Source organism: Nelumbo lutea, chromosome 3 (genome assembly GCF_056320005.1).
Source record: "Nelumbo lutea isolate HS-2025 chromosome 3, American lotus-T2T, whole genome shotgun sequence".
NCBI lineage: Eukaryota > Viridiplantae > Streptophyta > Magnoliopsida > Proteales > Nelumbonaceae > Nelumbo > Nelumbo lutea.
This window is the reverse complement of record NC_142686.1, coordinates 5,732,233-5,876,411: the sequence shown is the minus strand read 5'-3', so window position 1 is coordinate 5,876,411 and position 144,179 is coordinate 5,732,233. Positions and strand designations below refer to the sequence as shown.

At 39.7% G+C, this 144,179-nt stretch overlaps 7 protein-coding genes and 2 pseudogenes across 19 annotated transcripts; 4 read left to right on the top strand and 5 right to left on the bottom strand.

Moving 5' to 3' along the window:
* The first annotated feature begins 578 nt into the window (after positions 1–578).
* LOC148862564 (uncharacterized) lies at positions 579–4,729 on the top strand. Its single transcript, XM_088978109.1, has 2 exons — positions 579–1,958; positions 3,090–4,729. Exons 1-2 carry the CDS (start codon positions 1,251–1,253, stop codon positions 4,398–4,400), a joined length of 2,019 nt encoding a protein of 672 aa, XP_088834235.1. The 5' UTR covers positions 579–1,250; the 3' UTR covers positions 4,401–4,729.
* An 18,276-nt stretch (positions 4,730–23,005) lies between these two features.
* On the top strand, positions 23,006–27,388 carry LOC148862563 (lysine histidine transporter 1-like). Its single transcript, XM_088975106.1, has 8 exons — positions 23,006–23,164; positions 25,075–25,217; positions 25,361–25,744; positions 25,848–26,241; positions 26,333–26,438; positions 26,535–26,626; positions 26,756–26,824; positions 26,920–27,388. The coding sequence occupies exons 1-8, from the start codon at positions 23,117–23,119 to the stop codon at positions 27,016–27,018; spliced, it is 1,335 nt and encodes a 444-aa protein (XP_088831232.1). The 5' UTR covers positions 23,006–23,116; the 3' UTR covers positions 27,019–27,388.
* Positions 27,389–30,244: 2,856 nt separating this feature from the next.
* POLA2 (DNA polymerase alpha 2) lies at positions 30,245–37,568 on the top strand. 2 transcript variants are annotated; one of them, XM_088981451.1, is made up of 16 exons: positions 30,245–30,400; positions 30,533–30,608; positions 30,838–30,969; positions 31,498–31,870; positions 31,958–32,053; positions 32,269–32,348; positions 33,241–33,316; positions 33,411–33,584; positions 34,014–34,118; positions 34,215–34,310; positions 34,383–34,475; positions 34,620–34,658; positions 34,782–34,823; positions 36,313–36,443; positions 36,537–36,663; positions 37,046–37,568. In XM_088981451.1, the coding sequence occupies exons 1-16, from the start codon at positions 30,328–30,330 to the stop codon at positions 37,202–37,204; spliced, it is 1,872 nt and encodes a 623-aa protein (XP_088837577.1). In that variant the 5' UTR covers positions 30,245–30,327; the 3' UTR covers positions 37,205–37,568. The 2 variants fall into 2 exon arrangements, with proteins under 2 accessions (XP_088837577.1, XP_088837576.1); XM_088981450.1 differs by having other exon boundaries at positions 33,238–33,316.
* Positions 37,569–39,407: 1,839 nt separating this feature from the next.
* LOC148862561 (TLC domain-containing protein At5g14285 pseudogene) lies at positions 39,408–41,182 on the bottom strand (annotated as a pseudogene). The gene has a single exon (XR_016109168.1). The product of XR_016109168.1 is annotated as a TLC domain-containing protein At5g14285 pseudogene (transcript).
* Positions 41,183–44,445: 3,263 nt separating this feature from the next.
* On the bottom strand, positions 44,446–50,282 carry LOC148862560 (3-oxoacyl-[acyl-carrier-protein] reductase 4-like). Its single transcript, XM_088980367.1, has 11 exons — positions 49,710–50,282; positions 48,815–48,957; positions 48,633–48,686; positions 46,897–46,977; positions 46,750–46,795; positions 46,570–46,664; positions 46,455–46,487; positions 45,583–45,717; positions 45,398–45,491; positions 44,892–44,974; positions 44,446–44,763 (listed from the first exon to the last, which is right to left on the bottom strand). Exons 1-11 carry the CDS (start codon positions 49,909–49,911, stop codon positions 44,731–44,733), a joined length of 999 nt encoding a protein of 332 aa, XP_088836493.1. The 5' UTR covers positions 49,912–50,282; the 3' UTR covers positions 44,446–44,730.
* On the bottom strand, positions 50,004–51,585 carry LOC148862559 (syntaxin-111 pseudogene; annotated as a pseudogene).
* Positions 51,586–55,683: 4,098 nt separating this feature from the next.
* LOC148862558 (transcription factor GTE9-like) lies at positions 55,684–65,966 on the bottom strand. 3 transcript variants are annotated; one of them, XM_088978421.1, is made up of 12 exons: positions 65,837–65,966; positions 65,583–65,740; positions 63,799–65,345; positions 63,639–63,687; positions 63,384–63,539; positions 57,978–58,051; positions 57,712–57,781; positions 57,524–57,601; positions 57,333–57,451; positions 57,183–57,249; positions 56,936–57,066; positions 55,684–56,847 (listed from the first exon to the last, which is right to left on the bottom strand). In XM_088978421.1, exons 3-12 carry the CDS (start codon positions 65,104–65,106, stop codon positions 56,575–56,577), a joined length of 2,325 nt encoding a protein of 774 aa, XP_088834547.1. In that variant the 5' UTR covers positions 65,107–65,345; positions 65,583–65,740; positions 65,837–65,966; the 3' UTR covers positions 55,684–56,574. The 3 variants fall into 3 exon arrangements, with proteins under 3 accessions (XP_088834547.1, XP_088834548.1, XP_088834546.1); XM_088978422.1 differs by having other exon boundaries at positions 63,799–65,124; XM_088978420.1 differs by having other exon boundaries at positions 63,799–65,124; positions 65,583–65,957.
* Positions 65,967–70,791: 4,825 nt separating this feature from the next.
* Positions 70,792–117,005, top strand: ZEU1 (P-loop containing nucleoside triphosphate hydrolases superfamily protein). Of its 9 annotated transcripts, none has more exons than XM_088978613.1 (9): positions 70,802–71,155; positions 83,571–83,732; positions 83,836–83,892; positions 83,997–84,332; positions 89,588–89,699; positions 89,843–89,902; positions 102,036–102,140; positions 102,611–102,723; positions 116,675–117,005. In XM_088978613.1, the coding sequence occupies exons 4-9, from the start codon at positions 84,079–84,081 to the stop codon at positions 116,709–116,711; spliced, it is 681 nt and encodes a 226-aa protein (XP_088834739.1). In that variant the 5' UTR covers positions 70,802–71,155; positions 83,571–83,732; positions 83,836–83,892; positions 83,997–84,078; the 3' UTR covers positions 116,712–117,005. The 9 variants fall into 9 exon arrangements, with proteins under 9 accessions (XP_088834734.1, XP_088834739.1, XP_088834733.1 ...); XM_088978611.1 differs by lacking the exon at positions 83,836–83,892 and adding an exon at positions 82,758–82,892 and having other exon boundaries at positions 70,803–71,155; positions 83,575–83,732; XM_088978610.1 differs by lacking the exon at positions 83,836–83,892 and adding an exon at positions 82,758–82,892 and having other exon boundaries at positions 70,803–71,155.
* An 8,450-nt stretch (positions 117,006–125,455) lies between these two features.
* LOC148862556 (uncharacterized) lies at positions 125,456–126,346 on the bottom strand. The gene has a single exon (XM_088974185.1). The coding sequence runs from the start codon at positions 126,344–126,346 to the stop codon at positions 125,456–125,458; it is 891 nt and encodes a 296-aa protein (XP_088830311.1).
* Positions 126,347–144,179: the final 17,833 nt, after the last annotated feature.

The window sequence follows — 144,179 nt, the reverse complement described above, 5'->3', positions numbered from 1 at the left end:
CAAAAAGACATAATATCAGAAGCGTTTTGACTGTAAATTGATAAATACGTCCTGATTAATTACCATGTTTATGATATCAATTTGGCTGGCTAGAAATTTAATGCAATTCTGGGCCGGTCTGGACTGGCTAGGCCAAAGACTTGCATGGCCCGGTTCAGGCCCGCATTGTGTGTAGGTTTCCCAGAGTGAAAATAGGCTGCCCGGGCCGTTGAAGGGGAGGGTCTAGGTCTAGGCTGTAATAAAACTGTGAACAAAAGAGTCCTCCCAAACGATGAGTCCGAACAACCCGTAAGAAAAGTATCTGAACGCTAGAAGCCAACCTTGGACTCGGAGGCAACAAGTGTTCGATAAAAAATCCAAGAGAATGTACTTGTGCTCGCCACCTCCATAATTACTCCGACACCCAACCCGCAATTCTTAAAACATCTATCACTCTGCCCGCACATCATGCACAGGCATACCACCCAGATACGTCTCTCTCCTGCACTCTCACGGACCAAAGGGAATCTCACCTTTTTCTTTTTCTATTTTACTAATATTTTTGGTTTATAATTCCACGTTTCAGTATTTTTTTTCCTCTACCCTCTACCATAATCCATAAGGCGCCCCAAGTCTCCAACTCATTGGCTTATTCAGTCTTTTGAGTACAGTTAAAGTTAGGCTTTCAAGCTTTAATCTTTCACTCCACTCCTAGGTTCTAACCTCCTCTTATAAAGGGGTTACACACTTACACCTGTTCTCTGGGTTTTGCTCCCTTGCAGTAATAATGGCAGATATTGCTTCGCTGTTTGCTCTTGCTCCTTCTATGCCTCTGTTTTTCCGGCGAGTGTGGTGTTCCTTTGCGTTCTTGACCTGTTCTTGATTTGCCCATGTTGGTATCTGTTTCCTCTTCATTTGCTTTCATTGAGTTCTAAGTTCTAACTGGTTTCCTTGCAGGTTGAAGAGATTTTTTTACTGGATTTCTTTGTTTGGTTAAGTGGTTCTGTGTTTCTTCTCCGTTTTCTCTTTAGCTGAACTCTGTTGTATTTGGGTGTTGGTTCCTTCAACAGCTCAACCTTCCCTTTTTCGCTTCTAAAGCATTACTTTGTCTGCTTATACCCGCACTTGCTTTACGCTTACCGTATTTATTTTCGTCTCTGTAGTTGCATTATTGAATTTTGGGTTTTCTGTATTTTCTTCTTTTAAGCCCGTATTTCCCCTGTAATTTCCTCCACTGAACCAAAAGCTCGATTTTTTTTTTTCTTCTCAAAATGCCTCCGTCCTACTTTCCTCTTCGCTGGGAGAGCACCGGAGACCAGTGGTGGTACGCATCACCTATAGACTGGGCTGCTGCCAATGGCCACTACGACCTTGTCAGGGAGCTCCTGCACCTTGACACCAACCTTCTCATCAAGCTCACCTCCCTCAGGCGAATTCGTCGGCTTGAGACTGTATGGGACGACGAGGCTCAGTTCAAAGACGTCGCCAAATGCCGTTCTCAAGTTGCCTGGAAGCTTTTCCTTGAATGTGAAAATAAAAGGGGTACCAACTCTCTCATACGAGCTGGCTACGGTGGATGGCTTTTATACACCGCTTCTTCGGCCGGGGATGTGGTTTTTGTTCAGGAACTGCTCAAGAGAGATCCTCTCCTTGTTTTCGGGGAAGGAGAATATGGCGTCACCGATATATTTTATGCTGCTGCTAGGAGCAAGAATTCTGAGGTTTTCAGGCTCCTGTTTGATTTCTCAGTCTCACCTAGGTCTCTGATGAGCAATGGTGGAGCTTCGGAAGAGCAAACAGCTGAGCCGTCTCCAGTTTTTAGATCAGAAATGGTGAACAGGGCTGTTCATGCTGCGGCCAGAGGAGGGAATTTGGATATTCTGAGGGAGCTTCTCGCGGGCTGCATTGATATCTTGGCTTACAGGGATGTTCGGGGCTCTACTGTCTTGCATGCAGCAGCTGGCAGGGGACAGGTTGAGGTGAGGCTTCTACTCTAATGTCCATCTGGGAAGTATTGAACTTATTTTCCTTTTTGAGTGTTATGGTTAAGCAATCCATAATCCATAAAATCTGTAAATGTCAGCTCAATTAAGGAACCCTTATTTGATGTTTGTAAGAAATAAGATTCTGGGTTGTTATTCATGTGCTACTGTAACATTTTTTTACAGCAATGGATCTGTAGATCATGACCTTTTATTTTGGATATCTTGTCTATATTATCTGCAATTCTGCATGTGAAACTACAGTGATCATAGCTTAGTCGTTGACTGAATTTAAACTATTGAAGCACTTAAACTGTTTTACAAATCTTGAATTTGTAAAAGGCACCCGCTGCATCATCATAATTGTTTTTCCTGTTGTGCTATTGTATCAGAATGATGGTTCATCCATATTAGGGAAATACTTTGGAATTCATGCTAGCAACAATGTTATTGTGCTCATTTAAGTGATGAGAAATGAGAGCTTTCCAGATAATGGGCTGATTGATTTCTTCACGATCTTGTAATAGATGGAAATCAGGGCTTGATCTTGGCAAGCATTCAGCAAAATATGATACAGCCATAAAGGAAACTCTTTCTGATTCATTGGGCTTTGCCATGCATGTATTGTACCACATGCCTGAGGCTGTTTATTTACAAAGGGACAGGATTTTGTATTAAGTAAGAATTGTAATTGGCATTGGTGAACATTTTGGACCAATTTCATGATATATTCTCATTTTGAAGGCATTTTGAGACACACAGCCATCAGCCTTGGAACAAGACTTCTGAGAGCTGTTTTCCCTGTTAAATCATTCCCAGTAACATGTTTTTAGTTGATAGATGATTTTCTCTGTAACTTAATAAATTCAAGCATTAGTATCTAAGAGGAAGAAAGGAAGAAAAACACAGAAAAACAGAGTTGAAACATGCAGGTCACATGACAGTATGGTGCCAAGATAAAAGATGCTTCTTTGTAGGGACAAATCCAAATGTGCTGATTTATAGGAATTTCATTGCTTACTGATTTAAGGCGCTATTTTAATGATCACAATTCATGTTTTTTGTTCAACATGGTTTTTTATAATCATTTCTGTTGTTAGTGAACTGTTTTTTATTCCTCGAGTGCAGGTAGTGAAGGATCTAGTGGCATCTTTCGATATGATTACCTCCACAGACAATCAAGGGAATACAGCATTGCATGTGGCTGCTTACAGGGGTCACTTGCCTGTGGTAGAGGCTCTAATTATTGCATCCCCTTCTTCCATTTCTTTAACAAACAATGGGGGAGATACTTTCCTCCATATGGCTGTAGCTGGTTTCAGAACCCCTGGTTTCCGAAGATTGGATCGACAGATTAATCTAATGAAGGAATTAATTTGTGGAAAGATTGTAAACATGCAAGATGTCATCAACATCAGAAACAATGATGGAAGAACATCTCTTCATATGGCTGTTCTTGGGAATATCCACTCTAATCTTGTAGAACTACTAATGACAGCACCATGGATTAATCTAAACATCCGCGACGTAGATGGTATGACCCCACTGGATCTACTCAGCCAGAGGCCACGATCTGCTTCATCAGAAATATTAATCAGGCAGTTGATTTCAGCTGGTGGGATCTCCAATTGTCAAGATTGTATGGCGAGAAGTGCCATTGTTTCTCACCTAAAAATGCAAGGTATTGGAAGCAGTCCTGGAACTTCTTTTAGAATCACAGATGCAGAGATATTCTTGTACACAGGTATTGGGAATGCATTGGATGGTGCTGGTGATCAGATCAGTGGGGCATGCTCAAGTGACCTTGATTCAGCTGATGCAAATCGTAGCTCTTTAGATAGTAAAAAGCTAGGCTCAGTAAATTATGCAAAGAACCGTCTCAAGATTCTACTCCGGTGGCGTGGCCGGAAAGAGAAGAAACCCGAAGAGATCAATAAACTGGGAGGTGATGACTCGAACGAATCCTACAAAAAATGGGGCAGTTTGGAGGAAACTCCAACTCCACTCAGGCAGCGATTCTCAAAACCATCTTCACCTTCAAACAACAAGAGGACTCTATCTGTTAGAAGTAACCTTCCTAGTCCATCTACCAAGAAGAAGTTTGCAGCAGGGCTAATGCATGGTGTCATTCAAGCCATGCCACATTTAATCAGATCAGATCGATCACCTTCGAGTTCGTTCTCAGTATCATCAATGTCTTCACCTACTTCATTGGATAGGAAAAGGGGCACTCATTCTAGGAGTGCAAGTGCAGATCCCTCTTGCTCAAACCAATCCTTTGACAATGAAGCACTGAACGTGAACCAAAAGCAAACATCAGCTAATAAGAAGATGAACCACTATTTCTGTTTTGGTGCACATGGTTTGGCAGTGGAAAATCCTTGTAGCGGCCTGAGGTCAAGCCAGGCTCACAAACCTTCAGTGCTATCAGTTGCTTGATGAGATGAAACTTGTACCCACTTCTGCGCTAAAGATAGGCAAAAGTCTAAGTTGTTATCAGTACTTGGATTTTAAGGTAACTTGTGTGCTTGTATAAAATGAGTAGGTTAATTTCTTCTCTTAAATAACTACTCTGGTTCAACAGACATGTCCAAGGGATATGTTGTGGTATGGCAAGTATGTGAAGCTTCTCTAGTTATTGTTAGTCGTCAAGTCTGAACAAAATCCTTTTACCTTTTATTTATGGAGGTTATTCTGTACTTACGAACAGCCAAATGCCTAATCTGCCATTTGTAATAACAAGGAAGCACTCTATATATGTTTCATCATCTATTATATTGCCCAACATCATATTGAGACCTAAAATTGATCACTAGCCTGGCCTTCATCTGATGAATTTGAGTTGGGTTTGGGTGGGCCCTGCCCTGTTCCAGGCAAGCGTGGGATGGATTCGGGTTTAGAGCCTGTTTAACCCACATTGCAATCATGGTTACTACCGTGAACACGGGCCGGGCCGCCTGGGCCCGGGGTGCAAGTCGAGTTCAAATCAGCCCCCACAATGCCCCACAGCACATCCCAGCCGTGTATTAGGGATGATATCTCCTTATGATAATACAAGAAAATAATGAGGCATTATTGGGAGATGTTCCCAATACACGGCTGGAATGTGCTGGGGGGGGGGGGGGGGGGGGGGGCTGATGTGAATTCGTGCAAGTCGGGAGGCCTCAGTCGAGTTTAACTGTTTAAGGTCAACCTGGGCTCAACCCTAAATATTGGGCCTGAGTCTGCAGTGCCCAAGGTAAGTCCAATTGGGTACAAGTGGCCTGTTAAGTCCAATATACTAAAGCGTTACATAATGCTATTTAGTATCACTAATTTAAACCTTTAAATAGGAATTTTGTATATTTTTTATACAAGTATGCATGTATTTATGCATGTGTATAGGCGTTGAGCTCAGGTTGGATTCATGCTACCTAAGGTAGGCAGCCCAGCTTGAAAATAGAAAAGCCCAAGGTTTTGAGCGAAAAGTCCAAGCCCAGCCTGTGCAAAAATTGCAGACTGGGTCCGTCTGGACTTGGGTTGGATCTTGGATTTGCCTAAGTTGCACCCTAGGTGAATAATATTAAGGTGGTGCTTGGTTTTATTGTTGTTTTCTGAGAAAACAGCACCATGTTGGAGCTACGTCAGGATCAGATAATGAGAAAATGGCAAAAAAAAAACGCATTGACATATGCTATTTGGTTAACTGTTTTCTCAGAAAACACCATTTTTTTTTAATATTTTTTATCTTGGGTAAAATACAAAACCTCCCCTAAAGCTTCTGTCAATCATAAAAACATCAGTTATAGTTTCATTTTAATAAATACCTCTCCTAAACTTTTGAGAAACTCAATAAAAACTTTCCTTTGGCCATTTTCTTAGACAGAACGTTAAACTGATCCACCAATTTTTTCTATGAAGATGAACCACAATGAGAAACGTACTTGCCCCATTAGCACGCATATAACGCAGCAACCAGCCCCCTTCAACATCTCTCATAACGTGTTCTAAGCTGTTGAAAGCTAGATCCACATGAGGTGTGTAATGCATAGCTAAAAAAACGCCAGTCACTATCTGAATGACTAAACAAATACCAGCTAATGGACGGAACCGAAACCCCCACCAATAACTAAGATTGCTCGGAGTTGGATAATCTATCAAATGCTGATTTAGTGTGCCCATTCGACTACCCTTTTATGAATGATTTTACATAAAATATTGCTGAAGTAACCCCGTTTTAACTCGACAAAACCTCCTTTCGATAAACGTGCCCCACGCATTTGCACTTCCAGTCTTTTATCTCTCCATTCACACCACGAAGACTTGATAGTCTGGGCCCTCTCTCCTCTAGGTTACAAAGAGTCTGGGTTCATCGCTCTCTTCTATGGTGAGGAAGGGAAAAAACATCTCTTTCCCTGTGATTCAATGAAAGAGAACCAAATAAAAAAGGAAAAGGAAAAGGCCGGTTTTTCTAGTCTTTTCCATCTCTCTATTCCCTAACTACCAGCCGAGTATGAAAACAACCAGCAGTCGACCCTGTTCTACCAAGGTTTTAAAATCATAGATGGCGTTGTTGTATTATGTGTTTTGTATTTAACAGAAAGCTCCCACAATCGCTTTAGTTCAAACTCCAAACTAAGTTGAGATTTCTCAAAATTTACAAGTTTGAACTTTGAAGTTTCTCCCATCTCAGTTAAGTGTCATGGTATATCCATTCCTACAACACCATGGGCATTCCCGCTGGTTTTCTCTTATTTTAAACACCTAAATACAAGTCTATAATCAAGATGAATTCGAATTCATTATCTTATCTTTGATGGTTGAAATATTAATTTTGGGTTGTTGTGACATGAGCTTACTTGAAAACCAGATGAGCTAGAAAACTCAACTATAACTAAACATATTTTCTTGGGTATTGTTTTCGGTGTTAGTCTCCAAATGCTACATGCAGATATGCAGTCTTATTTCTCATGGAAATTAAAACTGAACTCCGTTCCATAATTTTCTCCTTGACCCTTGAACAAGTTACCTTTAGCTTTTCTATTTTTGTTTTCCGGCTGCTCAACCTCATACGTATGTTGTCAATCGTAAGAAGAGTCTAATCACTATTAAAGGGTCCATGGCTATAATAAACACATTATAGGAAACTGAAAATACATATTACTGTATTTGCTCAATATTGGGTCTCTGTCATGGTACGTGATAGGGCAGAACTTTTAGAGAGAGAAGGGTTGAACGAGTGATCGAAAGAAGCAAAGTGATGTCATTAGTTGGGATGGATTGTTAGAAAGAAAGGGAAAGGGTGAAATGGCTGAAATCATTTGTTTTGTCCTTACATGACAAATGGTGTCTGCAATGCAATGTTACTTCATTCAACCGGAGAGAGAGAATTTTGTGTATCTAGATGATGGATGCACAAAATCGGCTTGTTGACGTTGAACCAGATGGAAATCACTGAGTTTTGGCTGGGTGAAGAAACATTAATGAATGATGAAGCATCCCTCTGCAACAGTAGGCTTGGCAACAATCTCCCATCTCTTAGAATTGCTACAACAGACGGTCATTTTGAACACTTATGCTGAAATTTACAATTGTATACACATTTTAGAATTGCTACAACACTGCACTATCTGTCTCGCTATGGGTAGCCAAAGACGCCTTCTCCGCTCCTCTTTTGCATTATTTCCTGCTTTGATTCTATTATTTGTGTTGAACCATACAGATGCAGACGACTTCTCCTCTCTTCTCCTCTTTTCTCAAAGACGCCTTTGAGAGGAGTTTTCAGTTGCAAAACCATGTAGACGCAGGCAAATGCCTTTGGGAGAGAGAGAAAGATAAAAAGGAGAGAAAAGAGGGTAAAGGTTGTGCCGCATTTTAATCAAACGGATATATAGAGGCAGGAACAGAGCTTTCATAATATGTATTGCGAGATAATATAGCACCGTAGGTTGTCAAAAGGGCGTTGTTTACACTGACAATTAGTCAGGGGCAATTTCGTAATATTAACGGCTTTCTGTTCGTGAAAGTGACGGAATGGAGGTTTTTGTTGATTTAATGGTTTTTAAAACTGGATCGGGTCGGACGGTCGGACCAGAAAAACCGAGAATTAGTCACCTAACCGATTTTGTTTTTCTAAAACCGTTGATTTTGGTCAATAAACCATTGAACCGGCGTTTAAATGATTTTGATCATTTTTCAATTTTTTTTGTCAGAATGGAACGATTGTTCGGATCGAACGGTTGGACCCCTGACCGGTTTGGTCACCAGTTCAGTTTTAAAAACCATGATTGATTTTTTTTAAGTTTAAGGGAGGTTTTTGTTAAAATGAAACTATAGGGGAGATCTTTATGATCGTGAAAAAATTTAGGGGAGATTTTTGTATTTTAACCTTTTGTCCTTTCTCAGTGTTTTCCTGTATGGTGGTTAGCGTGGCTCCATGATGGAACCAAACAACCACATGCATAAGCGTTTTCTCAAAAATTGCAAAAAAAGAAGAAAAAAAAAAAAGAAATGGAATGCCATCATTTGATAAAACACAATGGAACAAAACACCTCCTAACATAAACGTTAGATTATGAGAGATGTGATTAACTGAAGGCAATGGCTGTGTAGCAGGGTATGGAATAATGCCCCATGCGGCCATGCCACTCAGCATAAAACCCACACCCATTCAATCTCTCACTTCAACATTTATAGCCGGGAATGGGGCATCACCATTGCCCATTGGTTTCACTTTCACACCCTGCTACGCAGCCATCGCCTTGAATTTACATCTGCGCCCCACAACACTTTCCAACCGTGTATTGAGAACATCTCCCAATGACTAGTGCGGGAGATGTTCCTAATGCACGCTGAGATGTGCTTTATGGGGCGCCCTCTGTGGTGAAATCCATCGTCTTCTGCTAATTCAAATTAAGATTAGGTAGCCAATGCTGACATCTCAGAGACAAGGATAGAACTCTTAAGAACTCCGGGGTTACTCAAATTAAGATTATGAATGAATTGGGCTAGCATGGCTGGAATTTGGGCCAGCTAGAGGGAGAGTGTGGAAACTGGAAAGTGTTTAGAACCCCCCCGGCGCCCCAAGTTCCGGTCCAGATGCTCGTCCAGACTGGGCTGGGCCAATGCAGACTTTTTATCATACTGGATATAGATTTTGTTTTTAAAGTAAGAAAGATTGCATCAGTTCAATTTTCTGTTTTCCTCTTATTTTCTATAAAACCAGACACGGTCCAAAAGAATAAAAAAAATTGAGTGAAATTAATTGTGGTTGAGAAAGCAGTTTCCTGAGTGCTTCCTGTGAGATATTTTCCAGATTTTGATTGAGAGTTGTATGGACAATTCCTTGCAGATATGTCCACAGATATTAAATGATCGTCCAATAGATTCAGTTTTTCTAAACCGCGTTGAGAGTCAATGGTGGGTCTCCGTTGCCGGTCTGCCGCCATGACCATCAACCTGACAGTTACTTCATATTGTCAGCAGGACACAAGTGACTGAATGTCACATTGAAGTTGGAGGAGAGACATAAAATATCAAAGTGTAGAGGAAATGAATGCCACTACACTTTCTTGACTTCTTTCCACTACATTGTATAGGCCCACCGGATGGGTCTGGAATGCTTGCGTTGGTTTGGGCTGGTTATAGCAAAAGGCAGTCTAGAGGTAGGTCCAAATCTTTCAGTCTCTTAGGCTAGAGTGCTACTATGCTAGACTAATTGTAAAGCAATGGGAGAGTTTGTGGGCGACGATTGGGCTTATTCATTGTTACATTTGAATGTAATAAACGCGAAGGCTAGGCCGTGGCCCGTGGGCTATTTCTATTTGAGTAGTCCAGACTAGAGTCGAGGAGTGATCATTGAAAGGGACCGGACATATAATGGAATCAATGGGATTACTATCTGTTATTCTCTGCTTCCCGGTTGCATAGATGGGAGATCTTCACTAATAAAATGCATTGATGAAAGTCATGAATAGAAGAAGCATGTTCCCAAATGCAATTGCCCCTTCCATTTTGCAGTGATATTGTTGATCATTGAAAAAAGGGTAGCTCGTTCTGCATTACTTACGGCCAAGGAGCACCAGCGATTGTATTATTGTGGGATGAAGAAGCCTTCTACGGGAGGGTGATGGGTCTCTGTGTTAGAGATAACTCCACACTGGCCACATCATCAGTCATGTCATCAGTTAGATAACAACAATAATTTGTTATATGTGGACTTATCAATCCTAGATTACAATTATCTTCTTATCGACTTATGATAATCATTATCCTGTTGTATCTATCATCTTATTTGTACATTCAAATTTAAATTTCAAACTCCGTATCTCATTCTATATAAAGTCATGTAACTTCTGCATTTTTGGTTAATAAGAATTTGCCGCTTTCATTCTCTTGCATAGTATTAGAGCCCTAGAAGACTAACATCATGTCTTCTCAAAGTTCTTCGATCAACTCCCAAGGTGAGTCATCTTCCAGAAAAAATGGATTGATTACTCTCTCAAGTTTTATGAATGTCATTACAGTTCGCCTAGATAGACACAACTATCTTTTATGGTCTATGCATATTCTTCCCGCACTCAATGGGTATTGACTCATTGGTTATGTTGATGGATCACTACCATGTCCATCGAAATTTCTTCCTAGGACTAACGATCAACAGATCAACCCCGAATTCATCTCTTGGTATGAACGGGATCAGCTCATAACGAACTGGCTTCTTTCCTCTCTCACGGAGCATGTTTTTGCTCAAGTTGTGGGATGCAAAACTTCTAAAGAAGTATGGGATCGGCCCAGCCACTTATTTTCCTCCACTAATAAATCCAGGATCCATGATTTGAAGCTGGAGTTAGTATATATTAAAAAAGCGATATGTCAGTTGCAAATTATATTCTGAAAATTAAAGGGATTTCTGATGCTCTTGTTGCATCTAACTATTTTACATCAAATTCTGGTCTCATTCACTATCTTCTTGGTGGTTTGTCGCCAGAGTATGGCACTTTTGTTATCACAATTACTACTCCTTTCTAATGTTGCAAACAAGAAAGGCGAGAATACCTCCGGCCACTCACAATAGCATTATTCAAACAAACATCGGCAGTTCAATCATTTGGACAAGAAACATCCCAACAATGGTTCTAAACAACCCAGTGGTAAGGATAATTTTGTTGTTTGTCATATTTGTGGATATGTTGAACACACTACCGCCACTTGCAGGAAATATCTGGAGCTTTTAGGGGTGAAGAAATTTTCAAACAAGAATGCCGATGTGGCTTCTCGCACTACCTCTTCTGCAGGGTCCTCTTGTGACTCCATCTGGTATCCAGATTCTAGCGCCACAAATCACCTTACTGTAGATCTCAATAATTTGTCCTTACATAATCCATACAATGGTTCTGAGGAAATCATTACTGGTAATGGTATGCATTTACCTATTTCTCACATTGGTTCTTCTACTATTCACACCTCCTCTGGATCCTTTGATTTACATAACATCTTGCATGTACCTCAGATCACTATAATTCTGTTATCAGTGAGTCGATTTTGCAAGGATAATGATGCAGTCTTTATATTTGATGCTTGTGGTTTTCTTGTAAAGGATCGGATCACAGGGAAGACTCTCTTCAAAGGACTAATTAAAGATGGTTTATACAAGATGCAATCCATTTCTTCTTTCAGTCCTGCAACTTTGATTGGAGAACGCACCTATAAGGATGTTTGGCACTTGCGTTTGGGGCATCCCAGTCATAGGATTACTTCTCACATTATTTCCAAATATGATTTACCAGTTTCCAATAAATTTTTTTTCTTTTGTACAGCCTGTCCTCAAGGGAAAACTCATTCTCTTCCCTTCTCTTCTAGCACTCCAGTTGTTACGAAACCATTAGAGTTGATTTTTTTTTATGTTTGGGGTCCTTTGCCCACTACTTCGATTGAAAGATTTAAATATTATTTATCTTTTGTGTATGCATTTAGTAAATTTATTTGGATATTTCCTATGACTGTTAAATCTCAGGTGCCATCTTTATTTCTTTCATTCAAAAATCATGTTGAAAATTTATTGGACTGTAAAATTAAGGTTGATTAGACTGATGAAGGAACAAAGTTTAAGCCTCTTACTGTTGTGTTTCATTCTATGGGAATCTTTCATCGGCATTCCTGTCCTCATACACACTAATAGAATGGTGTTGCATAATGTCGACATCGTATTATTGTGGAGACAGGCCTCACTCTCCTGGCTACGGCTTTTGTTCCACAAAACAGGTGTTATGATACTTTTGAGGCTATTGTTTTTCTCATCAACAGATTACCTACTACTATTTCCATGGCTTCCTTGTGGTTTAAACTATTTGGAATTGCTCCTGATTATCCATTACTTAGGGTTTTTAGTTGATCATGTTATCCATATCTCCGACGGTACTAGCGTTTTAAGCTAGAATTTCGTTCGGATGAATTTGTGTTTATGGGCTACAATCTTTCCCACAAAGGCTAATAAGTGCCTTCATCTACAAACTGGTCCTTTATATATCTCTCGCAATGTTGTTTATAATGAAGGGCACTTCCCGTTTGCTGGTTTCTCTACAGATGGGTTTGCGCCTCCTATCTCTGTGCCTCCGGTCCTTGGTCCTCCACCACTTCAGCATGCTTACCCCAGCTCTACTTCTGTGACTAATACAGCTCAACTCTCTTCTACAAGTATTCCACCTCTTGCTCCTGAACCGTCGGATCCTTCTACACCACTGATACCTCTCCTGCAAATGAGCCTCCTGCTATCTCCACTCATCCTATGGAAACTCATTCCAGGCTTGGTATCTTCAAGCCCAACCCTCGATATGCATTACAAGCTAGCACTCTTAATGAGATTGAGCTGAGTTGCTATTTTTAGGTTCACAAAGATCTTCGTTGGGTTCTTGTCATGGTAGATGAATATAAGGCATTAATCTCCAACAATACTTGGCCATTGGTTCCTCCTCCTCCCAACAAAAATACCATTGGCAATCGACGGGTTTATAAGATTAAGCGGCGGTCAGACAATACCATTGAGTGTTTCAAGGCTCGACTCGTTGCTAAGGGGTATGCTCAAGAGTCTAGTGTCAATTATGATGAAACATTCAGTCTAGCTATCAAACCTACCACTATCCATATCGTTCTTTCACTTGCTCTCTCCTACAACTGGGGTGTTCGTCAACTCGATGTAAGTAATGCTTTTTTTACATGGTATTCTGACCGATGAGACGTATATAAAGCAACCCATTGGGTTTGTTGATCCCCGAAACCCTTCCTATGTTTTCCGGCTTAATCGCAGTTTATATGGCCTCGAATAAGCCCCGCGAGCTTGGTTCACTAGGTTGCAAGATTATCTTCTCACCTTGGGCTTCCTTGAATCACAGGTTGATTGATCTCTTTTTATTCAACATATCAAAGAAGAGACACCTATTCTCCTAGTTTATGTCGATGACATTTTGATTACGAGGAGCTCCAACTCTACTTCTATTCATGCATATGAGACTTGTTAATCCGTGCTCAAATGCATGAAGCTAAACCGTCACCTACCCTAATGTTTTCCAACACTTGGCTTGACTCCTCACAGGGTGAATCTCTCTCTGATCTTTCTTTCTAAAGGAGCATTGTTGGTGCACTCCAATATGTAACATTGACACGGCCAGACATTTGTTTTTCAGTGAACAAAGTCTATCAGTTTCTTAAAGCTCCCACCACCGTTCACTGGGTGGCAGTCAAGCACATACTTTGCTATGTGAAGGGTACTACTACACATGGACTATCTCTTCTTCGGTTCAAAACTCTCACTTTCATTGCCTTTGCTGATGTTGATTGGGCAAGCTACCATGTTGATAGGCGATCTCAAAGTGGTTATTCTATATTTTTGGGCCCCAATCTTGTGTGTTGGAGCTCGAAGAAGCAATCTGCTATCTCTAAGTCCAGCACGAAAGCGGAGTATCGGGGCCTTGCCTCCATTGCTGCAGAACTCTCTTGGATTACTATGCTCCTCTCTGAACTTGGCATTCAGCTCTCTCCTGCTACTATTTGGTGTGATAATATGAGTTTCAAATCCTTAGCTTACAATCCGGTCTATCATGGTTGCACTAAACATATCGAACTTGATGTTCATTTCCTTAGGGACTTGGTTGCAAAGAAACTCCTCTCCATCCATTATGTACCTAGCAAGATCAGCTTGCCGACTTGCTCACTAAACCACTTCCTTCCATCCGGTTTATTCTTCTCAAGATCAAGCTAACCATTGGTCCACCCCTGTCCAGCTTGAGAGGGGATGATAGAGATAACTCCACATTGGCCACATCATCAGTTAGATAACAACAATAATTTGTTATACGTGGACTTATCAATCCCAGATAACAATTTTTCTCTTATCAACTTATGATAATCATTGTCCTGTTGTATCTATCATCTTATCTGCACATTCAAATTTGAATTTTAAACTCTGTATCTCCTGTATATAAACTCATTGTAACTTCTGCAATTTTGGTTAATAAAAATTCGCCACTTTTATTGTCTCTTGCACTCTGACTTCTAGAAAGGATCGATCATATGTCTCCTCTATTGTAAGGAAGAGGATATGGACTTGTTGGTGACCTTATCTTATTCCATTGATGCAATTCCCAATAATACTATTGGGAATTCCACTTGCTCTTGTTGTTGTAGAAAACAAGGCACCATCTGGTAGTTTGGTTTGTCGGCACCCTCTGCTTGAGTCGTCTTCTATACTTCAGTCTGGCTTAAATAACCTATACCTACTGAATTGACTATATCTCCAAAGGTTCTATAATCGTATTCTTAGTACCCAAATCTGCTGATCACGATACATTGTTGGACACGTTCATCTAGCCGCACATATAGAATTTCGGTTGTATTATACGATGGCATTATGAATTCAGGCGTGGACTGAATTCAAATTACCCAATTTTTTCTTGCAATTATATTCAGTATGTGCCAGGATTGCTAATAGAGTTGGGATCTGTTGTCGATATAAAAGGAAAAGTGCAGCAAATCCGGACTTGCATTAAGCATTAACCAGTACGATGAATGGGGATCTTAACTTTGCTGCTAACATTATCCCTACCAATAGAACCAAGGGTGACACCTGTACTAAACATTAACATTATGTATGGTATTGGAATCTCTCCGTTACTCGAGAACAGATGACACCCTCTGGTTGTGTTACTACTTACCAGGCAACACTAGAAAGTAGAAACAAAGATCTTTTTGCGCAAAGGCAAAACGACTTTATTTGCGCTAGCGCTCTTTTTCTAACCTCGTTTAGCCCTACATGACAAAGACAAAGCACAATTTGGAAAGTATCCATGAATTTGTTATAGCCGGAGTTGAATTAGGTTGCCAGGTGGCAAGGTAATTGACATTGTTCAAGAAAGAGAATGTATTTTCTTGGCAAGTAATCCCGGGATAGTAACGATGTTTTATGGGGTTGCTTGCTAGATGCAGAAGCTTGCATCATGATGACATTAGCATTTCCGTATACAAAACAGTGTTTGATGCAGCTGATCTATTAGCCAATGAAGGTATTGATGAAAGGTGCATGTTCTCTTATGATTATTGAAAGTAATAATCAAATTTGGAGACATTTATATAAGCTTTTTTTTTTTTTTTTGAGAGAGAGAGAGAGAGAGCGCTTAATTTGTTTTTAATTTTCCTTTTGAAAGTGAGGGCGGCCGCCTCTCCACCTGTATTAAAGTTTGGGGCGCCTTAAGAAAAAATCAAATTGTAATGCCAACTCCATATATTCAAATTCCTCTAGGTATCCGTCATTGTAATGAAGCCAAATAGGACAGTCCAATTACCGATATGATGCAACTGTGTCCAGGAAGTAACCTTATTTTCTTTCCAGGACGACTTTGGTTTTCTTTGAAAAACACTTCACATCATCAAACTAAATAGATTCATGTGGGTAACCATAGATGCCTGGGTTTTGAAATTTTATGTCCTGACAATGGAGCAATGGATAGAGTTGAACGAATTCTACTAGCGGTTTCGATTACAGACTCTTGTTGTTTTGTTTTTCATAGAAATTAATTGAAGTCCCATCCACATCCTGTGTGCAGAAATGAACAAAATAGAGGTCTACATACGGCAAATTAAATACAGGTGGAACCATTGTAAATGGGAAATTGACAATCAATGTGCAACTTAAGACGAAATCTTGCCTCTCAGACTCAGAGTGAGAGAGAGAGAGAGAGAGAGGTGAAAGAGCCAAGTGAGAAGCGTGTATACACAGTTGCAAACTGTGAAGCTTTAAGTTGTTAAGTCCCACACTCATTGATTAGCGTAAAAACCGAGTATAAACGGAATTTTTTAGAGCAAAGCGGCGAAATCTGACCAAGAAAGAATGAACACGTGGCCAGGAATGAAGTCAAACTTCTCGGCTTCAATTTGAGGAGGATGAGCTGTACTACGTAATAAACTATACGTACGGATATGGGACCGTCCAAACTGGAAGATGATTTCAGATTCCTGATTCCTCTGTCGACTCCGGTGTCCGACGACTACGAGAGAGAGAGACATTGAAGATGCAGACTTGCAGAGTGGGTGGGTGCTGGCTGCCTGCTGGGTGCGAAACATCCATAGCGCACTGTCAGCAACTCACAAGTCATATGATATCACAAAACGATATGATACGAGATCTGAATCCGCCATTGACCCGATCGGCCGGCGGCCACTTTTTATCTGAATCTATGGGAGTCTTTTCACGATGCCTATCATTTTTGATTCCTTAATTAAAGTGGCCCTTGAATCTTGGAAAAATAATTTATATATAAAATAATATCCCCAAACCCCACCCACACCCACTATTCTCCTTTCCTTACTTTTCACTCTCCCCTCCGGCCCTCCCACCCTCCCCAAAACCTACCACAACCCGCTTCTATGATTCTATCCATCACATCTGTCAAATACTACATTATTCTATCCCTAATTCTTCGCCATGGGCAACATCTATTATTCTCTCGAATTGCAAATTACTTTTTTTTATATATAAAATAGATTAGAGATCAAAGACCCATCCATCCAATTATTATGGAAAGCAAATGTAGTTTCCTTGGATTCAGGCCCAGTCACATGGCATGGGCCAACTATCACGCTTTACAATTTTACAGCGTATCAGTATCGCATAAGCAGGCCCATTTCAATCTCGTATCTAACTTGCCCATCTCATCTGTTCATTGACCTCTGCCAGTGGCAATTGGCAAACCATTGGAATGGTTGCATTCACCCTTCTATCACTGTTACTCACTGGTTACTACCACTAAATTTTCATGTCGTTTTCTTGGAAGAAATTCCAACCCCTAAAATCCGTCCGGTTCATACGTATAGCGTGTAGTGTACGGGGTTAAGATGGTCACTCGGCATTGACCCCAAAGAATTCCAAGACTCTGGATGCCGATGGATGGGTATGGAAGATGGGTCCCATACGTAAACCATGAGTCCCTATTTACGTCCAATGGACCACCCACCCGTATTACAAGGCCCATGAAAAAAAACAGTGGGTGTATCATGTATGGCCCACATTTATTTCGTCTTAGTTTCCAGGAAGGAGGGCGAATTTGTTTGTATTTTATTTTTTGTCCAATCATCGAGTCAATCACCGGCTCAACTGAAAAGCAAATTTAGGCTATAATGAATTCAAGGAAAGCAAACAAAAAAAAAAAAAAAAAGTTTGATGAGTTCATCCCAATTGTCCCGTTGACCAATGAAAGTACAATTGCAAAAAGTAGCAACCAACTTGCAAAAGAGGTCAAAAAGCGTAGTTCTAGGCTCTGGGTCAAGATCGATAAGCTAGGCTTCTTTTTGATTATGTGGACAAATGAGTTCCCAAAGGCAAAGCAATTGAATCCCAATTGTGTTTTCATATTTGCAACCAAACTTAGGCTTTAGTTTTCGGGGTTATGTTCCAACTACAGACACTTTACAAACGAAAAGATGTTTCGAAAATAAAATATTTGTGCACTCTTTGGTGAATCTCTCCTATTTCTCTTACAAGCAGATCCCATTTATCAAATGGCCAAAACATCAGCTAAAACCTAGAAGGGAGTGGTTAAGGAATCTACGTGTGGTTGTACGCCTTGTTTGGCTTGATCCCTACCTCTGCTTTCAAACCGAACACAGCTTCAAGGGCCATAGCTTTCAAGTACAACAAGCAAGTATATTGAATTTTCAAAAGTTAGCACTTTAAGTCCAGCCATCGGCATCTCATGAGTTATCTATAAGTTTTTTAAAACCGGACAGAACGGATAGCCCATCTTGATAAAAAAATAAAAACAAAAAAAGACCAAAAAAACGTTGTCTGAATCGACAGTTCGAACACCTCGGTCAGCGATTCACTGACCAAATCAGCTGTTTTTTGTCAAAAAACAGTTTTAGGGTGAAATGGAACCGGTCAGACTGGTTCCCAATTTCCGATCCGACCACCTGGTCCAGTTCCTTTTGATATCTACAGTATCTAATGTCATGTGGATGTTAAAGCATTTTCAAAACCCCAAAACCCCCATTTACATATTTAATAAGATAGTTTCATGAGGGGCTTTTTTTGACTTTATCCATTACCAGGACTTGCATAAAAGGAATTTAAAATGGACAATTTGGTAAATTTACCATTCATTGTAATACCAGCTAATAGTGGCGGTGCTGGAATTGAGTGTTGATTCATAGAAGTTTATGGAAAGGTAGGGAAACCCTTACAAACCTGGTATAGGTTTTCCAACCTTTTCCTTCAAACCAAACATAACCTAAAAGTATAGAGTAACTTGAGAAAATGTTTAGGAGGAGGAATACTTTCAAATCAATTACCTAATTAACTGCTGTCATGGTTCTCCTTTCTAAATGACTCCCACTTCTTTCTTTCTTTCTTTCTTTCTTTCTTATTTTGTGAAAAATTCATATTCCAGAAAACCATGACTTAAAAGCATAAATTAGATAGACTTTAAATGTTTAGCTAATCTTCATCTAACATGATATACTCTAGTTCTTACTAAATGATAAGCATGTGGAATAAACTAAGGTCATGTTTGGTTCATTGCATTGAGCCTCATTCTTTCAATTCATACTCATTTTGACCATTACAAAAAATAATAATATTAGAGTGTTTGGTTATACAACTCTTTTCATGGGCCTAATTCTTTTTAAATTGAAAAATCAGCCCATGACACAAAAATTGAGATAACCCGTAACAATAAAAATAACCGTGTCCCATGTTTTTCAAATGAAAGCTCTGCGCCAACAGATGTTGACCACAAACCTAAATCTCCAAAAAAACGACGGTAGAAATGTTTACTATTCCACCAATATACATTTATGATGGCAGTGGAGAGCTAGGCTAGTAGTGTGATCACAGAACTTCTTTACAGATTGAATTGGTAACGTGTGGCACAATTGTATGGTGTTTTGTTATATTTTATGAGTTAGTATTTTATGTTTATTGAATATACTGATTTAATGAAATTTGTATAAAAAATGATAACCATTGTTAGCCATCTTGTATTTCTTCATGTTATTATTTTTATTTTTAATTTTACACAATTTTAAACTCCATTTCTATTTAGAAGTTTATAGATCGTTTACTCACTTGCAAATTGCCTATTCAATTCAATAATTAGTCTTCCTTTAAATTTTCTTTTATATTTTCTCAATGTAACCAAATACGAATTTTCTAGTTTCGTGCCTTTTTTCATATTTTGTGTTATTGGTGTGCCTACATCGTTGATTTATGTGTTCTGTTGATGTGGGTCTTGCATGTTTCCACTATATATCTACCAATGGGTATTGTATATGTACATATATTATTATTATTATTTTAATTGATAAAAAAAAGAATAAAATTGAAATTTACAATTAAATGTGTTCAAAATTTATTCCCACCCTTTTCCATGAAAACAATTTTTTTTTTTTTGGAAAAACAGCATTTACTTAGTAGTAACATTTATTTTCTCATTCTACCTATTTTTGTCCATTCTAGATTTTTTTTTATCAGCAAAATTGAACAAAAACGAGAGCTGAATCAAAGCAGGGCCAAAATAACAATATCTGCATTGTCTTTGACAAATCTATGAAACTCCTTTTCATATCTACCTTTTTTTTATCTAAAGCTGTACTCGGAATTTTTTTTTTTTTTTTTTGGGCATAAACAGGTTTCTGGACTTCGTTAAAATGGATTAAAAAACACATTTTTAGTGGTGGGATAGTCATCAGCTTTTTTATCTGTCTTTTGGTTTCCCCAATAGAGCTGATTTGGTCTTCAAAGAACCACCCTCACAGCCCCTTGCAACTGTGCATTGAGAACATCTGCTTATTTGTATGTTTTTATTTAGGGAAAACTCCTGAACAGAACTTTGAACTTTGGGGGTTGTGTCAAGTAAGTCCCCAAACTTCAAAACATGTCTTTGTATTATCCTAAACTTTCAAATTGTGTTTAATAGTTTTTTACCGTTAGTTGACTATTAGCTAACACTGTCATGTGACATCAGGTGCGAATTAAATAATATTAGAATGCCAAATTACCCTTTATGATAATTTTTTTTTCTAACTATTTAACCCATTTTGTCTTAGTGTTTAAAAGAAGGAAAGGGGAAGAAAGGTTATGAAACTGGACACCAATCAATTGTTGGAGCTCTCGCTCCCCTGTTCGTTCAATGATAAATTGTAACTGGACGTATAGGAATCGATGCAATTTTGTGCTTCACATTGCCAGATATGGATAAAATAGGAATGTAATACTAATGCCCGGATGTGCAAAAAAAAACTGCAGGAACTCCGAACTCAACATAAACGACTGTGATGATTCTCCACCATAGTCACTGCATTTAAAGTGTTACCATTTCAAGTTGCTCGGCTCTTGAATTGATTTATATGAAAGTGGTAGATAAAGAAAATTAAATGACACCTGATAGATATTTCTGTCATTTTATTTATCTGTTAACATCTATTAACGAATAAAAACCTAATAAATACAATTTAAAAATTTAAGATATTACATAATCCATAACTGACTTGACATAACCTCTAAAGTATAAAGTAATGGTCTGAAATTTGGGCTGGTGAAATAGTGTGAGGATAGTTTTGTGTGGATCAAATCCGAAATAAAAAGGAAAAGGCCTGTTAGAAACACTCTCAAAGACTGAAAGTCTCAATTGAGGTCTAAATCATCGATAGATTTCCAAGGGACAAACAAGATAAAGTTGAGCGTTGACAGTAGTGGACAACTTGAAGGGTAGAATAATCAGACTTCGAAAACAGTTAGAAATCAATTTCTTTCTTGTAACAATATTGGGCATTTCTATGTATGGCTGTGATAAAGTTAATTAACCCGAACACATACGCGTTTTAATTACCTTTGTTGTTGCCCGTACACGAATTGTTAGCTCATTAATTCATATTTGTTTGAGCCTTGTGTAATGAACACCTAAACCAGTTTCCACACCTGACATTATTCATCAGCGTTTGACCATGACATTGCGAGTTCCCAAGAAGCTTCCCGACTACCTAAAAGTGGAAACTAGTCAAAGGATACACATTTCTTCGGATTAAATTGTACCGTTAGGGAGTCCTCCGCCGTCCGCCGAGGACCCGAGGTTCAAATTAAATGAAGAAAAAGAGATTAATGGGAATGAGAATTAGAATAATTAGTAATAGAATTTCATTCCCAAAAGGAAAAATAGGGAATAACCATTATTATCTTAAATGGGGGAATGTTATTCCAGCAGGATAGGAATGAGATTCCAATTCCACCCAATCATTGTGATTCCAAATCCAGACCCGTATTCCCGTAAACCAAACGGAAGTGTAATTTTATTTTATTGGATCTGTATCAACAGAAGTTACGCACTAAGCCCTCAGACAATGAAAGCATGTTTTTTGTTCTTGAAATGATTTCTTTGCTGATTTCAGATACAGGGATACCTTCTAAATCACGGTAAAAATGTTTTCACTTTATTCCCAGAGAACAGACGTTCAACGGTGTCATTTTTAATATATATATATACATTACCAAACAGCCCTTACTTGTTAGAATGCATTTGACCATAGCATATTGTGTCAGGAATTCGTTATGTAGCACAGGGTTGTATCCCCTGAATTCAACGGCTATTTTTTTAATTACTATCATTAATTAGACCATGTTATCCATCGTGTCAAACCGTCTAGCGGTGCTTCGTTGGAGCATATTATTGCTTCACAAGCAATAGGTAGCTTCGTCAAATAGCTGACGTGTAGTTTCAAGGATTTACAATAATATTCAACCTCAACCTCCCTATCTTAATCCGGATTTGCTCCTCACATAACGTTCTTCACCTCACATTTGAATTGGCCCAAATTAACATTTTACGATTTACACTGCTTGAGTTACTTGCCGTGAGGATCTTTTCCTCACCGAATGCGCCTCATAGTACGTCTCAGCCGAGATCGGCTTCAGTCAGAGCAAGGCCCGATACTGTTCGAACAGCCTTTACAATCTTTTATCGGGAATATTTTCGTATTTCTGTGTTTTATTTTATGAATATATATTTTCAATGTAAGATATTGATGACTGTTCAAACGAACTTTGTTCTAACTGAATCGGGTCACGTTTCAGCCATGTGTATGGAATATTTTCATAATTATAAATTTTTATTAGAGAAATGTTTTCAATTCGCAGTTATTAGTAGATGAATTCAGATCTGTACCCCACAATGTTCCATTACACCCGATACATTGAAAACATCTCCCGATGATGCCTAAACTCACGGTAGATTTATCAACTCTTCCCATATCTCTAATTCTCTGCCCACAACACGCTACCAGTGTGCATTGAAAGTCAATAGATAATTTGTGGGCACGGAGGAACTCATCCATGGCCCACGTTATATTCACTTATTTCATTTCTCTTTTACTTTTGTAATTATTAGTTCAGTGTAATAAGAAAAAAATAACGTGTTTTATTAAATAAAATAAAAAAACTCTTTTTCAAGTCAAACTAAAGCGTCTCCCTCGGTAATCAACAGTTCACAATCTCTGAACACTTTAGACGGAGCAGCCTCCTCTTAAATACACGCTTCTTTCGATATTTTCCACACCCAGTTGCCAGTACCAATTACACCTCTCTCTGACTCTCTTCTCCATTCTTTTTCTCTGTTTCTGCATACACTCTACACTCGATCATGGGAACTCAGACTTCAAATGATGAGAACTTCACCGTCCCTAACAAGGTAATCTCTCTCTCTCTCTCTCTCTCTCTCTCTCTCTCTCGCTTGTCTGAAGTTACTCCATATGATGACAGTGGTAAGTCGTCAGTTATTTTCCTTTTTTTTGTTCCATCGACGCTTCACTGTTCTTTCTTTACCCCGGCGACAGGGGGATTGGGTGCAGTTCAACGAAAATTTGTTTCTTCTGAAACTAGTTTGCGCAATTAGACACGAGCTTGTCTTTCACCTTCAAACGCCAATTGAATTGATTGTTTTGATTTCTTGTATTATAATCTTCTCTGCTATTCGTAATTTCTCCTCCAACTTGAGTTTCTCTACTAGGAAACAGATACAGGCCAGATACGGGTTCACACTTTCACTGAACTAGTAAATACTAATTTGCTTCTATTTTCTGTTAAGCCAGTTATTCCTACCGTAACTAGGTTATGACCTTATTCAATTTTCGTTAACTTATTAATTAACTTCACCTTTGAAATTCGTTCGACTTAGTTTAGAAGGAGTACAAATACATATATATATATATATATAGACTGCAAAACCTTATATTTTATATATATTTGTACTGTATATATTGTAATTTTACTCTTTTCAAACTGAACCTTCGTGTCAACCAAATTGTCTTGATTCCTGGGTTTGGTTTATTGGATTTTAATTTGATTTATCATAAAGTTTCAACGCAATTGATCATCAAATCAATAGGATAAAACTCTGTATCAAATAGATAATTGGCTCTATTTATCAATTATATTATTTTGTATTAGAGTACAACTTTGTATTAGGGAAAACCTATGATGCAGAAAAGATATGATATGGGAATTAAGAGTTTTGATCAATCAAAACCCACTCATTAATTTTAATAAATAACACCTGATTGGTTATCTGGTTTATGATTCCAATTGACTGATCAGAAATTTTTTAAATATCATATCTCCTCTATATCATAGTTGAACCCTTTGTATTATCTTGTATGTATTTATATTCTTTTCAAACTGAGCCTATAAAAAAACTGGCGTTAACATACTTATGAGGAGTAATGCAATTTTTTTTCTCCAACTTATTTTAATCACATGCACGCATTGATATTTAGATCTCAATGCTTTTTAGTTTTAATAGAAATTTTCAGAGTGTAAGACTGATGGTTTGATGACACCCATACCCATTGGTTTCCTGGCTGTAGTAGACCCATGACGAATCACAGAAACCAAAAGTGGAATAGGGAAATTGTTGACTGAATTGTGAATTTAGCCGTGGCATCCGGCAGAAGTTTGGGGTGAAGACGCCCATCGTTTTTTCATGTACACAAGGATTTATAGAATTATAGTGCTTCAGGAGTTCCGGTTGGATTCAAATCTTTTATGCCGGAGATCGTAGACTCCTAATCCAACGAGTTCACAGTACATCTATTTGGAACATCTCCCGACGATAATAACAGAACCAATGATATCATCATCGGGAGATGTTCTCAATACACGGTGGGGATTTGCTGTGGAGCGAAGATGTGAGCTCTAATCCAACAACTATTACAGCATTTGTTTAAACTTTATTAATCGGTTGCTTGCTTAACCGTCGATTCATACAGCTCATTATAGAACAGGTTTAACTTTGACTTCTATATATATATATATATAAAAAAAAAAGAGATTCACGGTAGACTTGAAAGATTCCAGAATCAATTATAAACGGAAACCCAGGCTCGGGAAGTAATGTAATTTCTAGCCAGCCAACTGTCTCTTTTAATAAGCTTGCCATTTCTGGATTGCACAGCTCATTTCATTGAACGTTCTTCTTATAAATATGAATCTGAACTGCTGGTTCTGTGCAATTGTTTGGTTTTCAATCGTATTTTCTTTTTCATTCCGGTTGCCTGAAGATTAAGAAGAGATTATTTTAACAAAATGGGTCATGATGAACAGCAAAAGGAGAAGCAAATCGATGATTGGCTTCCCATCACTTCTTCTCGGAATGCCAAATGGTGGTACTCAACCTTCCACAATGTCACCGCCATGGTTGGAGCTGGAGTCCTCAGCCTGCCTTATGCAATGTCAGAGCTCGGATGGTATGTTTTCTTTCTTTTTTGTGTAGGCCAAATTCAGTAAGAGCTGGAGTTGCCATTTCTTCCCAGTAGATTAGATAGATAGATAGATATCTTGTTGGTCACTGAACAACTCCAAATGAAATTTCTCTTGGGTGTTTCTTCAGGGGTCCTGGTGTCGCTGTACTTGTTCTATCCTGGATCATCACTCTCTACACATTATGGCAAATGGTTGAGATGCACGAGATGGTTCCAGGGAAGCGATTTGACAGGTACCATGAGTTGGGTCAGCACGCCTTCGGTGAGAAGCTCGGCCTGTGGATCGTCGTACCCCAGCAACTGATTGTCGAAGTTGGTGTCAACATAGTTTACATGGTTACCGGTGGCAAATCGCTCCAGAAGTTTCACAATACTGTGTGCAGCAGCTGCAAAGACATTAAACTCACCTATTTCATCATGATCTTTGCTTCTGTTCACTTTGTGCTCTCTCAACTCCCCAACCTCAACTCCATCTCGGGTGTCTCCTTGGCAGCAGCAGTCATGTCCTTAAGGTACTCTTATCTCTTTCCTTTCCTTTTCCAGTCTGAATACAGATTAAACAAACTTGTTACTTGTACTCCATCTCACTCATCTATGTGATCTGTGCTTGCACAGCTATTCAACCATTGCCTGGGGAGCTTCTGTTGATAAGGGGGTTCAACATGATGTGCAATACGGCTACAAAGCCTCAACCACAGCAGGAACAGTCTTCAACTTCTTTAGCGCCCTGGGTGATGTAGCATTCGCCTATGCTGGGCACAATGTGGTCTTGGAGATCCAAGCAACCATCCCCTCTACCCCAGAGAATCCATCCAAGAAACCCATGTGGAAGGGTGTCATCTTCGCCTATATCATCGTCGCTGCATGTTACTTCCCAGTTGCTCTAATTGGCTACTGGGTATTTGGGAACAGTGTCGACGACAACATTCTCCTCTCACTGGAGAAGCCTGCTTGGTTAATCGGCATGGCTAACATTTTTGTTGTCATCCATGTTATTGGAAGTTATCAGGTGAATTTTGCGTTCTATTACTGATTCATTGATCTTCATCCCGAGTATGGATGGAATGATGAATTGATGACTGTTCTTCTTCTGAATGCAGATTTATGCTATGCCAGTGTTCGACATGATAGAAACCGTGTTGGTAAAGAAACTGCATTTCACACCTGGACTTAGACTTCGCTTGATTTCACGAAGTACATATGTTGGTAAGAGCTTTCTGTTCTAGAATTGCCTGTGAAATTTCAGCAATTGGTGATACCAGTTGAGCTCATTCCCTTTTGATCCTTTATGTGAATCTGCAGCATTAACGATGTTCATTGCTATGACATTCCCCTTCTTTGGTGGCCTTCTTGGATTTTTTGGAGGGTTTGCTTTCGCCCCAACGACATACTTTGTAAGCCAACCAAACACTCTCTCGTACTCTGTTTTTGTCATGCTAGGACAACTGAAGAAAAGACTCACTCTGTATCTGTATCTGCATCTGAGATTCTGAATCATTGAATTGTGGTTGTATCCATTGCAGCTCCCTTGCATCATGTGGCTTGCCATCTACAAGCCAAGAAGATTCAGCCTATCTTGGTTTGCTAACTGGGTATGTTTCTTTTAGTGGTATTATTCATTATCCTCCCTTTTCCCTTCCGTTTGGGATCATGTGCTAACAATCAGCTTTTCGTAATGCATTCACAGATATGCATCATTCTTGGCGTTTTGTTGATGATTATATCCCCTATCGGTGGGCTAAGGCAGATAATCATTCAGGCCAAAACCTACAAGTTTTATTCGTGATCCTCTTCCGCCAACAAAGGGTCTGAATTAGAGAGGGATGAGCTCATGATAATGTAGATAGTGGCAATAATCTGACTGGATGGAGAGAGATTTTCTTTTAGTCAATGGGGACTAATACTCTGGATCCTTTATTAGTTTCACCTTTCAATACTGGTCGAAAGGGCTTATTATAAAGAGCACTGTAGATGGGGATTACCTTGGTCCTTTATATTATTAGTTTCAGTATTATTGGCCAAAAGGGCGGGCTATTATAAAGAGCAATGCAGATGAGGTCTCTTTCCTGGGTTCCTATTGTTTTCTGTTTCTTTGTATTGTATGGATACATCCTTTCTTGTTTATTTCTAAATTGAGTTTATGATTTTGATGATGATGATGAATTCTTCCATTTTATCAAATATATAATGGATATGGACAATATTCTTCCCGTGTTCTGGAGATAATCCCAACAGCCAACTGTATGATTATGATTAGAAGCGGCAATTTTTAACCCAATCCTAACTTTTAATACTGGGTCTTAGCGGGTGGGTCAACCCAAGAAAAAAAAAATTTGAAGGGCTCAAAGATATGGTATCTGAGAAAGGACTAATCTGCCTTCCTCTATGTGGCCCGAACCCAAAGTGGCAAGTGGGCAGGCTGGCTGGTCTATTCCTAGCGTCATATAGGCAGATCTCGGCCATGCCAAGTCTGGGGGCTCAACCTTAATAATGCTATTTCCATTTGGGACATGAATGGGCTTTTCACACGGACTTGGATCTGGTACATACATGTTCCTACATTCCTATCCACTGGACATTACAATTGTGCATTGGCCCATTGGGAATATCTTCTTTTTTTTATTTATGCGAAGATGTTTTCAATAAATTAGATCGGCGCCTCATACACACATCCTATCATATATTGGGAACATCTCCCAAAATTATTTATTATTATTCATGAGAGATGCTCCCGATGTGCATGTGAGATGCCCATTTGTGAGGAGCAGATCCCATCACCCAATACACAGCCGTAGTCGTCGTGTTCTGTGGAAACAGTTTGTGGGTAGCAGATATGGAGTACTTTCATAGAGTGGCTTCTGGCATTGTTGTGTGAAATTCCTAGAAAAATATATCTTCATCACAATCTTTTACCAATATCAACGATAAATAAGCACATTGTTTTAGCAAGCAGATGATGGAGCATGGATAATGTTTAGGGAAAATTCCCGATTAGTACCCCATACTTTGGCTTGAGTGACAATTTGGTTCCTGAACTTTAAAATGCGATAGTCCAATTCCCAATTTTTTAAAATGTGACAATACAGTATATGAACTTTCAAAATGTGGCAATCTAGTATCTACCATTAACTAGTCCGTTAAGCGGTCATTAAGTGACAATTGAAAAGTTAAATTGTTCATTTTATTGCCATTGTTAGGATGGTTGATAAAGAGAATTAGATGGCATTCTTAGGGCATTTTTTGACTTTTCAAGTGTCACTTAATGGTTGATTAACAACATGTACTAGATTGTCACATGTTGAAAGTTTGGATACTGGATTGTCACATCTTAAAAGTTTGGATACTGAATTATCGCATTTTAAATTTAGGGAGCCAAAATACATAGTACTGATCAGGAATTTTTCCTGATGTTTAAGTTTTACCTTTTAACCAATAATACTTGAAAAACAAATAAACAAACACACTCTTGCACATGGGAGGGTAACTTCAAGTGCACTTTAGATTTGCTACCCACAAATTATTCTCACATCCATACCCATGAAACACCACTGCTGTGTATTGGGAACATCTCCCATGAATGATAAGTGAGATATTACCAATATACAATTGTGGGTAGGGATATGGGAGCAGCTTTGTTGGTAGTAGATTTAAGCCCCTTCAGGTGTTGACGTGGAGACCTGTAATTGGTATTAATGTGTACAGTTTAACTATTGGAATTAATTTTAGTAAATTTACTTATTCTATCCCTATTATTTAAAAGTTATTTTAAAGTATTCTCAATTTTTTTGGTAATTGATTAAATTCTCCCCTCACATTAATGTTTATTATCATTTCATCATAATTCATTCACATGTGACATCACATAACATATATATTTTTATAAATCCCAATATTATTTAAATTGTTTCAGCATTTGTTCACATATTCTCAACCTTTTTTTTTCTGTGTTTTCCTCGGTTTGAGCAATTGCGGGGTTTATTTACAATTTAAAACTGCAATTTTGATTTCAAATGACATTTGATGTTTATTCAGCACTATACATACTTAACAATAAAACCGGAAGAGATGACTATCAAGGGTGTGGGCAATGGTGGAGTCAGGAATTTTCTTTTGAGGGCCAAGTTAAACAAGAAAATGAAATTGGGAGAATAAAAGGTAGGAGAAATGAGACCGAAGATTTAGATATATTACAGATTTTTTTTTTTAAAAGAAAGAATAAACAAAATTTTTTAATTTTGGGAATTAGGGGAAATCGGAGAGTGATCCTTAACAGTTATATTTTAAATGATGGTTTTAACAAAAATCTTGGGGGGCCAAGGACCCCACCAATATACTTGGCTGTGCCTGTGGATGTGGGCCCAAAGGTTCTGTGTCTGCATTTCTATTAATACTAAGTTTATTTTGAACAATTTAGAAAGAATGATGGATAAAATAGTCCTTTCATCTTTATTTAATAATTTTTAGAGGATTTAAGTCATTTTTCAACAAATTATTTGTTGATATTCATTTTCCAATAAATTTGAGATACTTTAGGGAAAAATTCCAATTAGTATTATGTACTTTAGGCTTAGTGCCATTTTGGTCTCTCGAACTTTAAAACGCAAAAATTCAATGTTCGAACTTTCAAAATGTGTCAATACAGTAAATGTCGTTAATCAATTGTTAAATGGCATTTGAAAAGAGACAAATGCCCTTTGAATGCCATATAATTTTCTTCATCAACCATCAACATGTTGATAAAAATGAACGGTTTCAAATCATTGTTTATTCTATTCAAAAAAGTTCGAGTTATTAATCAATGGACATTTTGGTGATTTCAACTTTATTGAACATAACTGAAATCTAGAATGACATTCTTTGAAATTTCGGATACTAAATTGTTGCGTAAAGTTACAAACCTAGACCCAAATTAAGGATATTAGAATGTTCCTTTTTAAATATTAAGGATAGGGTAAGTCAATTTTGTAAAACTTAGGGGTAATTTAAGAGATTTGATCTATTTATTGGTAAGAGTAATTTCCCGCCATCCCGCCAATCTTTCTTTTTTCTCTTCTCCATCATCGTCACCGCTCCTGAGTTCAAACCCTAGCTCGTCATGGAAGAAGAGATCAAAGCAGAATTCGAAAGAAGTGGGTTTTCTATCGACGAAGAGGACATATTGAAGAAATGTAAGTAATTCTTATTTTATTCCCCCCCCCTCCCCCGGTTACTTTCCTTTTCGCCATTTCTACTGGCTGCAGATATGCTGAAAACAACTCTCTCTCTCTCTCTCTCTCTCTCTCTCTCTCTCTCCTTGCCAGGTCTCACTTTCTGCATAAATTGCAAACTGACGCCTTCCGATCTTGTTTCCAGCTGGGAGGTTTACTATCTCAACAGGTAGAAAGTTCCCTCTATTTCGCATTTGATTTTGTACATGTATATTTCATCCAGACTATTATAGCTGGTTTCATTTCTCTTAATCGGATTCTAATTGGAAGGATAATTTGTTAAGTTTTAATGTTTTTTGTACCTTCTACATTTTTATTTTTCTAGGATTTCGGTTTGTGTTCGATGCATTAAGTGACGTTTCACAGTCTAGAAATATGCATACTCTTCTCTTTTACAGGCAATTAAGTGGTTCCTTGGTACAAAATGCTCAAATGGACGGATTCTTGTTGCACCTACAAAACGAACAGAAGGACGCGATTATCAAAGAGGAACCGAACTTGCATATCTACTTCAGTAATGACGTTGATATGTAAGTAACGAATTATCCCCAATTTTTTTTTTAAAATTATTTATTCACTGCCATAGGATAATCAGGACAAGGCTTGGACTTGTGATTTGTCGGTGCTTTCTTTTTCATATGCATACTAGTGCGGTAGGACTGGATTGATTAAAAATCAGGTCTCTGATCATAATACTACTGCGCTAGGCTCAGAGTTAAAATAGTTTGAGTGTAAATGAAATCTCTACTTATGTAATTAAATGGGAGTGTGGAAAGGGATCCTTTCTTTTATAATTGCATTACCTTGGGTTCTATCATTTTTTTTTTTGTTCACCGTTGATAGAAGTGAAGATTTATTCAATAGATAATCTGTTCTAGATGCCTTCTTAAACGAGATTGTCAATTGTTTGATAAGGTTGGTTGACCTTTGATAATTAAGGAGGCTTAGCTTCTTTTGATACTTTTGTCAGTTCCATCATTTTGTGATTTTTTTCAAATGTTTATAAACAACAAAAATTAATTGCATGTGAACCAATCACAACAAGTCTCTTTATGCAGGATTCTATGCGGTGAACATGAAGATACAAAAGAGGGTATCCTAGGCACTCCAACAGACCGACCTGAAAACATCTATCCAGAGTCATTTGACATTACGCCTGGAACAACTGGGAATAGACCCAGCTCTGGAAAGCCATCCAGACTCGCAAGTAACAATATGACACCTTTTGGGCAAAGGACAAGCAAGTTTGTCGTACAATCTGCTTTTAATAATCCTTTAGATGAAGGGAACGATTTAAAAGAACAAGAAATTGACAATACCGAAAATGACATCATTAGGAGGGTCCAGCCAATCAAAATGTGCTCTTTGCAAGTTTGTGGGTCACAACCAGAACCGGGTTGCAGATTTATGTATGACAGGGTTGAGGACAGGGTAATTGGCACTTAGGCGGAGAATGCTGTACTTTTAGATTTTTTTTTGTTTACATTGTATAAATATCAATTTTCTTTTTCCATTTAGTTCAATTCTCTTGAAAATCGAATTAGAAGGCATGCAATTGCACTTGTTGCTTCTGGACTTTATGAGGAACCAACGGACCCTACAGTGGCGTCACAGGTGATTTGCTTATCTCATACCTCTTTTCTCTTCTTCCTGAATTGTATAGTGCCCCTAATTTGTGTATACCCCTGGGACAAAAAAAAACTTATCCTTGACCTATATTTTCTTTTGAAGCATGGAATCATTTTTTTTTTGTTGTTTTTTCTACCAGTCATCTAGTAAATTGGTTTATGTCAGAACACTCAAATTTCTGATAGAATCTGTTGTTTCAGAATAAAGTTTTCTCTGTTGGCATGGTCTGTTGCGATGGAGAAGGTCGGCTGAATGAAAAGTCTGTCCTGTTACAAGGCAGGTATGGATTTCGGTTGCTTTTATTCATTACTAGTCAGCTTAAATAGACTGCTGCCATGATAAAGAATCAAGAATGTCCTGTTAAAAGAACTTATCAAAAAAAAAAAGTCCTGTTAAAGGAATACTTGAGATAGATTAAGATGTTTGTTCCATTTTCCATCCTGACAATACATGTAGGGGTTTTGCAATCATTAGCTTAGGAACACTGCCACCATGATAAAGAATAATGAATTTCCTGTTTAAGGAACACTTGAGAGAGATCAAGATGATTGTTCCACTTGCCATTCTTGCAATAACACATGTAGGAGTATGCAATCATCACTTGACCAGTAATACTGATTACCTAATCTTGGCCAAACTGGTCCAGTCAATTAATTATAGCCATGAGATCTATCACATGGTTGCAAGGTTCCAACCAGCTGGTTGGTAAGGTCTCCTGCTGGTTGTAGCAGAGACTTGGGATTGAATCCCGCCTGCACCTCGGTGGGGGGTTATGGGTTGGGCTACCCCCCGTTGTGTAGCCCTTCTAAAGATATCAAAGAAAGAGACTGTATCACATGGTTTTGGATATCAATGAATCCTTATCCCAATATTTAGGATTTGATTATAAAGACAACTGCCAAGAAAGAATTATAAAGATGCCAATTAAAAAGGAATTCTAAAGATCAAATAATTAAGATAATCTGATATTGATAAAAAGTTAAGATAATCTGATTACATGGATTTTGACTTTGAAAATCATTTTAGATGGACCCAGTTAAATGGTGGATTGCAAACAGTCTTTATTTGTTCAACTTGAACAAGACATTTATGCAGGACACATGTTGCAGTCCCCTGCCACATTCCAATTGTTACTGACCTGGATCCTACATATATATACTTTTTTGTAGCAGTGTTGAACATTGTGGGGGACAACGTGTGCGTCTTGACTTACATAAACTGACCCAGTTTTCTTTATTCCCAGGCCAGGTAAATATAATCATATTACAATACCCATGCTTGTGAGTTCAACTCTTGTCAGGTTGATGAAATGAGTAATATTGAAAGCAATGAACTTGTACAGGTGGTGGGTATTGAGGGGCATAATCCTAGTGGACACTGTTTTGTTGCATCAAAAGTAGTTGATTATATGCCCTTCTCAATTTCCCCGAACGCTGGTTTAGCTCCTGCAAAAAAACAACATCTAGATGAAGAATTTAATCCACCTCCTTCAAATATGCTAGAAGAGCTTTCACTGGTATGTGAACATGTTTTAGAGTAACATCTCCCCTGAAGTAATTTCTATACAGAAATTATTAAAAAAATTGGTATATTGAGAAGACCATGTGCAACTTCTCAGTTGTCTGAATGTATATTTCTTGTAACTAAAATGAACAGAAACAACATGCATCAATGTCTATTATTTGATCCTTTTATTTGTTAGTGGAAGTCAAAAAAAATAAGGAAGTGCATGTCAAAGGAAGTGCATGTCCTTTTTTAAACTTTTACCTCATACTAATTTCTGGGCTAATGCATGCTTCAATGCACTACTAAATTAGTAGTCAAACTAATCTTACAATACCTTGCAACTAGATATGTTGACATGAGTGACCACCACATGTTAGTTTTATATGTTCTCTCCTTATCCATGTACTATGTTTAAACATCTGTGTTGAACTTCCAACAGATTATTGCTGCAGGACCTTTCACGACAACTGACAACTTGTTCTTTGAACCTTTAAGTGAATTGCTTGCATATGCAACCAGAAAGCAGCCTCAGTTGCTTATGCTGGTGAGAGGTTGAATATTGTCCTGTTGTAACTTTGGGAATCTTAGCTGTCTTCTGATCGAAAGCTCCATAATTGATGCCTTGAGGAACTTTTGGCAGCTAGGGCCATTTGTTGATTCTGAACATCCTGATATTAAGAAAGCAGCCATTGATAGAAGCTTTGAAGAAGTATTTCATGAGGAAGTACTCAAAAGGGTTAGTATGTCCATAGCTTAATACTTCACAAGAAACGCTTAATTTCTTATTCCGTTGCTGTTGATGACCCAGGTGCAAGATTATGCTGCATTCATGGGTTCTGCTGCACGTGTGGTTCTTGTTCCATCTATACGAGATGCTCACCATGATTTTGTTTTCCCTCAGGTGCTGCTTCTGTTGGATATATTAGATCTTTTTTCTCCATTTATTCATTATATTGACTTGTGATGGAAATAATATCCAAGTAAGTGATGACTACGGTGTCATTTTACATTTTTTCTAATAAAAGATGTCGTTTTGTTTTTGCAGCCTCCACTTGATATACACTTTTCTGATCTAAAACATCAGGTATGTCTTGGATTTGTGAGATCATTTTGTAAACCAAATGGCTCACTGTGTTATGTTCATTTTTCCTGAACTGGTTATCATTGTTTCTTGTTAAAATCTGAATGTGCATTTCTTTTGGCCCAGATAACTAGCTTTGCAAATCCAGGGCTTTTCGATGCAAACAAGGTATGGAGAAAATCCTGCCAGCATCTTTCTCATCATAGGGAATACCTATATGATTTATGCTCATAATGACTCTACCATACATGTAGGGTGTGGTAATGAATCAAGAGCCACTCACTAATAATAACTGTATATAATTGCAGCAAGAACATAACATATTTTGTTGATGGCATCATTCAATAATGACTTTATCATATATGTAAACTTTAAATTTCTACTTGGCTTCTTAAAAGTATGGGAGTTGTATGCAATGTTTTTGAACCGTCGTTGACCCAGACGGTCGGACCATTTGGCCCGGAAACCATCCAAGCAACCAGTTCCGTTTCACCCCTGACCCGTTCTTGGGTCAAAACCATTGACTTTGTCAGAAAACTGTTGACCCAGGTGGTCTAACCATCGATTCGTTTAACCCGGACAGCGGTTTGCGATTTAAGAAATTGCAGAGAGGGGAGAAACTGAGTCTGAGACACGAACTCATCTGATATCCAGATCTGAGTGACTCAACAAAGGCATTGGAAGTTGTATGTGACTCAACAAAGGCATTGGAAATGGAGAATGGTTGGGATCAACTGTGAATGTGCCCAATATGGATTGACTCAGATGATATAGAAATCTCCTTCAAAAGCATGTATCTTTGTCTTGAAATAGCTGATACCTTGTTTAGAAGCATTTCAATCTTGTCCAATGCCATCACCAATACTCATTCAACATCACCGGGTGATCATCAATCAATATAATTCCACTAAAATACAAAATGCCTCATCACATATGTTAGACTTAGTTTTTTAGAACCTTCACAGGATGGGGTATAAACATGAGTTGTAAATACAACTAGCAGCATAAGCAGCATATACTTTTCTCTAGCAACTGGTCTCCACTTTTGTTTCTTATTCTGCTTATATTGATAACAAAACCGTTGAAGATAATCCTGGGGAATAATCAACAAGAACCCTTACAAGCATTTGTGGAACTTAGGCAGGCAAGTCATGTTGCAACTTCATATATAGTTGCTCGTGTGTGGCTGACTCAACTTGCACTGAACAAAGGTGGTTTACCCTCCTTCCCATGCAGACATAAAAAAGAAAAGAATAAACACCAATCCTAATAACTACAACCAAGTAAGGATTTCATCAGAGTAGATGTAGGATAGAGTTAAATTAAAAAAAAAAAAAGATGTGCTTAATTAATGCTGCCTTTTTGCATCCCATTTGTATTCCAAATTCTTTATGACCTCTGCATGTGATTTTCTTTATTATATTTTCAAAATCGGACCAAATGTATTAGTTTTCCTAGCCTACTATACAGAAAGTCACGGCAGAGATCTAGAGAAAGTTATTTGCAACTTAACTGCTGCATATTATTGTATATTAACATCAATAATCATTCTTAAATATTTGAGCATGCCTTGGTCTTAGGGACATTTATACACTTTATGAAATTTGGAATTTGTTAGCCTTCTCCCGTATTTGCAATTCATAGTTGCAAGTTTCAGGTAAAGATAGGTTGTTGCAGCATGGATATCCTGAGACAGCTTAGTGGGGAGGAGATTTCACGAAACCCAGCTAATGGATTATCTGGGGATCGTATGGGCAGACTTGCATGTCATTTAGTCAACCAGCGAAGGCATGCCTTTTAACCATTGATCTTGGATAATACATATTTAGTTACAATGATTATCAGTAATCAGTGGATCTGATTTAACTCTTGTTTCAACAGCTTTTATCCTCTTTATCCACCTGCAGAAGGTGTTCCATTGGATCTTTCACTTGTTCCAGAAGCCTTGCAGATACCCTCTGTTCCAGATATTCTTGTACTGCCTTCAGATCTGGCTCCATTTGTGAAGGTAAAATATAGGCCTCTTTAGAACCAATGTATCATATCTTGACATATCCACCTATTGCTAAATGATCTGGATCCTTGTATGCATGTGCATGAATCTAGCACAAGCCTCTGGTATAAATTCACGTATATTGAGGTGTTGTTTTCAAAGTGACTTCCTATAGATGACTTTGAACATTTACAATATAGGTAATAGATTCAGAATCTGAAATGCCAATGGGGTTCTGTCATTTATGTTTCTATTTTATACCATCCAAGTAAACAAGGATAAAATGTCTTAAAGTTTTGGGAGTCTAAGAATGCAGCAGGTGCAAAACTTGCACCAATTATCACCCATATAGATAACCATGTAATATAGCCTACAACATAATCTGTTTGTTGCACAGGTACTGCCCTTTGGCCAAACAATGAATGAAGAGGAGCAAGTAAAATGCATCTGCATAAATCCTGGTAGACTGGCCAAGGGTGTTGGAGGAGGCACGTTTGTAGAGCTCAACTATCATGGGAATGCTGACAGAACAAGTGCTTCAGTCATTCGAATCTGATTCTTTGACTGAAGGACTAAAACAAGATACTCGTATTAGATGTGTCTCACTGAACCAGGAACCATCCATTTGACAATATTTATAGTAACAGTTAGGTTCCAATTCTCGATGGCTGGCAATCAAGTTCAAGGGGAACAGTCTTTTATCGGATCTGCTTTCTATTTGACAACATGATTTAGGCATTTAGCTTAAATTGAAAGGGAGGGTGTAAAATTGCTGATTGTAGTAGGGCTTGCCCTTTGTAATTTTAATTTGTTCCAGTTTTGTTTATCAAAATTTTCTTTATTTCCTTTTTCTTTGGGTAATAGTTTCGTTTTCCAGAAACATAATCAATAAAAAAAATTGTGCCCAATTAACAACTAAACTCCTATTTGTTGATGGCGTCCCCAAATTTTCTGTTCGGGTATCGACTTCTTCAGTTTGCCTGCTCTCTCTCTCTCTCTCCCCGGAACCTTGCAAATTAACAACTATACCGTACTCTTTTTTCTTTATTTATTCCGTTATATTTAGATGTCTGAAAATCCAAGCTTCTGAAATTGATTTTCATGTTGCTTGCGTTTGGCACGTAGGAAACAGAATCCTCCAACAAATCTTTGAGATCGAATATTTTCTCTTACTGTCAAAAAGTGAGTACTCATTTAAAATCTGAAATTCCTGAGCGCCGACCAGACACGGAGCCTTCTAAGCTAATGTTTCTATCCCCATCTCTGGTCCCTTGCATCTGGAATTCTGGATCAATCATCAGATTTCATCGATATTCTCCATTGGGTGGTGTCAAACTGTCAACGCAAACAATGGAAACGTTTTTTACAAGGTTTCTCAGAAGCCAACAATCTAAAATGATCAAAGTTGCAATAATAGTATGTGATAAGAAACAGTTTTGGTTCTAATGTAATGCGCACCGCGCAGCATGTCCTAAATCCTTATTTTGATTTTTGACATGGACTTTTATTTTCAGTCTTCCGCCAAAACTCCTGGGGTGCTAGAGTTAGCACTCACTAACCACTGGGTTCGATTAGCAATTGAGTTTATATTGGGCTTCAGCTCAACTCGAAGTTTAATTTAAACCGAATTGAATCAAGTTTTTCATGAGCTGAATTTGGATGGATCACAAATGACTTGATTGGTATTCTAATCCCTAACCACCAGCAAACAGTATTTTACAATGTCCCAAGCACCAAACGATTTCCTGTTTAAGAAGCTGCGAGAACAAGAAATAATTGTTTTTTTTTCTACCTGCCTGCCTGCTATGCAGGTCCAAGAATGCTTGAAGGTTAGAATGAGAAATTCTTGCCACGAATAAAATGTCTTCTTTTTCTTTTTCTTTTTTGATAAATGACAGTTTTTTTTTTTCTTCTTTAATTTCCTTTCTTCACTTTTTTCTTTTTGTGAACAAGATATTATGTATTCAAATATTAAACTATTAAACCTTGCAGTTACGTCAAAGAGCCGGAACAGCTCCTAATTTTTGGTAATTTTTGGGGAGAACCTTCTAACCACACATCCCATCAGCGTTCCTGTGGGTATAGCGGATCCGAGCTCATCAGCTGCACCTCTGCTCTTAATGAGTGAGATTTATAAAAGGGTACTTCGAAAATTTGAAATTTAAAGCGGCAAGCGGCATGGTCATCCATTTATATCCAGAAACGGTGCAAATACAATTGTTTTTGTTTTGAAAAACAAAATCATATATTGGATAACACCCCATTAGAGTATTGATATTTTGCATGCTCTGCACATCAATGATAAAGAACAATCAATTTAACAATAATTCCGATTTATGCAAATGCACGCGAGTACAAATTCTAGTTCACTATTGGTCTAGATTATACTTTGTTTTTTTCTTTTTTTTTGTACGAGTAAAATGTAAAGTAGAATGGTGTAACTTGTAGCTTCTGGTGAAAATGTAATAAAGCTGGATTTCTCTCATTCTTTGCTTAGCACTCGAGTTGTCAATCTGCACACGGGCCCGATCAAATTCTTGCAAGATACTGGAGAGAAGGCTGGACGCCCAGCTATCCGCGCCACCTTATCCAAAGAACCAAGCTCTTGCAATCAAAGCCCAATAAATCCACAGAATGCACAAAAAGAATTTAGCTAGGCCTCAGGAACAGAAATTTTCCATACTCTTTTTTTTTTCGTTACAGACAGGAAAGTGGGTGGGGGTGTTGAACGATTCAATCCAACAGCTTAAAACCAGAAAAAGAAAGAAACTAAGTAGACGTTTATTAGAATTTGCAAATTCTTAACAAAATAACCGGTACTTACAGAAATGCAGAGACAAGAGAAGTAGAGAACTAATTATCAACAGAGTTGAAATAAGTAAATGGGATTATTAATACTTCATTACGGCAGAATTTTGTGTCGAGGATATCATACAGAGCCATAGAAAAAATCTATGCCCAAAATGTCACGGACCCCACTGCTTACTGTTTTCATCTGGTCCAAACATGAGTTAGAAACTAGGAAATTGACAGAGACCATTCGAAATCAATCAACGATTGTCGGTGAAGAAAACCAGAAAATCACTTCTCTTATCTCACTTTCTTATCCACTTTAGCAGTTCTTTCTCTGTAAAGCTCCAGCCAAAGATTTGAGACCCATAATATGCTAACAGAGATTGCCACTGCAATTATTATCATCCAGGAAACCAGAATCCATCGTGGGATCACATTATCTGCTGCTCCACTTGAATAGAAGACAACCATCTTGTAGAGAAAGAGAGGTCCAGCAAACCCTCTAACAACAGAATACAAGGTATAGAATGGGGGAGACAGGAATCGGTAGAGTTTGGCAGCACTAGGCACGTCGGCTCTGCGGACATTGGCGAGGGTCCACAGGTTCTGGCAAGCACTGGTGATTTCTGCAAGGATGAGAAGGATGAGCATGGCGAAGGCACCATGGAGAACCATGTATTGACATGTGAATAATACAAAGAGGGTTGCTAAATGATGGCCTATGAAGAGAACATCACTTGGGAAGAAGATGAGATAATGGAGGAGATCAATCAAGAAGTAAGCAATGCTGAAATCAAGTACCAAACTCTGGGAACTGGTGTTTGGAGAAGCGAAGCCGTGAGAAGATTGTTTTAGTATAGCAAAAATGGCCAAGAAAACCGCGGGAGTGCCATGGGCTAAAGAGATGAAGCAGCTGGAGGCTTCGGGGCGGTATTTCGGGCTCCAGCTGCGGAAAACGATGTAGTAGGCAACGAGATAGATCAGGAGAAGCATTGAAAAGAAAATAGGGAGGATTGGGATAGGAGGAGTTAGGGGTTCCATGAAAAGCAACCAAACAAATACCGGGGAGAAGATGATGCTTAGAAATAAGTAGGGGATGAAGTTCTGTGACTATTCAAAACTCAACCTCGAAGAATTTACAGAAGTCGAAAATAGACGATTTTCGGGTTCAGCTTAAAAGTGACAGAGTTGCGAGAAAGTTACAGTTTTTCTCAGACGCTCGAAAAGTTCAGAAAGGAATGCGGAAACAAAATAATCCCGCCCTCGGGAGATTATTTTTTGAGTAACGTAGAGGACGAGAAAGAAGAAAAAAAATTGCAGGAAAAGGTAGAGACAATGAGATATTCCGTCGGTTGCTCGGATGTGGAAGGCTTTGAAAGGTTAGGGTTTCGCAGCGATAGATCACAAGGGGATTAGAGTTGCAGGAGGAGAATGGATACGCAAGAGCGTTTAATGAAATATATGTATAAAATAAAAAAATAAAAAAAAAAGTATGGTCGGAAAGTTGCAGCGGATTTCTGAGACGAATTCGTAAGTCTCGAGAGTCGAGACGTTGAGAGCTTCGAAACCGCGAAACAGAAAGGGAAAAGAAATTATTGAAAATTGGGGAGAGAGAAAGGGAGAGAGAAAGGTTCTATGGCTGGGGTAGTAGCGTGAACAACAACAATCTTGGCTCTAGGCAGAGAGAATGTATATATACCGAATAAATTTGACTCCTGACAAGATTGGAATGGGGAGAGTTCAAATCAGTCCCACTATCATCGGAAGATGTTTATAATACACGGCGATGTGCCGTGGGACGTTGTGGGGCGAAGTCTTTTAACTTGTAAGGTGCTGATTTGATCTCGAATTGACATCTGTTTCTCACACAGCGCTCTTCATATTACATCCCACCGTGTATTGTATTGATAACATCTTTCGGAGATATTCCCAATATACGACTAGAAGATACTGTGAGGTCGGTGTCAAGGAGCAGCAGATTCAGATCCACAAGATTTTATTAAATTGAAAACCACCGAAACGGAGTAGTATATAAGCTGTGTCAAGGTACATCGCATTATAATGCCTCTCAGCTTAAAAGCGGAAAATCGAAACTAAGACGGTTTTTTTTGGGTTCACCAATAAGGGTAGTGGAACGCTTCTGCTTGACCGTCCGATCTAAACCATTTCTAAAGGAATCTGGTCTGGACTTTGGATTAGGGGTGATCATTTCAGTCCGGCCCGGCTGCACAAGCACAGTCTAGAAATTCAGGGCTTCGGCCTGGGTTTTGTATTTAGACCCGCCCGGGCCTACATCAGGCCCACAAATTTTAAGGCTGGGCTTGGGCTTAATAATTCAAGTCCGGCATTATTTTTAAACTTACACATTTTGTGTATAATGTATATATATTTATACATGTTATTTTACATTAGATTATATATTTTTTATATAAATATTATAACATGATATGTATAATTTATATTATATAATATATAAAATAAGTTTATATGAATATTATGTTATTTAACATAAAATATTATAGATATATAATGTTTTATATATGAAAGACATTGGCCCGAAATCAAGCTTGGCCCATCCCATGCCCATGCAAACCTGAACCAGGGCTTATGTTTCAGGCCCAAAACCCCAAGTTGGGCCAAGCTCGGGCCTAAGCTATAGCCCTTATCATAAATGCAAAGCCCAGCCCAGCCCGCCTCGGCCCATGATCACCCCTACTCCTCGATTGGGTTGTATTTCTTTGCCAAAAAAAGAATTATATTAATTTATCAAAAAGATTTATATGTTTCAAACTCTTCACCTCATTCCTATACAACTTCTCTTTCCATGTGCAAATTGTGTTATATACATGAAGTAGTAATATTTACTATTCTTTTGGCATTATATAACACATTTAGTTGCTAGGCATGACACCTACTTCTTGTTGCTTCAACCATCTCTAATTATGACAAAATTTTTGGAAGCTCTTTACATCTTCAACATATATCAACCATTTAAAGACAACACCAATTGATGTTTCACAATTTATCTGGGGTGGGTATTTCGATGCTTAAGTTAACAAGGTGTATTTCGAGAACTAGAAATCAAGAGAGGTAGTATGCTTGAGAGCTAAATCGTGTGTACCTTTTATGTGAAAGGGAATGCCTTTATATAAGTCCTCAGCCGTGAGCTCCACGAAGCACGCCTAAGATCTCCGGTCCATCTGGTTCAGAGGTGGATTCATACCCGGAGATGGACTTCGTGTAAGCGGGTAATGCCTATCCAGTCGCACCCAAAGCGGATAAGGTGATAACCAACTCTTTTGACATGGCATCGTGATTTTGAGAAAGTTATAGGCAATAGCTCACTCGAAGAATAACTCGCTTGTCGCGTCACGTAGGTCACTAATTGAGAAACTACTAGGTCGGTGGAGATAGGCTGCCTCTTATGCCGACTTGATGTTGTTTGGTCTAACTACAAGTTGTCCTGTCGATGTTGTTTTGTGGATGTCATTGGAGGGCCAAATCTGCCCTCATTAACGTTGATAAAGTATAGTCAAGAGTTGATGATTTATTATTTGTTTAACCCTCTGGTTTTCAAGTTGGTGATTTTCACCATGAACTAAGTAATTTTGTACTAATGCAACACCTAGAGGATTTGAGTTTTTATTCTTATGGAGCTTCTTTGTTTCGAGCCTCCCAAATCAATCGGATAACATATATGGAAAAACCGAGAGGACCGGTTAACCGAACCATGAGCACCGCTATTGTGGTCAGCATATCCAAGCTCTTGGGATAGAATCCTACATGGTCTGCGGGGGACTATGGGTTTGAAAATGAAAAAGATACAAATCCATGTGTTAGCACCTAAGACGCATGCAATTGCATAAGCCCACGACTTTTACAGCCACACTATTGCTGAGTGAAAACATCTTCATAAGACAGATCTTCCAAACACTGAAACCCTCTTCGTCTTTTTCATCCTCTGAAGCCTAGAAACGGCAAATACCGGCTCACCATCTATTCCTAACCTCTCTAAGGGTGAAACCAAAATTGTTGAACTCTTTAGCAATAGTGAGCTCCGAAAGATCGGAATTAGATATTGTCAAGTTATGCTCCCGGTTGAGATGACTGATCTCTCTAAGGTATACATATGAAAAAAAAAAGGTTTATTTCATAGAACTCTATCCTTCATTTCAGACAAAAACCTAGTTGCCCCAATCTCCAATTTTGCCTTATAATAAAATACTAAAGAATCTTAGAAATATAGTTTCTTTATTTCTTCACAACTCACAAGTATTTTTTTTTCAAATAAGCTACCAGTCATCTTCTAAGCCTTGTCCCAATAATATGGAATGGGCTACATGAATCCTGTTTGGCCATTCCATCCGGTTAATTGCCAAATGATGGGTGTTTAAATCATTTCTTACTGTTTCCACTAAAGTGAGTAGAACAACTAATCTGATCTTTGTAATTTTTCAAATAGTTTATCTTTTAGATGGGAATAAGACCTGTTTAATGGTGGGTTAAGATCTTCTATACATGGGACTGATTGAAGGGAGGGCACCTCGCTGCAGTTACGAGGGAGCTCTCCTTGTATCCTGGTTCTACAATGTCTTTCCCACAGATTCTAAGATTTATATTTCATTGATGAATGATATTGTTAGGAAATGATAAATTGATAAGCAAAATATCTTATGGTTTCGGCCTTCGGGCCTTTTGGCTATAGAAAACAAAACATAAATACAAGTCACTAAGTTGAACCATGTCACTTGGTTGATGACTCCCCAAAATTTTCCTAGCATGTAGTATGGGTTAAGCCTAAAATCCACTCATGGCTCGATAATCATTCACTTTTCTTTAGCGCCTTTCTCTCACTCTAACTTTCAAGTTTCAATATAAGATAGTAAACGGGCTCAACTAATTGTGAAAAATATTTAGCGTCGGAATCAGACCCTTGCCACCAGAGCAGTAGAAATGTAAAATATAAAAGTGGTTGGGGACAGAAACCAATAAATGACGTGAAAGTTGAACAAATGAAAAGAACGATATAATTACTAATTAGACGGGAAAGAAGTACCAGCTCCATTGAAAGAATCTTTGTCTCCAATATAACGCCAGCTTCAAACTATAAAAATTGCATTGATCGTCTCTAGGAAACAAAAGTCTGTTTCTCTGTGCAATATTACGCTAGATGAATGTAAGGATCCATTTAAACAGAGTGACCCCCTTGTAGAACAAACAATTCTGAGACCTTGACAGGTTTTTTGAAAGGACCTTACTGCGCTGGGACTGATAGGATGTGCAGACTTGCTACATCACCATGCCTCCATCAATCGTGAACACCTGCAAAACAGTAGTAGCAATCTGTTTGAGAAGCTGAAGCTGCCAAACAAGGGAACAAAAGAAGATGGAGAGGAAAAAAATAATTGGTACTTTTATCCCTGCATAAAGTAGATTTACGATGAAATTACCTGTCCAGTAATGTAACTTGCTGCAGGATTCAGGGCTAAAAACTCCACCAGACCAGCAACTTCCTCTGGTTGCCCATACCTCCCTGACATCAGCATTGAGTATGAGATGATCACATAATCACATTTTCCTTCCATGCGCATAGGCAATATGTTCCATATTTCCCTTTAAACTATCAGGTTATATATCATCAATAAACAAGCAACAAATCACCCTTAATAGCTGTGCTTCATTCATAGGTCTGGATTGAAACAATGGTTTAAAATTGAATCGACCACAGAACAAAAACCAGAGCAATCATTTAGATGCCAATTAAGATGAGGAAAAAAGAGCTTCCCCATCCAGGAAACAGTCTGCTGATTAAACATTTAGGAAAAGTGCAGGCATGGGATTTTGAAGGAGACTTGACCCATCATATATGTTCCTAATAATGACTTCATCAATAGACCCTTAAATAATGCTGGTGTTTTGTCCCAAAAGAGCTAACTAGGCCTTAATCTGCTCTTACCCAAGGGAATGGTTTCCAAGATCTTCTTTTCAATGTCCTCTCCAAGCTTGGCCGTCATATCCGATGCAATAAAACCAGGAGCAACAGCATTCACCTATGCAACCAGTACAACAAAACTTACATCCGCTAACACTGCCAGGATGGAGGAGAGGGGATGAATAATTGAACTATTCTTAAACACTCACATTGATATTTCTGCTTGCATACTCCTTTGCAACACTCTTGGTGAAGCCAATGACACCTGCTTTTGCAGCACTATAATTAGCTTGTCCAACATTGCCAACTAGACCAACAACAGATGCTATATTGATTACTCTCCCCTGCAGTATCAATATTGCCAAGTTAGTAAAATAGATGGCAGAACAGGAAAAAAATGTAAAAAAACCAAAATAATGCTTAGCTAAATGAGATATAACTAATGACATTATTTAATGCCTAATAAGTGACACTTAAACAACCCCATGTTTATACATGTCACTAAAATTGTGTTCTGGTCTTTTTGTCCCTATTGAAAAATAGTCCAATACATTTGTTGAAAATAGGTTGACTCAAGCTAAATGGGCTTTGAAGAGGTATCATCAACAGAATCCAACTAGAATATAGTTAGACTAATGGCATGTAGAGATAGGAGCTACATTGAGGAAATTTCAACAGAAGAAGAATCAACCACAAAAAGGGACAGTCTACCACATCCATCAGGGAAATGACCATCTATATGCATCCATATAAGGGTTAAGGCATGACATAGTGGTTCAAGACCCTCAGTTGTATAAGGTACTTTAGGGATCTCTGCAATGTATCTTGCTTCCTATGCCTCTGCTAACTACCAATGACTGCTAGGGCTGATCCACCACAATTAAGAACAAAGTCCTCTCTTTGTGTTGTTAATTCTAGAAGCAGCAGGAAATCAAAATTGAGGAACCAGCTGAATTGGATGATGTACTGAACCATGATGCACAGATCAATCCCAGCCCACACCCCAAGAAAAAAGGAAAAGGGGGAAAAGGAAAAGAAACTGAATATCCCAGAACCTATGATGCCAAAAAATCTGAATTACCTTTTTCTTTTTCATCATAATTTTCGTAGCTGCCTGCAGAAGTAGACAGCCTTGGTTACAAAAGACAGAAATTAAGAAATAAAACCTAAATAGTTAGACATTCCAGCATACATACCTGTGTACACAGAAATACACCTGTAAGATTCAAGTCAATGACCTCCTGCCACTGAGGTCTCTTCATTCTCATCAGCAAACCATCACGAGTAATTCCTAAAGCCATTGTGGAACTGTCAGGGGAAGGAGACAATGAACAAAAATGCTTAATTCTAATGAACCATGTACAAACTCTTGATACCTGCATTATTTATCAATACGTCAACTGTTCCCCATGTATCTACTGACTGAAGACATGATAATACCAGGAATCAGCTTTAAAATATGCAACCACAATAATTTCATGGGCCACCCACTGAATCAATAAGCAGAAGGAACTTCATCTTACAGTTTTTATCATTGATTCCACTTCTTCTTCTTTTGAAACATCTGCCCCAAAAACAAGAGCTTGACCACCAGATGCCTCTATCTATGTCCACCAGCAAAAGTAAAAGTAAAATGAAATGAGAGATCATGATTCAAGAATTTGATAACAATGAATTTATGACCTTGATAAATTAGCATTAATAAGCATAAAAGTGGCAGAGATGAACCATAATAACATAGTTTAAACTAGTCGTTTTTCTTTTAATTGTGTGCAGGAATGAAGGCCTGTATAACTATAGCACCAAAACAAATAGAGCAACCACTATGAACTTGCATACGGAACCAAGAAAAATCAAGGTGATACTCATAGGGTATTTCTGCATGCACTTTCTGTTATGTCTTTGGTGGAATCATCACAATTACCAGAAATTCTAGATGCAGGACATGTATAAAAGTTGCATTAAGATTTTGAACAAATATCTGATGACAATTTGAAAACAACGATCATTTACTTATAAGTTGGCAGTAATACAAGGAGTGGAGATGGCAAAAAACTTGTGGTTTGACAAGTTAGTCATTGAAGGGGATTCTAAGGTAGTAATTGGCAGGCTGGAAAATGAAAAGAGGGTCTTGTGGTCCTTCAAGAATGAATTGAGAAATGGCATGGCTAAGGACGCTCAAGTAAAATTTCAATAAGTGGCAAATGGCATGGTGGATGTACTAGCTAAACAAGGGGTTAATAGGGAAGTATTATATTGGGCTGAATTGTAATTGGTTTATAATACACTTTGGAATTAGTTGTAAAATAGGGACCTTTTTGTGGGAGCGGTAGATCTCCTACCACTCTATGGATCTCTTGTAAATCATTTGCTATCTTTAATAAATCTGAACTACTTACAAATAAATAAATAAACATTTTCCAATAGGTTTTGGTGCTGGAATTGTTTTATATTAAGTGCCCAATTGGGAGGGCTTTCACTTTGCTGCTTCTGGCCTTGCAAGGTAAGGTTCCACTGGAAAGCCTATAAGCAATGTGTGGCGAAAAATCTGGAGAAACAAAACTGACCATTTTTCAAGTCATTTAAATGGCTTCCCAATTCCCCTTGAAGCTTCTTTTAGTTCCTTCTCCAAAGCAGCTCGGCTTAAGAAACTCAACCAAAGCTTAAGCCTTCCCAAATAAAGCCTAACACTCTAAGAATGGTTCTAACTCATTAGGCAAATATTGTGAAAATGGGCATTCTTCTATTTGGGAATATTTCCATTTAACTCATTTTAATGATCTAATTCTCAAAAGATGTTGTGATCATGATGAAAGTCTATTGAAATTGCAGTTTTACATCTTAATCAGGCAACTGGATGAACAAAAAAAGTCAAGACTAACTGCTGCATTTAGCATGCTTTGGGAGAATAAATCTGATAAATTTTCTGATTCAAAGAATCACTTTTATGTTTAGAGTTCTGAAAATTGTTAGAACTAATTATTTTCCTAGGTTCAAAATTCATTTAAGAACCGATTATTTGAAGCTAAGAGATTTAGTTTACTAATTTTTGGGTGTAGAATTTTAACCAAACATGTCTGCAGAGAGAGAGAGAGAGAGAGAGAGAGAGAGTCTTGTCCAATGAAAGAAAAATGAAACATTAAGATAATATATCAACTCAATATAAGCAACACGCCCAGACAAAGGAGGCTCATAAACAACAACATGGTACTAGATGCCAAACTACAACAACGGTTTATGGGGTGATGATAAGTCTTACCTCTTTGGAAACCTCTTCAGCATCCTTAGCAGACCTTGCATAATTCACCAGAACCTATCAAAGACAGATACTTTCACTCAGAAATGGATACCTTTCCAAAGATATGACATAATTAATCAGTAATACTATACAAGTATTTTCCAACTTAATCACACCAGGTATGCAAAATTAAACGGATTGACCTTACAACCAGCTCTACCCATCGCCAAAGCTATTGCTTTTCCAATTCCCCTCGAAGCACCGGTGACAACAACAACAGGAGCTTCCACATTTTGAGCCACTTTAACACTTGGTTGCTCGGCAGCTGCAACCTGAGCTCTTACACCTGCATATTAAAAGAAATTAGTTGATTCTGCATTGTTCCGGACGCCGGGGCAAAAAACAGAGAACAATCCTAAAAGTCAACGTTGTGATACATCTAGAAGGAACAAGGACAATGCTCATCATATCGCTTAATAGCTGGATTTCCAGAAGGAAGTAAATGAAGGGAAGAAGGTATGAGATTAGACTTGTAACCCAAGGTTCAATTGGTATGAAATTAGAGACAAGTTACCTAAGAAAAAAATGGTAATCAGAAAGTAGAGGAAAGATATTACAGAGGTAATAATAAAAGGAATAAAAAAGAGGAGGAGCTAAGGCAACAAAAGTGACCTCTAAAAGAGATACCGCAATGAAGTAGAATTTGATGATTGAACAAATTGACCGTAATCAAAAACTCCAAAGGAAATTATGTCCATCAAAAAGTCGATATAATTTAGAACTTCAAATCACTGAGATCAACCTCAAGTATGCAAATTATATAGAAATAACCGACTTCAACGCAAAAGATTATCACCTCAAAAAAAGACAGTCAATTCCGTTTCACCACTAGATGAATTGAAAAAGGTTTCTTTCAGTACAAATTACGACACAGTCGATTCAGTTTCACCACTAATTAAATTAGAAAAGAAATGTGAAACTCCACCAAGAGCCAAAAGATTAGGAACAATAACAACAAATCAGGCGATGAAACAAGAACAGAACAAAACAGCAAAGAACCACACGAAAAGAACTTCGTAGAGGAACGAAAAGTGTTACCAGACGAAGCAAAGGAACTCCCCGATCTGTACTGGAGGCCAACGCAAGATTGGAGCTGCAAAGATGGACTGCTACCGGAGGTAAGCTGGGATTTCGGGAAATGAGCGATATTCTGAGCGGTTTGTCGGGAGCAAAGTGTGGATTTGGCCGGAATTCCTGCAGAGTTGAAGGCTACGGCAGCGGATCTGGTAGCAGCAGCCATGAAAGTTCTGACGAATGTCCCGACGGCAACGGTTGAAGAATACAGAGAAAAACTAGCTAGGGTCGCCCAGAGGTGAAGAAAGGTCACGCTTTTTAAGTCTTCTTCTCAAGCTTGTTAAGTAGAGAAGAAATGCTATAGGTGGAACTTTGAAATCTCCGAAGGCGTGTACCGACTGTAGTGCGAGTGCGAATGCAGAAGCAGAATGCTGCGAGTCTGCGACGATGAAACCTATGCGGCTGGTCTGGCTTCTTCAACCCGCTATAACTCGCCTTTTCCCGGTTTACTGTTACTGGGTTTATCACTCGGATTCCACTACACCAATCAAATCCGTGTACTGTCGCCAGTATGATACCGTAAGTGCTTTGACCAATGGCCCCGAATTTCTTGTATCATGTATTTCCAATATCATAAGTTTCTGATTAGGGCACAACTCAGTTTTGATAAATTACGCACATCTCCCGTAAAATAACCTTTATCCATCACTCTAGCTGTTCAAGTATATAACCAATAATAACAACTTCACGTCAGGTGATCGGTTCTGTTTTTCATCAAAACTGGATTTTGGCCAAAAAAAAATGTTGAATTGGTTAGCAAACCGCTGATCCGGGCGTTTAAATCGTTCAATGGTTTTGACCTTCTTTTTTTTTGTCATAACAGGCTGATCGTTCGACCCAAAAACTGAACCCCTAACCGGTTCGTTCTCTGGTCAGTTTTAAAAACCTTGATGCATTCGGCTTTAGAGGTGTAATGTGGTTCAAGTTGGGTTGGCATAGTTCATGGGCGTATGATTTTATTTAGAAATTCTGAAAAAATAAAAAATTGAAATAAATTATTATGTAAACAATAAATTGAAAAAAAATATATTAAAATTTTATTTCATATAAGTTTTAATGTATGCAATTGTTTACATATGAAATAACAAAATAAAATTTCAAAAACCGATTTTAATATATATATAACTTCCCTTGGATTTTTAAAGAATTCGACAAAAATCTCCCTTCCGTCAATGACCAAACCACGCCATGCTTGTCTTGTATCTCCAACATCGTCTCAAGAACCTTCCCCTCCCTCCCGTGCTCCTGCATCGCCCTCTATAGTAGCTCCTCCCCTCTAGTTCCTGCCCCACTCGATATAATCTTCTCTATCACCTCTTCCTCCGAGTACTCCCCTGTTACCGTGAAATATCGACAGCCCACCATTTCTTTATACTCCACCATCATCCGCTGCCTCAACTCCTAGAAGTCCATCAGCTCCTTTAGCTTCTTCTGCAACCTGATGGTGATCGAAGTCCTTATGCGGTCCATCGACATCCCTTCTCTGTATCCACTAAGTCTCTTATTGGCAGCGTTGGTGCAGTCCATATCCTCGAGTTGAGACTTTATGCTTCTCACCCCCTAAGCACAGTCACGATATCGGCATTGGTCCGTGTGTGTAGGGCTTTTAGGGCCTCCAACTTGTGGAGGCACTTGCTCTCTTCGTTGGTTTGCTGCAGTCGGCGAAGGATGTCTCTGATGAAACTAATCTCTTTCACCATCTCGGCCTCCTACGGTCTATTTGATTTTGCATCATCGTCACTACCATCTCCAGTTCGACGTTGCCAGCTTCCAGATCTTTCATAGCTTCTTTCTTCATATCCACATAGCTGAGGAAGGGTTTTATTATCAAATCGTTCATCTTGCTCTGTTTTCTCTATCTCAATTGAAACTTGGAATCACAAAACTTTGGAAGATAGAACGCTTCAGCTACGAGAGTAAATTATGGCTATATGAGATGTTCTTCAATTAAAGGACCCAATTTTGGAAATAATTTCCTTCCTAGAAGTGAAATCTATATACAAATGACTTACAGTGATGCATTTATACCGAAGAATGATTTGAAAACCTGTATATAGAAAATTATGGGGCTGAAAATATACAACATATTGTGTGCCTTATGATTTGGAAACCCGTGTACAAAAAACTCATGAGAATGAACCCTCATTCCCATTAGCTTCCTTGACTGGTAATGGTGGATGGTTGGCTTTAGGCCAGGCCAATGAATGGTGAACATTAATTAATTCTGTGTTGAAAACAACATTCCATTAGCACAAACAGCTGCTGGTTTGAAGATTTTTTTATAAGAAAAACACTCTATATCATTCAATAGGTTCATACCTCCAAAGTACATTAAAATTTTATTCTTCAATAAATAGATTTTTTTTCTAAGTCAAGTAGGGCAATAAACAGGAGAACATAACTGAGCACAAAATTACAGATTCTTGGGAGATTGAAAGAGGAGGAAGAAATCGGCAAAGAAAGTTCAGGGAGAAAAGGAAAGAGTTGTGTTCCGTTTGGGTTTGGATGAAAGATTAAAAGAATTGTAGCTTTCCTCCTTTTTAGACGAAAGAATTCAGGGATAGGACAGAGGATAAAAGAGATTGACAGGAGAGTTAAAGAGGATAACAGGTCGGTAGGGGTATTTCAATAAAAATGTATGCAAACTAATTTGCAAAAGGGTAAAATGGGAATTTGGAACAAATTTGATGTACCGGCCTGACATTTTCCATTTGGGTCATTCCTAGAAGGGAGGTTTTTGCCGAATTCTTTAAAAATTCAGGGGGGGTTTACTAAAGTGAAACTATAAGAGAGGTTTTTATGATTATAAAAAACGTTTAAGTGAGGCTTTTGTATTTTACCGTATATATTATTATAATATATATTATGAAATTAAATTTCATTATAATACGCTATATATAATATATTAATATATAAATATATAGCATACTATATATTAAATGTTATATATTGTATATTATATATTACATATTATATAATAAATTTCAGTTAATTTGGTTTTCATGGTTAACCGAATTTTTAACTTTGAAAACTGAAACCGAAAACCAAAAACCGAAATTCATAAAAACTGAATTACCCAAAAACCGAAACCTAAATTTTCAATTCGATATTTCGGTTTTAACCGAATAATGCTCACCCCTATCCAACCCTATAGGGTCAAGTCAATCAGGTTTACTGTTTAATGCAATGATTCTTGCATATCATTCCACGATCAAGTTTGGGATGCTTTAACAATGAGATAATTTGAGGCCTTCAAGGTTCGAAAAGAGCCTTGAGTTTTTGCTTCCACAACTAGACCTAGCAATTGGGTTGGGTGGGTCGAGTTCATGTTGGGTCAAGACAATTCGGGTTGATTTCGAGTTGGGTTGTCAAATGCTAGACCCTAACCTTAAATGTTCAGGTTAGGATTGACCCATGGGGTCAATTCGGGTCATCCAAAAAAAATAATTGAAATTTAAAAACATAAAGAAAAAATACATGAAAATTGCCAAAATTAAAGGAATTAACCTTAAAATTCCAAATACAAAATAAAAAACTTGAACATTTAACAATTCAAAGAGTAAAGGCTAAATAAAAAAATTAAAGAGTAAAAATTTCTAACAATACATAAATAATCCCAATTAGACCTGGCAATCTGATCAATGGGTTGACCCATGACCGAACCCAACCCAACCCTTTTTTTTTTCGGATTGGATCGGATTGAGTCATTCTCCCATCCATATAACTAAATATAAGACCCTAACCCTGTTTTTTTAGTAGGATTGAATCAGTTTTGCAGGTTGGGTAAACTTTTTGCTAGGTACAACCAAGAATTAAGGAGAAAGGTTTGGAGAAAGCAGCGACAAACCGACCACAATCATTTACAACAATAGCACCCAAACCCGATTGATTACTTGAAACAGTCCCATCAAAATTAAGTTTCAACCATCCATTAAAGTGCGTTGGTTAATCCCACTATTCCCAGTTCTACGAAATTCATTGATTTGAATGTTTACCTGCTTATGATAGTAATGTCATATGTGCTCTTATTCTTGTTTTTCAAATTTTAAATCATATGCTCCATATCAAGGTTTTAAAAAGGATAAATTTCTTAAACTAGTTTAGCTAATCGACTAAGTGTGTCTTTAATGTTTGAAAATTCACTATTGCTACTTCTACTGTTTCTGACAAATATTTCCCTTACTGTTAGTACCATTTAATATTTCATTAACAATAAAATAAAAAGACTATTTTACTCTTTTACGGTCAAAAATACCCTTTTCATTTGGAGACAATTCTGCCTTAAAAAATACATTTTTTATGGTTGAGCCAATCACTAGTAATCTCCAGCACCAGCAAGGGTAATTTGAAAAGGAAAGCAGACTTTCAAACAATGATACTGCTTGTACCTTCTCTATTTCTGCTCTAGGGTTTCTCCAAAGCTTCGAAACGGTAGTGGAGAACAAGGTCTCGTAGTTGATCTTTTGGGCACTCATTATGTGGCGGTCTTTTTGGAGATCTGTCTATAGCTTCTCCATTCAACACTTCAACTCCGTCCAACTTCTCCGTTCATCACTCTTTCATTTTTTTTTTCAGATCTCGTTATTGTTGCTACTCTTATGAAATTGCATATAACCTAGATGTGTAAAACTAAGCGCCAAACTCAAGAACCCACTCCCCAAACATCCCAATCATATAGGATGGAGATCTGCATCATGTAATATGTCAGAGGTTTCAGCAAGGGGGGCCTTAGCACAGCAACAACGGGGTTCATCCAAATGCTTCCCAGTCCGCACTAGGAGAATGGAGACGTTGCTTCTCTATAACTTTGATTTGCCATTGCCATTGGTAACACTCGTTTTTTTTCTTACACTAATACTCTTTTTTTCTTTTATTTATTTATTGAGGTTAGAGAGAATGACTGATCAGTCCAGGTCAGAATTTTTTAACCCCACCCTACAAGGGGATGAATCCTGACCATAAATATGTCAAATCCACGAATTGGATGCGATTTATAGGGGGGCTGCTAGTACTAAGACTATGAGGTTATAATTCAGAATTCTGCATTGAGTTGCAGTATAATTAACCATTTTTTTATAATTGGTAGCCAACTAATGCCTCTTAAGTGCTACTTTTTTTTATGAATTTACAATTTTTTTTGTTTTAATTTTTTTATGAACTTACGATTCCACAGATCGATTGGATCTCAACACTTTCAGAATTGGCACGGAAAATATTTTACACCAAAACAAGGCCGATGCAGTAAATCCATGCCTTGCTCAAGAACCATTCTCGTTTTAAGATTGCCACTCTCCACTTAACTTTAGGCTTTAGGCCTTACAGTATTACACTTAACAAATTCCCTTCGGAGTTCAGACACCAGAACTGCGAATCAAAATGGTCATGGAATGGAAGATTTGCCTCCATTGCCCAACTGCAGACGCCACATTGACCCCACTACATGTACGATACGTTGGCAAGGCGCTAAGCCATTGTAACATCGTACAATTTATAAAAGAAAATGAGAGAATAAAACCTGCATGAACCAACCGCTAAATTATTTCGGATGCTCGCTGCTCATTTTCAAAGTGCCCAACCAAAAATGTCCAATGCTTGCATTTGCGAAAAACATATTTGAGCCGAGACCACATCATTAAACATTATGTTTGAGAAATAAGCCGAATTATTTTTATACAATAATCACTTTTCTTTCAAAATTATCTCTAATTGAATTTTATAAAATTATTTACTTTTTTCAAATTTTATATAAATATTTTTATAAAAATACTTTTATGAAAACACTTACGAAAAAAATTTCATAAAAGTGTTCTAATAAAAATGATTTTACAAAAATAATTTTATAAAAATACTTTCAAAAAAATTAAAAGAAAATGAGAGACAAAAATAGTCATAAGCACTTAATTACTTATTAGAGAAAAAAATTACCAAACACCCAATATGAAATAATAAGCACTTGAAAAAATTGGGTGTGAAATACAAATAAATGCTTATTTGAATAAGCACTTATTTTTAACATAAACACTCCCAAATATGACATACATACCGCATCAAGCCTCTCATGACATTTACCGCTCGACGCTCGTTTTCAAGGATGCAGGTGCATACATGCATCCTCATTTCTGGGGAAAAAAAAAGAAGCCAATAACCCCTTTCTATTACATCTCACGCGCTTTAAAGCGCAAAAGAATAAAAATAAATAAAGAAAATAAGACGAAAACCACCCCAAATTTTTTCCTTGCCTTCCTTCCCAGAGTTCCCACTGAATGGAGTTTCGTTTCTTCAAGATCTCATCACTCTCATGCTCATGGATCAAGCACATTGACAGACCAATTTTAAGAACAGGGAATACCAGGTTTCATATCGACAAAACAAACTCCAATGTAATAATATCCCTCTCTTCCTCTTCTCATCATTAAACATGAATGGCAGTTCCCAACTGCAACACTTACCACGATACCTGGTGGAAGTATGATTTTTTTCTTTTATACAAAAAATAGGCACAGGATCGATATTCGTGGCTATCAATACATCCTTTACTCCCCATTATGCACTCCACCAGGTCGTAGAAACCACACCGGTCATCTTGCCACCCAAAAAGCCAAAAATCCATGCCAAAATACTCGAACAGAATTTTGTTTCACCCGTCGTTTCATGTCTGTAAATAATCTCAGTGGCTGGTGTGAAGCTGCTGAAAGCAGAGGAAGGCGAAACCTTGGCATCCCATTGCAGAAAGAGAACTCAATATCCCACTGATAACCAAACAAGTTGTTAGGTCCAAGCCATCTTAGGTGGATCAAAAGAATAGATATTGGCCATCAAAAATACCCAATCAATCTATTTCTCCTTCCTCTACATCATTTCCTGGGTCAGGCACACCAGTCGGCTCAACTTCTTCTTCCTCTTCATCATCCATTTTCATGTATAATCCAAGTTGCTCCAAGGGATTACTTCCCCGAAACTTGAAACTACCTAAGCCATCTTGAGAATGATCTGGGCTTGTTTCATCTACAGAACTTGGTAACGGTTCAGCAGGTGCAGATCTAAGCATTTCCAAGTCCTCCAGAAATTGGCAATTTTCATTTATCTCGACAGTTTTCTCCATCTGCACAATTTCCGCAACAAAATCCATTAAATGCCAAATCCAAGAAAGCTCCAATAGACGATACAATATAAAATATATGACAACCTACCATCTGTAGTGCCTGACGTGCTGCCTCTCTTTCAAGCTCCCTCTTCCGTTTGGCTTCAGCTGCAGCTTCTGCTTCAGCTTGCTTTCGAGCAGCTTCAGCAGCCTTGGCTTCTGCTTGAAGTCGAGCTTTCTCTGAGAAGTAGAAAAACCATAAGATTTTAATGGCTTTTATAATGATCTGTTTTCTGATAGATGCTTATAAATGCATTAGCATCTAAGGGAACATTTTTCAAGTTCAAAGTCCAAACCTTCTCTTTGCTGCCTCTCAAGTTCCTCTCTCTCACGCCGTAGTTTCTCAGGATCCCCTTTCTCACCCTGACCTCAGAAGATTGCTCATACCAGATCACATCCAGAGTAAAATACTGATAAAATTACTAGATACAAGTAAAGAATGTAACCTGATCAAGTGCCTTTTCCCGAGCTTTGAGAATGGTATCAGCAAAACGACTCCTCAGTAAAGCTGCTCGATACAGCTTTTCAGGAGAGACCTGCCTCTCAGATGGCGGAGCACTCTCCCCTAAAAATGAGAGGTAAGAAAATGCACTAGAAAAGGAACAACACACAACCAAGAACAACTGATCATTGTTACCCTCTTGACGCCCTTCCTCGTGAGAAACTGGCTTGGGTAGAGCACTCTGCTCAAGTTGATCCAACCCACTAATAGATTCTGTATCATAAAAAAAAAAAAAAAGTATCTAAATGCCACCTGGACCATTCTTTAACCATATCCATACCCTAGTTCAGGGAATATGCAGAAACAAAAACCCAAACACTCACGGTTTCCATCATGTGAATCAACAGGATCACCTCTCGTTTGTTCTAGCTCCACTTCAGAACCTAAGGTTCCCTGTGGCCAAGAGGGTCAGATGATTGAAGAGAAAATCATGCATACAGAATGATAAGTGGTGTCCAGAAGAATTCAAGTTCCATTTGGTCCCCAAGAGCAGTAAAGCACTTTAATTATCATGGAAGAAGAAACTCAGTACCGTGGCTCAACATTAATAAAAACAAAGCAATTAATAGCACTGCATAACAGGACATACTTTAGCTGTATTAGGCGGAGACATAGCTTTGGCACCATCCGACTCACTGCCTGAAGAACTGGCAGTATCTGAATCTGGAGAAGGAAAACATTCACATATTAAGAACCAGCATATGTTAAGATACAAGATGAACAACTACCACATGATAATCTCAACAGAACATAATGAGAATCCAGAATTAATTGAGCAACTCCCAGAAGATAAAGAACCTTGATGGCAATTCAATAAATTCTGAAACAGAACGGTGATAATTTAGATATAGCTTTCAGTAAAGGCAGACCAAGAACAACAGTGCAAACACCAGATTAAGAAACTTTTGTCCTGGGGTTAGCTAACCAACACGGAATTTACAATGAAACCATGGCTTTTGGAATGATAATAAAAACCAAATACAGGAACGATCTCAGGGATGTTACAATTTCAAGTTGCTTTGAGGATGGGAAGTGTGATGCTGGCTATCCCCCAACCCCTCCAAAGTAGTCATGCTATACAAATAGTTGTGGAAGGAAACAGGCAAAGCTATCAAAATTTCAAAATCAAGGGGACTAGTCTATTCGAAAAACAGGCTAAAGCAGACAAGAGTGTGAAGCAATAAGGTGGCATTTGGCTAGTCAGTAGGTCCATCACAAGCAACTTATTAAAAAGTAACTTAAAAGATTCATGTTAATCGTCATCAGACAAAACGGTTTTTTTAACTTCCTTAACTTGCTTACCAACAGTGCCATATAGATGGAAAACCAATTCTTTATGACTTTTTTTATCAAAAGCAACCTTTGTAAACATTACATAAATGAAGATCTATCATCAAGATTCAAGAATTCCCAGTCAATTTATCCAGACTGTTGGCCAAGGAGTTCGATGGCTATGGTTGTAATTGTAGCAATCATGATGAAAATGTCAGCCTATCACCCTGAGCCCACTAGTGATTAATGTAGGTTGTCGGCCAATGTGTAAGGGTTGCAAAATAATATGGCTTGTATTCCTTTTGGTCAAGATAAGGTAACAAAGTTCCAAGCCTCGATCGTTTTTTTTAAAGATGGTAACTTTATTCAAAGGGAAAGGAGTACATGAGAAGATGTACACAGAAACTACTAATTCAATGAGTTATACAGGGAGAAAACTATCACTAAACATGTAATCCCTGTGAACACCAGCCTTTGCAAGACCATCAGCAACAGAGTTTAGCCCACTAGGGACCCAACCCAACTGTGCGTTCAAGTTGGAAAGGATGTCTCTAGCTTCAGCCAAGAAGTGAGCTAAAGCCCAGGGACCTATGTCAGGATCAGCTAACCACATTAATAGTATTTGCAGAATCTCCTTTGATGGTGATATTAAAACAACCCAGATCTCTTGCAATCCTGATTCCAGTTAAGGCTGCCATGACTTCAGCCTTTGTCGAAGAGACTATCCCAATCAATCTTATCCACCAAAAAGGTTGAAAAAAATTATACAAAATATGATAAAACATTTAAACATAAGATAATGTCCAGGAAAATAATAGGAAAAAGAAAGAATATGAAGAAAACTGGAAAAAAACAAATGCTTATCACACTGGAAATTTAAGAATCCAAATTTTAAAAATAGGTTATAAAGAACTCATCTGATATTTATGCAAATAAATAGTTAAAACTTGAATATGAAGTCCTGTAGATAAGTTAAAGTTGAAGGCATTTCTCAACTAGTTGCCTTTTCCAGTGTTTTAAAAGTGCAAGGCACAAAAAAAGCACAAGAGCCATTTTTGCACCCAAGACACAAGGTGCAAGGCAAGGTACATGCCTTTTTGAAGCAAAGCACAAAAATGCAAAAAAAAAAAAGCTAAAAATTTCAAAACAATGCCAAAAATATTAAACACAATATTAATTAAAAATATAAACTTGAAATTCAAAATAAATGTTTTAAAATAACTATTATTTCAAATTACAATATATAAACATAAGATGTAAAACATATTTAAAATGAAATTTTAAAAATAAAATCAAGCATAACATATAAAACATATTCAAGCATGTGAACTCTTGATCTCTTTTTTTTTTCCCAATTGCATTACTTCAAATAGCTAATATGATATTGAGCATTATGCATTTCTAATTCTACGAGCGCCTTTGTAACAAGCCCCTCGAGGCAAGCACAAACAAGTCTTTTAGAAATACCATTTACTAGGATAAATGAATAACATTTACAATCGTCTATTAAAAATGTCTTCAAAATCAAACATCTCCCTTTCTCTAGTTAGGGTTTCATATCCTTCCCAATGCAGTTAGGGTTACACACTTCACAACGTTTGGTTTGTTCATCAAAGATGGAAAATTACAGGAGCTAAGAAAAAAAAGTAGGGGATGCAGCAGATATTCTTGGAATAGGTGAATAGCTGTAAAAAGAATATCTCAGAGGAGTTATCATGCCTTCTTCAACATAGGCAGATTTGTCGCCCTTGCTGCTGTTTAATAATGAACTATTTGACTGCACTTTGGGTCAATCAGAACAGCAAGAGAGCTCATTGTTTACAACTGGGCAGTCTTCAAGAGCTTAATTGATGTATGACCAACGACGAAAAAACATTGATAAGACAAGGAGCTCAACGTATAGAAAAATGCAAAACAGAGCTCAAAGTTGTTCACTCATCTTCTTCTGCTATTAAATTTTTTGTGTGCATGTCTCTATTAAAGAAATGTATTTTCACTTTTAACTATCTACTCCTAACTGGGTAGAATTGGAGAATTGGTACTAGCTCAGCTAAGATGCAAATCCAATCTGAAGAACTTGAGACAAGAAAGTCCGCCAGAGACATTTTGAACACCTTGCTGTAAATCTAATCTGGATTCCCAGAGAACTAAATACTACAGCTGAAGGTTGACTAAATCGGGTACCTTTAGGGAAAATATGTATAGTGAAAGAAGTCTGCCTTTGTAATTTCTTTTGCTGGTTTTCTTGTAGTCTGTACATCTTCTCATGTAACTCCATTTTATTAATGAAATCAGTTAACTCTTATTTCAAAAAAAAATTTGAGAGAATAAAGTTTTCCAACTATTCTGGATTTTAAACACTGATCGCTCTGGAAAAAAAATGGAAATGGTGTATAGTGTCCAGAATATTAAGCCAGTCCTCTGCAGGCATTATTACATCTAGGACAGGAAAGCCCTGTAAACTAAACAACAACAAATGGACAGGCAATATGGAAGGTGTGGTTTCATGCTAATTGAGTGCAGAAAGGAATTTCAACCACACCAAAGTTGCGTGAGAAAGAAAAACTCTAGAATCACGCACAACACGAGGTTCTTAACTATTCATCAAAAAAATGAGGTTCTTAACTAATTTCCTGATGAATCCACTAATGCAACGCCAACCCCATAAAGATAGTGCTCCTTTAATGTGCTTGAAGTATTAAACTATCAAAAGAAGCCCATTCCCACAATGCTGTTAGTGTTAGAAGGAGAAGTGCTCCACCCAGCTCTTTTTGCCCTTCTTCTTGCCTTTTAAATATTAGAACAAGGGCTTCACCCCAATAACTGGAGGCATCAAAAGCAGCATATTTGCCTAATAACTGATTGCATGCTAGATCAACGATGTGTTCTATACTGTAATAGAATTTATGATGTACATCAATGTTCATCAAATCCTTGTGCCAACCATGTGGGGTCAGCTACATAAATCCTGTTTCATCTTTGTGTTCTATACAGTAGCATAAGCATCATAAAACAGTGCAATAAACATAGTTTTCCTATTAACCGAAGTGGCATTTGCCGATCACATAATAACCTGGATGCCCCCACCCATTTTTCCCATCCTACTGTGATTCTATGGGCAACATCCTCCTGAATCTCTCCTTCGTTATGAATTATTGAACGAAGGTAATGGAAGAGATCACGTTGAGATCAGTTAATGGGCTGGCAGACCTAATAGCTAGCTAAGCAAGGAGTGAACAGGGATCACATATTCTGGGCTCAATTGTAATTTACTTCGTCTTTGAGGCAGCAACTCGTGCCTTTTGGGCGAACTGTGTCGTATCACTTGTCAGCACCCTCGTTTGCTCTCCTATTATTATTAAATCTACATTGCACACATTCTGTTTGAGTCCTTTTTTTATTGTTCCTAATGCAGTTATAAACAAACCTAGGTTTGCATTTAATCCTTCACTAGTTTGATTATCAAACACTATGCCATCAGCAAACATCAGGTACCATGGAACCCCGTCTTGCATGCATGATTATATTTAATTTATTAAGATGAAAACCACTTTTATACCCAAAAAAAAAGTTTATGAATGAGCAACTGTGTTATGGTCCATTTGGGAAGAAAGGAATGCTAGGATATTTATAGACAAACAGCATTCTACGAGGAAAAATCATCCAATCTATAGATGTGAGGATAATGTAGTCAAGAATTCCAATGTACACAAGTGACAACATTCTTAGAAGCTGGGACGTGGGGATATCTTCCCCCATGCAACAGAATAGTTATTCGTTGGACAACTCCACTACAAACAAGATTAAAATGAATTTTGGTGGCTGTAGCCTGTAGCATTGGAAATCCAGGGCAGTCAGGAGTTCAAGGACTGCTTTGGAATATGGTGACATAATGGCTTTTTTTATTTTCATATTGGCCATAGACATTTCAAACAAAAAATCTTCAAGGCTGCTGCTTAGACATATAAGTGGACATCCAAAGAAAAACATCAGGTTTGCAATACACTAAGGATAACAGAATTTTCATTAATTGAAAACTTTATGTACAAATTTACATTGTATTTTACACAGCCCAAAAAGTTGATTCCTCATAGTCCCTTGTTTAGCTAGATTATCAGCCAGAGCTAGCTGATCTCTGAACCCACTGCACTAAGACTGACATAATCTTTGTTCAATTTAATCTTTTTCACATCATTCCTGTACTTCCACAGATCTTCTTCATGGTTTCCAACGCATAGCTATTAGGCCACGTGGAATTTTAACCTTAAAAAATGAATACACCATTGGCAAATTAAGAAGGTAAAAAGGGCGACTTTGATATCATCTTTGTTGAAGCCCAAACTAAACTAAGCAGCCACTTAATGTAAAAAAGATATCAGAGATTAGGTCCACCCTGTCCAAGATCCCAGATAGCAAGGGCCAACCAATAGGTAATGGTATATAGTGACTTCAGATAACTTGTTGTCATTTCTCCCCTTATTACTACCACTATTATTAGAAAACAATATCGTGAATAAAAAGGCCTATTATGTTTAAAACTGCTTCAAATAATGGGCACATATGGGCACAAATATCATCCATTATTGCCTCTCAACCAATAAAGTTCTGATGTAAAATCTATATTTCTTAGCAATGAGGTTAAAAGTTTGACTCCATTTGAGACAATTAATAAGGAAACTAGGGAAAATTGAAGAAAGCAAATAGCAGAAAAAAAGATACAAACCACTTGACGAGGAACCAGAATCACTACTCGAACTACTTGAACTACTACATTTACTGTTCCTATGAACTGCATCTTTCTCTATCTCCACTGGAGGGTAGCTTGAAACAGGCAGATCGTTCCCACCAATATCAACATCCTCCTCTGCAGGTTCATTACCTGTTGGTGTACAAAGGAAGAGAGAAGTAAAGTAGCCATAAATTTTTCATCTTGCCTGACTAAGTATTTTAGAATCCACTAAGAGAAAAGAGAAATAACCTTTGCAAAGTTGCATAGATGAATTGCTTAGTCCAGATTCATTCAAGAGCTGCGACAGAACAAAGGTACAGTGACATGTAGATGCAAGCATTTAACAGAACTGGAAAGAGGAGAAAAAATAAGGAACAGAACTTTCTTCTATAACATAGATAAAGCATACCTCCATTTCACAAGGCTCGGCTTTTGCCTGGTTTGCATGTTTTTCCCGCAAGTAATCGTCCAAAAGCTTCCGTAATGTAAATAAAGTATCATCATTAAGAGCATCAATGTCAACCTCAATCTCATCCTCCCCAGTTTGGGTTGCACCAAAACTGTGTCCTCTAAGGAAATCAACAATGTTTTCAGGCATATCCCCTAGAGATTCCAATTCTCTGCTCAGCTTATGTTTCTCTTCATCAGTCATTATCCTCTTGGCACATTCTGGCTTAACCTTTTGATTGGTTGAAGAAACTTTCCTCTTTTTAGAAGGTGGCATTGGTTTAGCTACTTCCTCTTCTGTGGGAACCACATTGACTTTATGAGGAACCGGCTTTGTATCATTTGCCTGAAGTTTTTTCTCAATTGATTTCCATCTCACTTCAAAATATTTACTGAGAGCATCAGCCATGCCGTGGAAATCATTTCCAGGAGGGTTGTACGTCATTGCGTTGGAGAAAGTAAGCCTCACGTCTGCAACAAAATCCCACGGACTGGAGTACTCACCAGAAGCGATCTTGTTCTTAATTGTCCCCAGATCCATGGGATGTTTGATGATAGTGAAGTAGTCAGGAATTTTCAATTTAACTACGTCAACAGGACTGTTGAATACCCAGCCATAATTGTGTGCCATCAAACGTCTCAACAATGTCTCACACTGTTTCATCAACATTGCATTTGATGTGCTTGATGGTGGAACCTGTTTTGCAGATTCAAACCTTCCTGAAAGACCCCGCTTCAAGTGGGACCCGTTTCGGCCTGGAGGTACCCGTTTCTTGCCCATCCCAGAAGACAGCTCTGAAGATGGAGGTCTCTTTCGTACATCACCGCCACCGCGGATATCACTGGTAGAAGACAGGGCAACAACACCATTAGTGCTCCTCACCGCTATCTTCTTCTGAAGGATCCTAACCTGTTCAAGCTCCGTTCTGAGTCTCCGTTCCAAATCCCTCCTTTCTGAAGGTGACATCTTCGACACTGACAGAACCTGTATGGGGACGCCAAATCCATCACAACTATCAACGTTCAGACTAATGCATTTCCTTTTGGGGGCACAAGAATCCTCCGAAACCGTCACCTCCGTGTCAACCCGACCTGAGCTACCAAACCCTTCGGAGGTCTCGGCAGCATGGCGATAATCCGGAACGAGACCAGAAGAATACCCTTTAGAGGAGGATTTCTGCGTTTTCCCCATTATTGCGACGGAAACTTTCTGCGAGTACTTCGTTGATTCCTTCTGCCCAGTGTATTCTAAAAGTACTGTTGGTGCCATAAGATTAATCCCCTAGATCTGCACATATCAAACGCGGAGTAAGATTCATCCCCGCTTGTCCTAGAAAATCCACGGCGTTCTTCCAGGATAAGACAACAAAGAATTTCTGTATTGGGTCAGTATCTGGTCTTATTGATTCAGTATGAAATTTAATTCCAAGTTTCCAGAGAACAGAGTTCTTTAATTCCTCAATAACCAGATCAAAAAGCAAGTCACCAAGCCGCAACACTCGTTTTCCCCTGAACAAGACCGAAGGTCGAACTTAAGTGCAAACTAAATATTTAGGTTAAAATCTAGTTGTGTTTCTCCTCCAATCATATCAAATCCGACAGTTACATATTCTTACGTGCCCAGGACAACGCCACAGTCAACACCAAAAAACCCTAACCACGACGCGTCATCTGGATCCAAAAGAAAGACCAAACAAAAAAATGAAGGAATAAGAAAGCAATACCCAAAACCTAGAGTATAATTACCATCGAATCCCGCGATTCTTCTATCGCTCAGTAGGCTGGAAGCCCCCTTCCTCGTCACAAATCACGAGTGTAATTGTGTAAATAAGAAGAGAATGAGAGATGTCGCGAAATCTCAGAAAAGCGAATGCTATCCCCCAACAGTAACTCGGGCAAAAACCCTAATCAAAATAAAAAATAACACATCGTAGCTCCAGAGAAGCTTGAAAAGGGGAAAGCAAAAACCCTAGGAAGGATTTATGAATCCAATACAAAACCTGGATCATGAACGAACGCGCTCTGGGCGAAAGAAACCCTTCGTATTTCTCCTCATATAGGGAGAGGGAGAGGAAGAGAGAGGCGCGAGCGTAATGGAGAAAACGAAGTGCGAATCTGCGTTCGCTCGTCTACTGCGCTCCTCTACTTAAAGACCACTGACTCCTTTCCCCACCGTCGCTTAGAAAATCTCAACCGTTCAATCCTATGGTGCTATGATCCGACGGGTGTCTAATACTTTGTGCGGCTGCCCTCGGATCTTGATCTCGCGGCTAGGATGTTTGCCGGTGACTTGTTTTATCAGTCTTCTGGAGGGTTTAATCATTTAACTTGATGATAAAAAACAAGTTACTTCTGAATATTTGACCTTGAGTTGTTGCGTAGCATGCAGGTTGAGTCGCATTTGCTTACACACGTGCTCAATTAGATCGACTCAGTTGACGAAAAGCGATGTGACTCGGGCAAAACGAGTTTTAAACAGAAAGATAATCGACTCTCGCCTCGCGCCATTCCTCCAACCTCCTTACTGGTTTTATGTCGGCCCGACACGCGGGTCGGCGGGTGATGGTTTTCTCCCTAAATAATGCACCGGGTGGAACATGGGAATGTGATCAGTTTTTGGGGTTTTTCAGTCAGTTCCCCTCAGAAATCGAAATCTCGATTAGGAACGTACGGAAATCGAAACCAGCCCCAATCAACAAATTCGAAATTTGTTGGGAGAATAACGGTTCAACCCAGCTTAAAATTTGTAAGCAGTGATATTGGGGTAGGTGTATTTGTAGGTGTTAATTCGGAATTGATATTAATTTACGGGCAGGCATTGGCGTATAAAATGTGAATTATTAACATTTTAAATGTTTATAATTCTACATTGTAAATCAGAAATTTGCATTGAGCATGTTTGTACTTTTCCAAAATTTGTATCAGCCCCGCCCCACATCAATGTAATTTTAGTGTTATACCCATCATACCCCTATACGAAATGTTCATCATCTTCTTCCCCGTTTTGAATCTATAGTGTCTTCCCCATTTCAAAGCTATAATGCCTTTTCCATTTTTCAAAGCCATTAATCACTGGAGTTAATTTCTCAAAGTTGTTTCATCGTCGGAGCTTCATCTCTCTCGTCACTTAAGTTATAGCGTCTTCCCCATTTTGAAGCTACAATGCCTTTCCCATTTTTCAGTCGTTAGCCACCAAAGCTTCATCCCTTATTACCAAAGCTACAACATTTTCCCCATTTCAAAATTTCTCATAGTCGTTTCACCACCAAGCTTCATCTCTTACTCATCACCGGAGCTTCATCTCTACCTGTGTATGTCGTTTCACCAAAGCTTCATCTCTACCTATGTTCGTTGTTTCATCACTGATCTTCCTTATTTTGGACGTTGAAACATTCTCAAATCCCCCTGTGTTCACCGATCACCAGTTGTGAAGGGCACTCGGCATTCACCATTTAGAGGAAGCTGGAGCATCAGTTTACTATTCACCATCCATCGGAGGCACCTTGTGTTAACCATTGAAAGGACGCTCGAATCTAGTTTTAACAGGCGTTGGAAGGTTTCTCAAGCCCTTATGTTCAACTGCCGTGGAGGTGGTTCCCCATTGTTTTTGGCACGCCCCTTGTGTTTCTGATTCATTCTGGTGGTTTAGCATTCCGTTGGCCACTCGTGCATTTGTTGACGCTACTCGACCACATGCAATTTACGTTGTTACATTTTTTTTTCATTGGTTGATTGTCGTAAGGACCTCTATAAATGAATATTTGAATGTTGCTCAGTTCATTGCTAATGAAAATGAAGTGTTTAATGTTCATTAAGATATAGATGTTACCGTGGCTTATTGTTGTTATGTTAGACTTTTAAATATAAATATATAAAAAAATAAATTGCTTAAAAGATATTTTTTGTTGACTAAGAAATATTTATAAATTCATTAAAGATACCTTCCGGTAGGAGGCAGAGAAGCCCAGGCTCACGAGGAAGGCCGATGGAACGACCTCCAGGTGTTTCTACCATTTTTTCGAGAAGTGGTCCTGGAGGGGGACGTGGGAGTAGACGGGTGGCAAAATCACCCCCACGGGGTGGGGGGAGGTATCCTGGATGTCCCTAGAAGAGGCAGTGATGCCCCGGGCCAATGGGGAAAGTCAACGGTGGGAAACAGTGCTTTGTCAAAACCATCGATGAACAAAGGGACCTCCGAGAATCCTTTTAGTATTCAAAGACGGAGAATTGATCTTCCTTATTTTGGACGTTGAAACATTCTCAAATCCCCCTGTGTTCACCGATCACCAGTTGTGGAGGGCACTTGGCATTCACCATTCAGAGGAAGCTGGAACATCGATTTATTGTTCACCATCCGTCGGAGGCACCTTGTGTTAATCGTTGAAAGGACACTCGAATCTAGTTTTAACGGGCGTTGGAAGGTTTCTCAAGCCCCTATTTTCAACCGTCGTGGAGGTGGTTCCCCATTGTTTTTGGCACGCCCCTTGTGTTTCTGATTCATTATGGTGGTTTAGCATTCCGTTGGCCACTCGTGCATTTGTTGACACTACTCGACCACATGCAATTTATGTTGTTACATTTTTTTTTCATTGGTTGATTGTTGTAAGGACCTCTGTAAATTAACATTTGAATGTTGCTCAGTTCATTGCTAATGAAAATGAAGTGCTTAATGTTAATTAAGATATGAATGTTATCGTGGCTTATTATAGTTATGTTGGACTTTTAAATATAAATATATAAAAACATAAATTGCTTAAAATATATTTTTTGTTGATTAAGAAATATTTATAAATTCATTAAAGATACCTTCCGGTAGGAGGCAGAGAAGCCCAAGCTCACGAGGAAGGCCAATGGAACGACCTCTGGGTGTTTCTGCCACTTTTTCGAGAAGTGGTCCTAGAGGGGGACATGGGAGTAGACGGGTGGCAGAATCACCCCCACGGGGGGGGGGAGGTATCTTGGATGTCCTTAGAAGAGGTAGTGATGCCCCGGGCCAATGGGGAAAGTCAACGGTGGGAAACAGTGCTTTGGAAAAACCACCAATGAACAAAGGGACCTCCGATAATCCTTTCAATATTCAAAGACGGAGGAAGAAGGAGATGGAAGAAGAAGCAGACGAGTCGAAATGGGACATCCACCTTCATTCGGCCGATGACAAAACTCGACCTCTAATGGACAATGAACACAAGAAACTTTGACAAATCAAAATGGGGTAGACGGAGGTTTCCAATCGACCAAACACATGTATGGATTGAGCTCCGATGATGAAATGGTAAACAAAGAAAGAGATGAAGCTCTGGTGATAAAACAATGAGCACAAGTAGAGATGAAGCTTTGCTGATAAAACGGCCATGAGAAATTTCTAAATGGGGAAGACGTATCTCCGATGATGAGAGATGAAGCTCTGGTGATTAATGACTCTGAAAAATGGGGAAGACATTGTAGCTTCTGTGATGAGAGACGAAGCTTTGACGATGAAATGGCTCTAAGAAATTAGCTTTTGTGATTAACGGCTCTGGAAAAATGAGGAAGACATTGTAGCTCCGGTGACGAGAGATGAAGCTCCGTTGATTAACAGCTCTGAAAAATTTGGGAAGACACTTTAGCTTCGAAATGGGGAAGATGTTGTAGCTCTAGTTATGAAAGATGAAACTCCAGCAATGAAACGACTATGAGAAATCAGCTCCAATGATTTGGAGATTAATGGCTTTGGGAAATGGAGAAGATGTTGTAGGTTTGAAATGGGGAAGAAGATGATTAATGTTTCGTAGAGGGCTATAACAGGTATAACACTAAAGTTACATTGACGTGGGGGGGGGGGAGCCAAAACAAATTTCGAATTTGTTGGCTAAGGCCGGCATGGGTTTCGATTTTCGTACATCCCCAATCGATTTTTGAAGAAACCGATTTCGATTTCTGAAGGGGAGCTCACTAAAGAAACCATAGGGAAAATTTTCAATTACTTTGGGTCTAGTGTTATTTTGGTTCCTGAATTTTAAAATATGACAAATCAGTACCCAAACTTTCAAAATGTATCAATCTATTACCTACCGTTAATTAGTTGTTAACCAGTTGTTAAGTGACATTTGAAAAAGACACAAATGCCCTTTAAGTGTCATTTAATTTTCTTTATAAACCATCCAAACATTGAAAAAAAAAAAACAATCATAAATCATTGCCTCTTCTATTCAAGAAAGTTGGGGTCATCAAAATGCTCACTTAGACATGACCATAACTTTCTTGAATAGAAGAAGCAAGGATTTGGACTGTTAATTTTTTTTTCAACGATTGGATAGTTTATAAAGGAAACTAGACGACGTTCAAAGGGTATTTGTGTCTTTTTTAAATTTCACTTAACATCTGATTAACAACTAGTTAATGGTAGGTACTGAGTTGATACGTTTTGAAAGTTTGGATATTGAATTTTCACTTTTTAAAGTTCAGAGACCAAAATAACACTATACCCAAAGTAGTAGAGGGTACTAATTGGGATTTTTTAGGCTCCATTTTTTATACCATGGGTTAATTGTAAATTTGATTTACTTTGGATTTGGATTTGAATTTTGCTTTTGGAGTTCGGCAGTGATATCAAAAAGTTGTGACACCGAAAAATAACCAATCAACTCCCATCTATCAAAATTTGAAGGTTGTGATTGATTATAGAACTTGGGCGGATTAGGTTAGGTTGAGGGTCAACTCTAACCCAACCATAATATTTAATCTTGGGCCAGGGCTTCGTCATGACCCAAGGTCAAGCTCAAGTTTATCAATCCAGTACATTTTTTTATGAGTAAACAAAATATTAAAACAAAACCAACGGAAGTACAAGAGTTCATGACCTGGTCATAGGCCAGCCCGGCCCTCGGACGGGTTTGGACAGATATATAGACCCGCGGGTTTAACTTCGCGCCAAAAAAACCCGACCCGCAATAAATCTCTTTGTCTCTTCCCCTTCTTTTTTTTTTACAGACGAACCCTTCTTCTCCGATCTCCACATCCTCCGCACTCCACAGTTTTCATCCTCACACTCTCAGCCACAACCGGCGGCGGCAGTGAATTCTCTCTTTTTTTTGTCAGACGCGAATTGATCATTGTCAAAATCGCATGTTAGGCTCGCAGCTGACAGACCACAATCACCGACTCACCGCGAACTCTCCGGCGAATACAATCACCGGCGGCGGCGGCGAGCTCTTTCTTTCTTTATCTTTGTCAGACGCGAACTAATCATTGTCAAAATCGCAGGTTAGGCTCGCAGCTCACAGACCACAGTCACCGACTCACCGCGAACTCTCCGGCGAATACAATCACCGGCGGCGGCGGTGAGTCCTCTTTACCATTTTATATTACAATGTTTAGTGTTTACTGCCGAATGCTATTATTTGGGCCTTTCTGTCGTTAATTTTCAAATTTTCACGTCTATTGTTTTGCTTCTATGTGTTAAAAATTGAGGAAACTGTAGAAAAGTATAAACAAACTAAACTTGTTCTATTAGTGTTACAGAATCGTCTTGATCATCTTGCTCGAATGCTATTGTTTGTCTGGAATGCAGTTTTTTCTTTGTTGGTAGCTTTACTTTCTTTTATTAGGTCGGGCTTCGGGCTCTTACTCGGGCTTTTTATCAGGGCCAAGCTCGGGCCCAAGTTGTAGGCCCGTTGGTCGGGCCGAGCTCGGGGTCGGGCCTAACATTTTTCCGCTAATGAAGAGTAAAAACCCGGCCCGGCCCATGAACAGGTCAGTCCGACCAATGGGGAATATCATCCCAACATCAAAAGAAACTACAAGTTTTCACCACTTGGGCGATTAAGTGTGCTAAAGAAGGTAGTTCCCTATGTCTAAATAGAATATATACAAACCCAAAATTATTAATGAGGTTTAAGATTCTATCAAGATAATGCAGGAGTTTCCAGTAAAAAAAATTCGACCATCCTGCTCTAGCATCCACATGAGCTTTTGCATCTGAATAGATGGTGAGGCTGGACCAACTATGTTGCTTAGCAAAAAAAAAGGCTTTAGAGAACTGTGATACACAGCTTCCATGGGGCTGGAAACATTGTCAGCTCTGTCACCCAGAGCATATAAAAAGTTTAAATCACTGTTCAAAAGAATTAAGCCACAAAATCCGTTATTGTTCATAAGGGTACCTCCATCACAAATAATACTAAGGGAGCATATATCCCTACACACAGCATCATTGTGTTGATGGGGAGTTGTTAAAGGGGATTGGGAGCTGGGCGTTTGGGTATGCTCTAGGTCATCTAAGGCTTGATAATTCATCAAATTTAGTTGAATTTGATTTAGAATCCAAGCAATATTTATTGTGTCTTTGTTGAAGACCATATTATTCATAGCAATCAATATGATCAAAACAAATGGGTGTAGTCGCCTCAGTTCCCCTTTTACTTAGTATAGGGGTCATTCCATTCAAGCAGGGTTAGGTTGGATCCCTTCTTTTGTTTTTGTTTTTGGTGTACAAAGCTTGGGTTAAAGCTCATGTCACCTGGTATTGCAACCAAGTTAGGTCTGATCTTCTTATACTTCTTCCAAACATAATTAACTAATGCAAAATTAAATCAATTTATATCTAATTCAATGATCCATATTTGCATTGCAAATAAAATGATAGTTACATTTTGGGAGATTTCACCATCCACACACATACACACACAAGGCATGGAGAAACCCTCACTTATATAGCTAAAAAAAGGTTTTTTTATGACAAATTATAGTTTAGTTTTTTTTTTTTGAAGGTTTAAATCATATTTCATTCATTCAAGAGATTGATAAAAAGAGATGCTAACAATGCCAATTAAATATGAGAGACAATATCTCAAGAAGAACAAGATAAAGAGATGTGATGAGGGCGGATTTGGCATTCCAATGACATTGTGACACATGGAACCTCATAACAAGTAGGTGACACCCGAAACGATTCGGGCAACAACTTGCCAAGTTGATGGTGTCCAACCTGGCGGCCTGGCCCAGGCGCGACTTGGCGGCCTGGAACAGGCGCCAACCTGGTGATTTAACTAGTAAGACAACAACTCAGCCCGACGTGCCAAGTCCGCGACGGGTCGAGCTCGGACAACCAGACCACCTCGGGACGAGTCTACCTCGGTGCAAGGTCACATCAATACCACCTCAGTCCCAAGGCACTTTGGCATTCATATCAGGTCGGATATAAAGAGCACGAGCTCAGGCAATGTTGACCGACCATCCCCGAGGATCTCGTCACCATACTCCGCATCTTACAGGATTATACCTTGTAACGGCTAATATTATCTCCCCACTCCCTGATTCAGGCGGAAATGGTCAACCTTAACGGTTGGTAGCGTTATCCTCAATTAACACGGAAACGGATCCAATTGCAGCGAGAATCCTGGAACTACTCCACGGAACCCACAAGGACTCCAGTATATAAAGGCTCCACCCCTCGGGGGTGAGAGGTAGACGTGTAATCTCTGCTCTCTAGCTCTCTTACAATCTAAGATCATTTTTAGCTCGCAACCAAGTGCTAACTTAGGCATCAGAGCGACCTTGCTGGGTAAACTATCCTGGGTTCTCTGGTTCACCTCTTGCAGATTCATCAAGCCCGTCATTGCTGGTAGCCAGATCACCTCCTATAGGGAGTAGCCGGATTGCGTTGCATCATTTGGTGCCGTTTGTGGGAAACGCTACAAAAGGCTAAGTTATCATCCTCTGAAAGGCTAAGTCATCTTCTTCCAGAAAGCTAAGTTCTCACCTTTTAGAAACTAAAAGCTCTCACTTTCTAGTTTCCATTTTTTATGAACTCAAAGACTATGCAGGAAGTTAATGGCCAACAGACTAAGCAGCTCAACCAACTTTATTTCAACTCGGATAAAGCCTCATCAGTCCTCTTCGCGAGGTACCCTCTACAAAGATGAGCTCTTCGTGGCTTCCGCGGGAATAGGCGGCCAACAGATTGCATGGACGCCCTTGCCGGTCGAGCTTTTCAAGGCTCCTGTGTGAGCTAGTGACCTAAAGTCAGTAGTGCTGGCCCCGTAGGTCGAGCTCCTAGTAGCTTCTTGTAGGAGTGAGTAACCGACATCACTAACGAGGTTGATGCAGCGCAGCCGTAGCTCTAAGGCGCAGCCTGGCACGGGCGCGACTTGGTGGCCTGGCACGGCACCGACCTGGCAGCTTGGCCCAGGCGCGAACTGGCGAGCTGATAAAAGACTTCAGCTCCACATAAGACCCAGTCGCCTCTTCGACATGGACAAAATCAAGGAGAGTGGATTACGAGTCGCTCCCAGAGCCTAAGGGCCAAAATACCGAACTAGCAAAGACCTCTTCACCACATAAGACCCAGTCGCCTCTTCGGCGTGGGCAAAATCAAGGAGTAGACTGCGAGTCGCTCCTAGAGCCTAAGGAATTGAATCGACGCGTACGAGCTCATCGTATTATTCATTCCGGGCCAAAAGGAGAAATCTACTCCTTTCGCCGAGTTACTTTCAGCTCGGGAGTGGGGGGCAAATGATGATGGTGGATTTGGCCCTCCAATGACATTGTGACACATGGCACCTCAAAACAACTAGGTGACACCCGGAATCACTCAAGCAACAACTTGCCAAGTTGATGGTGTCCAACCTGGCGGCCTGGCACAGGCACCAACCTGGCGACCTAACTAGCAGGATAACAGCTCAGCCTGACTTGCCAAGTCTGCGACGGGTCGAGCTCAGACAGCCAAACCACCTTGGGAGGAATCCACCTCGGGACGAGTCTACCTCGGTGCAAGGTCACATCAGGACCACCTCTGTCCCAAGGCACTTCGACATTCATATCAAGTCGGATCTAAAGAGCACGAGCTTAGGCAATGCTGACCGACCACTGCATGGCAACCCCGAGGATCTCGTCACCATACTCCGCGTCTTACAGGATCATGCCTTGTAACGGCTAATATTATCTCCCCACTCCCCGATTCAGGCAGAAATGGTCAACCTTACTGGTTGGTAGCGTTATCCCCAATTAACACGGAAACAGATCCTATCGCAGCGAGAATCCCAAAACTACTCCACGGAACCCGCAAGGACTCCAGTATATAAATGCTCCACCCCCCGGGGGTGAGAGGTAGACGCGTAATCTCTGCTCTCTAGCTCTCTTACAATCTAAGATCATTTTCAGCTCGCAACCAAGTGCTAACTTAGGCATCGGAGCGACCTTGCTGGGTAAACTACCCCAGGTTCTCTGGTTCACCTCTTGCAGATTCATCAAGCCCGTCGTTGCTGGTAGCTAGATCATCTCTTGCAGGGAGCAGCCGGATTGCGCCGCATCAAGATGTATGAAGGAGAATCGAAAGAACTTATGCAACCAAAGTAATGTGACTTAAAAAATCACCAACAGAAGTGGATAAGTACATCTCCAAACCACCATAACTGGCGAGCAATCTGACATGAGAGGTTTCTAAAAAAAAAACGATAATTGATAGAGGAGGTTACAATGCCAAAATCCATGATCTGTAACTTCCAACCACTCCAAACCAATCCGCAAAAAATGACATGATCTGTAACTGCCATCCAGCACACCGGAGAACTGTGAACTGCGGGCTGCCACCCAAAAACGTTGGAGAACTGTAACGTCCAACCACATCGCCGGAAAACTGTAACTGCCATCTGAAATGTTGGAGAGCTGTAACTGTCATCCAGGACACTGGGGAACTGTAATTGCCACCCAGGACGCTAGAGAACTGTACTTGCTTTCCAAAATGCTGGAAACAACAATACAAGTGGCAACTTCCACCAGTGATTATCGCATAGAGGATTCTAGAGAAGGAACTCCATATCAAAATGCTTGTAGAAAAAAAAAGGAAGCATAGAAAAATGGAGAAACGAACAAAGAAACGAATAGAGAACATAAAGGAAAACATAACCTCGAGAAATCTTGAGAGTAAGCCTCTCTAGAAACAAATAGAAAACAGGGGGTGACTCCCCTCCTCTACGGAGGATGACAAACAAAAGGAAACGAAACCTCGATTGTGCTCTTCTAACCCACCCTAGCAAAACTCGCTTTACAGTTTAATACTAGTTTAGGTTTTGTAATAAAACAAATGTACTTCATAATGTATATTTAGTATAAAGTTATAGAGTTCGATTATGGTACTGGAAAGACATGATATCCGAAAAACTTATTAGCAATCAAATGGTATAATAAACATGATAACCAATATGTTGTTATTTATCAATATTAATGGGGAGATTTTGATTTATCAAAATTTTAGTTACCATGTGATGTAGGTGCTTAGGACCCAGGCCAATGGCACGTACACATTTGGCAAAAGGCAGCACATAGAGTGGATCCAATAAGGGTGCACACAGAGCAGAAGCCAGCATGCCGCACGGGGCCAATAGTGCAGCCGCACGTGGCGACCTCGGATGGCCGCGCTCCAAAGGCCAGACCACATCCTGGTCGTCCACATCCACTTACCTCTAGCGGTCTCAAGCATAAATAGGGGGTGACCCCCCAAGGTGAGCACCTAGACTCGACACAGCTAAGAACTACCTTGCTTCATTTGTGGCCTCGTTTGAGCACACTAGCTTCAGGCCTCACCCACCTTTGGCCTCACCGATACTAACTTGACCGTCAGAGTCTTCGCCTTGGGTTAGCACCTGGGGCCTTTGAAGTTCTCTCTTCCTTCATAGGTCTGACCTACCAGCCCTCTCCCGCAGTGTACTTTGGACTCATCAATTAGCCCTTGGCTTAGAAATGGATTGACCTTGTTGCCCTCGGCCCATCCTAGGCCGCAACACCATGTATTTCCAACATTGTCAATTTCTTCAAAGTTGGTTTAGCAATCTTGGTCCTGACCCTTTTAACCCATACATCCACCTGCTTTAAAATCAGATGTTTCAGCGGTGGGTTGGGTCGAGATACTCGAGTTGTGAAGGGTTAGGGTCATTGGGTCGAGGAGGCATTAGGATCTACTCCTCACACAAGGTGCCTCACAATGACCTCACAGGCACATCCCATTGTGCATTGAGAATATCTCCTGTAAATAATAACACAAGTACAAGAGATGTTCCCAATACACGGTGGGATGTGCATGTGAGGTCAGTGTGAGGAGCAGACAGTCTCGTCGAGGAGAGGGTGTAAAGTAGGGGTGATCATGGGCTGGGTTTTGCACTTATGATAAGGGCTATAGCTTAGGCTTGAGCCCGACCCAGCCTGGGGTTCCAGGCCTGAAACATAAGCCCTAGCTCAGGTCTACATGGGCTCGGGTTGGACCAAGCCTGATTCAGGGCCAATGTCACTCATATATAAAACATTACATATCTATAATATTTTATATTAAATGACATAATACGAAGGATCAGATGTGGCAGTTGGATGACAATGCAAAACATCATTTTTGCAGCAAGGCTAACTAAGGGCTTAAAACAAGGGTCCAGGATTCAGGTTAAATGGATTTGGCATATCTTATGACTGCTTCTAGCCTGTTGCAACCTCCTCCTTCATCCATGATCATGGCAAGTAATGAAAAAGTAGTGCGGCAGCTCTTTAGCGGACATCAGGATTTGCTAGCTTCAATAAATGCAATAGGCAATTTGGGGGATGGACTTCTAAGTTGACATCTCTTTGCTAGCTTCATTACTACCATTACCAGCCGAATGGGCAATGTCTTCAATATATGCATGGCATATAGGGGTGAACATGCTGTAAGCCTGCAAAAGGTGAATAAACAATGGTAAAACCATTCCTAGAAAACACAAAATCTTGCATTGGGTGCCTGATAGATGAATTCAGCATTTCAACCATGGCTTACTTGAGTAGCCTACTAAGAAGGTAAAGAGCACATTCAGCCCTGTGTAAAGTCCCAGGCATGATGCTCCCAAACTAGTTCAGATCTGTCCACTCCCTCTGTCATTTCACTAAGCACAATCTAGCACCAACTAAAGGAACTAAAATGATGTATATGGTGTGCCCTTAAAATACCCAAAAGTAAGCTAAAGCAAGGGATCCATTGCTCCCACATTTCTTGTGTTTTTTCATTCGACCACACACCACATGATTTATTTAATTCTTTATTTAATTACTAAAATAAACTAATATCTCAAAGCAAAAAGATTGTTACAAAGTGTCTAAAACCCTCAGTTACTTTTTCTTCTTTTATTGTACTGTGGATATTAGTTTAGTTTAGTGGGCTCAATGTTGAGACCTGAGATAATGAGACTGGATGGGGCCCAACTTTGAATATATCACTCATCATCATCCACGTGTGATAGCAGGCCTATGATGCCTCAGCAACTGATCTGATCTAATATGATCATTGATGAGAGTTTTGAGGCAACTGAGCTACTTTTCAAGGCTCAACCAACTATCAAATTAGAATTATCATATAAATTTTTAATAACTTGTATTAAAGAGAAAATTGTAAGTACAACCCCTGAACCATAAAGAACAGAGGTGGTGAGAATACAAAAGAGAGGGGGAAAACCCAAAAGAGTCCTTATACAGAAGGAAATAACAAAGTTGGGTTAAGTAGTGTCCTGCAAACTCTACCCCACTAACCCTAATGGTATAACTCTACAGCACAATAAGCACTGTTAGAACCCATCAAGATGAAAAAGTTAAACCCATCAGATTGTTAGTTTGCTAGCCCTACAATATATACTACTGATTACTGAAACTTAAGTTAAGAATGTCTGAATTAAATCTGCAAAAACCACTCGAAATTTAAACCCTGCACAGGTCATATATCATCTTTCCCTTCATTAGAGCATTCTTTTTCTACAAATATCCATTTTAGATAGATATAAAAACAAGAATGTGTCAACAAGAAATTAGCTGTTTTTGGAGTTGGAGGTTGCTGGATATTTACCAATTTGACAGTAGAGGTTTTGTCTGCGACTCTGTGTCAAAAAGACAGATTGTCATATGTTAGTAGTTAAAATGGAAAAGTCATATGAAGTATTTCAGTGGTAATTATAACAAAGCTGAGTATCAATCATTTAGTATTTCACTAGTTATTGGAGGTTAGTTTATTTTGCTTCTTACTATGTTGTTAAGGCTCAGTTTAGGAAGAGTGCAAATACAAATATGTACAGTGCAGAACCTTGTATATGTCATTTCTAAACCTTGTATTTGTACTTAACATATTTGTATTTGCAACCTTCCCAAACTGAGACTAGTATACAAATCATGTAAATGCATATAATAAATTTGACTAAGGTTTATCCATATAACCAAAGACACTATCATGTCTAACATATATTCATCCACATACCTTGTGGTCAAGCTCCTCAATGCCTCTATTTTGGGTTATCTTTTTAATCAGCTTATGAAATACTGATTCAAGAAATTTGCAGCTTCTGCAGTCAATCTAGAGTTGTGTTCTTTGGATCAATCTTTTGTACACTATGGTCCTTGTTTATCTTCTAACCCAAATAAACAGCTTTTGTTTGAGATCTTGCATTTGCCGTTTTCTTGATGTTTATGTTTACAATTTTTATCTGAGTATCTCCACTTGTTTGGCAGGATTAATTGCTGTTACAGAAGTGAAAATTTTCTTTTAAGAACAATGGGTATCATAGAAAATAAACAGAAGTGAAAAATTTAATATACTCTCTTTTCATAGGTATTTCTAGGAACAATGGGTATCATAGGAAATATTAAAAGACATTGAAGCTGAAATGGCACGGACACAGAAAAACAAAGTAACAGGTTCTTCTCCTGACGCTCCCCGAAAAATTCTCACTGTATACTTGTGATCTTGCTTGAAGTTCTATTCTAGGGCATTTAACATGTCAGATGCATTGGCGCATGGATGGAGAGAGAGAGGGAGAGAGAGAGAGAATCTTACTAGAGATTGACAGCAGGTGGTACTATAGAACAAACTTGCTTCAATGGCAGAACGGATAGAGAGTTGAGAGAGCTGACAAAAAAATTCCAACCCTAAGTGGCGAAACAACGGCGTTGAAACCCTGACAGCTTTCGACCTGCCTTCGATTTGGTGACCGGTGGAATAGAAAACTAAGGGAGGACTTGCGGCTTAATCTTCAATCGTGGAACAGATTTAACAGCTTCAATGGCGTTGAAACCCAAATTTGTTCGACTGTTCTCTTTACTGTACACTACGGGTGATCATTTCAGCCCAGCCCGACCCGAAAATTCGGGCTTGTGCCTGGGTTTTGTGTTCAGGCCCGCAAATTTTAGGGTCGGGCTTGGGCTTAATACTTCAAGCCCAACCCGCATAATTTAAAATTACACATTTTGTGTATAATGTATATGATGAATCAATTTTTGGTGATGTGTGAATTTTTGTACCAAGTACCTCGTCATTTGGTCTGCTTCCAAGTGGTCGATGACTCAGGTCGAAGTGGAGAACTTGGGCTGCTGAGCTGAGTCGAGCTGGGCAGGTTAGGCGCCGAGCTGACTATAGTGCCAAGCTGCCTTGAGGTGCCGAGTTGCCTGTGAGGTGTTGGGCTGACCAGGTGTCGAACTGCCTGGGAAGTGCCGAGCTGCCTGGGAGGTGCCGCGCTGACCAGGTGCCGAGCTGGGTTGATGAACTTCATTGCTCTTTAGAGACCTGCGAGGAACCAAATGTCAGAGGACCTGGGGTGGCTAACCCGGCGAGGTCACTCCGATGCTTAAGTCAGTACTCTCATAGTAGACTGTGAGCTAAAAATCACAAAGTCTGAGAGCTAGAATTTGCTTACTTGCCTCTCCTATTGTTGGGGTTGGTGCCTTTATATAGGCCTTGCTCACGTACCGCCCTCGAGATCTCCGGGAGGTTGTGTCTAACTGGTCCGAGATGCACGTTGACCACCCTCCGGATCGTTCGGCACGTGGGCCAACTTCCAACGATCGTGGGAGTGTTAGGATATGCATGCCGAATTCGTCTGCGAGCACATCTCGCAGGTCGCCAGGTTCGCGCCTGGGCCAGGCTGCCAGCTCGCGCCTGGGCCAGGCCGCCAGCTCGCGCCTGGGCCAGGCCGCCAGCTCGCGCCTGGGCCAGGCCGCCAACTCATGCCTGGGCTAGGCCAGCGCCTGTGCCAGGCTGCCAAGTCGCGCCTGGGCCAGGCCTCCAGCTCGTGCTTGGGGCAGGCCGCCAGGTCGGATTTGGCTCTCCAATGACATAGTGACACATGACACCTTAGAACAACTAGGTGACACTCGGAACCACTTAGGCAACAACTTGCCAAGTTGATGGTGTCCAACCTGGCGACCTGGCGCGGCCTGGCAGCCTGGCACATGCGCCGACCTGGCGGCTTGCCCCAAGCGCGAGCTGGTGGCCTGGCCCAGGATTTGTGCAGCTGACTGCAAATGCTGAGATAAGTCTTTGTTGTTGGTTCATTGATGAATTGTTGCACCACAGGATTTGTGCCGCTAACAACAGATTATGGTACACCCTTGTGAGTCAAAACAGGTCACATAAGTGAGCCAAAAGAAAGAAACAGGACTAATGCAGCTCTTTTGGGCTCTAAAGGAGCAGCATTATAAGGAGTTATTGTCCATGGAAACTGCAATGGATACCTTATCAATCTTGAACCAGAAACAAAGTTTTCTGCATTTTCTGCAAAATTTATGCATTTTTTTGCAAAATTTCTATAATTTCTGCACTTCTCTGCAACTGTCTGGTATTTTAATGCATTTTCTGCACTTTGGTACTTTTCTACAACCTTTTTTTTGAATTTTCTGCAAAATTTCAGCATTTTTTTTCTGATATTTTCATGCATTTTCCTGAATTTTTTATGCCAAATTTCTGTAATTTCTTTATTTTCTGCAAAGTTTCTGCATTTTTTGTACTTTTTCTAGCATTTAATGCATTTTCTGCATTTCTGGTATTTTTCTGCATTTTTTGCATTTCCTGAAATTTCTGGTATTTTCTGCATAATTTCTGTATTTTTCTGAAATTTCTGGTATTTTCATGCATTTCGTAGTATTTTCTGCAAAATTGTTTTCACAATTGTTTTTTCGGCCCGACATGTGTTTGGTTTGCATTTCTAGTATTTTAATGCATTTTTTTTTTGCATTTTCATCCCCGAGTCTATCCTCCTAGTACTTGTTCTTCTCCAATTGTGGCATCTCTCTCATACACAAGCACAGACATGCACACAAACCTGCATATTTTTCCATTTTGTGGGTGGATTTCTGCAAATGTTGCCTAAAATTCATAGTTCGTGTCATTGTGTCCCAATCACCAGCTACCTTGGGTCCATTTGGTTCACAATCGGAATTGGAATCAGAATCCTCTGGAATCGTAATGATCTATTCCCATAGTCTGTTTGGTTCAGAGTCTTCAGACAAGAATCGGAATGGGAACTGGGACAACCTGGAATGGAATTTCATTCCCAAGGGAGGGGAAGGGAATGGCCATCCCCTCAAATGGGGGAATGCCATTCCACCAGGAATGGGACTAGGGTTCCGATTCCGCCCAACCAAACAGTTGGAATCAGAATGGCCCATTCTGATTCCGATTCCAGACCCATTTTCCCGCAAACCAAACTGGCCCTTCGAGTTGATGCACTTCGTGATCATCCCTTATTATTAATTTTTAGTTTTACATTATTAGGTCGTGGGTTACTTGGAGCATACAGAAGTTCCATATAGGGGAAGATACTCTACTAGTTAACCGTTTTCTCATTTTTAATGAATTATCTGAGCCTTTTGTTTTTATTCCACATCTTCTGGAGAATCATCCCACAAACCACAATAAGTACAAATATATTTAAGTAGCTATTTACGTCAGTTTCTTTAAGTTTACATAGGCCAACTTGAGGATAATGAGAAATAAGATCAGAATAGAACAAATTTGATGAGTTAAAGAACAAACAAATAGCATGTTAAGATCGACATTTAAACTATTTGTGGCCATCTACAGATATTAATGTACCACTGCTCTTCTAAACTGTTGTGCCATATCAAGTAAGAATTTTCAAACCTATGTAAATTCTTTTTTGCATCTTGAAGGAAGTTTGATTGATACGGAGCAAGTAATTGATGAAAGAAGCAACCTCAATGTGCTTGCACATTGTTGGCCATTACTTCAAGATTGGGTAATCAAAGTTATATTGATGGACCTTTAGAGCCCCAAGCATTTAAAGCGTGAGTTTAAATTTCACCCGAAATTGGGGAAATTCTTTTATTTTTTTATTTTTTATTTTTGCATTGAGAAGGTATGAATTTGGATTTTGGAGGTATATCTGTTTATTCAGCGGTAAGAGCCATTATGTTTATCTCCATGTAGACATGTATGGTTTTTTTTTTTCCTCCTCCCTCACTCATGGAGGTGAGATCATTTGGTATATTGGGGCCTGGATGAAATAGAGGTTTCTGTTAGAGAAAAGATTTATGGCTTCTGATTTATTCTTTGGGTATTGAGTGGGTCAAGATGGAGTTAAACTCCTAGGTTGGTTGTGTGAAGATCCCTGTGGCCCATGGAAATTGCACAATCACATTGGGGAAGCTAGGTTTTCACATCTATAGTTGACAGCTTGTTCAGGTAGAGATACCAAGGTTAATTAAATTGATGACTGATATCTTTACTATTACCACGGATGGAGTAGCAAAGAGTGAATTATCAATGGGGGAGTCCTCATGTGGGGAGGAATGATATGTCTTGGTCTTTGTATCATGGATACTCTTTGTTTGGTGTGCATTTTAAAAGGAGCTCTCTATCTTTGTATATTTGGTCAACCAATTTTCTCTTAAAAAAAGTTCTCTGTTACTGATTTAAAAAGTTGTTGATTTGTTGCATAATGATGAGGTGGTTGTTTGTTTTAGGCAGCTCAATTTCCCACCCTCCTCAATAGGGATAAAGGAGGCGAGTTAACCTTTGGCGCTTCACATGTAAATCTCAATAGCTGTTTCTTTTAATGCTCCCATTCTTTGCAATCTAGGAAAGGGTATGACACATGTTCTCTCTTTCACAACTTTGAAGCCTTTGTAAGTATTCCTCATCCCATCTCTTAGTTGATTTCTATTTTTAATCTCCAGTTAAATACTTGTATTGAATATTATGACAATCTTATGTCATCATATGTCTTAGATTATGTTTTAAGGGCCTTCCTTGACTCCTCTCCAAATGTTTTGTTACTGAAACAAAGTACTGGCAAGTTTACAATGGATGGTTTACTTGAAAAATGACTGGAAGTCTGAAACTATTCTGAGACTCATGCCTTTCTCTCCAAAATTTTCTTTTGCCTGTAGACATTTTGGAGCAGTAACAACAACCAAGTGCCTGAAGTTCCATTCGGGGTTCTCTAGCAGGAGTTTTTTTAGAAAAATCCAAATGGAAAATGGTAACCGTGATAATTCAAGAGGTGCCTTGATTGTTCTAGAAGGTTTAGACCGCAGTGGGAAGACATCACAGTCTACTAGACTACTCTCATACTTAGAACAACAAGGATTTTCGGTTGAATCATGGCGTTTTCCAGACAGGAGTACTTGTGTTGGTGAAATGATATCTTCTTATCTTGCTAACAAATCACAATTGGATGATCGGACAATCCATCTCCTTTTCAGTGCCAATCGTTGGGAGAAAAGGTAATTGTATCTTTATTGATAAAAGAGTAATCATATCTTCTTATTATTTATGCAGAGTTTTTTTTTTTTTTTTTTTTATTAGATTGTAAAGGAACAATACAAAACAATGCCCAACATTGATTACTTAATCATAAAATAAGAACAATAAAAACAGAAGAGAGGAGTAATACAATCACCTGGCATCTATACCTCACCCAAAAAGATTTTGCTGTACCAATATGTAGAGATACTATTTTCTACATTGTTCAAAATTCATCTATCAGCATGTATGCTTGATCTCACTTATCTTCTTCTCAACATATCTTTCATCTTAGGGTTGCCTCTGTAATTCCTTCAGTAGTTTGTGAGGCAAATATACATTTTCAGGCTACTTAGTAAGCGTGGACGTGCTTTGCATGTGGCAATTCTAGATGATGATAATGATGGTATTAATATATCAAAAAATTTCTATAAATTTTATGTATTTTTTATTTTTTTATTATTATTCAAATGTAGATTGCAAAATCGAAATTTGATTACATAAATACCTCATCCAAATATGTGATAATCGGATTGAGTTGTGAAGTTTCAAATATCATTGACATGCTTACCTGCTTGGCTAGACTCTTCTTTTTGTAGTGTTTTCTCTTTTTGGTGTATCTTTTTTCTTTTGCTCATTTATAAAAAAATGTAAGATTTAAATAGAGGGAATTGAATGAGGTAAAAAGTAGTAGGTCAATTTACAATTTAAACCTTACAATTAAATAGGGGCTAAATTTAAAAAATTGAGTATTTTAGTCAAAAGAAAGTTCCACAATCTTATTCATATTGTTAATAATAGTGTAAATATAGAATTATAGAAGTGTTCACTTTTTTCTATAGTTTTTTATTTTTTTGTGTAAAAATAATTCTAATATATCACACTTACTTTTTATTTAGTATGATAAATATATGATATTATACATGTGACTAAATGTTTTTTTTGCAAAATTTGTGTATTTTTTTCATTTATGTATTTTTATATTTATTAATTTTTATTATTTATTTATAACATTAAAGGTTAACACATTTAACCCAAAATTTGAACTATTTATTATTAATTTTTATATTTCATTTTTGGTTAGTTCTAAATTATATATTTCATTTTCATTATCAATAAAAATAATTGTTATTTATTACACTTATTGTTTAATTTGATTAATAAAAATATCATAAATGTGTTTATTTTTTTCTACATTTTTTGTAATTTTCTATATTAAAAATTTTGTTACCTAACAATGACTTCGTTGGTTGTTTAATGCTTAGCCACCACTTAAATAAAAAATGGTTTTGTTTTTGAGTCAGTTTTAAAATATATGGGTTTATATTGTTAAAAAATATTGACATAGATTGAGTTGGGATCTTCTCCTCACAGAGCGTGCCTCACATTGACCTCACAACCACATCCCACCCTGTATTGGGAACATCTCCCCATGAATAATAAATACAAGTAGGGGAGATGTTCCCAATGTGTGACCAGGACATATTGTGAGATTGGTGTGAGGTGTGCTCTATGAGGAGCAGATCCGGATTCACATAAATCTAATTAGTAGCATTTATTAGTGAAAAGATTTAATACCTGAAGTATAAGACTTAATGAGAGGGGATTAAATGAGATGGAAACTAATAATTGAAAAATTATTAGTGGGGGAAATGTGATTTAATTCCTGAAGTATAAGATATTATACATGTGCCAGAATTTTTTTTTTTTGCAAAATTTATGTTTATTTTTTTATTTTATTAATTTTTATTATTTATTTACAACGTTAAAGGTTAACACATTTAACCCAAAAGTCAAATTATTTATTATTAATTTTTATGTTTCATTTTTGGTCAGTTCTAAATTACGTATTTCATTTTCTTTATCAATAAAAATAATTCTTGTTTATTACACTTATTTTTTAATTTGATTAATAAAAATATCATAAATGTGTCTAATTTTTTTCTACATTTTTGTAAATTTCTATATTTATTTTTATTTTAAAAAAATTATTACCTAACTATGACTTCATAGGTTTATAAATTTGATTCAAATGGTTGAATTGCTTAGCTACCACTTGGATAAAGAATGTGATTTTGTTTTTGAGTCATTTTTAAAAATATATGAGTTTATATTGTTAAAAATATTGATAGAGATCTAATTAGTAGCATTTATTAGTGAAAAATAACTTAAAAAATATAGGATTTAATAAGAGAAAATGGGATTTAATAATTAAGTATAAGACTTTAATGAGAGGGAATTAAATGAGGTGGAAAGTAATAATTGAAGTCAAGGTTCAAAGTATTGACATGTATCAGCCAATACGTAGCGTTCCGGGACCCCATTGGTATACCCCTATAGTGGGTGTATTGGGGGTCTGACTGGTTCAGGGGGTAGAGGAGCCCTAAACCGCCCCCCTGAACTGGTTTCAGAAAAAAATAAGAAAAAGTAAACAAATTAGTACCGATTCGCCCGATACGCCCATACCGGTGTATCGGGCGTATCGATATTTTGAACCTTGATTGAAGTTACATTTTCAACTCTTACAATTAGAGATGGATTAAATACACAAATATGACCATTATGGTAGCCATTAAAGCCGACATTAAAACTACAATAAAATGACTTGTACCCTTTCTCAAACAAAGAAATAGAGGGTAATTTTAGTCCAAAAAAAGTTTCACACATCCACACTTTTATATATAGTATAGATATGAGCAAGTGATTGACTTGCTTAGTGAATGGGTGTTTGCGGTGGGTGACACTTCAATAAAAGGTTGTTCTATGGTTACAAAGTAAGCTTTTCAATAACAATTCTCATAAGCATCAAATCATTGTTGGGAAAGTCTACAGTTGAGAATGACGATCTGATTGACGCATAGGTTTAGTCAAATTTATGCATATTTTGGATAGTGGTGGAGTTTATTTTTGGATAACATATTACCGGAAAGTTATGTGAGATAGTATAATTAGGAAGTTTAACATAGAAAAAAAAGGGTGTCATATTTCCCATTTTTCTTATGTAAAGGATTTTCATGGGAGGCCCCCCTCGAATGATCAGATATGTGATATCATGCTTTCACTTAATTGCAGTTATTTGGCTTATCCTTATACTAGAACAGATTATCTCTAATTGATCCCACACTTGAGGTGGCATGGGGTTCCTCTCAAGGTAGCTGTGGGGTATGGAGATGTTTTTTAAGACTGCTTTTCCATAAAGTTGTTATTTTTTCCTCTTTGGGTTTTGACAAAAGGAATTTGTTGAGGTTTGGTCTCCTCCAATAAATGGTTGGAAGAAACTGAATTTTGATGGGAGCTGTTTGGGTAACCCAGGCCCCTCAGGTATTGGGGGAGTCATTAGGGATGAAGAGTGGAACATAATTGCTTTATACTCTGGCCCTGTGGAGCAGGGTGATGTGGCAAGATCAGAGTTTTTGTTTGCAGTTTCTGGGGTTGAGAAGGCAAAAGAACTGGGTATTAGTAGGCTGATTATTGAGGGAGATTCTAAAACCGTGGTCAAGTGTCTGGTTAAAGCCTTAAAGGGGAGGGGGTGGCATGGCACTTGAGGAATGAATTCAGAAAATTCAAATGGCTGTCACAGGACATGTTAATTCAGAAAATTCTAATAGCTTGGCAGATAGCTTAGCCAAGCAAGGGGTACATAGAACACATATGTTTTGGGCTCAAATGTATTACTGATCTGGAACAGCTTCTATAGCTGGTTCTTTTCACAACTTCTTGTTATAATCATGTTTCTCTCATAAGGGTTTATTGGATCAACCTTTTCTAATAAGGGTTGAATTCTGTATTTTAGTTTAATTTATCTCTAATGAAAGTTATCATTTCTGATCAAGAAAAAAAAATCATGTTTCTCTCATAATTAATGAAAAATTTTCTGTGTTGCTAATAAAAAAAGGTTACCTATATCTAAAAGAGGTTAGAATCCATCTGAGATATATTCTCATTCAGTTCTTAATAATATTAGCAGTGACCATTCAGAAATCCTTGGTTGGTTTAACCCAGCAGTTTACTAGTACGAATTTTGATCAAGATAACTTTCTATTCATGCATGGAGGTCTGAAGACTGTTTACCTCCAGGGTAAGGAAACCCTGTATTTACTTGAAGTGGAGGTGAAATTGTTGGTTATGGGCTTATGTCTTGGTTGAGTCTGTGGGTTCAGCATTAACAACCAATATTGCTTCTGAGAAAATTAATAATTTTGATTATCTTGGTTTGATAGAAAGTAAGTGTAACACTATTATTATTTCTTAACATGCAAGGGTAGCTCATAACTGTGATCTCATATTGAGTTTGGTTATAGATCGAGCAGGGTTTTGCATGGAAAGATAATTGAGATCTGAACTTTTCACGCATTAATTTATGTTCTGCATTGTATGTTGATAATACCATGCTTGACAACAGCTAATATACTATTCTCTTATTCTCTTATACTGTATGCGTATTATTTAAAATTTCATGTGGACCCTGAATTGTAGTTTTAGTTTTATATTCTTAATACAGCATGGATTTTTGTTGCCATACATGTAATTTATTGCTATTTGATAATATACAAGTTAGTCTTTACTCATCTTTTGTAGCCACAGCTAACGTATCCATTTTTGAACTGTATATGATGCAGGAGCAAACAAGTCAAAACTGAAATTTTCTGTGTTTTTGTATATTTAGTCAGTAGGGGTATTTCAGTCATTTTAGATGTTATCCATGGGGTCCAACATAGCACTTTGATTTATTTAGTCATGGTTATGTGTCTGATATGTCAGTGTCATCAGTATATGGCATGCAAATATGGTCTTGGATCTAATAACATATTTACAGTAATGTATACACAGTTATACACATTATTATATAATGTATATGCAGTTATTCCCAACCCCAAGCCTGAAAATCAACCCAACCTGTGCAAAAGCTTGGGCTGTGCCTGATTGGTTTGAGTTAGGCCCACAAAAGTTGAATCTCTATCCTGTCTTGTTGTATATATCCTGCTGCCAGTGGGCCAGTTTGGGTCTGCCTGAACTTTTGACAGCCCTAGCCCCCATGTAATTGGGTTGGTTCAGTTCGGGTCTACTAGGTCTATCCAAACTATTGACAGCCCCGGCCCCTACTTGTATATGCATGTATCTGCCGCAGCTGAAATTTATTGTAATTAACTGTTCACAACCAACAATGATGTATATAGGTAGAGAAGCATAATTTGATGGTTTTAGAAGTATTACTTAAGCATCAGATATTTTGCAGGTCACTGATGGAGATGAAACTAAGAAGTGGGACAACCCTTCTAGTTGACCGCTATTCTTATTCTGGGGTGGCATTCTCTTCTGCCAAAGGACTTGATGTGGAATGGTGTAAGGTAAAACTTAGTTAAATACCAAAGAAAGGGTAAACCTTTCTTTACCCTAAAATTCTTACAAAAGCAGTAGACTTCTTTCAGTTTATTAATCTTACAGAAGCTTTTTTTTCTCCCTTTTTCCCTCTTCTTTTCCCTTCTTTAAGGCTCCAGAGATGGGTTTGCTAGCTCCAGATCTAGTATTGTACCTCAACATACCACCAGAGGTAATTTATCAAAAAAAAAAAAAAAACACCAGCAGAGGTATCCTTTAGTTACTCTTATCATGCTTATTTATCTATTTGTGTGTGTGTGTGGAAGGGGGTGGGGGCGAAGGGGGAGGTAAGGTGTCAATTTGTATGGGCAAGAGTTATTACCTTAGCACTGGATTTACCATTCGACTGTTTACAGTGGGGATGCATAACAAGTGTCATCAAGTGTTTCTATTCACGAACAAACCATCAATATCGAGGGAAAAAAAGGCTTCATAGGGAGCTTTCCTGAAACTTTTTTGAATTACCAGTCACAATCTAAGTGTGCACAAGCCTTACTGAAAATTGTATCTTCTGTGCTGATTTTGTTCTTGAACATGAATGTTTTTCTTTTGGTTCAGATGGTTTGACCACAAGGCCCAGCTTCGAAAAAAAAAAAACATCTATGGAACTCTTGAAGCACCATTTGAATCTGAATTTCTGCATGAAATCAGGAAACAGAAGATTAGCAACATAGAAATATATTTTTTTGATAAATAACATGGAATTTCATTAAGATTTAAAAGGAATTATACATACAAGCAGAGGGAGGTAAACTATCTAAACTCTCCTGCAACCATAAAAAAAATTACAAGATTAAAAATGAGCCCACAACAAAGAATCCCTAGTCACCCCTTGCTTTGCTAGCCCATCTACATAGCAGATCTCTTCACTCAGTTGAATTTTATCTCCATATCTTTTTTTTTTTTTTCCGAATTAATAACAACTTACATAGAGGCACTAAAAAGATCTTCCCTAGAAACCCCCTGTTTGGCTAGAGCATCAGCCAAAGAATTAGCAGACCTACTAACCCATTTTACCTCAACTCTCATATTGTTGGTTAACCACTTTACTTTTTTGATGAGATCTTTGTAGCCTCAAATGGTGGTATGCAAGTTTAGGAGCCACCTGGTTACCACCTGAGGGTCCCCTTCAACTAGGAGATGCTCCACCCCAATCTGGTTGGCGATCTGAATTCCTTGTACTGCAGCAAGTATTTCTGCCCTTGTGGAATCCCCCACTCCCACCGGTCCTGAGAATAGGGAAATTATGTTGCTGTCCTTATTTCTCAGGATACCCCCTATACCTAAAGGCCCGGGATTGCCTTGGCTGCTTCCATCAAAGTTCAGTTTAATGACACCTTCCAAAGGTGGAACCCATTCTGACAGAATTCTATCATTCTTTGTTGAGGTGTTGGCTATTACTAGCCAATTTCTCCACAAATCATCAAAGGGAGAAGTCATCAAAGATATCCACAGTTTTCAGTCAAAGGATTGCTTTTGTTAGGATACAATCCTTCATTTCATCTAACCCTCTTTCCTTCTCTAAAAAAGTTCTTGCATTCCTTTCCTCCCAAAGAGTCCACAGAGTGGCTGCCTTGACACATCTCCACATAACCTTACCTCTTCTAGTGTGCCAAACAAAGACAGATGGGTTGAATAACAAGCTTAAATCAGAAGGCAGAGACCACCTACCTCCAAATAGACAAAGGCTCCACCTCCATATAGCTGTGGCAAAGGAACAAGAGATCAGCAAATGGACACAAGGAACACCAATTTGGGGAAAGACAAAGCGAGGGTCTCTTTTTCTGTAAGTTTTCCAAAGTATTGATCTTCCCATTGAAGACTTCCCAGCAGAATACACCAATTTTTGGGGGAATAGGTCGCGCCCAGACTTCTTTGACAGGGAATCCTTGGGAAGAGGGGTTAGAATTGAGGGATTTTAGGAAAGAAGAGCAAGTAAAAGTGCCTTTTGGAAGAGGAGTCCAAATCCGTTGATCAGAAGAAGTGGGGTCCAAGCAAACGGATTCTAGTAAATGAATTAGCTCAATAACACAAATCGACTCACCATCCCTTAACCCTCTACGAAATCCAAAGTCCCAGTTTAAAGATAAGGGGTTTAACGGGCTCAGGAGAATAGTTGCAATTGGCTCATGTTTGTAAAGGGAAATGGAATAGAGCGAAGGGAAACAATCTTTGAGGGGTTGAGTGCCCACCCAAATATCCTCCCAGAAAAGAATAGCATTACCAGAACAAGCATCATACCTGATGAATCTGAGGAAGCGAGGGAGAATACCATGTATAGCCTTCCAAGGTGTAGTAAGGGTAGCTCGACGAGATATCCCGGAATCCCAACCATTTCCTGCACAACCATAAATGCTTGCCACCACCTCATGCCATAATCTCTCTCTCTCTCTCTCGGGGCCATCTCCATAGCCACTTCCCTAGAAGGGCTACATTCTTCAACACTATGTTCCCTATCCCTAAACCCTCTTCTTCCTTTGGTTTATTAACTATCTCCCATCTGATCAAGTGATCCTTTTTCACCTCTCCTGGTTCCCATAGGAAGTCCCTCATTCTCTTCTCCAATTTCTTAGCCTCCCTTAGAGGAATCCTGAACACAGAAAGGAAGTAGGTTGGAAGGTTGGCAAGTGTAGCCTTAATTAGAGTCGGCCTACCCCTTATTGAAATGTAATTCTTTTTCCAAGCCGCCAAGCACTTATCAAATTTCTCCACAATAGGGGCCCATAAACTACTTTCTTTAGGGTTGGCTCCTAAGGGTAGTCCTAAGTATGTCAAAGGCCAAGAAGAAATGTTGCAACCTAAGCATTCTGCAATGGATTCAATCTCCCTATTCTCCAAGTTTACTCCAGCCACACAACTTTTATCAAGATTTACCTTCAAGTTGGAGACCCTCTCAAAGGTACATATTAAGATCTTAAGGTTCTCCACTTTGCTTAACTCAATCCCTTCACAGAAAATAACAATATCATCAGCAAACTGAAGGTGAGTTACTGGAATGCCTCTGCTCCCTATTCTCCATCCCTTTATTTGGCCCTCCTCATTTGCTTTGGAAATCATCCTACTAAAAACATCAACAACAAGTGTAAAGAGGAAAGGAGAGAGTGGATCCCCTTGTCTTAAGCCTCTATTGGCTGGAAAAAAATCCTTAACCATCCCATTTACTAGCACTGAATAGCGACAAGAGTGTAAGTATCCTCTTATCCAATTACACCATTTATCCCCAAAGCCACGTCTTCTCAACATCTCCACCAGGAAATTCGAATCCACTAAGTCATAGGCTTTCTCCAAGTCCAGTTTGCAAACAAATCCTTTCCTGCCCTATCTCCTTATCTCTTCCACACTCTTGTTTGCAATAAGGATCTGATCTATAATTTGTCTATCCTGAATGAAGGCTCCTTGTGTTTGGCTAACGAGAGAGGGGAGAACAACTTTGGTCCTCCTAGAGAGCATTTTTGCCAGAATCTTGTAATGCTTGTCACTAGGCTAATTGGCTGAAAATCTTTGGGGTGTCTAGCATCAATCTTTTTGGGAATTAAGGCTATAAAGGTGGCATTGATTCTAGGACTCACAAAATTTTTATCCTCAAATTCTCTAAATACTCCAATTAAGTCTTCTTTGACTATGTCCCAACAGTTATGATAAAATGCCATTGTAAATTCGTCAGGGCCCGGTGCTTTAGCCCTATCCATAGAAAAAACAACTTGTTTAATTTCCTCTTCCTGAATCATTCTTTCCAGCCATCCCTTATCTGTTTGGTTCAAACTTGGCCAATTCTTTCCCCTACTATTAACCGATTCTCTAATGGTCTTTGATAGATGGATTTGAAGTGATCCACAATCCTATTGGCACTCTCCTCTTGAGAGGTTATCTCCACACCCTCAACCCCAATCTTTAGTATCAAATTTTTCCTTCTTCTCCCATTAGCCAAATCATGAAAAAATTTGGTATTCCCATCCCCTTCCTTGATCCACTTATGTCTGGATTTTTATCTCCAAGAAATCTCCTCCCTCAACAAAGTCTCCTCTAGCTCCTTTTTCAGTTTCCTCCTCAATTCTCTGTCTTGCTCATCCATCATCCCTTGGGATTCTTTTGCATCTAACTCCTCAATCTGAACCAATAATCTAACTTTTACCTCCTCCACTCTTCCAAAATGAACCTTATTCCATTCTTTTAATTTGCCTCTCAACCTTTTTAATTTTTTGTGGAATCTAACCCCTTCCCATTTCACTTCTCTCAATTTTTCACTCCACCATTCCTTAACCTTAGGCAAGAAGTCCGGGTGTTTATCTCCATATCTTTTGCCAACCATTTAAACCTTTTTCTTTTGTTGCTGTAATTCCACGTTGCAATCTTGTCTTCCTTTAGCCATCTTACCACCACCTGAGAGTCCCCTTCAATTATCAGTCTCCTAATGTTTAGGTCTCTTGCTCTTTGAACTCCCTCCAATGCCGCGAAAATCTCAGCCCTAATAGAGTTACCCTCTCCAATAGGGCCAGAGTAAATAGCTGAAATAATCCCTTCCTCATTCCTGAAAACTCCCCCAATACCTGACAAGCCTGGGTTCCCAAGGCTGCTGCCATCAAAATTCAGTTTTAGGAAGCCCAAGGGGGAAGGTATCGAAGAGGGACTTGTGACCCTTTTAATCTGGGCAGAACTTGCTATCTCTTTCCAACTTCTCAACAGGTCATCCACGGTGAAGTCCATGAGCAGCATAGGAATATATTGCTAGCTGATTCTCAGCTATTGGAGCAGAACATAAAATCTATGTTGTCCAGACATCCGTCTACCATTTAGATTATCAATAGTTAGGCATTTACCTAAGGTTGCTAACTGGACCCGAAACTAGACCTTGTAGCTGGGAAGAAACCAGAAGAAATAGGACCAATCTGGAAAGGAGCCAGAGGGCTATGAGGATCAAATCTTCTTATCATGATTATCCTTGAGGTTATTAAAAATAGGATTTTTTTTTGATAATTGAAGAGGAGTTTTATTAAGACAATATGATAACTGTTTCAATCATCTTACTGAGAGGCACGAGGTGTGACCCCCCTTAAAAAGTGAAAATCACATAGCACTATAGATCAAGATTACAAGGTAGCCCAGTACAAATCTTCCCTCAAAACCCCTTGTTTAGCAAGATAATCTGCCATAGCGTTGGCAGACCTGCCAACCCACTGTATACTAACATTCGTGTTTCTTAATAACCAGCTGGCCTTCTTTGAGAGGTTCTTGTAGCACCAAATGACTGAGCTCGGATCTGTAGCCTTGTTCTGTCTAATGGACCCCATTCAGGACTGTTAGTTCACAGATTTTGTCATTGGGTGTCTGTTTTTTGACGTATAATTTGATCACTGCATGCATGGACTGATGGTTTTTATATTTCCAGTGTATTCCTGTGAAGGAGACATGCTTTATGATTTTTTCTGACCAGGAAGTTTTTTTTTTTTTTTCCTTTTATCAAGATTGTTCTCTTGGGACCAGAATTGAGGTATATTGGTCCAGGGATCCCTAGTGCTCCAAATCCTTAGGTGTCAAGGAGATTTTGGGGTACCATTTTTATAAGAATGACAAAGTAGCAGTTTTACCCTGCTTCCTACTTCTTGGATCAGGTTGTCGTGGTTTGCATAACATGAACTTTATGGCCCCATATTGGACAGCTGAGAAGCCTGGCACACTTTCAAGTAGTCCAACAAGAACTATCACAAATTGACTTCTTATTGGCACAGTAGTATGCTGGTTATGAAATATTTTCATTTGTTTTCTTTTGGAGTAAGCAAAGCTAATGCATAAAGTGTAAAGATATACAGAAAGGGCCCAAATCCAGAAAGAAACTTTACACTAGGGCAACCTCTACACCTGAAACATGAGCCAATTAAAAACAAAATTTATGCAATTAAAACCATTGAAGTTATCTAAAGCCTAGTGCATGAAAAAGCTGTTAGCATCTTCACAACTGCACTACCACAGCAAAAATTTCTTCAAACTTAAATATTCTTTCATTCTTTGGCTCCTTTCTTTCTAAATCACCTAACAAATGGTGAAAGGAAGAGATGTAAATCAGTCCTCTAATATCAAGTTTAAATTCAGTGATTAGCAGAACAAAGCAGGTCTGAATAACTGTATAAGAGAAGAAGATGGCGAAGAGAAGAGGTAAGAGAAGAAGGAGTCGAATTAATTCTCCATTCTCCTCTAACCCTATTTTATTAAGATCTAAAAATTTATGATGACAAGTATGCCCTTAAGTGGGCGGCCAGCTTGGCAGTTACATGAAGGAAATAAACAAGAATAAATAACAGGCCCATTAAGTGTGGCCCATCAACATAAAATAAAAGATATTACAAGAGAGGCTGTTAGGGCCCATTCGGCCCAGTCTCTTTACACTCCCCCTCAAGCTGAGCATAGATGTCAATCATGCCCATCTTGCTTATATAGTGTGTCAATTTCCCCCTTGGAACTCCCTTGGTCAAGATATCAGCCAATTGCTCTTTTGATGTGATGAGTGGTAAACAAACTTCTCCTGAAGAGACTCTTTCTCTTATGAAATGCCTATCAACCTCAATGTGCTTAGTTCTGTCATGTTGAACAGGATTATGTGCAATGTTGATAGCAGCTTGGTTGTCACAATAGAGCATCATTGGTTTCTCATAGTTCACTCCCAAAGCTTGATCTGGTGTGTCCAGCAAGTATATTCCATTCGTCTCATTGCCACTCCCAATCATCCTTTGAGACTGCAGGTCTTGAAAAACACAATGAGTGGGAAAGAAAGTTATGTTGCAATTCATGGACTTTGTTAAGCTACTAACAGATAAGAGGTTTGTGTTAAGCTTAGGGACATGAAGAACAGAAGATAAGAACAGGGTGTTAGAGGTCTTTATATCACCTTTACCAGAGATAGGGGCAAGGGACCCATCGGCAAGGGATATTTTCTCTTTCCCAGAGAGAGAAGGTGATATGAGCAAAAAAGGTTAGATAGCATGGTCATATGGTTTGATGCATTGGAATCGATAATCCAAGGGATTTTATGATTACCTGAAGTTGAAGCATGATTTGCAGAAGCACGAGTACCCGAGTGAGCAAAAGCTGATGAGGATGATGTTCTATTGGAAGGGTGAGCTGAAGAAACTGTAGCTTCCAGGTGATTTAGGAGTCTCCCATACTTCTCAAAATCTAGCTTCATTGCAGCCAACTGTTCAATGGTTGATTTCTCTTCACTCTCCTTACTTCCCCCTTCAGGTACTGTAGCAACATTAGTAGTCTTGGGTTTTCCCACCTGACTGCCCTGCTTAGGGTTATTATTGTTCTTAAACCTATCAGGGAGAAGTTTAGGATGAAGCTTCCAGCAGGTGTCCTTTGTATGTCGTGGTTTCTTGCAATATTCACACACCTGTTCTCTCTTCTCAGTAGGGCCCTTTGGTTTCATTCCCGCATGTGCAAAATGTTCTGTAGGTGGACTCTGCAACTGAACCTGCCGCCTACTCTCCTCGCTACTTATCATAGCATATGCTTGTGAAAGAGTAACCTCATCCCTGGCCAAAATATTCTGTCTGATAATATCAAACTCAGGGTTGAGTCCAGTGAGAAACTCAAACACCTTATTTCTCTCCACCAACTTTCTATACATTTCAGCATCCTTTTTACTCTCCCATACCACTGTCTCCATAACATTAATTTCTTGCCATAGGGATTTTAGTATAGAGTAGTAGATTGCCACACTCTTCTCCCCCTGTCTCAGGTTTTTCACATTACTTTTCAATTTGTACGCTCTGACTACATTCAGTTTCTGTGAGGTCTCAGTTACACTGTCCCGTATCTCCTTGGCTGAAGACATCTAGAGATAGTGTTGGCTTATATGAGGTTGCATAGAGTTAACTAACCATCCTATAACAGTGTAGTTCTCTTGCATCCATTTTTCAAATTCAAGGTCTGTCTCTTCGGGTTTCACCTTATTGCTTGTGAGATACCCGAGTTTTCCTCTACTACAAACATAGATTTTTATAAACTGTGCCCAAGCAAGATAGTTCGTCCCATCTAGCTTAATTGTGGTCACATCAGTCAAAACGGGGTCTATTGAGGCAGGTCCGGAAACCGGCACCTGCTTGAACTCACTTCCGTATGTCTCCATTAATCAAACGGAAATCAAAGAACAAAAAATTTTGACTATGTAAACTTACTTGAAGCCAAACTAGAACTTGGGTGCTTGAAAAACTAGGGTTTTGCTCCGTCCAGCAGATGGGAGGAAGAGAGAAGATGCTGCCACACCTACCAGACTAACCCAAACTCTTCCAAACCTGAACCGCCCTTCTTTAGCAGTCACAAGACACCTTCCAAGCACAGAGCGCCACACTCGAGCTTCACCTTTCCTGGTAACCTCGAAAATCTCTAGTCGGCTAGGGTTTCGGGTAGCAGTAGAATAACAACACTTCTTGGCAAAATCTAGCTAGAACTAAACTCTCCAAACCCTTCAACTAACTAGGCAAGTGATTCTCTATACTATAGAGAACCTATCTCTCCATACACTCTCTTGATTTTAGAGTGTACAGGAACGAAGGAAAAAAGGAAGAGGAACTAAACCTGCTTTGATACCAAGATGTAAATCAGTCCTCTAATATCAAGTTTAAATTCAGTGATTAGCAGAACAAAACAGGTCTGAATAACTGTATAAGAGAAGAAGATGGCGAAGAGAAGAGGTAAGAGAAGAAGGAGTCGAATTAATTCTCCATTCTCCTCTAACCCTATTTTATTAAGATCTAAAAATTTATGATGACAAGTATGCCCTTAAGTGGGCGGCCAGCTTGGCAGTTTCATGAAGGAAATAAACAAGAATAAATAACAGGCCCATTAAGTGTGGCCCATCAACATAAAATAAAAGATATTACAAGAGAGGCTGTTAGGGCCCATTCGGCCCGGTTTCTTTACAGGAAGCATAGGCCATTGAGTGGAGGAGCCTTGGTTACCTATTAAACTGACAGTTGAGAGAGGGCAACTTCACTAACATGAGGGCAAATCCATGCAAACTGAAAAAGGGTGCCAAGCAATTCCCTAGGGAAAGAGATGCTTCAGTGAAAAAGAAAGAGGTGATTTTTTTGGAAGGAAATAAACAATAAAATTTATTAAAAGAGAAGCAGCATACATCAACCGGTGAAAAGAGATCACCAGGTAGAACCACAGGAAAAAAAAGAAACAAATACGAAAGAACTACTTCCAAAATAAATCCTAAACACCCACAACCAAATGAATTCAACCCCTACAAAAAGGTAGCCACCTCTCCCCCAACCCCCCCCCCCCCCCAAAAAAAAAAAAAAAAAAGAAAAAAAAAAGAAAAAAAGAAAAAAAGGAAAAATGCCAAGAAAAAACAAAAAACACAAACCCGAGCATCTACTTTAAGATCCTCATCATTAAGCCCATCAAACCTGAGTCCAAACTCCTCCCCATAACCAAACAAAACTCCACCCTTTCAACCTTTCAACAAAACCCATCCCAATCTCAACACACAACACTCAACTTAACACTTCCTCTTAAACCCCCAAATCACCCAAACTTACCCTCACCCCTCTCCCCCTCCAAAAAGAAAAAAGCTATCCTCATTTCAAGACTCTCCTCCTCCAATAGAACATAAGCCCAGAATTTTATTGACTCTGACATCTTCTACAACTTCAGCCAGATCAATAGAAAAATGCGTGTTGAAGATGAATGTCAATTTTGAAAAGAGTTGTGTGGTGGGGGTAAATTTGGAGATGGAGGAATTGAGTGAGGTAGCAGAGTCTTAGGTTGCCCTACATCTAGTTGGTGCTTGAAGTACTTGGGTATGCCTCTAGGAGATAATCCAAGAGAAAGAAGATTTTGGAATTCGATCGTAGAAAAATGCACAAAGAAGCTGGCAGTTTGGAAGAGAAACTTCATTTCCCTTGGGGGTCGGATCACTTTAATTAGAGCTATTCTTGCGAACTTGCCAACTTACCTTCTATCTGTCTTTGGAATGCCACGAAAGGTGATTTTGAAGGTAGAGAAAGTCATGAAGGATTTCTTGTGGGAGTCAGGGGAAGGGAGGAAGGTCATGTGGTTAGGTGGGAAATAGTGTGTAGGAGGAAGGAACATGGGGGATTGGGATTAGGCAATCTAAGGAAGAAAAAATACAGCATTATTAGGTAAATGGCTATGGAGGTGGCCTCTAGAAAGGGAGAGACTTTGGCATAAAGTGGTAAGGAGCGTGCATGGTGTTGTAGACAATGGATGGGATGCTGGTGTATCTTGGCGTGCTACGCTGAAATCCCCATGGAAGGCTATTCATAGTATTCTTCCCGTTTTCCTGAATCTGATCAGGTATGGTGTTAGTACTGGAGATAGGGTTTTGTTTTGGGAGGATGTTTGGATTGGTGATTGTGCCCTCAAGGACCTCTTTCCCTCCTTGTATTCCATCTCGTGTTTTAAAAACGAGCCAATTCAAAGGTTTGTATCATCATCCTTTTCTTCTGGCATAAACTGGAATCTGTGTTTTAAAAGAGGTTTGAGAGATTTTGAGCTTGACCAGGCTACTTTGCTCCTCAAAACTATTGATTCTGTTTGCTTGGACCCTCCTGTAGACTCCTGTATTTGGAAGCCATTACCTTCGGGTTCCTTTTCTTGTGCCTCATTCTTTGCTTCCTTGTGCTCCTCTCCGTTGCCTCAACCTTTTCATAACAAGGAAGTTTGGTCCAAACCTGTCCCTCCTAAAGTTGGAGCCCTTTGTTGGGAAGTTTCCCTCGGGAAAATCAACACTTTGGATGTTTTGCAAAAAAGAAGACCTAGTCTTTGTATCTCTTGTAACTGGTGCACCCTATGCAAAGCTAACGAGGAAAGTTGCTACCATATACTAATCACTTGCCCTTTTGTTGTAGGCCTTTGGGAAAAGCTTTTTGATTTTTTTGGGTGTAGGTGGACAGAACCGGTGCAGATTTGCGATCTTTTTGATCCTACAACTTTCAGGTGGCCAAAGAGAAGAGGAAGAGTTTTGTGGAGGTGTGTTAGAGCTGCTTTGGTGTGGACAGTGTGGGAGGAACGAAATGCTAGAATCTTTAATGACAAGGAGAGGGATCAAACATGTGTGTTGGAAAGTATCTTATGTAGGGTCATAAGTTGGGTAAAATCCTTGGATCTGTTTTCCACCTACACTTTCGATGACATAAGGAGAAATTGGGAACAACTATCTAAAAGTTCTGCAATCAGAAGCAAGTTGGTGGTGGTTTGGAAGCCTCCTGATGTAGGCGCCATTAAACTAAATTTTGATGGCAGTAGTTTGGGCAACCCGGGGCCATCTGGAATAGGGGGAGTCTTCAGAAATGATGAGGGTCAGATTGTAGCTCTATTTTTTGGTCCTATAGGGTGGGGAGACTCTGTAAATGCAGAACTCCAAGCTGTGTTACAAGGAGCAGAATATGCAAGAGAGTTGGCAGTGGAGCATTTAATGATTGAAGGTGATTCCAAATTGGTTATTGGATGGCTAAAAGAACCAGAGATGGCAGCCTGGCCATACAGGGGGGCTTTGAGAAGATTTAAGTGGCTGACTTCAAATATTTCAGTCACAGTTCAATGGGAAAGAAGATCGGCAAATGGGCTGGCAGACCTTCTAGCTAAACAAGGAGTACATAGGAATCAGCTCTTTTGGGCTCAATTGTAAGCTTTATGATGTAGTTTGGAGGCTGCAGCTCGTACCTCTTTGTGGGGAATTGTATGATGAATACTTAGTTCTTTATTTAATAAAATTTTCATTATCATTATCTATCAAAAAAAAAAAAATCTTCAGCCAGATCAATATTCTTCTCCACTGATCTTGTACTATCAATCATTTACCCGATCATTCTCACTCTCTTTTGCCTCTGAATCTTCTTCCTCCTCAACTGTCTCTTCTGATTTGCGAACACCCTCTGCAGCCACCTCAACCCTTATAACAGGAGCATCAGCCCCCACCTTCAAAATATCACAATTTATCCTCTACTGAGTTGCACATAATTTATTTGCTATGAAGCTGCAAACCCTGATTATTCATGTGATCAATAGTAAGCAACTTATGAAGATAATCCAGCTGCATGAAACATGATGGATGACATGCCTTTGCCAAATGCTACCTGGGTCAACTGAATTTATTGTCCATTTTGAAAGAGCAATGCAAAATCTTACTGGAAAAAATTCCTTTTAATTTTTCAAAAGTGGATTTGATTTTGATTATTTGATTGCATGCATTATTATTTATTACTTAATGCTTGATGGGATGTTATTGGCTTATGGCATAAAATGGTTGGAAAGATTCTTAGTTTTTTGTTAGAATGCAGAAAGCAGCAGAAAGAGGAGGTTATGGAGGGGAGAGATATGAGCAGCTTGAGTTCCAAAGGAAAGTTGCACAACACTATAAGATGCTCTGTGATGCCACATGGAAGGTAGGCTCCATGATTCCCTTGTCAAAAGTGAGTTTTAGTTTCTACATACAGTAGCTGCACTATCTGGTCGTCCTTACTGCCTATGTGCTCCTTTCACCTTGTTGGCCATCATTGATGGGTCCAAGGCCTTTTAGATACTGAAACTTGGAGTAGTAAGATTAATAGTATTACAAAATATAGAAGTTACACCATACATCTAGTACTTACCAAACTCTTTCCAACCATTCCATTCCTTCTTTCTTGCTGGAGGTATCTTAGAGCCTGATGCATGAGCTAGCTGGGTTCTGTCTTATTTTCATTCAGAATTTCTATTTTTTAACTATGTTGTTTAACTTAATTGCTAAGTCAATACTCATAAATTCATGAAGAAAGTTTTTATTTTTTTTGCTTCATATGGTAATACACTCTATTTACACTACTAATAAAGTTGTATGATGTGGTACTTAAGGCCTTTCTTTTTCTAACTGCAGATTATTGATGCTTCACTTCCCATGGAAGATGTAGAGAAGCAGCTCAGAGAACTTGTGATGGATTGTATTGCTACATGCCAAATTGGAAAACCCCTATCCCAACTGTGGTTAAGGTAATACTGATCAAAAACCTTGCTTAAGGTAATAGCTGTGCTGACAAGGAAGCATTTCATCTGTACTCTAGGGTGCTTGAGAATTGAAAATATTTGTATAGTAGAATGTACATATTACCTCTAAGTGGGATGATGTGGATCTATGCTAGATGGATACTGTTAAGAGTTAGAATCTGACATGGGTACAAGGTGTTGGACTCAGTTGCTATACTTTAGTTTTAAGTTATACTTTTCAATGATGTCTTTTATATTATATGCGTATGCATAAGTGGATAGTTGTTGGAAAAACAAAAAGATTGATTATAGTGAATCATCAAGTATTGCAAATTTACCATTCATGTTCAAATTTTACTTTACGAGTTTGAGGTTCTTTAGGTACATATTACAGATGTCAAAAGAGAATCCCATTTAGAATAATAATCTCACGAAGTATTATCTACACTCTCCTTTGCTTGATATACCAGATTAAATGGTTTTCATTTAAACCTTTTAGACTAGTGGGTCATTCAGATTTTTGAATGAGACAATGATTTTCAGAAGTAGAGAGAGAAGGGGTTGAAATTTGGATGATGTCTGTAAACTTATTCTCAGGAATGTTTTAAAATGCGGAGGCATGACGCGAGGCATTCCGCTACCTAGAGGTGAGGCATAGTTCAGAACGTAAGAGATGTAAGCCTCCCGAACACAAGGAGGCATAAGCCTCCTTAAGAGGAGGGGGATGAGGAGGAAGGAGGATCACATTTTTCTTTATTTTTAATAAAACTCTTTTATATTAAAAAGTTAAGATGCATAACACTAGTTGAGGATCTCACTTTTCTTTGTTTTTGTCTTTTTATATGAGGTGTGCATGAGGCACACGAGGCGTATGCCTCTAGCACGCCTCATGAAATAAGTGTATGAGGGCTTCTACGGCCTCTTTTCCTCCACAGTTTCATATTAGGGGTTTCCTGAACGATCTTCACCGGATCAGGTTTGGAGGAGCAGGTGATGGCTCCACAGTAGCCAAAGAGTGACCTCTTTGTGGGGTTGAACAAAGGTCATACTGTAACAAAGAAAGAATTGGCTCCATGTCCATCTAACAGAAAAGGAAAAACAAGTAAGAGGGTACACTTGGTGAAAAACCTGATCAGGGAAGTTGCTGGGTTTGCACCTCATGAGAAGAGAATTATTGAACTTCTCAAAGTTGGGAAGGACAAGCGTGCCTTAAAGGTGGAAAAGAAGAAGCTTGGTACTCACAAGAGGGCAAAGAAGAAGCGTGAAGAAATGTCAAGTGTCCTGCGCAAGATGAGGCCTGCTGGTGTTGACTGCAAGAAGAAGTGAGAGCATGCATCTGCTGCAAAAATGACTTGAACAAGTAGAGTTCAACCATTTTCTGTTTTGATTCCAATGAAAGTTCAGTAGTTAAGAGGTTTAGTTTTTTTCTTGGATCTGAAGTGGAGATTTAAGTTTTGTGCTCAACTTGTTTTAGTCTATATTGAGATCCGATTATGACCTTTAGATGGCAAAGGAAAATTAATAGATTGTATCTTTACATATCTTTTGTGATTGATACTTCTAATGCACCAAGTGTTCTTACTGCTAACAAAAAAAAAGTGTATGAGGCGTATGCCTCAGAGTTGTCAGCGCCTCTGGCCTACCCTCAGGGCGTTTTGGGGACGCCTTGCCACCTCCAGGCATACGCCTCCCATGCCTTTTAAAACATTATAAATTTATTCCTGATTTAAAATCAAGGTGCAGGATTTGGTAAATATTACAACACAGATCAAAAAACAGGAAGAAAAGAGGTATAAAACTGGACCAGGCAATCAGTTCTTTTCTATTCCATTTGATAAGAAATTATTGGGTGGTCATACCACAGAACCTAGAAGTCCTTTGAATGCTTCCACTAAAGGAAAGTTATATAGTTTATCCCTATTTATTAGCTATTGTACCTAGTCACCAGTAGAAGATCAAGACTGTAATCAGTCTTGAATCCTAATAGGTTTTAGGTTTACAAAACAGAAGAAAAGTGAGAGTAAGGAGAGAGAATAGAAGAGAAACAGGAGAACACAAGTGGTTGAAAGGAGGGACAGATTCAAAACAGATCTGCCGCCGCCACTTTCTTATTATTTATAGGTTATGTTTAGTACACAATGGAAATGACACATATGCCCTTAGTACTTACATAATAAATAAAGTAAATAAAAGCTGAAATAAATAACAACTGAATTAGCAAACTGACTCAAATTGACACTACTATAACTGAAACAAATAACTACACATGCTGTCCTACGAACACAGTGGGGACCACTGCAGTGGGCCCACATCCGTGTTCTCTACACTCCCCCTCAAGTTGGGAGTAGATATCTATCATTCCCAACTTGGATAGGTCTGTTTCTAACTTCTTCCTTGGTACAGCCTTGGTGAGGATATCCGCGAGCTGCATATTAGATGTGATGTACGGAAGACACACTTCTTGTGATGTGACCCTTTCTCGCACAAAATGTCGATCAACTTTGATATGTTTAGTTCTGTCATGCTGCACTGGGTTGTGGGCTATATTAATAGCTGCCTGATTATCACAATACAACATTAAGGGCTTTTCATAGTCAATACCCAACTCTTCAAGTAGTGGCCTCAGCCATAAGATTTCAGCCACTCCATTAGCCATTGACCTGTATTCCGCTTCAGCACTGGAGCGGGAAACAACACTCTGCTTCTTATTCCTCCAAGAGACAAGGTTACCTCCCACAAGGGCACAATATCCAGAGTTAGACCTTCTGTCATCAACACTCCAAGCCCAATCGACATCTGTATAGACTTCCACCCTCATGTGATTATTGTTCTTGAGCAGTATACCTCTACCCAGGCATCTCTTCAAGTATGCTAATATTCTCTCTGCTGGAAGAAGATGAGAAGTTCTAGGGGAGTGCATGTACTGGCTAACAACACTAATTGCATAGCTGATATCCGGCCGAGTGAGGCAGAGATATAGGAGCTTTCCAACCACCCGTTGGAACATAACTTTGTCTTCAAGAGGCTCCCCGCCCTCTGCACTAATCTTGTGATTTTGTTCGATGGGTGTATCAGCCGGCTTAACACCCAACTTTCCAGTTTCCGCCAACAGATCTAGAACATATTTTCTCTGAGAGATAAAAATCCCCTGCTTGGATCTAGCAACCTCAATACCCAAAAAGTACCGTAATGCACCAAGATCTTTCACCTCAAACTCTTGATGGAGTTGTTTGAGGGACTCAATCTCATGACTGTCATTTTCTGTCACCACAATATCATCAACATATATTGCAAGTAGTGTCAGAGAGGACTCCACCCTCTTGATGAATAGTGTATGATCTGACTGGGCTTGTACATAACCAAACTTTCCAAGGGCTAATCTGAACCTATTAAACTAGGCTCTAGGTGACTGCTTCAAACCATACAATGCCTTGTTCAGTTGGCAAACCTTCTTACCTGTCTCTGTATCATAGAATCCAGGAGGCAACTGCATGTAAACCTCTTCCTATAAGTCTCCATTTCAGAAAGGCATTTTTAACATCCATCTGAAACAGGGGCCAAGAATGATTTGCTGCAAGGGATAACAGAACTCGAATGGTGGTCATCTTGGCTACTGGGGCAAAGGTCTCCAAGTAATCTATACCATAAGTCTGAGTGAACCCCTTTGCAACCAGCCGAGCTTTGTACCTTTCAATAGAGCCATCAACATTATGCTTCACAGTGAACACCTATCTGCATCCCACCGGTTTCTTTTTTTTTGGTGGGTCAACCAGTGCCCAAGTATTATTCTTCAATAGGGCATCCATTTCGACTTGCATTGCATCTTTCCATTTTGGAACTGATAAGGCTTCTTGCACTGTTCTTGGAATAGGGACATCGGCAATGGAAGTGAGATAGGACCGGTAAGATGGAGACAGACAATCATAGGATAAGAATTGTGAGATGCTGTGAGTTGTAGAAGTGGTGCAATGTCGTTTCCCTTTGCGAATGGCAATAGGGAGATCAAGGTCATCCACAAGAGGGGAAGTGGCAACAGTGAGAAGTATCTCAATAGGCTCTGGATCTGGAGCCGCAGAAGGAGCTGGAGCTGGCCGGGACTGCCGATGACTAGGATCAACCAGCCTGCATCACCATCGCCTGTGATAGACTCTCAACTCCGGCTCCCTCTGACCACCCTCACCACTACAACCTTCATTATCCAGTGGAATAGGCAAAGGAACAACCCCACTCAAAACAGCCCCACTTCTACCAGCCCTACTTCCATTCTTACTGCTCTCCCCCTGAGGAGAAACCCTAGGATAATGGGGTGTCTCCTCAAAGAAGGTGACATCCATGGAGACAAACCGTTTCCCGGAAATCGGATCATAGCAGCAATAACCCTTGAGTTTGTGCATAACCAAGGAAGATGCATTTGGAGGCCTTAGGTTCAAACTTGGAATGATGAGGCTCGAGAAGCTGAACGAAATAGGTACAACCAAAGGTTTTAAGGGGAACAATGAACAACTCATCGTCTGGGTATAGAAGGGAAAAGGGGGTTCTCATATCAAGAACCTGGGAAGGAACTCGATTAATGAGATAAACTACCGTGAGGATAACATCACCCCAAAAGCGAATAGGTACATTGAAGGTAAACATAATGCTTCTAGCCACCTCCAAGATATGCCTATTCTTCCTTTCGGCAACGCCGTTCTGCTGTGGTGTATAAGGGCAAGTGCTCTGGTGAATAACTCCATGGCTAAGAAGGTAGGAGGTCAATGGCTGAGCAAAGTATTCCTTTGCATTATCAGATCTAAGGACTTTGATTTTGGTCCCAAACTGAGTGAGAACCATTTGATGGAAGTTTTGGGTCAGAGCAGGAATCTCATCCCGAGAACGCATAAGATAGACCCAAGAAAAGCGGGTATGGTCATCAACAAACAGTAGAAAATATCTGTACCCACCCATAGAAGAGATATGATATGGCCCCCAAACATCAGTATGCATAATATCAAAAGAGGAATTACTCCTTTTATTACTTAAAGAATAAGAGGTTCTACAATGTTTGGCAAACTCACAACTCTCACACCTCAACTTTGATAACTCAATAGACTCAAATAAAGCAGGAAACAGACTCTTCAAAGACTTAAAAGACAAATGACCTAATCGGTTATGCCAAAGCATAACCAAACTCACAGATTGGGAAACAAAAGACTTCTTATCCACTGACTCCTCCCGACGAGAACTCTCTCCAAGCAGATAGATCCCGTTCGTCTCACGGCTAGTCCCAATCACCTTCCACGTCTCCAAATCCTGAAAAATACATCGGTCAGGAAAAAGGTTACTGAACAGTTCATGTGTTTGGTGATACTACTGACTGAAAGCAGGTTAGTAACAAGCTTAGGAACATGCAAGACAGAAGATAAAGAGATAGTATCTGATAGCTTGATGTCCCCCTTGCCCGAAATGGGAACAAGAGAGCCATCAACAATGAATACTCTATCTCGGCCAGAGGACAAGTGATAAGAAGTGAACAAAGATGGCAAGCTAGTCATATGATCAGATGCACCTGAATCGAATACCCAGCAGTGGTCAGTATTACCTAGAGTTGAAGCATGGTAAGCTGAGGCTTGAGTACCTGAATGTGCAAATGCAGATGTGGCAGGAGCTGATGGTGACTGAGATGGCTGAGCTAAACTCCCAACTTCCTTTTCCAACTGTATGGGGGCAGCCCGAACAGCAGCTAAAGTCTCTAGGGATGTGCCTGATGAGGATGCTGAATCAGTGTTCATAGCCACATGAGCATTACCCTTCTTATTTCTTAGTTTTGCTGGGACCAAGTGAGGATGTAGCTTACAATAAGTATCTTTCGTGTGCCTGGGTTTTTTGCAATGTTCACATTCCAGATCCCGTTTATCTTCCTTTTTCCGGTCCCTTTCTGAGTCACCCCCTGGCTTAGGTTTAATAGCTGTCAAGGCTGGGAAAGAGGGTTGAGGCTGCATCATGACTTTCCTCCTGGTCTCTTCACTATGCACCAGGGAGTATGCTTGAGAAAGGGTCACTATCTCTTGTCAATATCTGTCACTATCTCTTGTCAATATCTGTTGTCGCACAATGTCATATTCTGAATTCAAACCAGCCAGAAACTCAAATACCCTATTCGTCTCGACTTGCTTTCTGTGAGTCTGTGCATCTTTGGGACTCTCCCACTCAAGGGTCTCTAGATGGTCAATCTCATGCTACAAGGATTTCAAGGTAGAGAAGTAGACAGAAACTGGCTTCTCTCCTTGTTTAAGGCTGTTCGCCTCACACTTCAGTTCATAGGCTCTTGCAACATTAAGGGGTTGGGAATAGGTTCCTTTCACAACATCCCATATCTCTTTGGCTGTCTTAGCCCACATGTAATTTCGGCTGATATGTGGCTGCATAGAATTACACAGCCATGCCATAACCAAATAGTTCTCTTGAACCCACTTGGTGTATGTTGGGTTCTCCTTGGAAGGTTCTTTCACATCTCCCAAGAGGTAACCCAGTTTTCCCCTTCCTCCAATAGCCATCATGGCTGATTGAGCCCACTCCAAATAATTTGACCCATCAAATCTCATAGTTGTAATCTGAAACCCGGTTTCAGATACACTACCATAACTGTGGTTTCCAAAACTACTTTCTCCCTAACCCTTAAACTCCATCTTTGATCAAGATTCAGTGGCTACAAACTGTTAGAGCCACTATACCAGAAAACAGTCAAACAAGCAGGTCTGAAATCTGATCCGAAACCAACACAAATCTGATTTGATCTGAAACCAACCCAAATCTGATCTGAAATCAATCACCTATCACAGTATATGCAAGGAATCAACTCAAGTCTGATCTGAAATCAATCGGCATGCACAGTACCAGGCAGCCTGTAAATCTGAGATGCTATTTTCTCAAATCACTACTGTGGGGCCCACTGTTGCGAGAGCAAAATTAGGGTTTCAACTGTAGGTCTGAAATAAGTGCTCAGCTGCACTCTCCAAGCAGTCCGCACAAGTGGGACTTGTCGTAGGGCAATATGAAACCCTAAAAACTAATCACCTCTGAGGAGGGGGGGGGGTTCGGCCCAACAGTCAAACCCTAGAAACAAACTTAAACACAGTTCGACAAGTCAAACCCTAGAAACAAACTTGAACACAGTTCGGCCCCTCCTTCTAGATAGGTCCAACCTATCTCGACTGATTGCAGTCTCTGAAACTCAATAAAAAAAAACTTACTTATGTACTTCGGTTTACTGTCTTCTAGGGTTACCTGAACCCTAACCTTCGCTGCTTCTTCTTGATTACCAACTCTCTGCAAGCCGCGGCAAGTCTTCAACTGCTGCGAACTTCTCCTGGTAATCTCCAAGATTCAGCCACCGAATACTTCTTCAAAGCTTCCAGCCCTAGCTAGTCCTCATGTGGTCGGCTGGACTAGACACACATGAGAAGCCCTAGATAGGCTCTGATACCAAGTAGAAGATCAAGACTGTAATCAGTCTTGAATCCTAATAGGTTTTAGGTTTACAAGACATAAGAAAAGTGAGAGAAAGGAGAGAGAATAGAAGAGAAACAGGAGAACACAAGTGGTTGAAAGGAGGGACAGATTCAAAACAGATCTGCCACCGCCACTTTCTTATTATTTATAGGTTATGTTTTGTACATAATGGAAAGGACACATCTGCCCTTAGTACTTACATAATAAATAAAGTAAATAAAAGCTGAAATAAATAATAACTGAATTAGCAAACTAACTCAAACTGACACTACTATAACTGAAACAAATAACTACACATGCTGTCCTACGAACACAGTGGGGACCACTGCAGTGGGGCCCACATCAGTGTTCTCTACATCACCAAAACAAGTTACCTTCCAACAAATATTTCTTAAAGAATTTATGTTCTCTCTCACTCTCTCTTCAAGTGCTATAGAATGTATTGGGTTAGTAATCAAAAGGATGTACAAAAGTGTGCCTATGAATATGCACAAATCATATACAATGAAAGCCTTTACAATACATCTAAAAAAATGAGAGAACGCCAGTGATTGGTGAAGAAATAGGCAGGCATGCCCAAAAAACACTTTGAGCAGCTAGACCAACTCTTCAGAACCCTTTCCACCTTGCCAATGATTGTTTCCACTGATTCAGACTTGAAATAAAGTATTCTTCGATTCTGCTCCTTCTAGACTAACCAGCAAACTGCAAATAGCAGGCTATTCCAAGGATGGCTGAGAAACAGCCAGCCCTTCACCCAGAGATGAGTTCAGCAACAGAAGATAGTGGAACCCAACAAAGCTGGAAAAGCATGGAAAAGTGGCACCACACCTGATGAGTGTAAGGGCAATGAGTGATGATGAACATATTCAGAGGCTGATCCCCAAAGACTGCAGGTATCATGCAATTTCATTCCAAGTATCAACAAAGAGGCAGAAGTTTGAACCTCATCTCTTGCAGTCAGCCAGACAAAAACTTGATCTTGGATGGGACTTGAGCCTTCCAAATCCAAGACCAAGCCACCTTCTCATCTAGACCCAGGAGAGCTGAATAACATGACTTGGTGGAGAACTGGCCATCTTGCAAGCTCAAACTCTAGCATCCCAAGAAGTGGGATTTATTTGGACTGTCTGCAACCTGCCCAGCAGGAGACCCAAGGTCTCAACCTCCCAATCATTCAAATTCCTATGCAACCTGGGTACCCACATAGGGTGCACAACTTGGATGGGTACATGTTGGGATTTTGTCAAAATTTGAATGGGCCCATCCCAAAGCCTGACTGCCTGAGTTTGAAACAGTGTAAAATGTTAACTTGGGCCAACCTGAGTTGCATCCCTACCCATATTACCATCTCTAAACATTCCCTAAAAGCTCCACCTCTGTTGCGAGCAATTTAAAAGAGGGATGGAAAAGCCTCTGTTAGGGATTGATTCAAGCACCAAATATCCTTACAAAAGAGAACACTGCTACTTTTTTTTTTTATCAGCAAAAGAAGACACATCATTTGTTAAACAGAGGAAAAATTTACAACTTCTTGAGTAGCCTTGGCTACCCCAGTAAATCGTAGATCAACAGCAGAAACATTTTCTTATAGTTACAAATGAGCCCAAAAGCAATTCCCTCTATTGATTACTTTCTTAGCTAAATGATCAGCTAAGCATTTTGCTGATCTAGGTACCCACTGCATAACCACCAGCATGTCTTTTGAAAATCTTTTGAATTTTTTAATCTCATTCCTGAAATACCATGGAGCCTTATCATCTTGTTTCGGCCAACTTATGATGATCTTTGAATCCCCTTCAATCACCAACTTTCTGATCCCTATCTCCCATGCTTTTTGAACCCCAAACACAGCTGCCTTCAATCCTGCAACCGTGGAATCCCCTTCCCCTAAAGGTCCAGAATACAAGAAAACCAAATCTCCTTTGCCATTTCTTATCACCCTCCCATTACAGCAGAACCCAGATTGCCAAAACAGCTCCAATCAAAATTTAATTTAAAGAAATCATCCACTGGCGGCTTATCACTAGCTTCTTCTTTGCTGAATATGATGCTGCAATCACTCCCCAATTTCTTATAATATCATCAAAAGTAAAGTCAAAAAACAATTTTGTTGTCTTCACCCTATGTGTGACTCTGCCTTTTTCCTCCTAAAAAATTCTCCTGTTTCTTTCTTCCCAAAATGTCCAAACCATTGTGGCTCTTGTGCACCTCCCCAGTAATCCTCCCCTTCTTCTCGACCAACTAAAAGTTGAGGGGTCAAACAATCTGTCCAAACTAGTTGGAGCGTTCCACTTGCAACCAAGGGCAGGAAATGAGAAGGTGATGAGTGGTTTCACCATTTGGTTCACACAAAACACACCAATTTGGAGATAGGCACCACTCAGGTCTTCTTTTTTTTTTTTATCAGAAAAATGAGAATTTTATTCAATAAAGAGAATTAAATACATAGTTATAATAACAGATAGAAAACAGACATTTAAATGGAAAATGTTACAATAAAGCCCCCAAAAGTTGTTGCCTTTGAACTCCCTGTTTAGCTAGAGAATCAGCCATTCCATTTGCAGTTCTCCTGATCCATGTGAATGAGGCATTAAGTTCCTTGCTATGCTTACATCTCCCTTAACGGATATCTATAGATCCAAGGAACATTATTGCTTGAATTGGTCCAAGATATTACTGTTTTTGAGTCCCCTTCTATCTCCTAGTTCTTAAGATCAGCTTGCTTAACAATCATTAGCCCTTGAAGCAGAGCTAATAGTTCAGCTTTTAAAGATTCACCTTCCGCTAAAGGTCCTGAGTACATAGCCTACACCTTGCTTGAGGAATCTTTGATCATACCACCAGTGCTTGCCATACCCGGGTTTCCTATAGAGCTCCCATCAAAGTTCAGCTTTATCTTGTTGGGACCTGGAGGCTTCCATTCCATCACTTTTCTTTCCATCTTAGTAGTGCGTGCCACTTCATTCCAAGCTCTTACTATATCAGTATTCAGTAATTGGAAATTTTGAAAGAGCTAGAGTGATTTTATCCAGCGTGCCCTTATTGGTTTCCACATAACCCTTTCTCTTTTTGTTGGCTGCCTTAGAAAGTTTAGATTGAAGAGGCTTTCTATATCCCAGGGAGCACTCCACCTGCAACCAAAGAGAGAGCAAAGAGATTCCCAAACAAAAAGCACAAAAGGGCAATGGATCAATAAATGGGGTAGGGATTCACCATCTGCAGAGCAAAGAAGGCACATATGAAGGGAGAGGCATTTATTTGGCATCCCTTTTTGAAGTATGTCACAAGTATTTACCTTCCCAAGAAACACCTCCCAACACAGAGCTTGAATTTTTGGTGGAATGGGCTTGCTCCGAATCTCTTTCATTGGGAAATTCTCCACCCCCAACAGGAGTTTGTACAAGGGTATTGAAGAAAGAAGCACAAGTAAAGGTGCCATCAGAAGAAGCAGACCAAACTCTAGTATCCTCCAAAGATTGATCGAAGAAAGCTGATTTAAGAATATCAAGCAAACAAATTAGAGACTCACACTCATTATCCCTCAAACCCCTTCTGAAACCAAAATCCCAACTCAATCCAAAGTGAGAACAGGTGACAAAATTAGAGATGGGTTGTAAATTGTAGTTAGAGACTGAATAAAGATAGTGAAAAGGGAGCAAAAAGGAGTATCGCCTAGCCAAACATAAAAAAACCACCCTAGAGCCACAACCCACATCAAACCTGATGAGATTAAGAAAGATAGGATATACCTCTTGATTGCACCACGGAAAACCTAGAGCCACAACCCTGGTCTTCTCCTTTGTAATAAGTCATGAGTATTGATCGCACCATGGAAAACCTACCAACAAAAAGCACTCACCCTAGGAAGGATTGGACAACACCACACTTATTTAATTGGGAACTGTACATGAGGGAGAGAACACTGCTACCTTCCCCAACCTTAAAAGAACTGTGCTTTTGAAAGTTGAAACTGTATAACTGAACCATATTTCCTTCCCAAACGTTCATACCATAAGACTATTGTAGGGTTAGTAGCACCTGGTTCATTGGGGAGCTACTATATTTACATTCAATGACTTGATGCCACTGGTGATTGGATTCCTCACCCATTCTCCTCGATATTCTAAGAGTCAAGCTCAGCTGTAAGAGATATTAGGCAAGTTGGACCCCGTTCCAACTTGAGGGGGAATGTTGAGATATTGGGGGGAGGGGATATATGTGGTGTGGTTCTCTAATCATTTTATCCTGGAATTGATGCATAATACAGGACTCCACAAGAGAAGTTTTATTAATTTTCTAATGGTAGGGGAAGACAGCAATGCCTTTACAAAATGAGAACAATGACATCTTATTTCTCAATAATTTTTTATTCTAAAATTTTGAAGGAGAGGTGTTTCAAGTTTTGTTTATGTTGTAATGTATTGCTTTTTTTTTTTTTTGAAAAGAAGTAACATAAATTTTATCCATGGTGAAGATAATCATACAAAAAGGGGGGGGGGGGGGGGACCAAGGATGAATTCACCCCCTAAGGATCTGATCATAGATCTCACAGATTGACAGAATTAAGCCATCACAAACAAGTTCTGATTACAAAACACAGGGATGGTAGAAAGCCAAGAGGCAAGTCTGGCTGCAATACACTGAATCAGCACCTCTGACTCTTTCTTCTCTTTTCTAAAAATTCTGTCATTTCTCTCAGACCATATAGTGCTGATAATTGCAGCTGGAATGGCACTCCAAATGTATTTTCCTTTTTTTGATAAGCCCGACGGGTACCAGCATTTAAGCAGATTCTTCACTGTGCCCGGCATTACCAAACTAATACCAACAGCATTAAGGAAGTGAGACCAGATTCTCCAAGCAGTTGTGCAATGCATACAGAGATGGGAAGTCAGTTGCTAAGGTCATCTAAACTAAGACCTCTTTTTGCCAGATTGCTTTTTGTTAGACAGTCCCCTAGTGCAGAAGCCCACGGCAAGAAGTTGATTTTGGACTGAGGTTGAGGATTCCAGATTTGTTTATATGGGAAATCAGTTGCCCTTCTAACAGTCATACTCTCAGCAAAAGATCTCACTGTGAACTTTCCATCAGCAGTCCAAATCTAGATCCACTTGTCAGCTAAAAGGAAATGCATTAAGGCAGCTCAGCAAATTTACAACATCATCCACTTCCCAGTCATGGAAATCTCTTCTGAATTTAGACTCCCACACCACTTCACTGGTTCACCTGGATTAACTCGAAGGAGTCAGCCACCATTGCCTTTTTATCCTCTTGTCTTGCTATCCTTGTCAGTTGTCCCAAATCAGTTCATAACGTGCAACCATACATTAAATCGAAATCAATGTTTTATAAACAGGATCAGATTGGATGGTGAAGTCAGAAAAATGAACTAGAGAAAATTTTGATTCAAAATTTAGGAACTGATTTGGGTGGTTTTTGTACCGTGGTGTTGTGTTTCTGTTTAGACTTGACATAAGCACCAAATAGGTGTACTTCAAGGCTTCAACATACAAAAAACATGTTTAGTTTGGAGGATTTAGCTTGAAATGGAGACACCACACTTTGCATTGGGTTATGTGCATGGGGGTATTGGGGGAAACAGAAAAATGTTTTTTAAATTTTGGTGATCCATTTAGGGCACCTAATATGTGTTTGAAACTATAATAAAATATTTGTGCATTTTGTTTTGTGCCAAAACAACTTTTATGGTGTTACTTAAGCTGTGTTAACCCAACACACCACGGCTGTGCAATGCCATGAACCTTGTTGGTCAGGATGATTGAAAGAACTGGTTTAACCAGAAAAGGGGAACCAGACAGCTTTGCAGTTCAATGCCCCATTTTTTAAAATGTTGCTCCAAATTGGGCTGTGAAAGATACAGATAAGATTGTCTTAAGTTTTAACATCAATTCTTCCTCTTCTACTGATACAAATGATTCATAACTGAAGGATTCAATAGAGATTATTTGATTTGATTTATTTGGAAACAATATTGTGCTTTGTAATAATGTATGATCTGCTTATACAAATCTGGCTGTTAAGAATACCCTCTTTGAATCAGTAACAATAAGAAAACTTGGACCTGGATACAACACGTTCCTCCATTGTTTCTCTCGTTTGTTTTGCTTGCTTTTTTCTGTTGAGGTGAACAATTAGAAATTAAGTAGGTAGCTAATTTCCTAATTTGCATTGCACAATGAGTTGGGGGGGGGGTACTATCACTGCTCTTCCCTTAATTTAGAGAAAGGGACAAGTGATAATACTTAAAAAGCTGGGATAGTAATATTAAAGAGTTAATCATGCTAGGAGCAATTTGGCCTTTTGAACTGTTTTGGTGATTAAGTTGTTTACTTTCTTGGGGTAGTAAGATTTATAACTTATTTCGAGGGCTGTTTTTCAGATTTAAAGCGGTTCAGAAAAACACTATGCTTCTTATATTCACTCTGTTGATGTTTTGGTTTTGCAGTGGTGTTTCATTTAGTCAATCCGAAGGCAGTGTATGACTGGTTCTATCATTCTAGTGAACAGCTTCCAATGCTCTTTTAAAGTTGTGTGGCTGCCATTAGGCATTCAATCTGAAACACTGTAGGAGAAAGACCAATTGCCATTTAAATGGGTCTTGGCTATGCCATGCTCTTGTGCACTGACAGTTTGATAACGCTTGTCAAAATGATCTAGTGCGTTGGTAACTTATCCCTCTTCTAAGCAGTGTAATTTTTAGGTTGTGCTCCAGCTGTGGTGAAACTAAACCTAATGATTGGTTGGTTCTGGTAGATTTGATATATTGCATTCTTGCACCTCGGGCACTGCTGTTACCTGGTTTTTGGGAAATTATTGCATGTAGTGAGATGGTAGGAGATATTGTAATGGTAATGCTATGATAAATGATCCTTACAGCGTGCATGTGATGGGGTGGGTCAGGGTCAGTTTTTGCATACTCTGACCTCGACGATTTTGGCTTTGGTCAGTGCAAGCCTGTACTCACACCGTTTGAACAGCCTTTACAGCTTTGCATTGGGAATATCTTATCTCCCCATGAAGTAAAGCACATAAGTACAGAGATATTCCCAATGCAACTGTTCGAATGGGCGATTGACCCCAACCCTCAACACATGTGCTGCACCCCATCTCCATCTACACTGCAAATGGGGATCCCCAAATTTGCCACGCCCCAATCATTCCTATATGCAATCCTGTGTTATGAGAAAAGCATATTATACATGTAACATTTATAATTTATATAATAAAATATAAACATAATATAAAATAGGGTTAGAGTGTCACAGACTCACAGCAACGACTTGGCAAACTCCTTTCTCTGTTTGGCAATGAAAGACAAGAAACCAGAAAAAATTATGCCCTAAAAACCTCATGATACCCAAAATGGCCAAAATTTTGAAAGTCATGTTTTTCCCCACCTAAAATCTTTTATTTAACGGTTCTATAAATCATGGTAGATTAAGATACTTGCCAAATAGTCTAGATCTTTAAAGACGATTCCAAATGCTCATTACATCTTTTGGCCATTTACTATCGGAAGATCTCCCTAAAAAAGCTTGCCAAATGACACCTATATATATATATATATTTGTCAACATTAACGCTTTTGTTTCCCCTATTTCTCAGCTTGATTTAGGAAAGCATAATTTCATTTAAAAATACAGACATCATGCTGATATCTTCCTCTTGCAAATGCTACTTGCAAATGGCAATCTACATTCAAATGAACTTGACTTTGGTGTGAGGGTCGAATCTGCCTCTCACTGTGCTATGGTGCAAGATGGATCTAGTAGCTAATTAATTATATGGGGTCGCTTAGTTCTTTCATCTTCTGCGACCAAACCTTCCTACACCGACCTTAGAGGTCAGGAATCTGGATGATTGGTACTGTCTTACAGAAAACACAGTCACAAACCCGTTGCTGAGAGGGAATATAACGTTGGTCATGCAGAAATGGCACACTATGAAGTGTCTTAACCTAAGTACTATTTTCCGTAGCATTCAGCTTCAGCTTCTAAACAATGAAGCCCTTTCTTCAGTTCTATGCTTTGAGACTTCAATTGAAGAGTTTGTCGGTTGCAATCCGAATGCTACAAATGAGGGGTATCAATGGACTGGTTTTGGATTGGATTCGTTCAAATCAAAATCAATTTGGATGGATTGGATGGACTGATAGGATATATTGAATTGGATCAGTCCAGACTTAATGGTCTAAAGTATTAATTGGATTGGATTGGACCTGGTCCATTCATAATGCATTTATATTGGATTGGGTGGGATTGAACCAATATCCAGTCCATTAATAGAAGATAAGAGTACAGGTATCAATGAACCAGGTTTGGGTTATAAACTAAAACCAATTTGAAGAGATTGAACGGTATTGGACTGGATCCAAAATGGTCCAGAGTAGTCATTGTATTGGGTTGGACCTAATCCATTTGTAATGGACTCATTGTACCGGATCGGATTGAATAAAATCCAGTCCAATTGGCACCCCTGCTATCGCTCTATGTAATGTTTTTGGCAATAAATAAAATTTGCTGGAGTGGATAAATTTACAATGAAGCCTAGACTGAAGGGAGACGAAGTGGTGTTGCCTTGCTATTGCAACTTGGGTTGATCAATACAAATTTTAGGGAAATATGTGTTGTCAGTTGTTATATCATACGAGTGTATTTCAACTAGATAAACGTAACTGTTTGACTAATCATAGCCATTTATGGTAAAAATATCAAATTTCGTGTTTTAGGATTCAACTCGAAACATTGCTGGGTGAAGTTTTCAGCTCTTAATCTTAATTACACTGCTTGATGCTATATAAATTCAGCTATCTCAGTCTCTGAAAGTGTAGGCAATATTGGATCCAAATTGGAGATTGTCTTTAATCAGAAATAAACTTGATTGGATCTTCTTTCGAGACTTTTACTTTGAATCATTGTTGAAGATAAAACTAAGTGAAGAGCGCAGGTGAACGTTGGAGTCTAGTGTTTCAAAACCAAACCCAGATGAAATCTTGAAAGTGGTTTGGGATGCTTCGTTGCGATTTGCAAACCAACAATTTCCATACTTGCATTTTGCAGCCAAAATGATTGGGATTCAACTTTTGGAAAGCTTCATTTTACGTGGTACTTGATTATTTAAGACAAATCAACTTCTTATTTGGATTAATGGAATGCATAGGCGTGCAAATAAGAACAGCTTAAGTTTTTAAGTTGAATAGTTTCTTTAGGGATGACAACGGGGCAGGTTTGATGGATGAGGGTTTTTGTAAATTCTATATCCTATCTGTCTTCCTAGACTTTTTAACCTGTACCTTCCCCAAAACTTGTAGTGAGTTTGATTTTTAGAATCCAAACCCTTCTGCACATGAAATGGAAAACCCTCCCCAACTCTACCCTTTGTGCATTTGAGGATGGGGCAGGTTAGGTTGGTGGGTCGCTGGATTGAGTCTAGAACCTGCAACTAATTTCCTATTATTTTATGTTGTGTATAAGCAATAAACAAGTAAAATAACATGAACAAACATCAAATTTCTAATTATTTGACTAAAACATATAAAAAGTATATAAAGTATCACTTATCCTTTACATAAAATTTAAAATATTATTAAATCCATTACCTAATACGACATATATGAGTTCATATAACCTTCAAGAATATGAGGATTGGGGAGGATTGAGTTTAGCCTACCGTGCACTACTTGTACCTTTAGGCTGCATTTAGAAACAATGCAAATAAGTGTGAATCCAGATATATAGAGTGTAAAACGGTTCATATAAATTGCAAAATTGGGTTAGTCTTGCATTGAAAAATTTACATTCTTACCAAACAGACTTTTAGCTGTAATGGATGCAAAACATGAATTTCAATAAAGCATATGCTTTTTTTTTTTTTATAAATTTACTTCTTTTTTATCGATGTATTTTTACATCTTATTATCAATGTAAATATGCATTGCTCTCTCATTTATCATGCATAAATGTAATGTTGCCAAACACAGGCAAAAGTGAACCAGAGTGCAAATTTACACTCCATTTGCATCGTTTCCAAACGCAGCCTTACGGGTAATAAAATCTCAAAACCTATTCACCCCCCAAAATCTAATTTTCAAGCTAAAAAAACTGCCCTGATGGGGCAGGTCTGGCAGATAGGGTAGAAATTACCATCCTTGATATGCTACCAAAACCTGTTAGACCGATTGGTCTAGTATTAAATTCTCATTGCCTTCATTATAACTAATTAAATTTTATCAAAAGGTATGAATCGGAATGTGCTTGTCTCTGCTTAGACCTGTTCATGGGCTGGGCTCGGGCTTGACTTTTGTCAAAATATGAATGGGCCTGGCCTGAAACCCAAGCCCAACATAGTGGAATGTTAAGCCCAAAGCCCATCCCATGAACAGGTCTATCCATGATTCAAGCCTGATGGACTTTAGAAAACAAAATCTATTCAAAGACCACACATAACCACTTAAGCTTTTAACTAAACAGTTGCTTGATAATCTACAATAGAGACGAAAATTCTCAAGTCTTTGTGGTGATGCTGGAAAAATATAGATTACTGGACTCGCTCACGGCTTTACAAAAATCCGCTTTATTATTTTTCTCTAAAACTGGAATGCATGGTTTTTAAACGGGGTTCTGTTTTATTCCAGAATCGTTATTTCATCAAAAACCGTTGATTTGGTCAACAAACCACTGATCCAGACGGTCAAACCATGTGAATCGCCCAACGGTTTTGGCCTTATTTTATTTTTATTTTTATTTTTGTCAAAATAGGCCATTCATTCGATTTGAATGATCAAACCGTTTGACCTGGGAACCGGACCCTAACCGATTTGTTATCCGGTTCGGTTTTAAAAACCTTGCTGGAACCTCTTGCTTGATGTTTCACCTGCCGGTATTCGTCATCCATTACTCACTGAGAGTTGCATTGGATTTATTGATTTAATAAAGGGAACGGCGATCCAACTAGCGAGCTCTCATTCGATGTCTTCTACGTGTTTAACACTTATTGTAAAGGAAAAAGATAGAAAAGGTTTACAATTTTTTTGTTGCCTGCATTTTACAGTTGCCAATCAACGAAGAACAATTGGAGAGCAGGTAGGTGGAATTAAGTGAATCCTTTAATTAATTGTCTGGATTCTGGACTGTGGACTCTGGTCTCTGGAGGAGGATTAGATCACTCTCTCTACACCGGAACTGAAGTGTTTTAATTTGGGGTAACAAGTTAATTTGAAGATATATAAATCCCTTCCCACTTAAGTTAGATTGTGTTATTTATTAAAACTCATGAATGGGTTTTGATTGATTAAAACTTTTCTCATTCCATTCTTTTTCCGTATCATAGATTTTCCCTTTTTTATATATTTTAAATCTTATATTTGTACTGTACATATTTATGTTTATATAAATCCAACACATGGAAGCGGACTCAATTTTAAGAGAATATATAATTGTCGTATCATGGAAAAGAGTAGTGTTTGATCCAAAAAGTAGGAAAAGAGAAGCAAATTAAACCATTAATTTGTTACTGATCATATTCATCCAAAACGTATTAATTGATGCCTTTGTACACCTGAAGAACTATGGATTATAACTGATTCTCCTAGCTATATCACCAAACTACCATTGTTGAATCTCATGAGTTGTTTTTTGAAAAGCAAAATCATACGAAAAGTCACTCAGAACATATGAGCCTTCACATAACTCTTTGAAATAATTTCAAAGAAATCCTGTTGTTAGAATTGCTTTCCTTTATTATGCACATGTATATTCCTATAATATATATATTTTAATTTATGAGAAAATTACTTAAACCATCCCTTTACTTTGACCTCTGCATAAAACCTCCAGTCATTTTAATTAAATAATAAGTAAATATACAAATGCACCCTTTGGTAATGACCTTAACATGGAGATATCAAACCTACAACTATATGTCGATGTTCTTTCTCCAGATGGATGGTGTTTCTACTAACAAGTGAGGGTTAAAGTTCAACCCTAACATAGGCACTCTACCTACTCTATATAGCCTTTGTTGTTCTCTTGATAAAGTGAACAATCAAACCTACTTAAACAAAGTCTTCATCCTAATCAAGTTTTTATGGGCAAAAATGAGATTTTAAAAGTTCTATAGCCCTATGGAGCAAAAACATAAAAGGGTAAATTTAGGATACTGGAAAGGTATGTTACCAGAAGAGTTTTGATTTATGAATTTAATTTGATGAATAACAATTGGTTGATGACGACTTTTACTGATTGGTTTTAAGCTTTTTTTTGGATTGCTTTTCCAGTATCAAAGTCACTTTGTAATGCCAAAATATAGGGGAGGTTTAAGTAGTGGTTAGAAAACATGGGGGGAGTTTTAGAGGTATAAAATGACTTTATTAAATATATTCCTTGTTTTGAAAAAGATTAATCATCAAGGGGCGTCTTGGTCTGTCATTCATTAATGAGAAGACATTAGGTTGCATTTGGAAATGATGCAAATAAGTGTGAATGCAAATGTGTAGAGTGTAAAGTGGTCCATATAAATTGCAAAGTTGGGTTGCTTTTTGCATTTACAATTTTACTTTCTTACCAAACAGACTTTTAGCTGTAATGGATGCAAACATGAATTCCAATAAAGTATATGCTTTTTTTTTTTATCAAAATCCCGCTTGAATGCAAATTTTCTTCTTTATTGATGTACTTTTACATCTTATTATCAATGTAAATATGCATTGGAAAATGTGTTTTCTGTCATTTGTCAATACATAAATGTAATGTTGCCAAACACAAGCAAAAGTGAACTAGAGTACAAATTTACCCTGAACCGGGATTTACACTCCATTTACATTGTTTCGAAATGCAGCCTTAGGGAAATAGAGATAGCGTGACTCTAGGTTCTGAACACATACTCTTTCCCCAATTCTAAAGAATTAGAGAATATCAAACAAGGAGGAAAAAAAAAAAAAAACCCTTTTCATTCCCTTCTACCATCTTAAATCCCATCTTTTCCGAACACAGATTTAGTACTACTCACTTTCTCAACCTACAACCCAAATTCATGGTGGGCGGGTAGAGTCCGAGTAGAGAGCAGTGGGCAGGAAATCTGGTTTTATCTTTTCCTACCTTTGATTTTACAATATGATTGCCATCAACGATGATCATGGCTAATGGTTTCAATAATCTACAGGTTTTATTATTATTGGATGAGGAAGGTTGCAAGTTTGATTTGTTTTTATCTATTAAAATTTGCTCTTTGAAAATATGTTAGGATTTAAAAATTTTTTAAGTTGTTGTTCTTTTCGTTGTTCATATAATTTTAGATTAATACATTGGATTAAGTCAATATGTATGCATATATATAGTAGGTTAATCTATTTCTTTTATCTATTTATTATTATTTTTTTGCAAAGGGTTAGTGTTAATACTCTAATGGATAATAAAACATCTTTAGATTCTTTACTATTAGTTGTTAAAGGGTCTATTATACTTCTATCTAAAACTAGTATACTTTAAAAATTCAGACCCCGTTTGGTTCGCAGGAATAGGGGGGGGGGTCTGGAATCAAGAATGGATTCCAATTCTAACTGTTTGATTGGTGGAGTGGAAATTCCATTTCTCAGTAACAGGAATGATATTCTCCCATTTGAAGGAATGGCCATTGTCCCTCCCTTAGAAATAAAATCCCATTCCTACCGATTCCAACTCTCGTTTCCATTTCTGGCTGAATCAAGAGAGTATGAGAATAAGTCATTACCAAACGGACCCTCAGTGGATCTGACGTTCTTACTTGACTGGTGAGTCGTTGAAGATTGAGGAGTCAAAAATGGAAGAAAATTTTAAAACTATTTATGTATTCATATATACTCCACACTTTCAATTCAATTCTGGTTACCACTTGCCAATGGGTATAGGGTTTAGGATGAGCAGCTGCAGGTTAACAAAGGGCTCAATTCTGGATCATAGAGCCACCTGCAGGTTCTCAAGACAATGTGACATTTTTCTTTTTTTTTTTTTTTTAGATTATATTAATTTATCAAAAAGGTTTACATCCATCTTCCATAGTCCATACCCCCTCTTGGTCAATGAACGTTAAACAAGGAGTTGGTTCTTTTTTGGACCGTCCGGTTCAGTCTCATTTTGGACCGGGCCAATGGAGGGAGGGCTAAGGATGATCTCCCCGAGTTGGGGGTATCCTGATCTCATGTCTCAGACTCTCAAAGTCTCAAACACTTGGAGATGGAGACATGGAGCTGACAGGCAGCTGGCTGCTGGGAACGAAGAATATGTATAATAGTCTCGTAGACCAGCCACCTGCGCTGACATGCTTCTTCTTTTTCTTCTTCTAATTCCTCTGCCACTCCACACATATTAATCTAAATGAAGAGTAAAGGGGTTTGAACGACTTTCAAGGTCAGTAAATCCATATGAAATCATTTTACCATAACATCACAATTCACAACAGAAACCTTACACTTGCACACTGTGACGATCCATCCATCTCTCTCCCTGTGCCACCTGATCCTGCTTTAAGTCACGTGAAAGATCATCTCCTCTCCTCCTTCACTTCGCTGCTAACGACACGTGCCTTCCGTCTTCAGCTCTTCGATCCTTGACGTGTCAACAACTGTGTGCTGCTGTGCGAGAGTCTTGACACAGAGAGAGAGAGAGATCAATAGTCGGAAGACAGGAGTGGTTAGAGATAGAGAAGTACAGTACCGGGATCATTCAAAACCAAGACCTAAAGTACAAATGGCCTGAAATATCAACTCCACTCCACTTGTCTTTTTGCATGCCTGCTTGCTGCATTTCTGCTCCCCCTCTCCTAGCTCTCCGTCACCCAACCCAAAGCTCCCAAACTCCAAAAACCTTCATCCCCAACTCCCACAGTTTTTAATCTCTCAACCCCAAATTGCAAACTTCGAAAACCTCCAACCAAACCCCCCTTTCTCCTCACAAGATCAGACACCCATGCCAGCACATGCAGAGACAAACACAGACAAATCGGAGAGGACGACAATACTCTAACATTTACTTCTTAATCTCTGAACAAATATTGCCATTAACATGGTGAGCTCCTAAACTTGGAAAAAGAAGGAGGAAAAAAAAGAAAAGCATCAAAGAGAAAAGGACGATAACCTAGCTAAGAAACTAGAATTTAGTTCAAATTCAAAAGCACAGAACCAAAATATTTACGATTTTCCCCCCTCAAAGTTGGGTATGAAGACTTGGGGTGCTTAGATGGTTCCATGCTCGATTCATCGACCCAAACTGAGTGCAGCTTTGACGTCCAACCTCCATGCAAAGCCTCCATCGTCCATTCTCCACACGTCACAAGGAACCGTCAGTATTGTGTTTTTGTCCTTCCTATAATTATGTTGCAGCCTCAATCGACACGCGAATTCTGGGTACGTTACAGGCAGCCTTTCCTTTGTCACCAACCACAACATCTCCGATCCCGACTCCCCTTGCTCTCCATGGCTTACCATCCTTCTGTAAGCCTCGTTCATCCACACCACTTTGTTGAATCCGTCCGATATGAACCCAGGACATATGTCCTTCTCGAGATTCTTCTTTTTCTCCTCGTCCGTCCTCCCCAATCCTTCCCCATCGATACACGCCTCTGTCACGCACTCAACAGTCACACATGAGCCACCCACTGAACTCACAGACTGGGGGATCACCATGGTTTGAGCATACGTACCTAGCTTGCCCTTCCGGTTGTTGAAGCTCATCGTCGGGATCGGTACGTAGTTGGCTGGCGTTTTGAGATTCGTGGTCGTTATGTTTACGTTTAGATCGAGATCCGATGATCTTCCCAGCGGCAAATCTTTCGGTTCAGGCGTTTCGGGTAGCAACGGCAACAACGTCACGACCGTCTCTTTTAACCCATCTTTCTTTTCTTCTAGGAACGCCCTTCTCTTTCTGTTGCATCTTTTGTTATTCCCTCTACGATTGTACCTTCTCTTAGCTCGTTCCGTCCTGACAGAAACATCTTTATTCTCGGGCATAGGCGTACCTGTAAATGATCCACCGACAGCTGGTTTTGGCGCGATCGGCCGGAATCTAAGCATTATCCGGTCAACCTTTGACATATCATACCCACCGTCGTCGTACCGCGCGATACAGCAACCTCCCCGGCCGTCCATGTCTTCGCTCACTCCACCGTTGTTCTGTCCGTCCGTCTGTGTCTAACAACACTGTAAGTAACGCACTAAATGCAGCAAGGTGAAAGTGGGGCGAGTCGCTTAAGCAAGCCTCCTCTCCCCTACGGGCCTACCGTTGCTGCATTCTCTCCGTTGTCGCCACGTATTTAAATAGCACGTGTGTAGACAAGACTCCAAAGTCCAAACAGCACAGAGAAATGATTGGACGGAAGTGAAACGTGTCACCAGGGTAGGTGGGTCCACGTGATGGAAGCATACCAGACGAATAAGAGGTCGTGAGAGGGGCCCACTGAATGAAAGGTTTATAGGGTTGGTGTTCAGCAGAGGACGACACGTAGACGGGCATGGGACCGTGTCAGGAGAGAGAGAGAAAGAGAAAAGTAATTTGCTTTGTTGGTGGAGGTTCTGGAAGCAGTAGCTCGCATCCTGTGAGCCCATAGGTTTACGGAAAGCGTGAACTTGCCAATAAAATTGTAACACATCGGAAATTTGAATCGGTGGAAACACTAATGGTTGTTCAGCCGTTAGCTGAATAAACCCGGTTGAACCACCCACAAAAGGACAAAAGACCCAAATTTATTTCATTCGAACTCCCTCCTATTTGTAGTCTTCCTCTCCTCCGAGAACGGCGGCAAAAACTCTAGTAGTCAATGTACAGTCTCCCCAAAGACTATTTTTCTTTTTCTTCTTCTTCGAAACCTCATGTTATTTTTGCTCGTTTCTTCTTAACAAATCGAAGAACCCTTTGCAACTCATACCGGCAGTCATCAGTCCTCGGAACAAAAGTAATCTCCCCAAGCCTTAACCCCTGTTTCAGTAGATTAAACACCCCTATTACCCTATTTTCGGTTGGAGATCTTGAAGCTATGAATTTATGTTATTCGATTACTCGGAGGTTGTTTACTAGAAAAGAAAAAGAAGATAGGGGTTTGGGCTTGGGGAGATTACCTTAAGTTGTTCTGAGGACTGATGACCGCCGGTGAGATGCTAAGGGTCATTCGATCTATTAAGAAGAAACGAGCAAAAATAACATAAGGTTTTGAAAGAAGAAGAAGAAACAGTCGTTGGAGAGATTGTAGATTACATGTCAGAGTTTTTGCCGTCGTTTCACAGTCACGAACGCCGGTGTGTGATGAGTGGCCGGTGGGGTGCTTCTCTGGAAATAGGAGGGAATTCGAATGAGAAATCTTTTTTTGAATTTTTTGTCTTTTTGTAATTGGTTTAACCGGGTTTATTCAACTAACGGCTGTTAACGTTACAAACGATTCAATTTCAGACGTGTTGCAATTTTATTGGAAGGTTCACGCTTCATGTGAAGCCACGGATTCACTGGATGTGAGCTCAAGGAGGACAGTTGGGCGAATGGAGAGAGGAGGGATGGGAACGAAACGACTCATCAATCGTTGATTTCGGCATCGTGCAATCTATAATTAGTAGGAGTAAGGGGGATATGAAGCCACGTGGACAGATGGATAACGACAAACATCTCGGATTGTATCGTTGATGTCAAGTTAAAGAGCAGCGATTTGTCCCCCGCGATTGGAGAAAGCAATTAGATGGTTTCTCTACTTTTCTTTTGCCCTTTTATGTTTATTTGGGTTGGGTTGGATCATGTTCATGGATGATGGGTGGGTGTACGAACTGGAACAGGGGAACAGGGGGGGGGGGGAGAACCCAAGCAGAAATAGAATTGGTCCTTTCGCGAATGGGGAGAGACGTGTGGTAGGCCACTAATGGCAACCCCTGACCCTTCTGGCCTTCTCTGTAATTGCTTTGTACGTTGTCGGTCGGTACAAAACAAAACTAGAAGCTACTCGATGCAATGGTCATTTAGAAAAGTGGGCGAGGTTATTTTGGGTAATTTCGAATTCTTCGTCCGGTGTGGACGGGGTTTGAGATGCTTCTTTCTCTGAAAACGACAAACCATTTGGATAACTGGAATTGGGTATTGGCATGAGAATGAAGCTTACTTTGACAAATTCTGTGATTTTTTCTTTGGTATTTGGTGCTATTCACCACTAATAAATCCCTCTTTCCCTAAATTGATGGTACCAATTAATATATCAACGATCCACCTTTAGTTGGTGGCAAAGTTGAATTTACTCGTTAGAGACCACATGATTTTTTGGAAAAGTTAAAAAATAATGTATCAATAACTTACTGAATTGATATTTTAAACCTTGTAAATGCATCGTCAATATGTAATATTTTATTTTCCAAAAAAAAAATAAAAAAAAAACAACTGTAAATCATCAATAAAATACTTGGTCTTAGAAAACACCAAAGTTGTCTCTCTTATAATAACTATGTGCAGTACTCCCCCCTCCCCACCAAATGAAATTTTAAAAGGTCAAAGGTCCTAGTCATTATGATCACCATTTTATATCCATAGTAGAAATGCATCAGAATCAGGATTAGGTGGAAGTCAACAAAGCAATTAAACCATTCATGCAAGGTGCTCATATATGAACAATAATGTACTAAAAATGTGACAATTCAGTATCTGAATTTTTGAAACGTGACAATCAGTACCTATTATTAATCAGCAGTTAACCTGCTGTTAAGTAGCATTTGAAAACAATACAAATGTCTTTCTAATGTCATTTAGTTTTCTTTTATCAATTATTCAAATATTGACAAAAAAATTAATAATCTCAAATCCTTGCCTTTTCTATTTAAGAAAGTTGGGGTTATTACAATGCCCACTCAAACGTAACATTAGCTTTCTTGAATGGAAGAAGCAAAATTTGGGCCTATTAATTTTTTATTAACACTTAGATGGTTGATAAAGAATTAAATGACACTGGAAGGACATTTATATCCTTTTCAAATGTCACTTAACAGGTTAACTGTTGATGATTAATAGTAGGTACTGGCTTGTCACCATTTGAAGGTTTGAAGACCAAAATGGCACAAAGTACAAAGTACCAATCTGGAATTTTCCTTAAGTTGTATTTGTTTGAGGTGTAAAGGCAAAACTCCATCGGTGTAAAAGAAGATTGGTCCAATATATAAATGCAAAAAATGAACCGGATAAATACAGTTTTTACACTGCTGTGCGTTTGGAAGAATAGTGTAAAATATCAATGCATTTTCTGTATGCGTTTGGATGAACAATGGTGTAAAACTACACCCATGTATCGATTACGAATAAGATTGCCAACACTATAGTAACTAAGAGATGAAGCAACAATAATTAATTATATATTTATTTCTTTTGCTGTTGTTTTCCTGGAGCTTCCTCCCTTACTTTTTGTAACAAATTCGTCACAGACCGTGTGGTTGGTGGTGTCAGAGTGTTAGTATATAAATGCGTCTAAGGTCTAACCCAATTCGTCAAACTCAATCCATGCACAAAGATTTCTATCCTCCACACATGTAACTACTTTTGGTTTAGCTGTAATCTATGCATCTTCCACTGAGCGTCTTCAACAGTGGAAGATTGTTCCATTGTAACAAGCGTCTTCCACTGTAACAAGCACGCGTTATCAAACCACACATGTAGGTGACCCAAGCATGTGTTATCAAACCCAAGCTCCAGGATTGTAAATCCAAACAATGAAGGAGATATTCCTCCTTCAAACACTGCTTGTACTCCTCCGAGCGTGTTCGACAAGGTCACCTACAACACCCACATAGCTGTAATCTGTGTACCGACCACCAACCCCTCCAAATGCGACCATAAAACAAGGCATCAACAAGGCCCTAACAAAGTACAGAGAGTGGGCTGGCAGATTGGGAGCAGACAAGGGTGACCCTCTCATTCTGCTCAACGACCATGGCGTCAATTTTGTGGAAGCATCGGCTGACTCGACCAGACCATGCCCTTCAAGCCATCTCCAGCTTTGCTGCCTCCACCCCAGTCTCAAGGAGACAGAAGCCTTGCTGCAGGTTCAATTCACAAGGTTCACTTGTGGGTCGTTGGTGGTAAGGTTTACAGCCCATCACCTGGTCGCCGACGGCCATTCCAGCTTGTTGGGGCATCGGGATGAGACATCGTCCCTTGCACAACCACGCCATGTTTAATCCTCGAGACCCTCCTTTGATCGAGTTCAAACACAGAGGTGTGGAGTACATGAGCAAGGAAGTTCACCTAGCCCAACCAGCAGAATGGCGGTGAGAGGGCTTGCAAAGTGCTCGACGATGAGAGAGAGAGAGACGATCAGAGGAGACGAAGACGAAAAGCCGTTGGCTTTACACCTTGTTTACTTCGATGGACTTTTACATTGAAAAAATCGATGTATAAAATGCATCGATAATCGAGGTAAAACAAAACCAGAAATCACTTTTACATCGATTTTCGATGTATTTTTACACTCCATCCAAACGAATGCAAAATTAACCGGATTTTACACCCCATCCAAACGCAGCCTTAAAGTTTTAAAGAACATAAAAGCCGATGACCTGACCTGTTGAAATGAGATTTATCTTGTAGGACACATGTTCTCTACTTCTCTATGGCTGATGGGTCTCATGTGCATCCTCATTTTTTCTCCTATCCCTATGTTTCTATCTACCCACCAAACTAACCCGATTACTATGATGCATAGGGATGGAAATAGGTTGGGTTAAGTGGTGTAAATCCGCACTAATCAGCCTTATTGGTTTAGGGTCAGGTCAGCCTTGATTGGGTTTTGGGTTAGGTTTGGGTTGAGGTAAACCTTTGATAAAATTTGACCCGTTGGACCATTTATGATCCCTCTCTATTCTGATGGATTAGATTGGGTTCCGGGTTGAGTCAAAACAGTGCAAAAACCAACCCATTGACATCCCTGTTGAGAACAAAAAGGAAAAGAACGACATATAAGCTAATTGAAAAGCACCATATTTACATATTATTAACCATCACAACGCTACTTTACATCATGACAGTGCAAGTATCAACTTTTAAACCTTGCCTAAAACGAGTTTTCTCAAAGAAAAAAGCAAAGGGAAAATCGATGTACATGGAGAAGAGGATGTCAAGATGGTAAAGTCAAGGTTTTGGAGTGAAGGGTTTGGGGGGTTGAATAGGGATGAGAATGGGCGAGAGACATTATTTTTGAGAACTGAGCAAGATTCAAAATATTGATAGATAGGGTGTATCAGCCTGTATTAATACTATTTTTTATGCACTTTTTAATTTTTTTAAAACTAGTTTAGAGGGATGAATTATTTGTCGACCCGAAACAAAGGGCATGCCGGAAAGGCACCCACACCGATACGTAACAAAATTTTAATCCTTGGAATTAAGAAACTCAATATCCTAGTTCATGTGGGATTTACTCATACTACTCTTATTCACCATGGTTGAAGAGCAAAGAAAAGTGCAGCTAATCGACTCATTGGATGTCAACATCTTCTTTTGTCTTGCTCATAAGATGAGCTGGGCTTGGCTTTGTCCGCAAACTCTTGGCAAACACCTGGGATTTACGTAAACATATTGCGAAACTAGTTTGGACATCACAAAAGTAAATGGGACCGACCTCTAAACATCTTGTTTTTTTGTGTGAATCTTTTAATATGAGGCATGGATTTGGCCGGGCTGTGTATGTGGTAATTTTTAAGGGCTGCATTTGAAAAGTTTTTCTTCTTTCTTGGAATTTTCTTTATTGAATTAGTTTATAACGTTTCATCCAAAAGTTCAATTAAAGGTTTTACAAAGAAATGCTTTTAAGACTTATTTGGATGTCGAATTAAAAGCTGTCCGGTTGCGGGTTGAATGGTTTAATCAAACCGTTGGTCTGGTTTGAAAATGAAAACCATCAAAAGCTCGAGAGCCAATCAACCTTCCAAGTTCCATGCTATAGGTTTAGTGCTCCATCCTAAACGTAAAAATACCATGCTTTTTTTGAGTTTGATTCGAGCTAAAAATACCATCTAAATTTTGGCTCAATTCAAATAGTTCGTAAATTTTAATTTGACTCAGCTCGAGCTCAATAGTGAGCCAAACTTTATATAAAAGATTAAAAATACCTTCATACTAACCTTAATAAAACTGAAATTAAAATGCTAAACTGTTTCTATGTTAATAAAATATATATTTTCAGCCATGATTATCTAATCTTATGTAACTCTTTATCAAATTTATGCTTTGACAAATAAAATATAACAAAAGTTGCAAAAAAACAAGAGAAATTTATATTTTTATACAACCTATCTTGACTCAATTATTAATCAGGACAAAATCATAAAATCAAAACTGACATAATCGACTCGGTCAGTTCTCTTCACTGAAAGCCCTACGCATAGCGGTGTAAATCAGGTTGTGCTGCCCGTGGCCTGTGATGGCCCTAGGATTTTAGGTCCATGGGCCAGCACAGCACGGCATGCCACGACCGAGCACCGTGGGCTGGCCCATATATATATATATATATATATATATATATATTATAATTATATAATATGTAGTATATAATATATTAATAAAATAAAATATATTTTTTTATTTTATTATACTAATTTATTTAATTATTATATGTATAAGCAATTTTATACACAAAATTCATATACACGGCCCGACCTAGCCCAAAATTCGGCTCACGGGCCTACCCAACCCGTGACACGACATGACACAGCACTGACCCACATGGGCCCAGGCCGTAGTCTGTACCGGGCCGACCCCCAAATTTTTCACCAAAAAGAACGACACAGCCTGCAGCCGACCCAGCACAACCCACACTTTATACGGGCCGGCCCAATATGGCCCACTTTACACCTCGATGTAGGCACTATAAAGCATGGGGTAATGGCTGGTTTTCTTATTTATTTGTTATTGATATGAAAACCAAAGACGTATTTAAGTTATCCAGAAGGCCAAAACCATCAAAGACCCCAATAGTCCAAACCAAACATTAATAAGAGAACCTATTTTTCTTTCTAAAATTAAAAGCCGTACCCGTACTCTTCTATTTCCAATTTTCCACCATCACCAAGATCTTTCCAGTTTCCACATGGGCTCTGCTTCTGCCAGTAAAACGTTAAAAAGTCCAATTATTGGTGGTAAAGTGGGGCAAGGCCAAGCCCACTGTCGCAGCCCAGCCCAGCCATCGAGAGTCACTCACCGGCTGCAGCCTGCAGACTGCGACTGCAGTGAAATCCAAAAAAATATCTGACCGGCTTCACTCACTGTACTGCACTACTGCTTACTTATCCCTCCTTCGAGTATTTGACATTCCAGCTGCCAATCAACTTTATCTTTCATACATACTCATCACAGCCCATCTCCTCCTCTGTACCATATACCAGCAAAGTCAAGTCATAAACATGAAATTGAGGTAAATACTGATTGGAGGACTTACCTTAATAAATGGCCAAAGCCAAGGAGTCTCTTCATATCATCCTTCTACTTGGCGGAGAGAGGGCAGATCCTATAAAGAAACTCCCTGCTTTTATGGTTTTATGTTTTTTAAAAGGATTTATCCGAATAAATATATTTATTCATATTTTTTTATTTTATGTAAATAAGGTAATAATCATTTTAGTCATAAAAATTTAATATTAAAAGAGATATTTTTATCCTATTTAAGTGTTAGCAATTTTTTTCTTATGTGAGAAAGTTATTTATCCATGTAAAACATGGGTATCATTTACTCAAGTAAGCGGTCCAAGAAAATAAACTTTTCCTGATCTCCACATAAATTTGAAAAAAAAATATGGGTTTTTTTATAGACAAAAATCAAAATCTTATTGATCAACTTTATCCCCTCTCAAAATTCAGAAAAAAACACCCCCTATGAGTTTATTTGATTTAAGTTTACTAAAAACAAAAACAAACATCGCCAAAAATAATTAAACTCGTTTACATTTTATTTTTGGGAAGCATGAGGAGAGGTCATACAATTTCTTTCAATTGTGAGAATGACTGATATAGCGGACTGTGGAATCAATAATAACATTCCCAATGATAATCCCAAAAATAATGATATCATCATCCAGAGATGTTTCTAATACACAGCAGAGATATGCTGTGAAACGTTATGGGGGACAATCTTGTGGGTGGCTGTATTGAACTCCATCTCATGTTACTCCAAAAGTACATATGGCTCACAACCATATCCTTACCCGATCCAAAGAGCCAGCGTAAAATGAGGTGGTTGAATCTAGCCTTGATCCAACCTGTCAAGCTCGGGTTGGTTGAATCCAAATTTTCTCAATCCAGCAACCCTGCCACCTGCCTTCATTGGGCTCGATATTAGATTGAGTAGGGTCTCAGGTTTCTCTGTCTCATTATCTTCAAGCAAAACAATAGAATCCTTCCACGTGTGCACATACAGTTCAATTCAATCTCCCTTTTCCTCAAGTCACAAGCAAACATAACTCAATCCAATTTGGATTAGCTGAATTCATGGAAACACAGTGAAGGATTTAAATGGTTGTAGGTCTCTCATATTTTATTACTGCTGTGGGAGGTTATCATTGGTTCCACAGCCCATAATACAGCCATTTGATTTCAGTTAATAACCACCGATAATACTTCACACCAGTTATAAAATATATGAGACTCACAATCATTTCAACCAACGTTTTAAAAAACGATTCGAAAATAGAATCGTTTTGGCCATTAGTTTTTAGGTCAATAATTCAATCATCCGGTTTGAACGGATGATCCATTTTAATAATAAAATTAAAAAATAATTAAAATTTTTAAAAATAGTCAAAACTGTTAAATGAATCGATAGTTTGACCACCTGGATCAATAGTTTATTGACTTTTGCAACGATTTTTAATCAGATTTCAAGTTTGGGGTAAAACAAAACCGGTTGCCTGAACAGTTTCCAGGCCAAACGGTCTGATCATCCGAATAGACGGTGGTTCGTAAACGTTGATTCCAACCTCGTACTGGTCTTTCTATTGCATGAGAGATTTTAGTTCATTTATTTTGTTGTTCTGTTTTCTTGTTATTAGTTTTGTCTTTATATTGGGTTATTTTTCAAATATTTGGTTTTCTTGGACATAATTTGTGCCCTTTCATTCATTATTGAAAGGAATTAAAACCACTTCAACGCTCTTGGTGACCAGGTCTTTCTGGTTAAGCTTCATACATTGCTCTCCATCAAAATAGTCAAATGGAAATCCCCTTTGTTTCTGCATGTCTATTTGTTTAGTTAGAGACTTGGAGAAGCTTCTATAATTTGAGGGAGCTGTTATATTATTTTTTAGATTGATAGTGTGTAGGTGGTTCTCTTTGAAAATTTGAAAAATAATTAAGGGTAAAATAGTCCTTTCATGGATTCTGTCAAATATACCAGCACACTTTACTAACAGGAGAGGTTTAAATCCTATTAGGAATTAGAAGGAAGTTACAAGTATTTGTGGGAAATCTGGGGAGCTTCAATTCTTTTACCCAAAAAAATAAGATAACAACCACATAGAAATCTGCCATCTTCTAACAACGCATTCTTTCCATGACTTCGACGTAAAAAATTGGGGCAATATTTTGGGTTTGAGCCTTTGAGGCCTGTCGAAAGTCGACCGATTTCTTACTCACTTTCTCTACCCGCACTGTACCCATAATACATTGCAGTCTAACATCTCACAGTATGGCAACGTATGGCTGCAATTTAAGGCAGGTAGAATATGGGTAGAAGAGTATTACACAGGAAAAGGAGACATGGCATGCACGATATTTCTAAGAGAGAGATTGATTTGGTGTGAACGATCATAGGCTGGTCCAGATCAGGTTTAGAACTTGATAATCGCCTAATTCTAAGTAATATTTAGTAGCAAAAATATATGTGATATATACATATATGAGTTCCGCTGTGATAATAAAAGGATATGGTACCTGATGGAGCGCGATCCGGCCGGTCTTAGCTGTCCACGACCTTGCTTCTGAACAGGGTAGCAGGAAACTTGAAACGGAGGAGATGGGGAAGCTCCGGGGGGAACCCGGTGTAGAGGCTCCGAAGCTCAAGTTAGAATCCTTCAAAAGCAAGTTAATACCAAATAGCGCAAAGTTTGCATACCTTGTTTGTTGGGGGCAGGGGGCTCTTATAATCACTGCGTGCACTCGCCCCGAGGCCCTTGTCAGGTCGGGTATGATTACCCTTGTGCTTGTCAATTCCGTCGTCGTCCTTTCTGCTGGGACAGAACCGTCACAGCCTAACCGTCTCTCTAACTGGAGATGGCGATGTCAGTGGCGGTGACAGGTGGCCGTTTAGAGTGCGGCCGCCAAACGTTAGGTCCCAAGTCAGTCAGGCGCGGCGCCCTCGGGCACGGACTTCCTCAGTGTCAGGCATGGTACGACTTGTTTGGTTTGGTGCCCAGAAGGTGATGCGGAGTGTTGAGCGAGGCGAAGTCTTGAGCTCGGAGGTATCTATAGGGCAGGTCAGTTCGGCGAGGTGTATCCCGAACTGTTAAAAGGTGGCTAGTTCGGCGAGGTATATCCCGAGCTGTTACAAGGTGGGTCAGTTCGGCGAAGTGTATCCCGAGCTGTTACAAAGTTGGCCAGTTCGGCGAGGTGTATCCCGAGCTGTTACAAGGTGGGTCAGTTCGGCGAAGTGTATCCCGAGCTGTTACAAAGTTGGCCAGTTCGGATTACTCTGGTTTTGGGCAAAGGGTGAGTTCGCGCCCCCCGTAGGGAGTTCGGTCCGCTGGTGTCCCCTTGTTCCCGCCTTAGGCTTGGCCCCTTTTGCTGAGCTGTTGTTTCTGCCACATGTCACGTTACAGTGAGATCGGGCCAAATCTTCCTTCATCAATTGCCCCCCACTCCTCGCACCAAGGGTCTTGCCATGGTGCGGGGAGTTTCGCGAGGTAGCAAGTGGATTTGTCCCGTCCTTTGAATCTTGATTGTGCAAGTTGCTTTTGCCAGGGTTCTTCGGTTTCCGAGAAGGCTGGAAACGTGCCTACTCAAGAATGCTGACGGTTGTGACAGCGCGCGTTTAAATTTCAAAAATTTGTGCCGCTGGGACGTGACAGTGGGTTATTCAAAAAAGGCGTGCCACTGCTGTACGTGCGCGGGCGACTGTCAGGGAGACGTGCGGCGCATTAGTTTCAGAAAGACGCGTGTCGAAGCGACGTCGGTTTCAAAAAGACGTGCGCTGACGTTTCGCTTTTTTCAGAAAGACGTGCACCAATCACGTATCGACCTTATGGGACGTGCGGTCAGTGAAAACATGGGCCGTCGGATCGTCTTCGATCTACACGGTCGATTCTTGGTTACTGTAGCTATAAATAGTGGGGGACCCCAGTCGGTTTGTCACTTCTGCGGTTTGTCTACTGAGCTCGCGTCCAAGTTTTTTCCAGCTCGCGTCAAGGCTGGTTATATAGCCTTCACGGTTCTTTAGCTTGTTCCAGTCTCTGGAGCCTTCAAACTTTCTTCCGGTGAGTACTTTCCTGAATCCACCAACCGAGCCGTGTCCCCCGACTGCCTCAGTGATCCTGAGGTGGAACTTGAGGACTATGAACCAGTAGGCCGAGCCGCTTCGGGCAGTTTGGCGTCTACCTCCCACCGAGGTCGGATGCTAGACAGGTTTGTTCCTTCGACCATGACGCCTGAGGGGCTTCAATCCATACTTATGTCTTACAACCTTCCTGGGGGGTATACATATTTTATTCCTTCGAGTAGCTTTCCTTGGGAACACGGTCCTGACGAGATCGTGATTTTTCGAGAGCAGCTCGCTGCGGGGTTGCGACTTCCTTTCCATCCCCTTCTCGTCGAAGTCATAAACCACTTCGGTGTCACCATTGGCCAACTTCAATCGAACTCTATTCGGAACTTGGTGGGGACAGTTTCCCTTTTTTGCGAGCAGAACTTCCCCTTGGACTTAGAGATATTCTCCTCTATCTTGATGCTCAAGAGACAGGCGGGTTCTCTCCCTGGGGGAAGACAGGCATATTACCTTTCTCCTTGCTAGGGTTTTAAGCTTATGCACAATCTTCCTAATAAGGTCCCAACGTGGAAGCGGGACTACTTCGGCGTGCGAAGTGCACAAGGATGGCCCTTTCAGACCGGGTGGGGTGAGGCCGCTCCTGATTTAGGCGTGACTCTCGATAAAGAGACGATGAAGGGCCTCCGGCAATGAGCACAGCAAGGTTTAAAGTGCCATCACTACTTAACGGAGGCCAAGCTTATTGCGGCCGGCCTGAGTTCGGGTAGGTTTCTTGCTTGCTCTTTTCTTTTCATTTTTTCTGATGTCGAACTCGTTTCTACAGGTGTGATGGACGCGGAGAGAACTCGTGGGGGGCGTCTGTTCCAAGGTATGAAGAAGAGGAAGCGGGTCGCCAAGCGAACTCGCACCGAGCTGCCCCTGGATGAGGAGCCCCAAGTTCCAGACCACACGCCGGAGGATCTGCCCAGGGAGCCCGAGGTGACTCCACCGATGCACGAAATTGCCGGGGCGCCTTACGCTGAGACCACTCATACGGGCGCTCTTGCATATTAAAGTGCTCCTGCTCACTCCGGGTCCACTCATACGTGAGCTGGGCCCTCAGGCTCGGGAGCTCAAGGGGAGTTCAGGAGCGTGTTGACGCCGAACTACGCTCTTCAGAAGAGTAGGGAGGCTACTTTCCCTGAGGAGATCGTGGCGTGGACCGATCTTCCCTTGAATCAGGTCACTTGCCGCGCCGTAACACATGCCATGGTGGTAAGTTAGATTCCATCTGCCTTTTTTCATTTTCTATCGCTTCTGCTGTTATTGCTCACTTGTTTCTTTTGGTAGGTGAATTCTTCAATTCATGCCCTGGCGGCCCAAGTGGAGAGGAGCTCGCGACAGGCGCGAGCTGCTGAGGCTGCCGCTCATGCTGCTGAAGAAGCTTTTCGTGCTACAGAGGCAAATACCCGGGCTGTTGAAGCGGCTGCTTACGCTGCTGAAGAGGCTGCTCGCGTCGCGATGGCCAAGCAGGCAAGGTCTCAGCGTGACGCCGAGGCCATGGGGGTAGTTGTCAAGCATATGGCGGATTTGAAGTTGGATTTGCAGCATCAAGTCGAATATCTTCAAGAGGACATCAGGGAGAGAACACAGATTTTTTCCCAAGGCATTGAAGACGCCAAGAAGAAGGCAGTTGAGGACTACATTGCCTCTCCACGTTTTGACGATCTGATGGTGGATTCTTACAGGAGGGGGTTCAAATCGAGCAGGTGGATGATTCGAAATACGTACCCGACCTCGATGTTAGTGCCATATCCACTTCGCGTATAACTCAGGAGATGGCCAATGCTGCGGATGACGAGCCAGATTCTGAAGGAGAGGTAGGGCCTTCGAGTGTTGTTGAAGTGCCTTCTGATGGTGAAGAAGTGGCTCCGGGCATGTAATTTTTTCTGATGGCCAATGTACTCTTGTTTCTTGCAATGGAATAGATAGTCTTTTCCCCGTGTTCTTCTTCCCCGAACCGATTCTTTGTCTGCCACTTTGTCCGGGTTATTATACTTTCGCGACCTGTTCTGCCGCGAAGGCTTTTTTTTTTTTTTTTTTTTTTTTGCAGCGAACTGGTTTTATGCCGCGCTGATAATATGCTCGACTTCCTTGCTTGTTTACGCCGAGGTTCCCCTTGGCTTGCATCGTGGCACATAGGACCTGATTTCGTCCACTTCGCTTGGTGGTTTATAGGTAGTATCGCCTTAAGTTCACGATGTTCCACGCTCGAGGTACTTGTTTGCCTTCCAAGTTTTTGAGTTCGTATGCCCCCCAAGTGCTCTTTTTATTTTATAGGGCCCTTCCTAGCTTGGTCCAAGTTTGCCCACGCCGGGTTCGGGCGCTATAATCTTACGAAGGACCAGGTTGACGACTCGGAAGCTTCGTTGCTTTACTCTGCTATTGTAGTAGCGAGCTACCTGCTGCTGGTATGCCGCTGTTCGGATGTGTGCGAGGTCCCTTACCTCGTCCAATAGGTCAAGGTTGGTACGTAACTCGTCTTCGTTTGTCCGATCGTCGTATGTTTCTAATCGCAATGTTGGTACTTCGATTTCCACCGGGATCACTGCTTCAGTGCCGTAAGTGAGGTTGAAGGGGGTTTCTCCCATGGCGGTTTTTTCGGTAGTTCGGTGAGCCCATAAGACACTTGGTAGCTCTTCGGCCCACAATCCCTTAGCTCGATCCAGACGTGCTTTCAGTCCGCGCAGGATGGCTCTGTTGATTACTTCCGTCTGACCGTTTGCCTGCGGGTGCGTGACTAACGTGAAGTTTTGCCAAATCCCCATGTTCTGGCACCACTCTTGGAACTTGATATCCTCGAACTGCTTGCCGTTGTCAGAGATTAGTACCCGAGGTAACCCGAAGCGACATACTATGTTCTTCCAAAAGAAGTTCTGTATGTTTCAAGCCGTAACAGTTGCCAGAGGTTCGGCTTCTATCCACTTCGTAAAGTAATCTACTGCAACAACTAGGAATTTTCTTCCACCTGTTGCTGGTGGGAATGGCCCGCGGAGGTCGATGCCCCATTGTGCAAAGGGCCACGGGCTGGCGAGGTATTTGAGGTCCGAGGCAGGTTGATGGTGGATATTGGCGTGCTTCTGACACTTGTCGCATTTTCTGACGAGCTCGACAGCTTCTGCCTTCATCGTTGGCCAGTAGTATCCTTGTCGAAGTGCTTTTTGGGCGAATGCTCTCCCCCCAAGTGTCTGCCGCACAGGCCTTCATGAGTGTCGCAGAGTACGAACTCGGCTTCGGCAGGTTGCAGGCAACGCAAGTAGGGGAGCGTGTAGGACCGTCGGTATAACCGTTCGTCTATTATGACGTATTTGGCTGCCTGGCGCTGCACCCTCTTGTCCGCATTGCGTTCTGCAGGGAGGGTTCCGTCTATCAAGAAGCTCGCGAGTGGGTCGATCCAACTCGACTCTGCCTTCAAGACGGGAGCGACCTCCTCTGTCCCCCGAGAATACTAGGCCGAGGTAAGTCCTCTATGTAAACAGTTCTCATGTTGTTGTGACTTGTACTGGCTAACCGGGATAGGGCGTCGGCCTCAGTGTTCTCTGACCTCGGGATTTGCCTGATGAAGTGTGACTGGAAGTTGAGCAGGGCTTCTTTTACTTTGGCCAAATATGCGATCATGGAGAGCTCGCGTGCTTCATACTCGCCTTTAATTTGGTTGACCACGAGCTGAGAATCGCTGCAGATGACCAAGTGTTTTGCCTTTACCTTTCGCGCTAGGTCCAGCCCGGTTATCAGTGCTTCGTACTCTGCCTCGTTGTTGGATGCCGCGAACTCAAAGCGTAGTGCGTATTCTAATTTTGTGCCGCCCGGGCCGCACAAGACTATTCCAGCTCCGCTGCTTTGCCGGTTCGACGAACCATCCACGTGAAGGATCCAGGGCTCCTCATCCCAATTCGCGCTTTGCCTGACCAGGAGAGATGCCACACTGGCTGCTACTTCACGGGGATCGGACTCTATGGGCTCGGGAGCTCCAGGTTCGCCCGAATTGGGGACCTCGGGCTCGACCTGTGGGGCTTCGTGGCTGAAAGTGCACTCGACGATAAAATCTGCCAAAGCTTGGGCCTTAATAGCGGTTCTTGGTTTGTACTGGAGGTCATACTCGCTGAGTTCGATGGCCCATTTCGTCAGTCGACAGGAAACCTCGGGTTTGAGTAAAACTTGTCTCAGAGGTTTTTCAGTCAGGACGATGACGGTGTTAGCCTGGAAGTATGGGCGGAGTTTCCGAGTTGCTGTCACTAGGGAATATGCTAGTTTTTCTATCTGCGGGTACCTTGCCTCTGCTCCCTGCAAAATTTTACTAACATAATAGATGGGTCGCTGGACCCGGTCTGTTTCTTTTATTAGTACCGAACTGACCACCTCGTCGCTTGCCGAGAGGTACAGTTCTAAGACCTCGCCCACCTCGGGCCGGGCTAAGGTCGACACACTAGCGAGGTAACCTTTTAGCTCGTCAAACGCGAGCTGGCAGTCCTGGGTCCACTCGAACCCTTTGCCTTTGATTGCCTTGAAGAAGGGTAGGCAGCGGTCTGCTGATTTGGACATGAAGCGGCTTAGAGCGGCTATGCGGCCGTTTAGCCTCTGAACCTCTTTTACTTTCCAATGTGGTCTCATATCTAGAATGGCTTTTATTTTGTCCGGGTTGGCCTCAATACCGCGCCGATTGACAATGTACCATAGGAACTTGCTCGAGGTGACGCCGAAGACACATTTGTTGGGGTTCAATTTCATGCTAAACTGACGCAGGATTTGGAAGACAGAATCTAAGTCTTGTATTAATTCTTGTGAAAACTGAGTCTTGACGACCATGTCGTCTACATAGCACTCTATCTTCGTGCCAATCAGGGGCTGAAATAGCCTATTTACAAGTCTTTGGAAAGTCGCCCCGGCATTTTTTAGTCCGAAGGGCATGACCTTGTAGCAATATAGGCCGAACTCGGTTATGAAGCTGGTTTTTTCCTCATTGGATGGGTCCATCCTGACTTGGTTGTAGCCCGAGTAGGCATCCAGGAAGCTTAGCAACTCATTTTCCGAGGTCGCGTCCACTTGGCGGTCAGTTATGGGGAGGGGGAAGCAATCTTTCGGGCAAGCTCGGTTCAGGTCAGTGTAGTCGACGCACATGCGCCACTTGCCGTTTCCCTTTTGACCAACACCGGGTTGGCCACCCAGCTCGGGTAATGGACTTCCCTTATGAAGTTTGCTGCGAGGAGCTTCTCGACCTCCTCGTCGACCGCCCTCCAGCGTTCTGGGGCTAAGTTGCGTTTCTTCTGTCTAACGGGTCTGACTACAGGGTCAGTATTAAGTTTGTGAATTATAAGGCCGGGGCTAATGCCGGGCATGTCGGCCGCGGACCAGGCAAAAATATCTAAATTTTGAAGTAAAAAACTCACCAGTTTGGTTCGTAGGGGATCCTCGATGGAAGCTCCGATCTAAAGTGTGCGAGCTAGGTCCGTAGCCGAAGTCGGGATTGCGACCGTTTCCTCTGTGGGCGAAGCTCGTTCCTCACCTTGCTCTGCAGGCTGCTCCAGTTCGAGGTCGTTGGCCACCTTGGTTTTTCCCTTCAGGGTGGCAACATAACACTTGCGGGACTCGAGTTGGTCGCCCCGCGCTACCCCTACACCGAAGTCCGTAGGGAACTTCATGGCCAAATAATAGGTGGAGACCGCCGCCCGTAGGATATGCGTGATCGTCCGCCCTATTATGGCATTGTATGGGAAGGGGGTCGCGACTACCAGGAAATCATGGTTGAGTCTGATGGCACAAAGCCATGTGCCGACTTTCACAGGTACTGTTATTTTTCCGAGGGGCCTGACTTCCTCTCCGCTGAAACCCACCAGGGGAGTGTTCGCGGGCTTCAGCTCGCTCCTCTGTAACCGCAGCTTGTCAAATGCTGGGACACCACGGGGACTTGAAGTTGTTCCCCGATGGTGTTTGTCTCCGTGCCACGTCCGACGTTGCTGGAGGAGGCCATGAGTGTTGGGTTTTTTGAAGAAAAGGAGTTATGAAAGTTTGGAGGGAGGCTTTTTGAAGCTTTTCCCACAGACGGCACCAATTGATGGAGCGTGATCCGACCGGTCTTAGCTGTCCACGAATGGGGTAGCAGGGAACCTGAACCGGAGGAGATGGGGAAGCTCCAGGGGGAACCCGGTGTAGAGGCTCCGAAGCTCAAGTTAGAATCCTTCAAAAACAAGATAATACCAGATAGCGCAAAGTTTGCATACCTTGTTTGTTGGGGGCAGGGGGCTCTTATAATCACTGCGTGCACTCGCCCCGAGGGCCTTGTCAGGTCGGGCATGATTACCCTTGTACTTGTCAATTCGGTCGTCGTCCTTTCTGCTGGGACAGAACCGTCACTGCCTAACCGTCTCTCTAACTGGAGATGGCGGTGGCAGGTGGTCGTTTAGAGTGCGGCCGCCAAACGTCAAATCCCAAGTCAGTCAGGCGCGGCGCCCTCGGGCACGGACTTC

Coding starts and splice junctions, on each gene's coding strand:
- LOC148862564 (XM_088978109.1), top strand. CDS start 1,251: ATGCCTCCGTCCTACTTTCCTCTTCGCTGGGAGAGCACCGGAGACCAG. Junction 1,959..3,089: donor CTGGCAGGGGACAGGTTGAG/GTGAGGCTTCTA, acceptor CCTCGAGTGCAG/GTAGTGAAGGATCTAGTGGC.
- LOC148862556 (XM_088974185.1), bottom strand. CDS start 126,346: ATGGACGGCCGGGGAGGTTGCTGTATCGCGCGGTACGACGACGGTGGG.
- LOC148862563 (XM_088975106.1), top strand. CDS start 23,117: ATGGGAACTCAGACTTCAAATGATGAGAACTTCACCGTCCCTAACAAG. Junction 25,745..25,847: donor GCAGCAGTCATGTCCTTAAG/GTACTCTTATCT, acceptor GTGCTTGCACAG/CTATTCAACCATTGCCTGGG. Junction 26,825..26,919: donor TATCTTGGTTTGCTAACTGG/GTATGTTTCTTT, acceptor ATGCATTCACAG/ATATGCATCATTCTTGGCGT.
- POLA2 (XM_088981450.1), top strand. CDS start 30,328: ATGGAAGAAGAGATCAAAGCAGAATTCGAAAGAAGTGGGTTTTCTATC. Junction 34,311..34,382: donor ATGAGGAAGTACTCAAAAGG/GTTAGTATGTCC, acceptor TTGATGACCCAG/GTGCAAGATTATGCTGCATT. Junction 36,444..36,536: donor CATTTAGTCAACCAGCGAAG/GCATGCCTTTTA, acceptor TTGTTTCAACAG/CTTTTATCCTCTTTATCCAC.
- LOC148862558 (XM_088978421.1), bottom strand. CDS start 65,106: ATGGCACCAACAGTACTTTTAGAATACACTGGGCAGAAGGAATCAACG. Junction 57,452..57,523: donor CGAGGAAGGGCGTCAAGAGG/GTAACAATGATC, acceptor TCTCATTTTTAG/GGGAGAGTGCTCCGCCATCT. Junction 57,250..57,332: donor GGGAAAAGGCACTTGATCAG/GTTACATTCTTT, acceptor TTCTGAGGTCAG/GGTGAGAAAGGGGATCCTGA.
- LOC148862560 (XM_088980367.1), bottom strand. CDS start 49,911: ATGGCTGCTGCTACCAGATCCGCTGCCGTAGCCTTCAACTCTGCAGGA. Junction 48,687..48,814: donor TGGGTAGAGCTGGTTGTAAG/GTCAATCCGTTT, acceptor TGTCTTTGATAG/GTTCTGGTGAATTATGCAAG. Junction 46,796..46,896: donor TGGAATCAATGATAAAAACT/GTAAGATGAAGT, acceptor TCATGTCTTCAG/TCAGTAGATACATGGGGAAC.
- ZEU1 (XM_088978605.1), top strand. CDS start 83,914: ATGGTTTACTTGAAAAATGACTGGAAGTCTGAAACTATTCTGAGACTC. Junction 89,903..102,035: donor ACCTCAACATACCACCAGAG/GTAATTTATCAA, acceptor GTTAGAATGCAG/AAAGCAGCAGAAAGAGGAGG. Junction 102,724..116,674: donor CTATCCCAACTGTGGTTAAG/GTAATACTGATC, acceptor TTGGTTTTGCAG/TGGTGTTTCATTTAGTCAAT.